Genomic DNA, 144,179 nt, shown 5'->3' with positions numbered 1-144,179 from the left:
TTCCCAGGGCTAGTGAGGTCACAGATCTTAGAAAAGAATCTATACCACCGCTTTGTTAGACCAGCAAAATTCCTAACCACATTTAAATGTTATCCTTATACCCACAGGTAAATGGAAATTATAACAGAAAACCACAACGGGACACAATGTAGAGACCAATACATCATGAGGAGCCCAGCCCTAATGAATACATCGACATTGCAGTTTCTGCATCGATGGCTCAGCAAACGTACGAGATAGGGGACAGAACCCCAGGGAAGTCTTCTGTGAAACAATCTTTCCTAGAAATGGCTCCATAAACAAGACCCAGACAACGGCAATAGCAAGAAACATACTGATGCAGAAGAAGAAAAATCTCATGGAAAAATCGCACTGGACAAGGAACTACAGGCAAGTGCTGAGAGAAGGATTGCTAAGCTCTCCCATGGATGAGCCCCCTAAATGGTTACCCCCGAAACCATTACACACAAATAGCAAAAACAGACTCAGCAAGTTGTATTTATATATTTGTGCATATACATGCATATACACATACAACAATAGTAATCATAGAGGAAAAGGCTATCAATTTGGAAATGGGGGCACATGGAAGGAGTTGGAGGGGAGGGGCTTGGACAGGGCTGTAGGGTGGAAAGGCAGCCAGTAAAGTAAGATATTTTAATTTAAAGTGCAACAGGTATTAAAATGATGGTAACTCGAGCCTTCTCCCAATTGTTCAATTCCTGGTTTTCTCTCTCTTCTGGCATGTTCTCTAGAGAGTAGAAAGACGATTAAAGGTTGACATTACCAGTTCCCCTTGAATGAGGGTAAGCAAAACCACCCTCACTTGCCTATGGGAAGACCATGTAGGGGAGAAATTAGCTATGGAAAAGCTTCCCTTAGGTGCCAATCGGCAGAGTGGTGTTTACTGTTGATGGCTTCGTAGCTGTTTTACTTGAAAGGCCACTGTTCTTCCTTGTCTCTTACTATTCCACAGACCTTCAAGCTTCACAGGTATTTTTCTTGAAGTTATACAAAAGTGTAATCAAATAAGTTAAGGATTCCCAAGAAGGCTTTCATGAAAGTAAATATTTAGAGACAAGACCAGAAAGGGCTTTCCAGAATTGGGAAAAAAAAAATAAGTTTGAATAGATAAATTGAAGAGGATATAGGCACATCTAAGCCTCAATTTTGATCTCTAAAATCGAATGGAAGAATTAGTTGACAATGAATAGCAAACACATAGAATTTGATATGCCTAATTCTCCCTATTCCACTGTTTTCTGTAAAACTGTGACTAAAACTCACAACTCCTGTTACGGTTCAAAAAACGTCAAATGCCAAGTAAAATTCTTGAGGCAAATTCCAAGTTTAAATGACTAATGAGGTATTTATAAATAAAGGAACTTAGTTGTAGTTGAACGAACACACACACACACACACACACACACACACACACACACACACACGTTCTTAATGGCTTAACATGTTGTGAAAGGGCCAAAAATCATCCTTGAAGTATGAATCAATATGTTGGTGATGGTGGTGATGATTGTAGCAGTGGTTTTGTGTGTGTGTGTGTGTGTGTGTGTGTGTGTGTGTGTGTGTGTGTGTGTGTTCATTGGTATGTATTTGTTTCCTCTTGTTTTATATTTCTCCTATTTCAGAGAAATGACAACTCTCTTTCCCAAAGACTGTTAAAGCACAAACAGGACTTTGGCCCCTTCTTTATTGTTTGGTAAACAAAGACCATACTTTGTTACTTGCTCAAATTGGATTGTTAAGGCCAAATTCCCTTTCAAATAAGAGAGAATGAATGGCTCTGTGCTTTAAGCAGGGTTAACCACTGCTTTCAAAAGTCCTGTCAAGGAGAAAGAGGAGTTCTTGGAGGTAAAATGAAAGAAATAATCCACAAAATGTTTGTGGCCAGCTTCACTGAGGAAGTTTTGGTGGACAGGCTCCAGCCTTTGGGCAGAAGAGGCCACAGCGACAATGGAGACCACTCTTCTTACTCCCATCATGTAGGAGGACCCCACCTCTCTCCAGAAAAGCTGCATAACAGCTTGGCAGGGTCACATGAGGACCATGTAGAAAAAGCAGAGAAATGGGAATAGGAAACAGAGACTCAAAGAAAGAAAGAAAGAAAGAGAGAGAGAGAAAGAGAGAGAGAGAGAGAGAGAGAGAGAGAGAGGGAGAGAGGGAGGGAGGGAGGGAGGGAGGGAGGGAGGGAGGGAGGGAGGGAGGAAGGAAGGAAGGAAGGAAGGAAGGAAGGAAGGAAGGAAGGAAGGAAGGAAGGAAGGAAGGAAAAAGATCTGAGGCTGAGCAGTACATTCAGCTCTGGGACTCTTTAATCCCAAGGAAAATGAACCATAGTGAATTATGAGGTTCTTATCATCAGTAGCTCAGGAAAGGCCCCTAAGTTTTATTGGCATTTATCTATGAAACAGAGGTAGATTATCAACATGCAGAAATACACAGTGGTATTTCTGATATCCTGTGATTGTTATCTTCAGTGAGGCTTTTTTCTTTGAGTTTGGGGAATTGTGATAGTCTGATGGACACTGAAAGAAGGTCATGGGAAGATGAAGGCAGAGATGAGGATGAGGCCTCCTTAAGCTACCAGAGAACAATGATGGCCACCAAGCCAACACATCTTGGGTGAGAAGCATGGAAAAGAGAATGTGCCAAACATATAGATACCTCAACTTCAGTTCTATCCTGTGTGTAGCTATTGGGTGATAAGCACATGATAAGGCATGTGTCTATGTAATTGTGATAAGGGTACCCTAAAACACTAGTATGCAGGCTGCTACAATGAACAGTCTTAAGCCCAGGGATGTTGCAAGTAAACTTCCTCTAGTAAGTAGTGAGTATTCCAACTAGAGACCAAGCAATAGATTTTGAAATAATTAAGGGGATACAGAAGAAATAGTTCCCCAAATTGCTATGACTGTGAGCATGTGCCCTGTGCCCATCATCTACAGAAGTCATGTGGCTCCAAGAGGCTACTCTCATATTTCTACAGTAAAAAGCTCACATGCTTTCTTTGGTCTTCTACTTTATATTGGTTTTCTTCATGACAAGACTCCAGAGACCAGAAATAACTGGTCCAGGACCAAATTAAATAAAACTTGAAATCTGTCACTTACCTGATCCCCAATTAGGAGAAGCTTTTTCCAGCTCAAGTCATTTTGCTCAATGGTCCCAGCAACTCTTTTTATGACAGGGATGAACTTGGGCCAGTATTTGCTTGGTGTCACATTTATGAGCTTTCTTAAGAATCCTTTGTGCACACTTTGGGAAGGCTTTCTTCTTGGATGAGCTCCAGAACTGGATTCTTGGGGCCCACTGCAGAGTGTTTAAGGCCAAAAGGTAAGTATGCATCTCCTGGTTACCTTCTCTCATCTCTTTACCTGCCTATCCTTCCTCTTCACAGCTGTCTCTCAACCTCTCTAGGTTATTAGTTTTCTAGTAAGAAATAAGTCTTTTTTCTACTTATCAATAAGCCAGACTCTCTTAGGTAGTATTGCCCAGTAATTCCAGGGCAGAGATCTGATTGCCACGACATTAAATACTGTAGAGAAGACTACCTATGACAACTGTATGTGTGTGTATGTGTGTGTGTGAGGTATGTTTATATGAGGTGTTTGTGTGTGTGTGTGTGTGTGTGTGTGTGTGTGTGTGTTTGAGAGATAGAAAGAGAGATCCTGAATGAGAATATTTTTCTCCAGTCACATATCTCTGGAGTGCAAATATTTCATCCTTGCAAGTAGCTTTCTAAAATGTTTGACTTCATCTCTACTCCAAAACCCACAAGGTCAAAAGTGGAATTTTTCTTTATATCTTCGCTAGCTAGTCACATAGCTCTGAATCCATCTGGTTTTCAAGTGATCTCGTCCACTCACATGACTCCTATTCTCATTGGTGGACATTCTCATTGGTGGACATTCTTTAGTTTATCTAGCTAAAACTTCTTTGGTTCAATCCTACTCTATGTCCTTTCTGGACACTCTTACATAACTGACACGGACCTCCAATGAAGTCCCATGGAAAGCCCATGGTCTTTTCTCAGTAATTAATTCTTTTTTTCTGGTGCCTGATCAAACCATCTTCAAACACCTGTACAATTCATCATCTCAGAATTCCATGTCCTCTTGTAGATTATGAAATCCAGATCATGAAATCCCCATTCAGTGAATTTCCATAAAGGTGGTAGAGGCCTGGGCTAGACTACCCGAGTCACACCAAATTATATGTTGTAAATGGAAGAGCTTAAGGAGACAAACATCCATCATCCCAATGATGCTAAAGATATACATTGCCTGTAGATCCTAGAAACAGTAGAAATGGTGCCCACATGGAAGGCTTTAGAAGACAGTTAGGATTGGCAGGAATAAAGGCATGCCACACAGGGAGAAGAAATCCTAGCCAAGATGACTGGCTCCCATGGCAGCCCTTGCATAGGAAAAGGATCCTTCAGAGACTGGCACTGTCCTGCATACCAAGATAGGGCTGTTATTTCTGCTTCCACGTGGGATTTTTATTGTACTCTGTTCCCTATTATTTAAACTCACAACCCCATAAAATTATGAGAAAGTTTTTGCTAAGAGGTACCTGGTCTATAAAACTGTCAGATAGGCCAAAGATGGCCAAGATAGGAACTGTGGGTGGGGCACTAACAAAAAAGATAGTGTTTTGTGATATCTCTTCAGGAAGGGTTGCAGAGTGCTGCTGACCAGGGAAAGGTTACATGAACATGCCTTTGACTCAGAGATGCTCTGTAGAGCTCTCCTTAAGTCATTCTTTTACACAATCCCATCATTTTGTGGTGTTCTGCTGCAGACTTGTACGTTCTCAGAGTTGTTCTATTTGGACAACTCAAGAGGAAGCAATGTCAAGACTCCTAAGCTTGACGGTGAATGACCCAATGCACAGTGAATGCTATGAGTAGAGACTAGCCTATGAGACCCGAACTCTTGATCTTGCTTGTTCTGTGTATGTGAGTGAGGAAGGAAAGGAAGGGGAACCTTCTAAATGATTCTGGTGATGGTCATTTAACAAGTTTTCACTAGGGATCACATGCCTGGGAACCACATTCAGAAAGATGTGACAACCTGTCTCTCCTTCAAGGTGATAAATATATACTGTCCCACCCAATCCTATGGAGAGCCTGGATTACAACTCCATTACTGATTTTTTTTAAACTTCATATACATATACATGTATATCTTGGTCATAGCCATCTCCCATTCACTCCTCCAGCTCTTCCTCCCTCCCAACTTCATGATTTTTTTAAAGAAATGAACCACCAAATCTAATTAGTGCTGCCCATATTCACATGTGCTTGGGGTCATCCATTGGAACATGAGCAACCCACTAATAATTCTCAAAGAAAAGTGACTCTGCTTCTGTGGCCATAAACTGTCTGCCATTAGCTCCTCAGCTGGGGGGCAGAGCATCATAGCTCAGCTTTGGGGTGGTCACAGCTGCTCAGCTGGGGGGGGGTGATAGATCACAAGCCTCTCCTTGTCTATAGTAGAATTTTTGATATCTCTTTATCTTATGACAATCTCATTTGGGTAATTACAGCTATTAGTATGTAACAACTATCTTGTGCCAGGAAGACAGTATTTTATATACTCCAGCTCTTATGTTCTATTCCCTTTTCTACAATGTTCAGTGAGCCGAGTGTGTGTGTGTGTGTGTGTGTGTGTGTGTGTGTGTGTGTGTGTGGCGGGGGGGGGTTGAAATAGAGGTTCCATCTATGGGTGAGTATTCATACTTACTTATTGTCATAACTTTAAACCATTAATGAATCCCTGCATTATTATATTCAATGAGAAACTTCTCTGACAAAGAGAAGCATAATCTATGGAAATAAAATTAGTTTTTAGGAGTTTGGAAACATGATCATTTAGTAAAACACCATCAATAGGTTCTCCCCTAGGGCCCATGGCTTCTCTAGCCATGAAGTTTGACTGTATTTACAGTACCAGACATTAATTTCCTCCTATGGAGCAGGCTTCTTTTATACTTAGTGAGGTCATTTAGTCCCCCAAAGACAAACACCACCCGTCCTTTCTCAAGTGAAGTTGCTAGTTTCAAATCTTACACTTTGAATGTTTAGCCTGGAGTTCATAGAAACTAGCAACAGGCCAGTGGATATGAGGATGAACGTAGGAAGTGGGGATCCTAGCTTGTAACTGGGATTAAAGTGGACATGGAGATTACTGGGGGCCAAAAGATCCATGTAGATAGTGAAGTGATGCAGAAAATGAGGAGATAGGGGATGGTTAGTCAGAATGAAGTATGCAAGAAGAACCTAAGTCGCTTATGCTCTTATAATCCAAACCGGAAAAAAAAAACATAATAAAAGAGGATGGAAGAGCACACGAGACATGGAAGTACAATGGGGCCAGGGAAAATTGGGTCATAGAGTTTTCATGGGGATGGAGGCAGGGAGTGGGGAAGATGAGGAGTAGGAGGCACGTTAACTAAAACTAAAGATATAAGACGACTTACTGGTTTATAAGCCAACTAAAGCATTGAAGGAGACTTTGAAGAACAGTATCTCACATGGACAAAAAGTATTGCTCCCAGAAGATATGGCTTGTTACACGACACTCACAGTGCTAGGCATGAGTTACCCCCTCCTAAGGTCGTGGTAAAGGAGCCCTTAAAGGCACCCATGCAGGGTAAGGCACTGTCACTGTTCTTGGTTGCACATCACAGCTGAACAAAAAGATCCCATTGCTGGGGACACCACACACCTTACTTACAGAACATAAAGGAATCAATCTTGATCTGATGACAAAACTCTCTCCATACTGGCTAGGTTCCACAATGTTCAAAAGTGTTGTGCAGGATGTTGAGGGAGAAAGGACTTCAGTGGTCTTACCCAGATCTGGACCCTTCATGCTACAATCCTGACTCTCCAGGCACGATTTTCTCACTGGTACAGCAGGGACAAGATTGCTTATGGTGGTAACCAAGCACTCTTTCAATAGAATCCCTCAATTGGGATATTTTTGTAATATTGCTTCATAAGACTGAAAATAGACTCCATGAGAGAATAACGTTGAATGTTCATGCAAGGTCAAAGGCAGGGTCCAGAGTAAGATTAGTGGCCTCTGCTTTCCACTTATATGTGTGAATTCTTAAACCACACGTGTTACATTGCCAGTTGGGAATGCCTCCACCTGTCTAAATACATATTACCGCACATTGGCATCAATCTCCATCAACATAATATTTGCCATTATGGGACCATTACAACATCATCCCACTCACAAATGTGCCACAGAGCTGAGTGTCACAGACACCTCAGCACACTGAACGCTTAAGTCAAATGGAAAGTTGAAAACACCTTCTGCAGGCGGCCACTGGCATTACTTCATATTTATATTAGCTTGGCTAATCTGGCCCAGTGAACTTTTTCCCTAAGAAAATGTAATGGGAATATTTAACTTGAAATTTTTATGTAGCAAGCAGCTGTCTAAAGTCTTAATTCCTGTTTGCAGTAGGGTAAGTGGCAAATGCAACCAGGAAGAAAAAAAGACCAGTTTCCTGTGGGCTGGGGAGGGTAGCAGGCTGTGGAAAACCCACGTAAAGTCTTTCCAGGAGAGTGTTCCTACAGAACTCAGTGGAAGTACCTAACAGCTGAGGAAGAAAAATACAGTCATGCATTTCTTAATACATTGCCTTTATGAGATAGAAAAGCTCTTGCAATCAGGAGACAGAGGTAAAGAAAGAATGTAGCATCAAAAAGTCACAAAGCAGGAGAAGCCATGACCAAAGACCCCTGTCTGGTTCTAAGGCAAACACATTCACAGTGTGCACCTCATGTTCTTATCTTAGGCACTTGGAAAAAATGAAGGCACGTTGCTGTGGGATAATTATACTTGGAGAGAGAATACAGAGTCTTAACATAACAATAAAAGCAACATGTGATTATCACACAAGCAGTCTTACTCTGAAGTGGCACACACTTGGAGATAGAAGAAGACATTGTCAGCCCCAAGAAGAGTCTCAAACCGACAAGAAGCACAAGTAAAAACCATCTTCGTGAGAATCATCCCAGGGATTCAGAGCGATGAGTTCCCAAGACTTCTTCCACAGTGGCTAGTAAAACCCATGGCCGCAGCCAGCAGTCAGAGACTCTGTCCTTTATTAGACAAGGGTCTCTACATTGGACACCAATTTTCTCACCTTGGCTTTTGTGGTGGAAGGATGCCTGAGATTAAAACCTAGAGTATGATATAGAACTTTTCCCATTAGTGGTTTTCAAATGTGTGAACTAGATTTAAAAAAAAAATGACCACCCCAAAAAAGAACTTTGCATAACAGCATTCTAATACTTCAACATGCTCTTTGAGTTAAGACTGACCCTTTTGACTACTGTGTTTTCTCTAACTCTACCTTGTTGAGGGCTTCTGGTGTGGTCACTTATTGTCAAAGATTATATTTTCATGGGAATATGGAGGGGGCAGGATACCATTGATAAGATGCTCAAGACATAAGACTTGATTGGCTTTTCATTGATTGGTAAGATTTTAACAGTTCAATAAAAAAGAAAAGGATGTTTTTTTTTTAACGAAGGGAATTCATTTATTCTATATTTTATTTTCCTTTTGGGTGTGATTACATTAGTTTGAGTAGATTGCTTAGAAATTGGGCTCTCAGATGAAAAAGCACTTTCTAACAACGTGGCCCCAAGATTAATAAATACATCCAGAGAGGACCAAGCTCTCATAGCATAATCCTGTTTGTGTAAAATTGGAGAATCAAATACTGATTATTGTTAAAACTTTATTCTACTTGAAGAGCTTTCTCTGTAGTTGTTCTGTGTTTGTTCGTTGTTTTGTTTTGCTTTGGTGTGTGTGTGTTCCTGTGTGCAGGTATGTACACACATGTTTGAAAGTGCTTATGGAGGCTAGAGGCCAACCTTAAGTGTTCCTCAGGAGCGATCCACTTGGTTTTGAAGCATACCAGCCAGTGAACCTTGGGGACCTGCTTACCTCTACCTCTTTATCACTAGGACTATAAATACGCCCCATAAGGCCCAGATTTTTGTAAATGTGAATTCTAGGGATTGGGATCAGATCCTCATGTTTGCATAGCCAGTACTTGATTGACTGAGCCATCTCCCCAGCCCTGAGTTGTTCTGTTTATAGAGGACTCATGCAGTGTTGCAAACACTCAACAAACAGGAATCCACTTATGTAAACCATGTCTGCCTCTCATTGTTCAGCAAGTGAATAATGCCAGAATGTCCTACAAATTAGCACATGAGAGGTGTTTAATGTTCCCCAGTGCAAAAAAAGGCCCACCTATCACTCTAGCCTAGAGAATTTCTTGGCTACCTGTAGCTGAATGCTTAGAAGATTTTCTAGTTTAAAAAATGGATATGAAGCCAATGCCATGGCTCAAGCCTATAACCCCTGAAATAGAGGATAGTCATGAGTTTGAGGCCAGCCTTTGATATGTAGTGAGTTCCAGGCCAGCCTGGGCTATAGAGTGAGACAAATTTTAAAAAACAAGCAGATAACAAACAACAGGTCTGCGTTCATCTCGTAGTGTTTTAGACAGTGACTCTTCATCTAAGTCTGCTCATCCATACTAAAGAGAAGAGAGAAGACAGATCCTCTAAACAGTATGGATTGGATTCAGTTCCATCCCGGAGGGGGAAGCAGGCATGGACAAACACATGATCCCAGGTTGATATGGTAAGCAGCACACAGAGATTTGTACAATGTCCTGGGAAAGAGGAGAAAGTCATTCTTACTCTTCAAGCCATGAGACTCAAAATGTTTGCAGTTTCGTTCCTGAATTCCATTTTCTCAAAAGAAGAAACAATTCCATAATGAGAAAGAAGAAATGGGAGAGTAAGAGAGAGGAAAATGGAGAGGGGGGAAAGGAGAGAGGAAGAATGGAGTGAAGGGAAGAGGAACAGGGAAGAGGAAGAAAGAGGACAAGGGAGTGAAAGCTGGGAAGCAGAGAGGGAGAGGGGCAGAGGGAAAGAAAGGAAAAGAGGCAGACAGGAAGAGAGAGAAAGAGAGAGAGAGAGAGAGAGAGAGAGAGAGAGAGAGAGAGAGAGAGAGAGAGAGAGAGAGAGAAGAGAGAGAGAGACTTACAGAATTTACATATAAAAAAATGCCCAGAAATCTGGAGCCATGGAATGTTGAATGTGGTTTTAGATGAGTTATTTTATGTCCCTGTGACACAATTTGGCCATCTGTAAAATACAATAAAATAGCCCACTCCAGCTCCTTACACAATTCTTTGAAATGTTGAGAACCTCAGGCAGAATTTCTGAGGAAAATATTGGCTGGGTAAAACTGAGGACAGCGTGAAGCTGCCCTGAGGTCCTTTCTAACCATAGATAGAACCCAGACAGGCCTCTGTGTGAACTAAGGCAACCTTTCAATGTAGAAATCCTTCAGTGAGGTGAATACGAATGTCACTGTTATCAAAAGAAAAGGACAACTCATCAAACATACATAGGCTAAATTGTATCCATATGGAAGAGAGGGAAATGTAATACTGCTCATACAAAGTCTACCTCTGTAGGTCAGAGGACCTGGGTATCAGTCCAGTTGGCAGCATGTTAGAAGCTACATTATCTGGTCAAGTTCCATCATTTCACTTTTCAATCAATCTTCTAAGTCCTCTAGACTGACACATAGTAGGTTATAAATAAAACGGGGAGAGATGGTTGAAAAGATTAAACTAGGCAATGCATGTGCTTATTTCTGTGATACTTGAGACACTGTGTGAATGGATGATTGATGCTTTTACTGGGGGAATGAATGATTGACACATCTATGGATAATGTTCAATAACTCACTATAAATCCTTGAAGATAATTATTTCAACAGGACCTTTGGGGCAGAGGTTGAACATTGACCTTGGGTTGAACATTGCTTCTCTTGGACCAATTTGACCAGCTAGGATGCTCAGCAACAGAATGGACACCATGGAATCCTTTTATGCACATGTACCTGTGTACATGAAGATGTGACATTTTTGACATTTGGCTATCCATGGGAGTGGTGATGCTAGTGCAACTTTACATGAAACACTATAAAAATAAAATCTTTCTTGTTGCTTGTTTAATTTTAATTTTTTTTCACCAACCAGTCCATCTGAGTCAAAAGGAAGGCAAGAATTTTCCACCTTGCTGCTTAACTGGCAGTCTGACATTTGGCCCTTTGCACCTCTCCAAAGTTTGGCCACAATGACTAGCCTTATTCACGCCAGGCAGCATTAGCGCTCTGTTAACACTAAGCGGTGGCACACAGCATAAAGTCTCTCTGTGGTTACCATGTGACTTCATGCAGCTGACATCTGAGCAAAGAAAGTGCCAGAGAAGGTCTGGGCAGTTCTTTATGAACAAATGGGTGAGGGGAACAAGAAGAGTCTGGCTTCCTGTGGGTTGGGGAGAGATTAGTGGGTTGCTATGGACGCCTCCGTGGTAGAATATGCAAGGACAACAGGGCTATAGACCAGTTTAAGCATCAATAGTAAATGTGGAAGAGGGCATGTGTTGTTGATAGATGAGGAAAGCACGTTTTCAAAATAATGAGACTGCCTTTCAACACCTCTACCTGTCCCCCGGTCTTACTTCCTACAGCTTTCTCTAAAATCTTTGAGAGTCTAGCAAACAATAGCCACGTCAAAATGTGTTGGAAAAAAAAAATAACTGAATTGCATGACTCTGGGAGAATTTGCCTGGGGCAAATAGTTGTTCTTCATTCCTTACACACTGTTCCTCTTAAGACAGTCTGTGGGTATCTGAGACTTCTGCACCTGTTATCCACAAACCAGGAAAAAAAGCCAAATGCTCTCTGAAAGTTTGGAATTTCATGTGCAACTGAGTGAATAATGCTGATAATTTGTATTTGCTACAAAGAAAGAAAACCCAACTACTTCAGAGAAACACTTTATTATGTCCAGATTTCTCCATGGAATTTTCCAGAACTCCACAGGAGTTACCACAGGGTGTTCACGTGCATCTTTTGCTCTACATTCTGTCTAGTGAAACCTCTTTTCATGCTGGACCCTACTGTCTCTGAGGAGAGTTCAGTGGCGTGTGGTTTATTTTATTCTTTCTTGGTTTAACAACAACAAAAATCCTGAAAACTATGCTTTTCCAAGACTGGTTGAGAGCAGACCCTGATGAAATTGGGAAAGGGTGACTCTTTCCTAGGGAACCTCTCTTGTGTTTCTGGCTTGATGTCCCATAAGGAGGGTGGGAATCTTGATAATGTTTCCCTCTATCTTCTCAAATAAGCTTTCTAAATTCCTCATTGACATGAAGACCACATCACGACTACGGACAGGTTAGGGTATGTAATTTCTTGTTGTAGAGGGCCATCTTGTCCATTGTTGGGTGCTTAACAGTGTCTCACTTCTACTACTCTGAGCTACTTACTAGCACTACTTTTCACAGCCTTCAGAGCTGAAAACGTCCCCAGACTGCACTAGATCGTCTGCTGGAGGACACTACCACTCCAGCTCAATAGCCGCTGAACTAAAAGGATTTTACTAACAGTCTGTTCTCAGGAACTTGGTAACAAGCTGTGCAGACTATCTTATAATGATAGAGTTTCAGACTTGTATCTGCTTAATGACCTTGGAGATCCTGAAGCCCCTTAAGGAAAGTAGCACCTTCTTAGGAAGCAATGCAGTCATCAACTGGTTTATCAGACTTGTGTAGATGGAATCTATCATAACCTCAAATCACAAGTACTTGGCCCAAATCAGTAGCAGTGTCAGGTGTAAAACCTCCTATTCATTGGAATTCTGGGCCAGCACACTCCCTTAGGGTGACGGAGTAGTTGTCCAAGAGGCAGAAGGGTTATTCTCCATTCCTCATATGATGAATTTTCAAGCCCAAAATATATAGCTATAAACTCCGGCACCTTCAAGCCAGTGTCTATATGCATAAGCTCACACAATTTGCAGTCCTAACCCGAAGGTGATGTCATGAGCCAAGGTACATATTCTACATCTCGCTTCCTGTGGTAGGATTTACACTTTCTTGGGGAATGTTGAGTTGGCGAAGACTGCTGACATGGAACAACAGAGACTCAGAGCAGGCACAAACTCTTCTTGAAGAGTAAAACTCCATTCCTGTGTGGTTTGCCATCAGCCAAAATGCGAATGCTTCAGCACGTTCTGTGCAGTGTAAAATCATTTAACACAGTATGAGCAAGCGATCCTTTAAATAGAATGTGAGAAAATGACTTTTACAGCAGAGGAGGAGGCTGAGGAGCTTGAGCTCACAGCAGAGCAGGAATTGGGCAAACTCAGATGGCCAAAGGAAATTCAATATGAAGTCCACTGATTGGCTGGGGTGACCCAATATTAGCAAATAAGAGGCATAGGTATAGAACTCTGACTGGGGAATTCTTAGAAACCTCAGAATAAAGATTCTATTTTTCTACCTGAAAAAAAAGGTGTTTCAGAGACAAAAAGAAAAAAAGGTACTCAAAAAAATTTAAGGAAAATCAAATTTGTATATGTATTTGTATATGTAGACAATTACTTGTATTATTTTGCTATGTCAAATTTATGATATATTCATTTACTGGGGATAAATTCTCAAATCTATTAAATTTACATTGCAAGTGTACCAACCCCCCATTGCTCTTGAAGAAATTGAAAATGTGGAATAATGTAACCTAAAATCTTTAGAAGTTATTAAGTTTCACCAAATATTTACCTTTTTAAACTCAGCCTCAGGAGTACATTCATTTATTAATATCTGCAAAGACTTCATTCTTTTCTTGAGTTTAAGGACAACTCATAGCATAAAAGAAAGAAAGAAAGAGAGAGAGAGAGAGAGAGAGAGAGAGAGAGAGAGAGAGAGAGAAGGAAGGAAGGACGAAAAAAAGAAAGAAGGAAGAAGGAAGAAAGGAAGGAAGGAGAAAGAGAGCAAGAAAAAGAAAGAAAGGAAGGAAGGGAGGGAGGGAGGGAGGGAGGGAGGAAGGAAGGAAGGAAGGAAGGAAGGAAGGAAGGAAGGAAGGAAGGAAGGAAGGAAGAGAAAAAGGGAAAAAAGCTTTAACCTAACACTTGCCAAAATCCAAGGCATTCCATTTCTGTTACAATGTGATCTTCCCATGCCCCAGAATTAAAAACAAAACAAAAACTCATAATAGAGTTTGTCTATCTGCCTATCTACCTACCCATCGATCCATCCATTTATCGTAGTGGTATTTGCTCCACCCATGATGCGGATTGATCGTAGTAATCTACCACCTATCTATCTTCAGAGTCAAGTACAGCATGATCTTCTACATGTCTGATTAAAGAGTGGATCTGTGAGTGACAAAATGAATGGGTCATGAGCATGGCACGGCAGGTGGTCCAGAGAATTCCAAGCACATGGATAGGATTCACCACCTGTCCAATCAGAGGATAAAGGGAAACTGGGTGTTCCATGTTTCAGGGTGTAATAAAAGAACCCAATCAGTTAAGAAATAAGCCATAAGAGGGAATATGTTTCTCCCCATGCCCCCAGTTCTTTCAAATTTCTCATTTTTAAAAGATGGCTTTTATAAATTTTCCCGGGGCCAAAAAAATGACTCAAGTAACATGTCACAGAAATTTCTATCTACCTAGGGAGAGTAGGTGAATACCTTCAAAATGAATTCACCAAAATACTAAGTGCCCTGGAGAAGCAAGTACTGGATGTAGGGTACTTTAGTTTAAGCAACCTGTGAAAACAAGTCTTTGAATTCATTGTTAAACTGTTTCATAAAGATTAAGGAACATGGCAGATGAATTACAGTGTTTCTGTTAGAAAGAAGTTGGGAAGGTAATTCTGTATCTACTATGCTTTTGGTGTGTGTTTTTCATGAAGACACAGTGCAATCTATACTCCACAGCTTTTCTTCCTCCTTGGCCCCTAGCAGGTGTAGAACTGAATAACTCATTCATTTCTAGAAAATGCCTCAGACTTAAGATTTATATAGTTTATGTTGGATTCTTTCCTACTTAAATTGATCTCCTAGTTGTTGCATTTCTTCTGCTATATTTTATTGCTCTTTTTTAAAAAAAAATAGATATCATCTTTCTATTGGATGATGTGTTTGAAGCAGAGCAGCAAAATAATAGAAAATTTTTGTAAGAAAACAGAAACAATAACCAAAATACTTTGTAACCACTGTGGTGTGGCCACTGACCATGAATAACCAATAATGACAAAATATCAGACTGGATCATACAAGCTAAATGGTATGCTTGCTTATAATAAGCTCGATAGTAAAAGTCAGTCTGAGAGTCAGAGCAATGGACTTGAATTCAGAAGACCCAGGAAGGCAAAATTACAGAGAACAGAAGTACAGAACCAAGGTCAAAAGATCCTAGTGGACAATCTTGGCTCTTTCTCCCATGAACTTTCTGATTTCAGTTTTCTCATGTGCAAGAAATAAAATGATGCTTGCTAGCCTCACAAAGCTGGTACAGAAGACTGATGAGTTTTCTGGAGCAAAAAATAATACATTACTGTACTGATGTAGAATGCCACACCCTGGTGATTATTTGGTCCCTTCAGTGAAATTTCTCAATGAGTCATACCATTTTCTTTCAGTTATGTTCATGACAGGGGAAATATGGCCATTATATAAATATACCTTAGACTTTTTTTGGATGATTTTGTAGATTGCTACTGAAATTGGTGAGTTCCTCCTTCTTGGAGCGGAATGGATGCATCACCCATCTGCCAGCAGCTACCACCCAGTGCACAGAAGGCTACTCTTTATATGAGCCTTGGGATTGGGCCACATGGGCCACAGGAGCAGCCAGGGAGGAGGAAAGGGTGGAGTGAGGCCAAAATCCAAGCCAGGATTGCAACTTCAATCCTTCACTAGCCAGTGAGGTCATTTTCCATACAGTCTCTGTTTCCACTAGAGTCAATGTTTCTTAAAAGTTGAGCATAACCGGACCCATCGGATGAGGCCTCCAGGTCAGTGAAATAGTATTTGTCATTCTGGCATTGCGGGCTTGAACTGGAATTTTTGTCAGTCTAAGAATAAACCTTGGCTCCAATATTGCCCTTTGCCCTCCATATTTATGAGCTTCGTGTGCACAGAAAGGACAACCCCAGGGTCCAAAGAAGCTATCCCATAATATCTGAGATACAGAAGGCATACATGTTGAGAATTTGCTTTGGGAGGATCTCGGCTCTACCATGGATACATTATATGGCTTTGCTTGCATTTTCTGTGGGAATAAGTCAAGAGTCTACCACACAATGGTGGCAAAGATTTAGCAAGACCGTTCACATAAAACACTGAGAGCAGAGACTGCCCACAGAAGCATTCTACATGTAAATTATAATTGCTCTCCATGCTTGGACTTGAAAATACTCACATATGACAGAACTTTAAACTCACTGACATTGTGAGGCTACTGTTGACTGTTCAGGCACATTTTTTTTTCTTCTTGTTTTATCATAACTACACTTAACACTTGCATTTTTTTCTCATCTGATTTCTTGTTCTATTCTTGCTGCCTGAATGACTCCAAAATTCTGCTTCTTACTCCACCTGGCAAGGTTCTAGCCAAAGGCCATACACTCATGTTTTCTTCTAAATATGTCACAGGTGAACTAACCTTCTATTTCTTTTCATGTTGCTTCCTTCATGAAAATTCAAGCCTCTTTTTGCCAGCCCATGATCTCCTTGAGGACATGATTGAATCTCTCCATTTCTGTATCTCACTTATCACAACCACGGATTTGGCGCTCAGCAAATGTGAAATAAAGTCATAAAATATGTACTGGCTCCTAGTTTGCCACACACAGGCTTATAGGACACCTGCTGATTTCGTGTTTTCACAGTTAGATGGAAAAATAGCTAATATTCTCCACACTCCTCTCTGCATTTAATTTCTCTTCTGAAAATTTAGCTCTGTTTTATTTGTGATTTGCAAATAACGGTGGAATATATTTATGAGGCACAAAGTAACATTTCGATGTACTCATATCCCTGACCTAATCACCGTGAATAGCATACATTTCACCTCAGACATATATTATTTCCATGTGGCCAGAACACTTAAAGACTCTTTCTTGCTGCTGAGAAATCTCTAACCCATTGTTAATAACTCACTGCCATAAAACACCAGGATGGATTCTTCATATCCAACTACAGCTCTATACCCATTGACCACCTCCCTTTTCTATCTACTGTACATCACTCTCGATTCTAGTGATTTTTACCAAATTACTTGTTATTTCCAGGAGGCCATCTACTTTAGATTCTACATATAAGGGAAACCACTTGGTACTAATTCTTTGCAATTGGCTCATTTTATTTAACATGGTGTTCACTGGTTCACCCAGGCTGTCATACATGATGGGATTTCCTATCTGCTCCTTTTTCTTTCTTTCTTTTTTTTTTTTTTTTACAGTAATATACCACTGGTTACATGTATCACCTTTTAAATATACTCATCCATTCTTATACACTTGGGTTATTCATGAGTAGTGCTACTTTATGCAGAGAAATATCGACCACCTCTTGGCATATGTATTATAATTTCTTTGAATATGTACCAAGTGATGAGATTGCTGGACTATGCCATAGTCCTACTTAAAATATCCCGAGGAACCATATTGCTTTCCAAATCAACTCCACTATATAACAGTATCAAGAGGGTACTTTTTTCCCTTGTTATCCTTGTCAAAACTTGCTATTTTTTATTACTTTGATAGCCAAACCATCCAGCATAAGGGAATGTTTCAGTGGTTTCAGTTGCATCTATCTGATGAGTATAGATGTTACGTTTTTAATATATGCCTATTAGTTGCACTGGCTAAATTTGTATCCCGTATTTAAAGAAATGGCTATTCTGGTCCTTTATTATCTTTAATAGGAATATTCACTTTCATGTCATCGAGTAATTTGAGCACTTTGTGTATTTTGTACAATCAACAGGTAATCAAGATGACCTTTGTACAAAAAAAAAAAAGAACAAAGGTGGAAAAAAATAATACTGGCCTTCAAAATATATTACAAAACTGAGATAATCGAAACATCCTGGTCCTTGTGCGCGCGCACACACACACACAGAGTCACCAACCAATATAATAGGACAGACTAGGAAAAAACACTCCACATACCTTTAGTCACTTAAATTTTAACAAAGGGACAAAAATAGCAGATTTGAGGAAAGAACATTTTATTCAATAAATGATCCTATAAAAGATTGCCTATACATTCAGAGAAGAGTGAAAATTGGCCTTACCTAATCTCTTAAAAAGCAACTCAAAACAGATTAAAAACTTAGAAATACAACCTGACACTGTGAATTAGAACACAAATGATGGAGGAAAATTCACTGATTTTGAAACAGATTTGGATACACCAAAACAAAAATAAAAATAGGAAAATGAGATTGCATTGAACTATAAAAAAATTTCCTGCATAATAAAGTGATAGATCAGCAGATTAAAAAAAAACAGTATATGAATTGGGGGGAAGTATCTACACAATGTGTCTCAGCTTATAGACTGTTTTCTTACAAGCCTCCTCTTCAGTCATCCACACAGAGGCCCAACACATATCTGGGTTCAGGATTACAGAACTTATTCAGGCATAGATCCCTCCCTGAGGTGGCTTTCAGCTAACTGATGGTTATATATTCCCCATGGGTTTAAAGGATGTTTACACAGAAGGTCTGCAATGCTTGTTGTGTCTCCAACAAGTTTATGTTAAATTAATAAACCCCAAGATGATAGTATGAGGATGGGCAGCTTCTGGAAAATGGTTAGGTCTTAAGGACCACCTCACAAGGCTGAGAGGACCCTTATATTAGAGAATTAGGGAGTTCATTTGGACCTTCTAGCATATGAGCACATGTCGCAAAGGCATCATCTATAAACATGAATGTTGGTCCTGTAAAGACACAAAACGTCTTGAATGTGTACTTCCTAGCCTCTAAATCACTGAAAAAATTTCTGGTTTTTAAATGTCCTAGGCTGTGGCATTTCATTGCAGCAGTCTAGTGAAGGGAAGCAAGGTGACTGGTTAATGTCCATAATCAGCACATCAAGTGATGAGCGTCTGCAGTGCATTTTGCCTGAGGGAGAAACATGGAGACCCCAGTAACTCTGAATTTCTGAGGAGGGATGAGGAAACACTCATACCACTAACAGGGATAGCCCACCGCTAGACGGGGTCAAGTTAAAAATTAATCCACTGGAAATGCACTATTCACAGACCTTGCTGGCTAAGAGTATAGGGCTCTGGTCTCAGTGGGAGAGGCTTCTGAAAATAAGCATGATTTGAAAGAAATAGGCGATGGTGGCACACGCCTTTAATCCCAGTACTTGGGAGGCAGAGCCAGGCAGATCTCTGTGAGTTCAAGGCCAGCCTGGTCTACAGAGCGAGATCCAGGAAAGGCGCAAAGCTACACAGAGAAACCCTGTCTCGAAAAACCAAAAAAAAAAAAAAAAGGTGCTTTTGGAATGACATAGAAGTGGGTGTGAATCTCATCTCTGTTGTGAATCTCATCTTTCTGCTCACTGACTATAACAGTCCTTAAACTGTTCCAATTTCCTCCTAATGCAGATACCTGCACAGGATTTTTTTGTGTGTGATGATTAAATGCAATACCATATCAAAAAGTTCAATGATACAGTATGTGTTGAATAAATAATGTTGCCTATATTTTCATTTCCTTACTAGGGTACAAAGCCATCCCTGTGTTTGGATGCATTTCTAATCCATGCAGCTCTGGAAAATCCAGATGTATTTAGAAACCTGGTCACATACAAATGAGGTGAACAGGAATGTGAAACATGCACTGTTCCCTAAGGAGGGACTTGGATCTGTTTGGATCTATACCACATAGGACAAGTCCCTCCTGCTATACCCTTTCTATAGTCAGGACCCATGGGCAACTTGAATGGGTTCTTTAAATGGTGAGCTCAGCCTCTCGTTACAGATGGAGCTTCTGAAAATGCTGTCATTTGCAGCCTCAGCCACAGGGCATGTTGGATCATGAGGGAGCCCCGTGCTCTAGACGGGCTCCTATCAGCTTTCAGCCAGAAGCCTCTTTACCAAAGCAGCCCACTGCCCTTCCAAGAGTCTGAGCTGACACAGGGGTAGGCGTGTGGAGTCAGAGGTGTGGGTGGGTTGCACTTCCTTCAAACATGCAACTTCAAAGCCTCTGCGGCTGTCATCTGGCAGGGGAACGAGTCAGGGACAAGTGGAACTGCGCTGGAATTTCCAGTTATAAAAGGTCCCATTCAGAGCTGCCCGCTCTATTATACAATAAGGGAACAAGGAGATGGTTCATGCCATTAAAAGGCTCTGAGCACGAAATAAAGGGACACAACTTTCTCTGCTTTGTCTTTTGAGTGATGCTAGGTTATAAAAATAAACAACAGTTCATCCTCCCCCACCTAGGCAGAAAGCTTGCTTCTGGAAGACATGGCGGGGGGGGGGGGGGCGGGGGTACTGCATTCTGCGCTGGATTTCCTCAATGGCTGAGGCATACCTTTAATTCAGACGTTGCAGGACCTGGACGTTGAAGGATATGAACTAAAGACTCTATTAGTCCTCATGAAACTATGGACTCTGTGGGGCTGGAGAGATGGGTCGGTGGTTAAGAATGTGGACTGTTCTTTCAGGGGACTAGCATTCAGTTCTTAATACCCATGTTGGGTGGCTCAAAGCAATCTTCAACCTTAGCTCAGGGACTGCCAGGGTGGTGGTATTCAACACCTCTGTCTTCTTTGTGTACCTGCGCTCACGTGTGCATACCCTACAAAGACACATCATTAAGAACAATAAAAATGCCTGTTTAAAATTTATGAAGTCTGACACTCATTTCCTATGCCCCGTGGCTGTGGTTACATCCAAACCGTTAGCTGCATCCCTAATTAGCCCTAAACTACCCCTTCATATTTGCCCCTTCCTTGCCACTATCAATTCACCCCAGTGTTCTGAGGAGCTTGAGCGACCACCAGTTGTTGAGATGATGTTTAGAAATTTTTCATAATTGTCCAAACTCAGAGTGTCGCCGACTGCCAGATTGTCAGCATGCAGGGTGAGATGGATGAGGAAGAATAACTCATATGCATTATTCTCATGGAATATTCTCCAGAGACATCTTTAGAGCATGAGAGGACAGGAACCCAGAGACGGTGTCTAAGGTTCAGCACCAGTAAGTGCTGACGCTCACCCTTCAGACTCCTTTCCATTCCTCCATTTGGTCTCTGACAGTTCTACTTAGACAACTTTGTTTCCAGGACAATCTCTTCCTCCTGGTAATCAGGTGAAGGAAGAAACCTTGGTGCGTACATGTGAATCACTCAGACTATTCCAAAAGATTCAGAGTTTGTACAAGTATTAAGATGATTGAGAATATATACTAAGTTCATACTTGTTGGTCAGTATCCAAAGATGATGATGTCCCAAGAACCCATTGCCCAATATTCTGTTTCTGATATTTAAAGTTCACAGTGTGCACTTTTGGAAGTATAAGGAAGGTAGTATAGTGTAAAGTATTTTATTGTGAGTTTATTATGTGTGTGTTCTGTCTTTATGTGTTAGTTACCTGCATGTTATGGTGCATGTGTGGAGGTCAGAGCATAACATGCAGGACTCATCTCTTTCCCTCCACCATGTGGGTTCCATACACCAAATCAAGTCATCAGACTTGGCACCAAACACCTCTACCCACTGAGCAATACTACCAGCTAACAATACACAATTTCAAAGTGTAGAAAACATTCAAGTTTCCATAACACAACTTCCCCAGATGAAAAGAGGAGGCCCCTGCTCATAAGCCAGCTCACACTGGGAACACAGGGGCGCCAAGAAACCTCACAATGAAAGCTTGTGTTTGCGGGGTATATGTGCAGAACCAATGCAAACCTTGGTCTAAAGGCATCTGCATCCACAGGAAAGATGCCAGCTCCCGCTCTCCTGTACATCCTCTGTGTGGATTAATCACCAGGCTCCCAGTAACCACAATGTGACCACTATGTGAGGGGCCTTCTCCCTGAAACAATGCAGTTCTGTCTGATTGTCTTTGGGAGGCATTTACAGCTCGAGGACATGGCTCTGTGTTATTGAAAATACTCAGTACTGACTTCTTAGAACATGGCTAAGCTCAGTTGGGCAATCACAGATGTCACAGGGGGAGGCTCACATTCTTGGTGTGGGGTACCCAGCAGGGATGTACTCAGAAAGGTGAGGAGGTCCAAAGCTGGCTAACAAGGCTCTGCACAGATCTGCTGACCTATTACTCAAACAACATGTCACTTTCACAGGTTCCCAGTGGTATTGCGCTCCTTAAAAGGTACACTAGGTACATAATTGCTGGAGTCTCCACTCTGTGTCAATAATTGATGAGACGGAATCGTGTCTGTTCATCTAGTGGGGTAGAGTCTTGGAATGTAGTAGCACTGCCCCAGGGGCCACAGTGCTGTGTACAGAACAAGGTTATTTCTAGAAGAATGTGGCTGTCTCCCTGAGCTCTTCTCTTGCCCCATCCCCACCACCATATCTAAGGATAGCAACCAAGATTTCTTAAAATAATAAAAGGCTGGCTGCGGGCTCTGATCAAACCTCAAAATTACAGTTCATTTCTACTTGACTGAACAAGTCTAGGGCCAGAGCATAGAAAAGTTCTCCAACCATTATGCGCTGGCATCCTTTAGAATGATTGTCTGTCCCAAAACTTTGCTTCTGGGAGATAATCTTCTCTAAAGTAGCGAAACTGAGGAGGATCCCAAGATTTGGAGTTGAGCAATCTCACCTCACCCTCTTCAGTGAATAGCAAAGGCAGGAGTGATGTGGCCTCATATCTCCTGTGGACATGATTTTGTTTCCCAGACTTCTTCCATCTAGGAAGTAACTGGCTGGTCTCCTTCCTTACAGTTGCCAGCAGGGTAGGTGTAGGGGCAAAGTTAAGGGAGGAACAGACTCGGTTAGCATCCCTGTCCTGGACTTCTGGGATGGTATTAGGAGAAGAGGGCATTTAATGACTCTATTAGTAGCCTATCAAGGGAGAAAAACAACCAAAATTTGGGGGAAATGAAACTAGATTCTGGTTATGGCTCTGCCATCAATAGTTACTCAGTGACTGGTACCTGCCCACCCCAAAGTTCCTCTGAGGATTTTCTGAGATGATGTCAGTGACATTTACTTCATAAGTGGTAAATGTTCACAACTTAGCATAACTACAGAGCCCTGACAAGGACTTAAAACATGTGGAGTTTAGAAAAATTCAAAGGACAGTTCTAATTATATGATGTATTAAAAAGTATTCTATAGGTAAAAGTCTTCAGGAGGGTGTAACTTAAATTCTGAGTCAAGTCTCTCAGTCGGGTTTCTGTTTTGACAGACTTCTGATGGACATTATTATACATTTCTGGAAAACATAAGATACAGCGGTTTTTAAGCCTGTCAGACCATTGCCCAAAAAGTGGCGGCAGTAATATGAAAGAATGTAGCACATTGTTGGGAGAGAAAATTGCTCATAGGGAAAACAGTCCCATGAGCCTCAGCATACTGCTTTGGGGACTCGGTGTGTGCTTCCTTCCCCTGCAACCCTTGACAGTTACTTTAATTATCAATATATATTTTCAGCTCCGTTGCCTTACATCAATAATGTGGAACTAAATAGTGATGAAGAAGAACTAGTCAGATCTTAGAAGTTTCCCTTCCATATCTGAAGTGTTTTTGCAGTGATGACGTGTGAGCTGTGTACAACTTTAACCATTGGAGATGAATCCAATCACAAATGCTAAAATAAAGGACTCCAGAGTGAAAAACTCTCCCACAGCAAAACAGAGTAAATGATCCCCATTATGTTTCCAGGGACTGAGACACCTTGGTATCCACCAAAAATCCATGGAAGAGTCAGAGTCTTCTTGGAGAAGCAGAAAAAAAATACAGAAGGCAAAAGCAAAAACAAACAAAAACAACAACAAAAAAAAACCCTTAGGAACACCTTCTCTAAAATAACCCAGAATCTAACAGCTGGTCAAGGCAGGGATTGGAGAACAATATTCCTTCATGCTTGTTTTCGTAAGCATAAGCAGGTGTTTGCAATTAGCCCTGGCTACAACTTTGGAGTGCTTCTCAAGTGCTAAATGATATCTAGTAATGACATTTCCTTAGCATCCTAGAGGAAGAGCTGTCCTTTTAGATGGTACGTTGGCTTGTCTGGGCACTGGATGGTATCAGCAAACCTTCTGGCCCCATCAGAGAAGACACTTTTTTGTCTATGGTGCTACAGTAGTTCCTTAGCTAAGCAGCAGGCTCAAGAAGGCCCCTTCTAGATTAAGGCATGCCTCCACTTAGATCAACCATCCTGGGGGCATTTCCAAGACCTCCTCCCTCCATAGCAACCTGTCTAGGCCCACAGGTACTTAGGCCATCTCTACAACTGTCCATGCATAAGGACAAAAGGAAAAGACAGTAATGATACTCCAAAGGAAAGACATGTGTTTTGACTCAGTGCTTACTAGGAAGCTTCAAACCATTGAGCATCTGAAAGAGAGTTGGCACTTCCTCTTTGATGTATCCATTCAAAAGTAATGACTCGAGACACCTTTGCAAGATGAATAGGAACCTGTTCATGCCCATGAGGAGTTTCCAGCATGTGGGAGAGGTGATTCAGGAGACTCGCACAATGAACTCATAGAAGATGCAGGCGGTGACAGGAGCCTCAGGGAGCCGTCTCAATTGAGTCAGAGAGGAGGCTTCACTGGGAGGCATTCATGGAAGATGAAACAATTGGGCAAGCAAAGAAAAAGAGAAAGGAGAGACGTTTTCAGACAAGTAAATGATGAAGATCATTTCCCCAGGGATTTTCCCTTCCTTTTTCTACTGAATCTACCATAGCACCAGTGGCTCAAATTAATGTGCGTCTTCCAAGATTCTAGAACTCACCAGAATGAAGTGAGTCTCATGAGACTATGGTCAAAACAGTCATACTGCATTTCCTTGGCTTTTTCCGATCTTGCAGATGACTGGGACCTTTGGTCAGCAACTATACCCATCTCATCCCTGCTCCAATGTCACATCCTCTTTGGTTCTCACTTACCTGACTGCCTATTCCACTTAAGAGGACCTCAGTGGGTCCCACTGGACTTCCTGGAGAATTTTCTCAGGAAGGCCTTTAACTGAATTGCACCTTCAAAGTCCCTCTTGATGTATTCCCAGAATCTCAGAATTATGACATGTGCATCTTTGTATAGTGGGTGAGGAAAAACCATCTGGCTGCTACATCATCTATGGTCCTAAATTTATCTACCTATACTACCAGTTGGATATGAGAAGGCCTCAAAGACTGTGTCAATTTCTGACCATGACTTAAAAAAAAATAAGTATTTGTCTATAAACCAGAGTCTGGTCACCCAGATCTGGAGCATGCAACATGACTATCCACTTGGAAATCACTTAACAATTCAAGTAACTTTGTCTTAATGCTCAATCCGGTATGTTCCTACAGACAGGTCTGCATAGTGCTGACCTGTACAGACCCCAGAAATGTGGCCCTCCACACCTGGAACAGAGAAGTCAGATCTCCTCTGGACCATTGTCAACTGTGTTCTGAATGCCTCCATGTCTTCCAACCAAAAGACCTGTCTCCATCACAGTATAATTCATTTTTAACTTTTTCCTAACCAAATACATTTAAGAGTCCATTAAAACTCTATCCAAATTATAATAAATATGAGGATAAATTGGAAACTTGCAGCGCAAAATGAAACTGAGTTAACAATTGTTTTCACTGGAAAGATGCCTAAAGTCTAAGGGTCGTGAGGGAAGATGAAGTGAATAGAGAGAAATAACATGGCATGATGGGAAAGGTTAAAATAAAAAGAACTTCTACCTTGAGAGTCTCAGACCAGAAATACAAGATTTTTGCTCTGACACCTAAACTGTAATATCACCAATACAGCTCCCTCTTTCTTTCATCTTTTCACATTTTTTGGTTTTTCTTTTCCTAAAATAAAAGTGGGGGTGGGGAGTAAATTGGAGTCCTTAAGGATAAGAATTCTTTAACTAGGGAAAGGAAGGCAGACAATTTCTCCTAAACTACAACCTCCCTCTCTTTCTCTGTTTCTGTAGGTCATAACTCAGCAGCAAAACTCCTGAGACACTCCCCTCTCCATCCACACAGGTAGAAGATGCTATCAGTCTGGAACATTCCACCTTTGCTAACAGTGTTTATCATCTGTCATCTGCACAGTGACTGTGAAAAATGTTTCCAGTGGGTGTTTCTGATTATTTCTGTGATGGTCCCATGATGTCTGCCAAAGTTAAAGTTTAAACTCCCTGCCTCTCCCATTGGCCTTTCCAGGACTGTGCGCTCTGCCAGCAACTGGGCTGATTCCCTAAAGCCAGAATTTTCTAGAAAGGGGGACAATCAAACTGTCCTCGGGCTTTTAATGGGGCTCTTCTATGGTAACGATGAATGTGACCCCTCTCTGGCAATGCCTGCCGTTTCCAGCTGGTGTTATGAAGATCTCTATCTAGGAACAAACTTCCTTAAAAATAAAGCAATAGGTTATAGCTTTAGAGACAATAGTAAGATTGTCTTGGGCACTTGAGACTACTCCTAAAGGTACTTCGAGAACAGTGTATTCTTCTCATCAATTCTACACAAGTTATGTATTGTTCATCAACAAGCCCCAAGCAAAGTTAGGAAAGAGTCAGGATTTTTTTTTGGGGGGGTGGTCCTTCAAAGCAGTCTAGTCAGCTTATAGCTCCTAGGGAATAAGATTATTTTCATTGTGATATTTTTACTGTGTTGTGACTGCCATGGGCAGGGATTCGGGTGGTTCTTCACCTTGGTCTAGCTTTAAACACATCTGAAGTGTGTGGGGGTTTCTATATGCCTGCAGCCTGTGTGTGTGAGTGTTGACCAGCATCAGTTTACCTGTATCTGTACTGATTTCTCTTCTAGTACAATATACTAGTTGTGAACAAGAATTTCGTGGTGGGTGGTGGGTTGGTAGAGTGTAGAGCAGGTGAATATTAGCATTTGAGTAGGCTAGGTTACAAATGCTTCACTGGTGTGAGTACACAGACATGTACATGTATACACACAGCTTATATCTATGGATGAAAATGGGATTTCTGAAACTGATGACTGGGAGCAGTCCCGTAGAATTACTAGTCGTCTCACTGACTGGGATCCAGTCAATTTTCAGGTGCTTGAAGACACATCCTCTAGTTGCAGAGTTTTGAGTGGACACCTAAATCTTGTGTAAGCCTTCGAAAAGGATAAATAAGACAATGCTAAGATGGAATTCCACAAAAAAGGACACCCCACATTGCAAAGGACCAGTGGTGTATACTTGAGAGACAGACTACTCTCAAGCAGTAAGGAGCTTGGCTCCAGAAACATTTCATATTGGGATTGCTCAGTGCCCCATCACTTTGTTTTTAAAAATATCTTTAATTATTCTAAGTGTCGTGGAAGTAACACAAAAGAATATTTTGAACATGCAGAGTGGACTCTGAAATATAAATGATACTCTTTTTCATGAACAGTTAATATCTACTTTATCATCTGAAGCAACCTATAAAGAGCATATTTACTAGTATGAGCTTGACTAGATTTTCCTCATTAATGAACTAACTTGTAAAGGCCGATTAAATGATGATGGTAGCTAGTATGTTGAAGAGGCGCAGTAAGAATTAGACATATACTTATCAACCCCTTAAATAAGATGATCATTGGAGGTTCAGTGGTCTATGTAGAAATTAAAAGATGAATTTGGTTCCCATTTGTGTATGGAAGATTCTGAAAGGAGACCTCATGAAGAAGTCTGAGAGGAGAAATGGCAGAGAAAGTATTTGTAGGAACCAGGTCCCCTTCCTTGGGAATTTAGTGCCCCAAGAAGCACTCTAAGGACTTAAAGGTTTCAATTAAGTTACATAACTTAATTCTTAAATGAGGGAGACTAAAGAGACTTTCTCAGGGATGGCTTCTGAGTGAGAAGTAGTCATCTTTGTGGTCAAATGTTTATACCCCATCCCATTCTCCCTCTGCATTCTCTACTTCTAGGTCACCGAGTTTGAAAAGCCTATCTATATGAGAATACAAACTCTATCTCCTATAGATTTTCACAGAGTAATGTCTACAGAGTAGTTGCTGACTTGAAGTTGGCCTTGGTATCTCCATTAATACCCACATCAGTCACCTTGTTTCATCAAGCTTGTCATGCTATGCTAAACCTTGAACGTTGTAGTCATAATTTACTTCATCTATATAATCAGCATACTTTGAAATGGGTAGCCAACCCAGGAATATTCTGGTATAAGAGAAGCCTGTACAGAAAAGTAGAACTAGTACCAACTGGTAAGATGTCTATGTTGTAAACAATATCATGGCTTTAAATTCACAGCCACAAAAAAAAATGAGAGCATGCTGTGTCTCTATACCACAGGAGCATCCTAGAGACCAACATGGGGACTCTAGGTTAAACCATCACTTCCTTATTCATGTGGAAAGGGGTAACAGGTTACCTCTCTAACATATGCTCCAGAGTCCAAGGCTGAGAGCTGCTCCATTCTGTGAGCATGAACATAAATATTTAAAGACCATCTGTCCATTTGGCAGAATTTTGATAATATACCCATAGGGACTGCGATATTCCTAGCCCTAGGCTTTTGACTAATTCTACAGTGCTAGCTTGTATTTCCTCCAGTAGAACATGCCTCAAATCCAATCTGAAACTGGTTGGTTACTCACAGTACATTGATACCCCTATTACACCAATAGGCACATCTTGCCAGGCAGTTCAGTATTTCAGTGCACAGAGTTTACAACTAGATGCAATTGTTGTTCACTTTTCTTCCCCAACAATGTGCATGGAACCTTTCAGCAATACAGATGCTAGTGAACATGGAGAGGGCTTCCAGTTCAAGTTCAGCATAGTTTCTCTGTGTCCTCGATCCTGATTATGTGATATCTTCAGTAAAAGGAACTTACTGTCTAAATCTGGTGGACATCCAAGACTAATGGCCACAGCCTGTATTGTTTTGGGAGTCCCCAGCATATTCATACCACTATTGTGCCAATAGGCACATCTTGCCAGGCAGTTCAGTCCTCGAGTACAGTATCTACATAACCAGCAACTTATAGAGAGGTACTACACACCTGTTGCTGGAATCTTGCTTGGAAACCTGTGATTTATGGGATCAGTACTACCCTTCATACAGTGTGCTTATTTAGAAGATCATTTTTAAATAGTATCTTTAGTTAGCTTATAAAGTAATAGTTTCTATATAGCCATTTCATAGATCCTTAGTTTTGTTGCTCCCCCCTCATTACAATCTCTCTCTACCTCATAATTCCCCATTCCTCTACCTTATTCCTCTCTAAGCCTTTCTTCCCCCTAATATTTCTCCTTCTACTATCATTTATGCATGTTTTGCTATCTCCCGCCCCCACTCCACACACCTACGTCTAGCCTTTTCCTTCTTCTTTCTTCTGGTCTTCTACTGAGACTCACTCCAACTTATGAAAACTACCTAAAATCATGAGCCTAAGACTAACTTATGAGACAGACCATATGGTCTCTGCCTTTCTGGCTCTGGATGACCTCAATGTGATATTCTCCAGTTCCGTCCATTTTATTGCAAATTTCATAATTTTGATTTCTGTTGGTATTTTTTCTAGAATTACAGTGTGTACATGTACCCCAGTTTCATTATCCACTCGGTGGACATCTAGGCTGATTCCATACCCTAGCTCCTGAAAATTGGTCAGCATGTGGTACCAACATGATTCTTGTGGCAAAGAAAAGACAAGGGAGTTGGTAGAAACTCCACTAAGGAACAACTAGGACCCAGTGCAGAAAACTTCATGAGAGTCTCTTCGTCTTGGAGACTTTCTTGTGAAAGCAGATGTGACAACCTGACTTTAGTACTAAGGAACACCGCTGGGTCCATAATTACAGAGAATAAAAATCTGCTCTCTACTCCAACTTGCCCCAAATCCATCACTGAAACAAGACCATACACATCTAATTAAAAGAAAAAAAAACTTTGACATAGTAAACATTCACTAGCTGAAAGGTATATACCACACGTATGATACTTGAGACACTGGAAAACGTTAGGATAAATCATTCTCTTACGTTGTAAAGGTTTAAATAGCCTTAAGTGAAAGGTCTTTGTCATCCTAGAGAAGCACCACTGGGACTTATTTATGGCACAGGAATGAGGAGAGATGCCTCATCTCATTCAGTGATTTACAGTGCTAACGTGAACATTTCCAAATGCTAGTTTTCTTTCTTAAGGAATTTTGCCAGCGTATTTTTTTTTAAATCTCCCTCTTGGTAGCAACTGTGACTCTGAATTCAGTGAATATATGTTAGACAATGTTTACTTGGACTTTCTAAAATAAACTGATCATCTTGGGTGTAACAGAAATGCTCTCTTTCTATTACTGTTCCCATGTCTCTCTGTAGAGACTTGCCAACACAAACACTCACTTACAGGGCTGCCCTTTACCACTGCAGAGGCTTTGGTGACTCTGCCATTGGATTTCAGTCGATAAATTTGCATTTAGCGCTTAATTTGTTCAGTATGCCTTACTAATTTGGCAATATTTATGTTGGCCCAGAAAGCAGAAGACAGCTAAGCTCTCTTGTTTTGTTTGGTGTGTGTGTGTGTGTGTGTGTGTGTGTGTGTGTGTGTGTGTGTGTGTGTGTTTCATTTTTTATAAAAGGATTTGAAGTATGAAAATGTTACAATGTCATGGACAAGACTGGTTTCCTGTTTATGAGTCACCATAATATGAAAGGTGCTGGGTGACATTTCTCAGCTGAAAGTCTGTGCAGCTCTGTGTGGGGAGCAAATCCTCGAGCAGGGTGGTCTTAGGTGACTTACTGACCTTGTATAATGTCCAGAAGAATTATTGTTAAAGTACAGTAGCCAGATACGCCCCCCGCACACACACACACTCACAACTTTAATGATTTTTCTCATCATTCTTAGTATTGATACAAGCGTCTTGACTGTGTGTTTGAAAAATCCTCCTTTATCTTGGTGGATGAAGAAGCAGGGATTATATTCCTGTCTGCCATGTCTTTTGTCTGTTTGTTTATTCTGTGTGTCCTTGCACAAGCCTCCTCCACAGAAACAAATCCTCCTACGCAGTACTACACACCCGGAAAATTCTTCCCTTTGCTCTGGTGCTGTAGCTCAAGCCTCTTCTCCTTCCTCGGAGGAATGCTACAGTTCACTGGTCCCTGCATGGGTCATAAAACATTGGTATTAAAACAATTTCTGAGAAGACAGTAGTTACCAGATCAGCCACTCCTGAGACTACTGTGTTCGGGGAATAGAGGCTCCACTCTCTTTGTTTAATCATTGTTTCCTGGGATATAAGATGCAAACAGAAACCCTCCTGGAGCAGACTCTGTTCTCACTCAAAGACAAATTTTATTCATAAAATCGTATGAAAGGCTCAGAAGAACTGAACTTAAGACTTTAGACTACACCCACCACATCAACTCCAGTCTCACTTCCCAGCTAACCAGCATTCAGCAGTTCGTATGAGATGTTGACTATACTCATTGCAATTGAAATCATGTACAACAGTACTACTAAAGCATTTGCCTTCCTCTACCAATAATATGCTGTCCGTGAAGTATTCCTAGTTATGTTCTTCTTGTTTGTATTTCTCTTCAGAGCCTCAAATTTATAAAAACCCAGATGGTCTGAAAACCTGGGTTGTCTTAGGATGGTAAAGACTCCAAATTTTGGAGTTAGAAATAACCTCAAAAAATTGATTTTGCACAAGAACTCAAAGAGAGGAAATAATATATACAAGATCACAAAATCAATCAAAGACTTAGTTTGGACTCAAACACTGGGGGTTCAACCTACATCATCAAAACATCTCTGTCACACCACCCTGAGTCACATGGCCTTATAAGAAATTATCATTACAAAAAAATAAGAAACAGGTGCCATAGAGTCAGACAATCTTTGTTCTCTTTTCCTCTTTGATTTTTTTTTTTTTTTTGGTTTTTCGAGACAGGGTTTCTCTGTGTAGCTTTGCGCCTTTCCTGGAACTCGCTTTGTAGACCAGGCTGGCCTAAAACTCACAGAGATCCGCCTGCCTCTGCCTCCTGAGTGCTGGGATTAAAGGCGTGCACCACCACCGCCCGGCTTCCTCTTTGATTTTTTACTATCTTTCCAGTACAACATAAGTTTTCTAAGGGCAGCCTGAACCAATAACCCTCATTTTCCCTTGAGGGTATGGGTGCAGCTGGGATGCATTTCTCATCTCTGAATAAACTTGCTCCAAAGGCAATGACATCTGATATTATTATGACATTATGCATCATTGTATCCTGTATGGGGAGGGGAGAAATAGCCAGCCTGATGTTCTGAAGCAAGAGCAACTTGAGTTGTGGGCATCAGAGCCTTCACACTCAGATCACACACTGTCTACAAAATTCTGAAGAGTCTTTCTAGATCATTGAACTCATTTCTCATTTTTTACATGCCAATGACTCTGCTTTCAGTACAACTACATGTAACCCAAGTTGTTCTTCCTGCTACGCTTCCTCCAACCATCTCTGCCATAAAACTTGTACATACCCTCCTGTCATCTTTCAATAACCCTTTTGTGATGATGTTCCCAACTCATCAGACAGAAAATTCTTCCCTCTGAGCTTCTCTTCTCTTTCATTTGCTCCTTATCTCAAACATGCCTTATTTCATTTATTCAAATATTATATACTTTAATACTGTAGGCTCCTCCTACAATGTTGCCATGTTCTGTAAATGTGGTAAGTTTTCTACAAAAGCTATATCTCTTTGATTAAAATTTTATGGCATTAGCCGGGTGGTGGTGGTACATGCCTTTAATCCCAGCACTTAAGAGGCAGGGCTAGGACAGATCTCCATGAGTTCAAGGCCAGCCTGGTCTACAGAGCAAGATCCAGGACAGGCACCAAAACCACAGAGAAACCCTACCTCAGAAAAAGAAAAGAAATTTTATGGCATGAAAAGATGCATTTTTTAAAAAAGATTTGATATAGTAAAGATGGAATCCATGTTATTCTGCTTAGAAATTGTATTTACAATAAGCAAAGTAATGTCTTTTACAATGGGATTATTGATATTAGATGGGGTTTTTAGCCTACATTGTAGTACATAACTGCCACATTAAGCATAAAATTGCATCTTAAGTATTAATCTTGATCACAACAAGCCCTGGGTGTATTACATTGTTGGCCTGGAGAAAACTGTGGCTGTTTCTTTGTAGGAACAGGTCAGAGCAATACTATAAAATAAAAAAGAAGTCATATGGGAATTTTAGGGGCACAGTGAAGATTACATTGAGTTGCATATATATGGTGAAGTCATACATGTGTCCTCCTTGAGTGGCTTCGGTAAAGAAAGTATCCAAGACTTGTGGTGGGGTGGGGTAGTTTATGCTTCCCTCTGACTGCTGTGTGAGTGAAGGACTCGAAGTCTGGAAACCAGTATGCAGATAACATGCTATCAATGGTGACACTGGGCTGGGGAGACAGTTGAGTAGCAGGACACTTGCCTGACATGTGGAAGCACCAAGGTTGAATTCACAGCACAGGAGAAAATGGTGTGGGAGGGAGGAGGATATATGATGCTGTAGACTGAGATAACTACTATTACATGGAAAATCCCGAAGAGCAATGAGGAAGACAAGACTCCTGAGGTTCAACTGAGCATAAGTAGATTCATGAGAAACACTTTGTTGCATGTTGTCAAGATGAAGATTGTCAGCAGGCTTAGAATACAGGTGGCTTCTGGGAACTGAGTCAAATCCATAGCTGATATGTGGCAGAGAATGAATTGTATCAACAAGACTGAGGTTAGAGGGAGGTTCCTACTCAGAATTTCCAGATAAAGAGCGAGTTCTGCTGGCACTAAGGTTTCAAACCCATGAGAACCTGAAAAGAACCAGCTTGGACCCTGAGTTTTCTGATGTACAGGTCCATGCACTTGTTAAATGGGTCCTATTTTAACCCAGGATGTTCATAATTTATTGTGCAGAAGTAGCAAATTTATATATTGCTAGTCATATGGAGATCTCAATGGATATCAACCAATTTATAAACACAACCACTATCTCTGATCAAAATTTAATAAAATTAAATTGATGAGATATGTTTTCCCAAAGTCCCACAAACTTGGAATTTGTAAGATATAAACCTGTTATTGTTTGATTTTTGCTGCTGTGATAAATCACTATGACCAAGAATGATTTATGGAATGCTTCTTTTGGTTTGGTTTGGTTTTTGTTTGTCTGTTATTTGATGTACAGTTCCAGAAGGAGACTCCATAATGGCAGGGTTGGCAATAGCAGCAAGTAGCAGAAGCAACAACATATACAACATGGAGACTGTGAACCAAAAGACAAGCAAGTCTATTGACCCTCAAAACCTGCCTCCCTCTCTCTCCTGCACTGTGACATACTTACTCCTATAAGCCTCAGTATCCTAAAGATCCCATAACTCCCTAAACAGTTGCACCACCCCAGAGACAACTACATGAGCCTATGGTATGGGGGGGGTCATTCAAACTACCACAAATACTAAATAGTTTTCAGTTCTTAGGCCAAACCATAATAGAAATCGAAAGAACTTAGGAATTAATGGCAATGCTGTGCCTTGCTCACAATTAATGAAATTGAAAATTCAGTAACATAAAGTAATATCTACCATTGATAAAATACATTTTCTTTATCATTAAAGTTTTGTTTTAAAAAGTAGTGCATATGAATTTGAGAATTAGTAGGAAGTCAAAACACAAATGATAATAGAGAAAAAGCATTTGAAACACATATGATTAAAAACTAATGAATAAACTCATAAAACTGTAAGTTCCAAGGCAAAGAGAAAATCAAGTAAAAGGTGTGAGTAGGGAGCTTCTAGGAAAAGAAATTCAAGTGACAAATTTATAGAAGATATTCAATATCTTTTTATATTACATTTTGTGTGTATGTGGAAGTGCATGAACATGGCATAACATGTATACAGGAGCCTCTGTCAGAATCTGACTTTGGAGTTACAAGTGGTTATCAGCTACTATGTAGATGCTAAGACACAAACCCATGTCCTCTGGAAGACCAGTAAGTGTTCTTAAACAATGACCATCTCTCTAGCCTCCTCAATGTTTTTTACTTTTTTATTTTTTATTTTTGTTGTTTTTTTCAAGAGAGGGTTTCTTTGTGTAGTTTTGGTGGCCGTACTGGATCTTACTCTGTAGCCCAGGCTGGCCTGGAACTCACAAAGATCCTCTTGGCTCTGCCTCCCAAGTACTGGGATTAAAGGCATGAGCTACCACCACCCAGCTTAATTTTTTTTTTATAACTAATGGAAGGTAAGTTAAAGTTGTGAGATGCAACTAATCAATTTAGTCAACACTAAATAGCTCTAGATACTTCCGAACATCCTTTGTCGGGGCTACAGAGATGGTTGACAAGTTAAGAGAGCTTGCTGTTCCTTCTGAGGGGTTCAATTCTCAGCATCCACATGTAGTGGGTAGCCATTCCAGCTTTGGTCTGGAAATTCCAACCCCATTGAGGCTTAGGTAACTGTCACGCCTATAAGGTGGGGCCAAGGGATGGCCTGAAGACCTGAGATCTGACTTGCTGCGCTCTCTTGCTGCTGGGAACCCAGAGTGGACCAACAGAGCTCTCCAGAGAATACCACCGGACTACGGTGTGCCCTTGCCAGAACCCTCAACCTACCTATCCCTTCATTTGTAAGTTACGCCATTAAATAAATCTCCTTTTAACTACGTGGAGTGGCCTTAATAATTTCACCAATACCCACACAGGGTGATTCACTGACTTCTGTAACCACAGTTCCCAGGGTTACAACCCCCTCTTCTGGCATCCATGGGCATCTGCACATCCATGGACATATACATCAATAAAAATAAAATCAATCTTGAAAACCATACCTAGCTGGCTAATATTTAAAGGGATAGATTTATTAAAAGTTTTAAGAAGCAGCTTCAATAAATTATGATTTAAAATTGCATAACTATCAAAGCATAATGACAACTTCTAGAAATAAATATTAACTTAGTAAACCATATTTTTTCTTTGCACTATGTTTTTCATATTTTGTTAGTTTTGTTGCCATTTTATTACTTTAGGCAGTTTAAATGTTCCTAGTTTTCTTAAATTTTATGTTTTTAAGTCTTCATTTTAACCTTATTTGTAAATAAAAATTAACTATATGTATTTATCCTTTCTGATATGAAACATTCCAATTTTCTTCATTTTTCAGTACTTATTTATAGGAAAAAAATATTAATTTTCTTTAATTTGAAAAAAATATCACTTTATTGTATAATCAGAGAATTATCCCTTTAAAATATTCATTTTTGCATTCACATGCATGTCTTTATGAACTAGCTTATAACTAATTACTTAAATATCTATTATATATTCTCATTTTCCTTATTTCTAATGAGGTTTCCTTTACATATTCAATATTTATAATATTTAATGAATAAAGATCAACAACTGTTACTGTTAACTCCTTCATTGTAAGTTTGTTTTTTGTTATTTTTACTCTTATTATTGTTGTTGTTGTTTGTTTTTCTTCAAGACAAGGCCTCACTGTGTAGTTCTGGCTGTCCTGGAAGTCACTAGACCAGACTGGCTTTGAACCCAGAGAGATCTGCCTGCCTCTGCCTCCCAAATGCTGGGATGAAAGGTATGTGCCATTCCATATGGCTTCTATTTTTTATTTTTAATACACATAAATAACTATGCTTTTTCCATACTTGCTTCCTTTTACACTTTCTGCTTTCCATTTTTGAAAGTATCATATCTATTTGGCACTTTGGTTAAAATGTTGCTTTAATGTTGCCATTTCTGTTCACAATTTTCAAGGACCAGTCAGGAGGCCTAATCTCTCTGAGAGTCTCACAGTGGAGGATTGACCATGGAAATCATTCTTTATGTAACTACTTCATGATCTAGAAAAATAAACATCTGGAGAGACCAGCTGTCCTAAGGTACTTGCTCAGGTAGAAAAGATAAAGCATGCTACATCCAGAGATAAGAATGGGGTTATAATGGCAACCTCTGGGCAAGAAAATAGAAAACCAAAGCTTTATTGGTAGATCTACCACCAGCATAACCATGCTGACCTTCAGACTGATCATGGAATTCTGCTTTGCATATATCATGTGCATCGCTGTTCTGTTCTAAGTCTCATCTGGAGGCATAGAGAGAAGGGGATTCTGGGAAACCCACAAGAGTAACCAGGTTAACACATCAGCTGCCTGCTTGGCATATTTTCGTTATGTTTGCCCATTTACTAGATCACTCCTTTTCCATCTTACTATTTTGATCTTTTCTGTGTCATTTTGTTCCAAGATCGGCCCTTATACATAAAACATATACAGTGGATATGTTTTATAAATGTCAGTTTTTGTTCTCCAAAGGGAGTTTCCTTCTTTATTAAAGACACTAAAATCATTTGTTTTTATTTTCAAAATTAATCTGTGCTATTGACCTGTCAACCTTTGTGTGTGCATGCCTTGTATTGGTTAGGGATATTTTATATTTCTTTTATTATTTCAATTTTGAGATCTTTGCTTTTATCCTTTCCCAAACTTTAATAGGTAGACATCTGGCTTCAATTCTCTTCAATGATTACTTTTTAACATTTTCAGAAAATAATCTTAAACATATATCTATCAGTCTAACAATGCCAAGATAAAACATGGAGTTGTAATTGAAAAAGCATTAACTGCAAAAGTAATCAAACCTCACTTTAAACCCTTGTCGCTGGTAGCCATGTAATTATTGGATCTATTTCTTCTACTTACATTGAGAGTTTTGTGGCATATTTATGATGCAAGGACAGAACCTCAAATGATTGCTACTAGTTTGAATACCAGGAACATACCAGGGCATGAATCCTCTGTGTATTATCTCATTGAATTTTGGCAGGACCCCACCCAGAGGAAGCATCACCACTCTTCATTGAAGGTTCAGTAAACTGTGCTTCATGAAAGACAAATGGCTTCTCAAGTTCATAGAACTACTAAGGATCCGGATGAGATTTGGTTTCCTCTGACCTCACATCCTTATCCTGGCTGCCGTCAAAGAAAAGTCCTGCAGGGCACTCTTGTATCAAGAGGCCCAAGCTTTGAGTCCTGCCAATTTTCAAACATGGTTTCAGGAAAGAATCCCTATATATGTGTGTGTTCAGTGCTCTGCAATTATTTCCACTATTGCTATTTTTGATTCTTGACTCAGAATATTATTTAATGCTGCTAGATCTGCTTTCTCACCCTTGACCCATGGGTCATCACAATGCCACAAGTAACAGCCCTTATAAAACAGAAAAAAACATGAGTCATGGTGAGGACTTGATTGTTCCTAACTGATAGATCCAAAGTGGGGAAGATGAAAGTAGAGAGTCTCAGTTCCTAATGATATTGCATACTGCCGAAGCTTAGAACTTGAAAGGCCCTCAATGGTGCATGCACTATGGCTTACTCCTAGCCTGGAGTGCTGTTGCAAGGCAGAGGAGCCTTTAGCAGGTAGAGTATAGTGGAAGGAACTTTGTTCACCAGTGTATGCCCTTCAAGGGCATATTGTAACCCCAGTCTCTTTCTCTTTCTACCTCTGTTTTCTTTAACTTCCTGGCTAGCATGCTGTAATCAGCCCCCCTCTGTCACATGGTCCTGTCTTAATGTATTGTGTTACCACTAGGCCAAATAACCATACATAAACACCTCTGAAATAAAGTTTAAAAAAAAAGGATTATCCGGTGGATGATCTAGAATTTAGGCATGGTGACAGAAAGCTATGAGAAAGCCACAGGTGACATTTTCCTGTACAGATTCATGGACTCATCATTATGGAACTGATTCTTAGCTCTTGACAAACTTTACATGTAATACTTAATGTTGGTGGGGTTTTGAGTTTATCTCCAGTGTCTCCAGAGGAATTTTAGAGGAAATTTGAAAATCCAATTTGGTCTTGATCCCAAGACGCTTGGCATAAAAATAAAAAATAAAAAATAAAAGTGCCCAGACAAGTTTAATGTGTTATGTCAAGAATCTTCAAACCAATGGGGTTAAAAATTTGTTGGTCACTTTTAAAGAGGAATGCTGCTAACATAATGCCCAAAGAAAGAAACTGACACCACATATACTTGGGTTTAGATACTGGCTTCACTAACAGGGAGACCTTGGATACACGGCTCATCTCTCTGAACCTCCTTTTATTCAGCTGTCCAGTGGAAACAATGCTTACACAGCCAGGCATAATGAAGAAAATGAAAAGCTACCAGCATATCGCAAATAACAGATGAATGAGAGTTATCACTGAGATACACCCTTGAGGTGAGTTTGCCCTGCCTGGCAACAACCATTACTGGCCAGCAGAGGCAAACTCACCTCAAGGGCCACTGCCTCAGCCAGCAGGACTTCTTTAGTGGGGACACATAAATTGTGAACCATTTAGTTGATTTGCACTTTTTTTTTTTTTTGCAGCTGAAGAAAAATGTTTACTGGGAAGATTAAATTGAATTAAAACAATCAGATTAAGAGGAACCTGGAGGCTAGTCCTCTGCTCTGTGAGGAACAAGGTTCTTGCTCAGAGAGCAAATGAACGCCAGCAGTTCAACTACTTCAGCAGTAACATGAGGAGGTGTGACTGGAACCCTGCACGGGGGACCAAAATGCTGAAGGAACATTTTTCTCTGAAGACGGGCTCCCCTCGCTCACACTCACACATACCATTGTAAATAAGGAATGTGAAGCTTGAGAGAGACAATGTGTGTGCTTACACATCCACGACAGAGGAAGTTGGAGCTTCCATAACAGGCGGTGACATCTTAAAAATAAATAAGACATTTTCCAAGGTGAAATTTTAAGTCGGCGATTTACAATTCAGAGCCTATTTTTCTTATGGGTGAAATTGTATATTTGGTGATCAGCCTCCCAGGTTGGCCACACAAGTGTTTCTAATTCAAAGAAGGTAACATGACATCCCCCACACAAACACTATGAGTTCGAGAAACTGCCATTCTGCAGCCAGATTGCTTGTGTCTCTGCTTGAGTTTTAGGCCGTCCATACACACTCACATTACATCTTCTGAACTATTAAGTGTTCTACTTACATGCCATACAGAAAATTATTAAAATGAAGTGAATTTCCACTGTGGATCTTCCAGCACCTTCTGAGAGAACATACTCTCATACTCTGGCTTCTATTCCTTACAGAAAAAAATCTGTTTAACTCTAAATTTACTGAAGGTGTTTTCAAACTCAATATTAAATATTGCTACTAATTCTGGGGAAAAAAAAGAAAGTTACTGTATAGAAAAAATTTGGGAGGAGTCATAAGGTAAGGTCCTTGGAGATTCACAACTTGGGGTGCTTTGGAAGATGGCAAGTTAAAGAAAGATGCCTTCTGGCCAGGCGGTGGTGGCACACACCTTTGATCCCAGCACTTGGGAGTCAGAGACAGGCGGGTTTCTGTGAGTTCAAGGCCAGCCTGGTCTACAGAGCAAGATCCAGGAAAGGCGCAAAGCTACACAGAGAAACCCTGTCTTGAAAAAACAAAAATAAACAAACAAAAAAAAAAGATGCCTTCTGAATGTGATATTATCAACTGTTCCCAACCCTCACTCCTTGACCTAACAAGTTTTTGAGTCTTATCAGCCCAATTAGAATCTTCAGACCAGTGTTAAAAACATGACTTTGGAAATGGTCAGTTTGCTCCATTCCCTGTAACAGCATGTGGCTCAGTCATATCCAGCCTAACGGGGTGGGCTGAAGAATAGCTATGAATATGGCCCAACACAAAATGGTAGAATTTCATCAAATATGATGAGGTTTTTTTGCATTTTTATAACTTTATTGTATAGTTCTTGAGCATGAACATTTAAGGTAACGATGTAGTGTCTCAATGTCAAGACATTGGATGTGCCTTGTAGACATTGCATACTGTTCACAAAAGAATTACAGCCCAATGCATAACTATTCTGCTTTATTCTGAATTATTATTATTAATTATTATATAGAATTGTATAATTATAATAATAACATTTACTGCTGGAGTTGGATCATAGACTTCCACTGACAATTCTGAAAATGTAATCATTTTATCTATCATGGAGTTCAATAAAAATCAAGTTTAATTTTCTATAAGGAGAAACCATAACTCCTCAAACTGTCACCAGGACTCCAGGGAGAGTAGTTTCACAGTAACAAGATTCTCCAGGGGACTTCTGTACAGCAGAGCTTGGGTTCTGTTTGTCCTTTGGCATGGAAGGATCTATCTATTCCACACTCCTGTTTTAGCCTCCTCAGTATTTTCTCCCTCTCTCAAGCCCCAGGGGAAGCTCCTTGTTTATACCCTTACAGTCTTTATAATTCTAAAAAAAAAAAAAAAAACCTAAAAATCCCTTTTCCATAGAATTTAATTAAACTTGAATTAGGTCCTCAAACTCTTATGTAGATGGCTCCAAATTAATGAGATTTCACTGTCTGCTAATGGGAGCTTGGTGCCTTTTGTCTGTCTCTTCCTGTACTGCAAATGTGCATTCTGTGTTAGTAAGGCCAGTAGCATATGGGTGGAATCCACTGTCCAGCATGGGTTCCCAGCGTGCACTATTGATCTGACCCCGTAAGCACTGATCCTGACTTCATCTGTTGAACTGGCAGGCGTGTCAGGGACCGTCAGCTTGCTTTGGCTTACTTAATGACCACCCTCCCTGATGAAGCTCACGCTGCTTTCTTGTGGCACTGAGAACCAGGGACACCAAAGGGTGTGGTTCCATGTACTTGAACTTGAGTGACATAAATATTTCAGTGGTGAATCAGTCCTGGAAAGAGAAGGAGGGTAGGTAGGGAGTGTTTATAGAAGACATTTCATCATTGCTAGTCAAACATGTCTCATTGTTGGTTCAGGAGGCACTGGTATTTTCCTCTTTGAAGGGGATGCTGACGGAGCCAGGAGCTTCCAGCCTGGAGCTCTGTTCTGAGAAAGGGCAATGGCCGTTTGCACGCAGGGAAACCCCAGGACTAGTTGCTTTGGAATGTTGACAATGTCGGAGAAAGGATTATATGCCTTTCCTTGGGTGGAGACAAAAAGCTGTTAGATATATGTAAGACTAAAGCTGCTTCTGAGACCTGGAGTTGTAGAAGAGAACTGGTCCTTCTGCCTCATAAACTTGCAAACATCTCCATAGTTGTAAAATGCAAAAATCTAATGTGAAGAACATGGTCCTTCCTGACAGTCAGTACACCAGTAGCAATGGACATAAAGTTTGGTTGACAGATGATAACATGGATTCCTTTGGACATGGGCTCATCACTTGGACCATAACTGAAGCATTTGTAGACACAGTAGAGCAATGTCTTTCATGAGCTCTCACCCCCTCAGAGGAAGATGGGATGGCACCAGTGCCCAAGACTTAGGAAGCAGAAGATGTCTTAGCAGTTGAAAATATGTCATCCTTCTGAGGGTGTGGCCTTATGAATGACAAGATGTTCCCCAGGAGACTGTGCTCAGGAAAAAACTAGCCAAACCATACCAGGAAACACAAACCAACTGAAATATTGTTTAAAAATTAAGTGAAGCTACTGAGTCAAACATACACAGGAAGAAAATGAAAAAAGATTGAGGCCTGAGGTTTGAACATCATGAAGCCACACATGTGAGGAGCCAGCCCAAAGGCATGAGAATCCTGCAGCTGTGTGCACCCTGAGGCAGGCTGTTCCCTTCAGGGAACCCTGGGGCAGGAGACTTCCACAACCCCATTAGGCCAGCTGATGATGCTGTATTGTGTTTTCTCCACTGTGAGCTAGCTCAGCTTGGATCTAAGTATACCTGGGAGTCTTCCATTGCAGGCTGCACAGACAGGCCTGAGAGACTGGATCCTACCTACTAAATGGTTCATATCATGGACTTTTTTGTATCAAGGCTTCCCAATTTGTCATGTGGGAACTTTAGAGAATATCCATATTATGAGAGTTTGTCTAATTAAAAATCACAACCACACAAATATTGCATCTTCAAAATCTTAGAATACTGGAACCCAACCAGTTTAGCTTAACAATTTTAATTCAATAGAATTTAAACTCTGTGAAATAAAATATACAGTGGACCCAGATGAGGGTTAAGAACTGATTGTAATGATAAGAGTTAGAATCCCATGCACAACAACTTCTGTTGGGGAACAGAGCCTCTGTGGAACAGAGTTCTGAACCTGGTTATAGCTGTTTAATTGAACCATAAGACTTTTTGAAACAATTACCCTTGCCACACCAACATATCCTTCACCAAGAATAATATAATGCCATGACTTTGGCATGTATGAGGTGGTCTATATGTACATGTTGTAGGAAATCTGCTCAAATTTGTTATAATTTTTTTGCCAGAAATATTATCATACCTGATTACAAATTACTATTGAGACCAAATATCACAAACCGTGTGTTAAGAATAAATATACTTTTATATTCTGTGGGTGAAAGTCACCAGGTTTTTGGTTCCTTTTTCCCTCTCCCATTTTAAAATTTTTTTTAAATCTATCTTTATTTTTTATTGGCTTTTAACAATTTCACATGGATACACTGCACACTGACCCCTCTCACCTCCCATCTCCCTACCACTTCTCTTTCTCTACTTTTCCACAAATTTCCCTCTCATACACATGGCTATCAGTTTGGTTTTGTGACCCACCAACATCAGCTAGAGCTATCTGTGTGGCAACAGGCTTGGAGATACCTGTTGGATCCCAATGGGCTCAGGAGATGGTATAAAACTAAGGACAATGATTGCCCTTCTCCTAAAATCTCTAAGTAGCCAATAGTTCAGAAGTAAATCATAGGGGCCTTGTGAGTCCCCATTCACACCAATAAGTGGATCATCCATATGAAAACAAACATTGGAGTTAAATGCCATTCTAGATCAAATGGCCTTAACAGACATCTACAGCATATTCTGTTCAAACACTGTAGAATTCCCCTTCTTCTCAGGAGTTTATGAAACGTTCTCAAAACATGGCATATATTACATAAAAGCAATCTTCACATTTTTAAGAAAATTGAATTGATCTGGCCACATGGGATAAAACTAGAAATCAGTAGTGAAAGGTAGTGTAGAAAATATACAAATGCATAGAGACTAAACAATGTACAGTTAAAGGATGAATGTATCAAAGAAATCAGGAGGAAAAAATTTTTTAATTTCTATAATCAAGTGAAATGAAAGCAGGAGACACCGGAGCCCATAGCACATACTAAAAGTGTTTATAATTGCAAGTGCCTAGCTTAAAAAAATAAAGATCAAAAATAAAACTGCCAGAACTTAATAGTATATCCTACAAAAACAAACTCACATTGAATGCAAGATCAAGTTATAAATCACTGGGAGAGAAATGAAAAGAAAAATACCAAGAATCAATGAAGCCAAGAGTTGGTTCTTTGACAAAATGAATACACTGACAAACTCTTAAACTTATTACAAAGGAGAGAACTATGAACCAATTTAACAATATTAAAGATGAGAACAGAGACATTACAGCAGATAGCAACACAACTTGGGATTGGGGGCAAATAAACATCCCAATAAATTGAAAAATCTAGAAGAAACACATAAAGTTCTAGATACACATGATCTATCAAAATTAAAACCAAAAACATGGAAACAAGTTAAACAGATCTATAAAAGTCAATGAGATCAAAACAGTAATAAAAAGTCAATAATAAAAAGTCCAGCCTCAGATAGACTCAGTGCTGAATTCTACAAGAATCAAAGAAAAAAATCAGAACTATGTTCCATAAATTATTCTGTACAATAGTAAGAAAAAGAAAGCTATCAAAGTCATTTTAGGACACCAGCATTACCCTAACACCAAAAACTATATAAAGACACAGTAGTTGTCAGAGAGAAAATGTCAAGTTACAGACATATCCATGAACTTTCTAAAAGGACTACAGTAACTCATGAAATGAAATCAAGAGTTGAAAAATGGACTTCTGTAAAATCCAAAAGATTTTGCTCAAAGGAACAATTGAATGAAGAAACATCCTACAGAATGGAAGAAAATATTTGCTAGATATACATTGACAAAGGTCTAATATCAAATATATATGTAGAAATCAAAAATACTAAATACTAAAAGAACCCACAGATAATCCAATCACTAAATAGGATGATGAAACGAACATGCAGTTCTCAAAAGATAAGGTAGAAATGTCCAATAAGTCTGCAAAAAATGTTGAATATAATTGTTGTCAGCAAAATACAAATTAAAACTACATTGAGATTCTTGCTTACCCAGTAATAAAGATGATTTCAGGCTATTAGTAAGAAAACAATTAACAAATGCTATAAGGTTTAGGAAAAAAAATTATTCATTGCTAATGAGAAGTTAAGGTAGTCTTGTCACTATGAAAAAGTCTAGCCATTCTATATACTAAAAAACGAACTACCATGACTCAACTACACTTGGGCATATACCGAAAGGACTATTCAAAATAGCCAACCTATGGAATCAGCCTAGGTGTAATTCAATTTATGAACTGATAAAAATGTGATATATACACACTATGGAATTTTATTTAGACATACATACAAAAGAATGATTATATCATTGTCAGGAAAAATGGATACAAGTGGATACCATCATATTAAATTAAATCAACTGAGAGTCAGAGACAAATGAGACATTTTTTCCATCATTTTGGAGAGTAAATTTTATAAAGATACATAATATCATTTGCACATGTATCCGACATTAAAGAAAGCAGAAACAAGACTAGCAGAAGAAGAATGAAATGAAAAATATGGGGGTGTATATTTTCAAAGTGTATGATACACTTAAATAAAAATACCTTTATAAAATCTATATATAAAATGAATATACACACATTTCGACATTTAAAGAAAAAAGAAAAAGAAAATTTCATGCAGAAAATAATTACAGCTACACAAGCAAATTAAGTGAGAGTTCACTGGTGGAAATCCTAAACTTCGAGAATTTTCAAATAATTGCTCAGAGAGCACTGATCTTCTGTTGTCTTGAAATAGATGGGCAATGTTCATCGGGATGGTGTCTAAATGGATAGTAGTGAAACCATTAGTTAGTATTTTCAAATATCAGTGTCGTACTTTTTATCATACAGATGTAAGACTAAAATTTTATGACCTTCCCCTTCACAGATCTAAAACGACAAAAGCCAACGAGCTTGGGCTTGGAGGTTTCCTCATAGTATAAGTGAAGGCACAGGACAAGTGTGCCCAGTACCCTTCATAGCACTGAAGGAGTTCACATAGCTTCATGGGAGATATAGTCCAGCAGTCTAGAAGGATAAAAGCTTATATGTGTGATTTATTTGTGTAGTTGTTAAGAAAAATTACTTTTGTACTGCTACATGGAAATTGTAACATCTAAAGTGGACAGGAGTTTTAATAATACATTCAGGTCTAGAGAATGCTCCTAATCAATAGAAAAGACTAGTTAAATACTGTAACTTACATTATCTCATTGAAGGGAGTTTAGTTTTAATATGTTTTATTATTAGAACTCAGGGTCATTAAGATAGCTGCCCCTTAGAATTTGACTAACTACCTAATGTCTAAGAATGAGTTCTGCATTCTTTATTAGATACAATGTAGAGAAGACAAACACCAGAAAGTATATAGCTGTACAGATGTGGCAGACTCTATAAAAGATGGAACCCTGACACAGTGCATAGATTAAGGCGCTAAGATTGAAACCTTACAGACCTTACAGATGGCCTTCATGCAAGTTCTTTATTCCTTCCACCTCAGTTCATAAGCATTTAAAAAGCATTGGCCCTTTGATGTCACATAATTTGACATTTAATGTGTTCAGCACATGTTCTAAACATGATAATTTTGTTAGACTGTAAAAATCTGAAGAACTTATATAGCACACCTAAAAATTGACAAGAGAAATTACTACTACTTGGTGATTTATATACAGATATCACTAAATTACATCCCATTATAGATGACTCCAAACACTGGGTAGGTAGAACCTTTTGTATGCTGTGTTCTAAAAAATGCTCCCACATTTACAGCCATCTTCCCTGACCTTCTTATTTTACCCTCATACTATGAGCAACAAAGACATTCTCATTCTTGGTTCACAGATGAGGAAATAGAAAGGAAGCACCCACTTGACTCTGATTTACAATGATCATTAAGAAAAGTTATAAATGCACATTCCTGGCTGTAAATTCACTTACTGCACCACTGCCATGGGCATCACATTATTTCCAGAAACCTTGGTGGTTCTGCAATGTTTCTCCACTCTTGGTACAAAAAAAAATCTATCATTCTAAACTCTAAGAAGTTCTCAATCTCAGCTACATAGTTGGCTGACCAAGAGACTCCAGAACCTTCTGTCATTATTGACACACTATCAAGAGAAACATATTTAAACATGCAAGTGAGCTTACAGAAAGAGAAATGCCTAGGATACAGAAATTAAGACAAAATTGGAAAAAAGAGCATGAAATTATCACATATAAAATTTGTGGGTGGTAGTTAAAGGAATATATACAGGGACATACACATTCACAAACATTTGTGAGTATATATGTGTGTATATAGTAGGAGAGACAAAGAGACAAACTATTTGTGTATGTATATATACATACATACATATGCACATATATTTCTTATTTTGGTACATTAATTGCCCTTCTTCAACTTCCTTAAGAAAAAAAAAACAGAGAAAAATAAGAAATCCAAAGCTGACACTTGGAGACACTAATATAATGATCAAATGGATGAGAAAATTAGTCATGGAAAAAATTCAGTAAGAATGTAGCCACAGGTAGAGATTTTCTTTTCTGTGTTTACTTAATGTCAAAAATGGGTTTGTCCTACTAAATTTGAAAACTAGGATGAGATAATGAATGTTTCTAGGAAAACAGAATAAATTTTCAATATCAAAGGAAAAAACAGACAAATGGTCTATTTAAGAAATAAAACTGGGGGCTGAAGATGTCAGGTGTTCACCACCAGGCATGTAAGAATTCTAGGATTCCACCCCCGAATGAACTAGATGTGGTGGTGCAAATCCTATAATTCTTGAAATGATGCAGAAGTCCATTAAGCCACACAGCAAGGTTGAATTCAGCCAGAGATATATGTGACCCTGTCTCAAAGAACAAAAAATGCAGGAAAAAGAAGATAAAGAATCAAATGGAGAGTTAAAGCCATGGTAATACTCTTACCTTTCTTATCCTCTCCTTCGCATGAACAGAAACACTAATATTAACAGGCTTAGTTTTACAGATAACTCTTACTAAGACGTCAAACAAAACAAAAACCCTGTCTTACACAAACTGTTGATACAGTCATCATGGGAAACAGCTGGAGGCTCGTCAAAAAGCAAGATTGAGGACTATGATCTGGCCACGCAATCTCACTGGGCACACATCTAAAGGGACTGAAATTAGTACACTGAGGAGCCATCTGCCACTGCATGTCTATTGTATCATTGTTCAAAATAGCCTGATATATCACTGCCTAGCCTCCAACCTTTGTCTTCATGCTTTTGTGTGCTGAGGAATTTTTGACTTGGAAGGAGCAGTCCCGATTACGAGATATGTATTTCTCCTATGTTTCAAAAGTAGCAATCTGGATTGCAGAGAGCAAATTCCAACTGGGTCAGAGAGAAACGTGTCAGAACTTTCACATCACTAATGGTTTCCAGTATGGGTCCTTGAATTCAGAGCAAACCCATTAGTATCACACTGACCTGTGTTTCTGTGCAGTGTGATTCTTTGTTAAGTAGATCACTTGTCTGCTCCTAAGTCAGTGCAGCATTATCAGAAACCAGTGTTTCATAGTTTAGGATATTTCAGGGTGTCTTCAGGTCTTTATCTGATTCCCTGCCAATTGAAAGTAAGAACGGGTATCTCCACTGTCAGTAATTCATGATGCAGACTTCTGTTAACTCATATTTTGTAGCTGATAACTTTCAAGATCATCTAAAGTCATACAAGTCCTAAATGACATAATAACAGGAGCCCAAGTCTCCTGAAATATACATAGTGCTCCACACTTTCCATGCTAGATTCTTGAGTAACTGTGACTAAACCCGTGTCTTCTGTGTGGGTATAATTGGGCTAGGATCACAAGGCCAAATGAACAGAGAGGCTGCACATGGTTGCATGTGAGACATGGCTGTCTCAGGATTTCCTGGGAATGCACGACCGTTCAAATATGGTCAAATAAAGAACTGTGAGTCTTAGTACATGCAAACCCGACACAAGCGTAGTACCACAGAAGCAACACAACCTAGGAGCTAAAATACAAGTTCACTGATCACCATGAGGAACATCTGCCTGGGTTGAAAAACATTCATTTTCCAGCTGAGTCTCTACTTTAGACATCAATTTCTGAGCCACTGATAATCATGTTTCTGCTAATGATAGAAACCAGAGTTTTGAGTACTGTGTCAGGAGCAATAGTAACCATTTTACCTACTGTATTTAAGCCTCAAGCTATACAGTATGAACTCTCATCCTAAATTAACAAAACGTTACTCAAGTTTAGGGAGTCTAACTTGTCTGGATCCATAATTGTAATATGAGGAAAATTAAAGGCTGTCCCCCCCCCCCCCGCCAAACCAATGTTCTTGGTGCCTAATCTATATTCCCTTTCATCTTTAAAATGCATTAATCCTTAATGTATAAAGTTTCTTTGCAATTTTTAAACAATCTGCATTAAAACAAACCTTGAATACTTGCTATTATCCATTTCCCGCCCTTTCTTAATATACAAGGGGATTAAACTTCTAAGCTCAGCTTGAAGTTGGATGGAGACTGGTTCTTTCCCAAAAGGTTGTGGATAGAACAGATGTGAACCACTCTGGTGCTTAACATTTAATTGCCCATGGCATATCTAGGACCACCCAGCACTCCACCTCCCTGTCTGGACATTATGGAAGTGTGTGATGATGTAGAGACGCTAACTTTCAGAGTATCTGAATATGAGCATTGTGGTCCATGACTATTATCTAGTTTGAGGTCATCATGGGCTACAATGGAAGTCCCAAGCCATCCTGAGACAAATAACCAGTCTCTCTCAAAAAATAAAAAATAATAAAAATACAAAGTTTCAAATAATTGGGGGTTTTGAGCCAACAGATGGAGGATTGCTACTGTGGAAAACTGTGCAAATTAACCTTTATGTGAGAGAAATTAACTTGCCTTGTGACAGCCACTGTAGTTGTGAGTTATAAGTTACCATAGTAAATCTGAGTGTCCCTTCCCTGTACAATATAGTCCTTGGATTGCTGATGATTATGGACAGATTTTACTGATAATCAATTCTGATATTATCCATCAATTCATTTCCTGAAAGTAGCCTTTTATTGGTATCCACTCCCCCTCCTTATGGTAGACAAAATACTATTTTATAATCATTATAGCAGAAGGTGATGAATATGTGAAACATTATTTAATATCTCGGGGAAGAACTGGGCATATTTTTTGGACTGCTCAGTTGATGCCTACACAGCAGATCAGGAACCTTTTCCCATGAGCTGATTCTGAAGGCTCTCAATTGACTTACAAGTAATTACAAAGGCATTATGTTCACTAGCATGAGTGGATTACAAACCATCTCGCCACTAAGTAAATTTAAGCTGCCTCCTTGATCTCTATCAGCAAGGCCTTCGTCTTTAACAAGTTCCACATTGCTGACAAACCTTGCTGCCATCTGCTCGAATGGAAACATGTGGCATAATCCCACACTGGAATACTTTGCCCTTGGTAAGGAAAGAGACCTTGGGGGATTCTTTCTTTTTCTTTCTTTTATAGAAAGCCATTCTTTGGCACACAGTTTGTGGCTTGACCTTGCCTTTGCCTTGGTGTGAAATGATAGACTTTTATGAGTGTGTCAGTTTGAATGAATGCATGAGTTTATACTTAGATATGTTAATTGCCAGCCTGTGTGATTTCCTAGTGATGGTGACATTTTAGGGACCATTATCCTGTGATACCTAGGGTCTTAATTGGATGATGCTATCCACATCTCCCAAGCAAACACCTAAATACATAGGCATCTATTAACTCTCAAACTTTTCCATTATAGCAAGCTACATCGTGCAGATGCAGTAAAATCCATCTCCCCTAAGACACTTTCTGACTATTCATGCTAGTTAGGTAACACTTTCTCCATTTGACCCATATGTTCATACCTCTGAATATAATGCAGATATATGCAGCTGTGATGTGGTTCCTTGTCCCATGATTACTCCGAGCTATGGAAAGGTTAATAATGGATCACAGCTACATTACTACATGCATTGTTTCCATGTTGTGTCATCAATATTTAGTTTCTACTTAAAGATTACTTTGGATGAATTGAATTATTCTCTTTCTTCTGGGCACACAACCTGACAGGAAAGCCCTGTTGCTGAATACACCATGTATATCAATACGGAGAAATGTACCTTGTTCTCAACTAGAAGCTTCATCCCTACTGACCAGCATTCATGATGCTGGGGGGCACTATATACAATACTGGAGGAGAAAAATAATCATCAGTCCTCACACAGTTATGAAACCTGAAATTTGCAACAGCATCCTGCCTACAATATATACTGATACAATAAAGGCAAAAGTGTTATAGGAGTGGCCAACCACCTTTTGATTGTATATAATGCCCACTCCATAGGATAGAACCCACATCTAATGCTGTTAATGAAGCCAAGAACCTGAGTCAAGGTAGGTCATGGGCTCTAGAGGGAAACTTACTACTATTATCCTGATAAATGAACATCGCAATAAAATGAGTCCTAACAAAATGTTGCCATACCATAGATCAGGGCATTGCTCAGTCTCATCAGAAAAGTTTCCTCTTGCAGAAGAGGATAATTAACACAACTGAACAGTGTGCAAAGAGTGAGAGACATTGGAGTAGTCAGTCTTAAATGGGATATCTTTTAAGCACCCCTTCCCTAGAGGCTTGGGGATTTAATCAGAAGATGGAGAAGACAGACAGTAAGAGGCAGAAGTGATGAATGACTCCCGTGAAATAGCATCGTCCAGACATAACAGGGCCGATGGACATATGAACTCACAGAGACTGTGACAGCTCACGCAACACCTGCTTAAGTTCAAGCCAGACAAAATTACAGCATGAGGTGGGGAAGCTGGCACAAAGTCCAACCTCTAACGAAGAAACTATTTGCAATTGAGACCTATTGGGGAAGAGAAAATCAGTTTTCTCCCATAGAGTGACACTTGGTGCTTCAGTCACACTGTAGGATCCACTCATGATCATGTGCATCACCACAGTCTTCTAGAGCCTAATATCATACACATTACTGCCCAGCACTCCATGCCTTGGTATGTAAATGTGTACTTGAGTGTGTGAGAGACTGAAATTTCTGCACAGAAGACATATAACAATGTTTAGTAACAGTATCATCCACCTATGAGATCAAAAGTTTGGAATATAAAGGCTCTTTGACAATATAATGAAGAAACTGTAATATATTTAGATAGTATATAAGAGAATATGAAGAGTTGAGAAAAAATCAAGTGAAAGGAGTCTCATATATGTGTGTGTATATATACATATATGTACATAGCAATACAAAACTGAATAGAAAAGTAAATCTCAAAATAGTAGAAAGAACATAGCTATTTTAATAAATTTATAATCTAAATGGAAGGATTTCCTGTATGAAGAATATGGTACCCTTTTTAAAAGGAGGGCAGTGAGGATGGAGAAGTATGTAAACGGTGTGGCATTCAGGAAAGCCTGACTTGGACAGTAGGGGTCTTTTGAGAATGTTGCCTACATGGAATGCCTTAGACCAAGACAGGTATATTCACAATGAGCCACCTATGGGCATCCTGCAGATGACTGACTGTGTGTCTACCATTTATGAAGTGCTACAGGAAGAGCAGCAAAGTCTGCTCAGTCCGTTTCTGCACAAACACGTGTCTTACTGAGCTGCCAAGCATTCAGGGCACAAACGCACACACCCATAGCCCTGGGGGACACTAAATGTTGCAGTTTCATTAATTTATGGTGTCACACTGCCCTCTAAATATTTTTGTTTAAAATCATAGACAAATGCTGCTCTGAGTCGTGATCAAAGAACTCTCCAGCAAATATCAGTGAACACAGAAACTCATCGCTGGTCAAAGAGGCAATAATGAGTGACTGGTGAATATTCAGCCCAAAAGAGAACATTAATTAGTACCATCCCTTCTAAGACTCAGGGGGAAATGTGGGAGAAGAGACAGGAAGTATGTCAAAACCAGACAATAAGGAGAAGGGTTGCAAAAATACTACCCTCTTTTTATTTCCATGCATGCATGTTTGGCCTACATGCATGCGCTCCACCTGCATGCAGTGTCTGCTGAGTCAGAAGAGGGTGTTGGGTAGATACCCTGGGACTGGGGTTACAGATGGTTGTGAGCCACCACGTGGGCACTACATCTGGCATCCAACTTTTGGGGCATGAATTCACAAAAGAGCCGCTTGCCTGTGGCCTTGCAGTCCCCAGCTCAGGCCTGAGGTACACGCGCTGGAATCTCCACCCCACCTGGGCTGGACTCCCAAACTCACTGCCTGAATTTTTGTTGCAGCCTCTCTGCAGCAAACTCCATAGGTTTTTGGGCTCCAAAAACTGTAGGAGGTAGTTCACACACTTCCCCCATGCAGACGGCTGGATCTTTTGCTTCTTTCCTCTCCTGGTGGGTTTTGGCTTTCTCTGGGCCCCCTCCTCTGGCTGCTGCCACACCTTCGTCTGAATTGCCATTGTTAGCAGATTTGGTGAGTCAATTGGGATTTCTTAAAAGGAGGAATCAGTTAAAAGAGGTTTCCCCACACACACACATTCAAAGATGGGAAACATTAATGTAATGGAAGGCATTTGGTCTCTGTTTGACTATACATTAAAAGAAAGGACTGCCAAGGTAGGAAGTTCCTTCAGAAAATCCTGCTTCACAGAAAAGTCTGTCAGATATGCTAAGCCTGTAGGCCAAAGATGGATGCCCCGATGTTGCAGAGGAACCTTGGGTGACTGTCCAAGCAGTAAGCTGTTTCTGTCATTTCTCACATTTTTTAGAAGTGTTTTGCTTGTTTGCACTTCCTGCTTACTCAGTTAATATTGCTTCCTTCTTGGTTCTCTGATGGAGCTGAAGATTAGATAGTTGTAGTTATAGTTTTTCTTGTTAACAAATTCAGAACAGAAACTCACTAAAGATGTGTAAAGTGTATAAATTTGAAAGACATCAAAATATAGTTTTAGGTTGATAATACAAGTAAGGATACAATATCAATTAGGTACAACATTTTGGACTCACCAAAATAGGATAGATAATGGAGTATTTTCTCTGAATTTGTCAAATGTTTATAGACTGGATATTGTTAATGTAATTTTTTGTTTGTTTTTTCAAGACAGGGTTTCTCTGTGTAGTTTTTGGTGCCTGTCCTGGATCTCACTCTATAGACCAGTCTGGCCTCAAACTCACAGAGATCTGCCTGGCTCTGCCTCCTGAGTACTAAGATTAAAGACATGTGCCGCCAACACCCAGCATTAATGTAATTCTTGACTGTATATTTTGTATATACTTATTACACTCATTGTATTTATTTTTCTTTTATTAGTTATAACCTTCTTTTATTATTTTAGACAAAAGGGGGAAATGTGGTGATATAGTGTGTACCCTAATAAAATTTGCCTAAAGATCGGAGAACAGAACAAGATTAAACATAGAGGTCAGGCAGTGGTGGCACACACCTTTAATCCTAGCACTTGGGAGGCAGAGATCTGTCTGGATCTCTGTGAGTTCAAAACCACCCTGGACTACATGAGATTGACTCAGTCTAGGACAGAAAAGTGAGCCAAGCAGTGGTGGCATACACCTTTAATTCCAGTACTGGGAAGCACACACACCTTTAATCCCAGGAAGTGATGGCTGGATGGAGAAAGGTATATAAGGTGTGAGAAGGCAGGAACTAAAGGCTTTTTCGGCTGAAGCCCTTTTGGCTAGAGCTCTTTCAGGATGAGGCATTGGTAAGGTAAGAGGTGGGGGCTGTGGCATGCTCTGCCTCTCTGATCTTTCAGCCTTCACCCTAATATCTGGTATCAGGTCTCTTACTATATGACTGACTTAAGATTCAAGCAAGAGCACAATGAACCAAAATTTAAATTATTTGTTAAAAGAACAAATTATAGCCATCCTAGTGAGTATGAAATGTTTTCACTTTTTGTTTTTTAGTTGAATTTCCCCCCAAAGACTAATGATATTGAGCAGATTCTTAGTTGTTAATTTGGCCTAATAAATAGTACAAAGAAATGTTCATTTAAATATTTTTCCAATTTTCAAATTAGTATACATATTTAATGTTGAGTATTAAGAGTATTTATACATTCTAACACAATCTCTTATAAAACTTGTGAGTTACCAATATTTTCTGACGTTCTGTAGATTATCCTTCCAATTTCTAATTGATAACTTTTGAAGTACAATAGTTATGAATTTCAGAAGTCAAATTTATCTAAAAACAACAATTCCAAGAATTTGATAAGTATTTTTTCAGAAATCAATACAATTGGCCAAACAATGTTTTCATTTCATTATTATAGAGTGAGATAAATTCGTATCACTTACTAATTTCAGAGGGGTTTTGTCAGTTTTCTTTACTTTCTTACAAATATGGCAGAGTTGAGTGCATTTAATTAAAATTACTTATGTATCTAAACTAGAACATTTTGTGAGAATACATGCTATCTTTTAGTAATGATTATTTGTAGAAAATTCTTTGGGTTCGAAGTGAACAGATGGCAATGGGGGTATCTACTGTTTATTTTTCACGTATTTCTATATTTGAATATTTTCAGTTATTGTGCATTTTTAAATTAGTGCAATCTAGAATAAGCAGGTAAAGAATTGTGGGTCTCTCCTTTCAACACTCACTCATATAAAACTCAGACTTGCATTCAAAAACTTACTTCCCCCCTGCATGGCACCTCAAGCATGTCAGTCCATGGTCTGCCCCTCGCTTACATAAGCACTACTTCAATAAGGATATAAAAGTATTAATTGGCAAATCTATAAGTGCATATAATCAACATTATGAACTTAAGATCATCACTACAGTCAAGGGTGTAACAGAGAACATTGCTTTCCCCAAGTCTTCAAGTCCTCTGATGTGTATTATATTTGCCTTCCAAGTACACCTGCCCTCATTATTCTTACACTGAACATTCAGCACCTGCCATGCAAATATCTTATGCACAGAACATTTGACTCATTCCATGCCAGGGAGGTCAGAGTTACTTTTTCACAAACCCCAATGAGCAAGAAATTAGACAAAAGCTAACAGTTAAGCTGCTGCTTTCATAGAAAGAAACTGAAGTAGGCTCCTCTTAAGTTCAAAGTTGAAGCAGAATGTCATCCTGTCAAGCAGTATTGCTTCTTGGAATCTATGAATACTTATTTAACTCTATATATTGATGAACTGACACTCAAAAACATTTCTTATTGATACAGTTTAATAACAAGACAAGCTTCGTAGAAGTTATTTCTAAGTTGAAGAATGCTTATACAGTGAACATCATAGACCAAGGTCCCAAGAGAGGACTTCATCTCTAAATTTTAGAACAACTACCCTCAGTACTAGGAGATGAGAATAAGGTGGGAGTAGCAAATTCAACTAATATTTCTTATATGTATGTTCTTCTCAGTTTCATTGTAGAATGTAGATAATATTTACCAATTATTAAATCCTGACTGTGTATCAAATAGTTTGCATTTTTAGAGTCTTGATGGCAAGCAAAAAGCATTCACTAAGTTCTATGTTTTATAGACAAGGAGATTTTGTTATTCAAGATCACATGATAAGTAATGTGAGGTTGGCGTATTAAAAACTTCTCCCTCTGGAAGATGCATTCTTTTATTGTTAGACTTTTATGGTTAGACTCTCTGAAATAAAGTTATGAGCAATCTGGGTAATCTGAAGAGTCACGATGCTTCGCAACTCAACTAGTGCAAGTAGATGCATGGTTACTCCAAAAGCCAGTGAGTATCATCTTTCAAGAACATTTGGAAACTATCAAAGGTCAAGCCAAGCCCTCCTTCATCAGCATCTGTTATCTTATCATTATGATATCATGAATAAAATCTCCAGCCAGTGCTGCTTTATTTATTGGGTTTATTCATTTTTACCTCATTCTCCCCTTTTCCCAAGCACAAACCAGCTCAGCTCACTTTATAGTGTACTCTGATATACTGTGGGGATGGAAAAGTGGGAATGAAAGAGAATAGACTCAGCTCTGGTCTCTCTGCCTATGAAATGTTCCCCAGCCTACAACTCATCAAAACCATATGAAGATCTCTGAAAATGGCTTTCTATTGAATCAAAATGGTGATTTGATCTATGTGTTCAACTTTAAGACAATATAATCTGAAATGTTTCATCTTACAACTTTAGGAAATAAGGAACTGATATCATAACAAAAGTAGAAAGTAGTCTTATTGCTCATATGTAAATTTAAGCTAGTGGTAAAGAAGGTGAACTTTCCTCTCTTCCTTCTCTTCTATACCTGACTACACAAAGCCTTGGAAGCCTCATTCCCAGGAGGACAGAGGCACGATCCATCAGGAAGTCACGAAGAGCAATGTTTAAGATGAAAACAAATAGGAAACAGACTGATGACCTGATGTAGACTATAATTTGAGACAAAAGAGACAGATGTGTAAGAAATTTTAAGGGCTCCAAAGGGCCATCACAAAGAAAAGAAAGATTAGGGACAGTTCCTCTGGGCCAGACTGAATGTAAACTACATAGGGGTCTTGTTAAAAGTGCCTGTGGTGATTTTTTTTTTAAATTCTGGGATGAAGTCTGAGCTTTCAGATGACCCCACACCACTAGTCCTCAAAGCAGCCAAAGTAGTAAGGTTCTGGGGCATTTGGGTATTCATCACCATCACTTATACACCGTGACAGTAAAAGACCATGATTAGTGAAAAGTGGTCATTCCAAATAAGTGAGTACAGGAACTGTAGGGTGGGATAATAAATGTATTATTCCCCATTCCAAACTAAATGTCATGGGAAAAACTCTGCCCTCATCCTTGATGAGACACTAGTCTACTTCCCAATCACCACATACCTTGGACAGGACTCCTCAGGACTGGTTTTTATCAATGCAGCCATACATTCTGTTCTTATGTGGCCAACGAGATCATTCTAAAGTTCCTATAACCATTAACTTAGGAACAATATCAGGTTGCCACATAGCCATTCCACATCCTTTCACTAGTGTTCCAATTCATTTTCTTTCCTCAGGAAAATCTCAGTATGTGGCAGGAATTCTTGAGCCAAATACCAAATATCTGAGACATTTCACCTGACAAGAGTCACAAACATTAGGCTTCGGTTCAGATCTAACACACGCTCTCCTTCACACTAATCTGTCAAATCATCCCCTCTCCCGAGTCATCATGGGGCTGTCCATGCTTCTCTATGACTTCTACCTTCTTTCAGTTATTAAATGCAATGAACTTAAGAAGGACTGAAAAATGTCTCCTCTGGCCCATGCTTTTATCATCTCTCTACTTACCATATCTAAAATGAAGTCAAATATGGTATGTCACATGCTCACCATCTAAGATATCAAAATCACATGCAGGACAGACACAGAAGTATTTATATTGGTAAAATTATTAAGGCCACTCCACATAGTTAAAAGGGAGATTTATTTAATGGCTAGATAGTTACAATTTTCCTTACTTATGATAAAAGATAAGTTAGATATAAAACCTTAAACTCACAAATATAAGATAGATAAAATATTTTCTTTAATATTGTAACTGTAATTCTTGCTCGATAATTGTTTTATTATATGTAAACATATAACATTTACTATGTTAAAGGTAAAACCTTCCTTTTTGAAAAAAAAAGAAAAGGGGAAGTGCTGTGGATATCACTCTATAAATAAAACCCTGATTGGCCAGTAGCCAGACAGGAAGTATAGGCGGGTCTAACAGAGAGGACAGAAGAAAACGAGATGAAGGCAGGGGGAGGAGACACCAGCTGCCGTTCAGGGAGCATCATGTAGAGGCAACAGATAAAGCCATGAAACATGTGGCAACGTATAGATTAACAAAAATGGGCTGAGTATAAGAGTAAGAGCTAGACAATGGTAGGCCTGAGCTAATGGCTGAGAAGTTTAAATAATATGAGTTGGTGTGTTTATTCTATAAGTGGGCTCCAGGACTGGCAGGGCTTGGTGGAAACTGGAGAGAAATTCTCCAGCAACATATTTGTTGATGGTTATCATGAAAAAACCCACCTGTGGCCTCTTTATGGTACTTTCCACCTGGTTGTCCCTTTGCCACCTAGGGTTTTTACACAGAGAGCCTTCTAAAGATGCCTCTCTGCTAATCAGTTTCTCAATGGCTGTCAATAACAGAGGCCTCTATCTAATCCATAGAGCAAATCACAACGATACTTTAAAACATACACCCACATACAAAGTGTCAAATATAGACTGGCACATTCTAGTAATTTGTAAAGTAAATCTATTGAGCTGATTGTTAATTCTATCAAATAACAAACTCTTCATCTATAGCTTCCACACTTCTACCCACAGTCCCAAATTGCCAAATGAGCATTTGTTAGGGAGCTACAAGAAGCACAGAGTGAGGAAGACACTGGCGTTCTCTTAGTATATAAGTCATGCAGTCTCTTCATTCAACACTCAATGATCAACCAAGTCCTCAGTGAGAAGCAATTGAATGGCAGGCACTGTTCCACATGGTGGGAATGCTCTCTGAATGTGATATGACCCTGTGTTTCCAAACCCCGTGGTGTGATATGGAAGACGGGAAAAGTTAGCACAAGGTCTAACAGTCAAGGACAGAACTGGGGTGCAGACACAGTAACAGCAGTTCAGGAATATGGGGACCTGTACCCTACTGATGTGTCCTGATTCCAGAAATGAGTGAGCTCCCACTGTGGAAGTTCTATGGATAGAATGTGTTCAAGTCTCCAGAGCTTCTGAGAGACCCTGAAGTGCTGTGGAATGGTCTGTATGGCAAATGTGTTGCTCTGATTGGTCAATAAATAAAATACTGATTGGCCAGTGGCTAGGCAGGAAGTATAGGCAGGACTAACAGGAGAAAAAGAAAGAACAGGAAGGCAGAAGGAGTCACTGCCAGCCGCCACCAGGACAAGCAGCATGTGAAGATGCTGGTAAGCCATGAGCCACGTGGCAAGGTATAGATTTATGGAAATGGATTAATTTAAGATATAAGAACAGTTAGCAAGAAGCCTGCCACAGCCACACAGTTTGTAAGCAATATAAGTCTCTGTGTTTACTTGGTTGGGTCTGAGCGGCTGTGGGACTGGCGGGTGACAAAGATTTGTCCTGACTGTGGGCAAGGCAGGAAAATTCTAGCTACAAGCTCCCACTGTGGAAGTTCTATGGATAGAAAGTGTTCAAGTCTCCAGAGCTTCTGAGAGACCCTGAAGTTCCCAGTGGCCATAGAAACTCCAGAAATACATTCTAACTGAAGAAACCAGGCTGGCCAGGTAGAAAGGTTGAGCCATGCATCCTTCCTTCACTAAAAAACTGCCTCTGTAAGTCCTTGGTAGGGACCCCAGGGATGAATCTAGGATATTACCATGAAATATCCCCTTGATGTTTGATGAATTACTGAATGATGCTGCATATTTCATAGACATGTCTCATTTGTTTCTTTTCCTAACTTTAACTTCTACCATCACATGACAGCTACTCCACACATTCCATTTTCTGTGTGTGAAAGAATTTATGAATGAGAAGGAAAGAATCCTGTTCTGCCAAAGAAATGAGATTCATATCAGACAAATTGATTACAATCATTCTTTGAATGAATAAAATCCAAAGTAAGGCTATCTAGCTTCACTGATAGTGAAGTAAAAGAGGCAGGACTGACTATTTAGGAGCTGAGCAGGACCCATGGAAGGAGGCAGATAATAGCATCTTTAAGTTTCTTTGTTTAGGGATAGGGGGGTTGAGTAGCACATACATCTTTATCTAAAGATCAGACATAAATAGGAAATAACTTGAAAATCACATGGAAATAGACACAAATGAGATGTGTGTGCACAGCATTGCTCCTGGAGCAAGTAACAGCAACTAGGTTATCTCTACTCCTGATACTGGAGAATGCAGTTTTGAAAACAATGCCAATCCCATGACACAGCCTTTGCATCCTTGGACTTAGACATTCAGAGGCTATGAGTAGAAAGATGGGCAACAACATTGCATCAGGGATAATTAATGGGATTGTAAGTCCCCACCACTCTCAGAGGAACTATAAACTATGAAAAGTCACAGTGGGAGGAGTCACAGTCTTCAGTGGTGTATGATTGGCACCTTGCCTCCACCCAACTGAATAATCTTCCATTCGTGCAAACAACCCTAATTAAATGCAGCAGGTCATAAATAAAATAAATAACAATTAAAAGGACATGAATGTATGAGAGACCCTGGGGAAGAAGAAAGGACTTGGTGGGAGGGTTAGGAGCCTAAGTAGATAATGAAGGACCTTGATCAAAGAATAGTATAGATATTTGAAATTGTAAAAGGATAAGTGAAAAAGAATGTCAGTCCTAGGAGCACTAAGAATATATTGGGTCCTAAATTTGATTTTCCCTGGCCCATGAGGTAGAGTGAAGTCCGTGATGGGGTCAGTCTTGCACTAACATGGCACATGGTGCCTTGCTCTTGCTGCCAAGTCTCAAGGAGGACTGAGGTAGAGACACACTGACTTAAGACAGACCCATCACTAAACTGTCGATTGTTGCACAGAGCTAGAGGAAGAGATGGAGTTACTACAGATTATGTCTACATCTAGGGAAGGAGTTTGCTCATTTTCATTTATTCAGGGCAATTCCAGATTGGGCAACTGTTGATAGAATTTCTCCAGGGGATACCAAGTGAGTGGCAATATGGCTCTAGGTTGCATGAGATTACCTTGGGAGTCTTGTCTCCCTCCTCTCCTTTGTTCCAACCACTCTCTTTTTAGAGTGGGGTGAAACTCTGTTTAACTCACAAATATACTCTAAGCTAGTAGTATGTGTTCCCAAATGCCATTGAACTAGTGAAGCTCACAGCTGGTGCTCTGTAGTAGATACACAGTGAAAGCCACAACTATAAATTCCACATGTAACGTTTAATTTTCTGGTAAATACATTAAACATTTAACACCAAACAAGTAAAATTTACTTAATAATGTGTTGTTGGGTGCTTTGGCTCTTTTACTCTGAGCTCCTTACTTTTGGAGTGGAGGCACACCAACCTCCCAAATAAATCACATCGAGGTTTATTATTAATTTTAAATGGCCAGGCTTAGCTTGGCTTGTTGCTAGCCAGCTTTTCTTAACTTTAAATTATCCATCTACCTTTTGCCTCTGGGCCTTTACCTTTCTTTTACTTCTGTATGTCTGAATTTTACTCCTACCATGTGGCTGGCTGTGTGGCAGAGTGGGTGGGTAGCTGGTCCCTAGCATCCATCTTCTTCCTTCCTCTTTTATTCCTTCTTCTTTTCCTCCCAATGTTCTCCTTCTATTTATTCTCTCTGCCTGCCGGCCCCTCTTATCCTTACTCCTGCTTCACTATTGACCATTTAGCTCTTTATTATACCATCAAGTGTTTTAGGCAGGCAAAGTATCACAATTTCACAGAGTTAAACAAATGCAACATAAAGGAATGCAACACATATTTGCATCATTAAACAAATGTTCCACAGCATAAACAAATGTAACACATCTTAAAATAATATTCCACAACAATGTGTATTAGATCCAGAATTGTTTAAGTGTATAAAATATAAGTATTAGGAATGAGGTATTTTGTGTTCTTTTCCACACTATTTTACATGCATAGGACATCTTAGTTCAGGCTAAATACACTTCTAGATTGTGATTCCTACCAAAGGTAGATACCTAGTGTATTGACAAGGCAACTCTGAGATAATCAAAGGGCAGAAATGCCCAGGAACTTGCCAGAACTCACACTACATGGCAAGAATCAGAGCCAACACTTGACCCAAGTCTCTGAAGTGTGATCAAGTTCTTTCCAGCACTTCATAACTGAATTCTTTCTTTATGGTTGCAGCTCAGCCAATGCTAGGCTCTCTAGATTCTTCCTTCAAAGCCCTTCATATTGATCTCCACTGTGGCTGGCCAACCCTTGTCAGCCTCCAAGTGCCTTACTCACGGGTTATCACCAATAACCTCCCGGGAAAGGAAGTGGCTTTAGCTTTCTCTTCAAGCTAGTCCCACAAAATCTGAATTCAGTGCAGCTCTAAGTAGACCAGTAATAATTCTGCCTTTTCAGGCAGACTGTATTTTAGAACAATTTTCAGTACCAGAAACAATGAAAACAAAGTGTGAGGTTCTCATTTACTCCCTCCAACGAATTCTTGTTCCTTCCCACTTCCCACCCTATTTCCCTGTAGCATCTTACATCAGTGTGGAACATATGCTGCCAACAAAGAACCCAAATGGATATACGTTGTTGGCTAAAGTCCTGCTCCATCTGTGGTAGGTAGATTTATGGGTTTGGTTAATTCACAACAATGCCATGTAGCCATAATGACAGTGTCATGCAAAATGGATTGCTTTGTCCTAAATATCCCTCATTTTCTGCAAGACTTTGCCAAACATCAATCTTTTTACTGCCCACAAGTCTCCCTTTTCCAGAAAGTTACATAGTTGCAAATATACAGTATGTGTAATTGTTAAAATATATTTCTTTCAATTATTGATAAATGTATTCAATATTTTTATGCATTTTCACAGTTTAATGGCATATTTCTTATTACTGTTGTCTGAGTGTCTCTCAATTTGTTTATCCACTTACTTATTGAAAGGTAACTAGATGGCTTGATGATTTAACATGTACAGGTTTTGTGTGGAATTAAGCTGTATATGTGTGTGGGTATTTATATTTGTAAATGTTCATGTGTGTGTATATCTGTGTAAATATATTTGTGTTCATGTGTAAGCCAGGTGTTGTTCCTTGGGTGCTATCTGCCTTGTTTTAGAGACCAGGTCTCTTATTGTACTGGAGCTTGCTCTATGGGATAGTCTAAATCATCAGCAAGCTTCAAAGTCTTGGAAGGAGTCATTTTTAATGATTAATATACCATTTAAAATTTTTCAAGAACTAGACTGAACATATCCTTAATCTTATACAAAAACATCTAATCCTTCAAACTTTGTTGTTCATTTTGAAGATATTGACCACAGGCTTTTAAAAGTATTTTTGCTATATATAATTTACATATTTGTTGTAATATTTACATATTGTGCAATATATTTCATTTGCATATTTAAAATTTAGAGCCAACTTGCCAATTTCCACAGAACCACGTCTTTGATAGTCTTATTGAGATTGTATTAGTCAGAACACCAACTAAAACAAAATTGAAATCTTAGAAATATAATATCTCCTGCCTCATGAACAAGATACAGCTCTCCAATTACATAGCTCTTTTAAAGATTTTGTGAGGTGTATTTTGTAGTTTTAAGCTTATATATCCTACCAGTATTTTTTTTTTTTATCAAATTTAGGTCTAGTATTTCCTATGGCCGAAGCTTTACATAGTATTGTTTTTCATTTAGATGCCTGATTGTTTGCTAGTCTATAGCAATGCAATTAATCTTTCTCCAGCAAATTTAGCAAACTCATTAATTAGTTAGCTTTGATTAATAGATGTTTGTATCTCCTTTTCTATTTGAATAATAATATTCTCTAAGAATACAGGCAGAGGCACCCTTTTTCCTTATCAGTTTGGGTAACTTTTTTTCTATGTCTTATTACATTGGCTAAAGTTCTCTGGTATAGAATTCAGTGGATGAAACTAAAAGAATCATTATTTAGTCTTGTTTTGACCCTAACATCACACTGAAAGCACATGGCCCAGTCAGGATGATAATATCAGCCATTGGTTTTGTTATTGTCATTGATCAAACTGAGAAAATGTCCCTCTGGTCCTGGTTTACAGACATTGCTTTTGGAATGAATATAAAAATTTTTAAAACACATGTTTTATTTTTATTGGCAGTATTATTATTTTATTAGTGCACCACTATAAGGAATCACATGATTCCTGGATATTGTAATGACCCTTTATATTTTGAATAAATTCATTCAACCACGATGTATTCAACTTAGGAATTAGTTGCTAAAATGTGTGCCTATATTGCCTGTCCCTAACATCTATAATATCCCAATTATCTATTTTGCTATCAGAACTAAACCACAATTTCCCAAAAATATTAGGCTGTGGTTCTTTTTTCTTATAATCCCTCTCGACTGGCTATCAAAACAGGGTCCATGCCACAGATCTGGCGTGACTCTCCAATGTATACAATTCATCAGGAGAGTATCCACATATCCAGTATCGTTCATTTCTTCAATATTTGGTAGGATTTAGTGATGAAACATTTGAGTGGTGGTGTTTTCTGTGAGGGAAGGTTTTTCACTATCAGTTAGAGTTATTTAATTGACATGGAGTTATTCCTGTTAACCAATTTACCTGGAATGAAATATGAAATTTTGCATCTAGGGGAATTTTTATTTCATTAAACTTTTTGAGCTTATTATCATAAAAGTCATTATAACCTGTTTTCCTCCTAATAGCTGAGGAATCAGATTTGAGTATACCTGTCCTTGTCCTGAACTTGACATTTGTAAAGCTTACTGCTTCCCTTAACCTCAGAGGACCAGGTTTGTCTCATTGTATTCTCCATTATTTATCTGATATTAATTTCCTCAACTTGTACTCTACTGTTATTATTTATGTCTAGGCACTTTGAGTTTAATTTGTTTCCCTTGTTTCTGAGGGTAGAAACGCAGGCCATTTATTTGAGGTTTTTTTTTTCTCCTATGCAGCAAGCATCTAATTATATAAATTTCCCACATATATGCTGCTGAAGCATTCTCTCGTGAATTTTTATGTGTTGCTTTTAATTTGGATTCATCTCAAAAGTACTTTCCATTATTTTTATTACATTTATCCATTTATTTGTTCGTGTGTGTGTGTGTGTGATCAAAAGCCACCGGGAATCAGTCCTTCCTTTCATCATGTGGTTCCTGGGGATTGGAGTCAGGTCATAAGACTTGGCAGCAAGCACCTTTACCTGCTGAGTCTGGAACATAGCACTTTTATTGTTGATTTGCAAGTTATTTAGAATTACTTAATTTCCAAATATTTAATGATTTTTCTGGTGTCTTTCAGTCATTGATATTTGATTCCATTGTGGAATCACTTATTGTTTATTATTCCCCAGTCTACCATCATAAGAAGGGGGTGGGGGGATCAGTGGGCAAAATCGTTGTTATGCAAGCGTGAGAAGTGGAGTTCAGATCCTCAACACCCACATGAAAGCTGGACATGGTAGCATGCACCTGTAACTGCAGTATTGGGGTCCTGGACACAGGTCAATCCCCAGGGCTCACTGAGTAACCTATGTTGTCAAAATGGCAAGCTGAGGTTTAACAGGAGACCCAGTCTCAAAAGACAAAGTTGAAAATGATTTTTAAAAAAAAAATCCTGAAATGAAACTCTGGCCTCTAAACATGCTTTGACAGGTAAGTATGTACACACACACACACACACACACACACACACACACACACACACACACACACAATTATTTTAAACTTCTGAGCATACAAATTTCTGTATACTTCTTATACTCAATTTGGATATTGGAGTCTCAGTTAAAAAATCTTTCCAAATTTTGAGAGGTAAAATTTGTAGCTTTTCTTGTCTTTTCTTTTTAATTTAAGAAAATTTTTTATTCATTTTACACACCAACCACAAATTACCCTCTCATCCCTCCTCTTGCTCTCCCCAGCCTCCCCCCATCCTAACCCACCCTTCATCCCCACCAAAAGGGTAAGGCTCCCCTGGGAGTCAGCAAAGCCTGGTACATTCAGTTGAGGGAAGACCAATCCCCTCCCCCCTGCATCAAGGCTGAACAAGGCATCCCACCACAGATAATGGGCTCCAGAAAGCCAGCTCATGCACCCAGGGATAGATCCTGATCACACTGCCTGGAACTCCTCAAACAGATCCAGCTACATAACTGTCTCCCATATGCAGAGGGTCTAGTCGGGTCCCATGCAAGTTCCACAGCTGTCTGTCTAAAGTTCATGAGTTCCCATGAGCTTGGATCAGTTGTCTCTGTAGATGTCCCCACCATGATTTGGCCCTCCTTGCTCATATAATCCCTCTATCTTTTCAAGATGCCTAGAAAACACTTCCTTTCCACGTACTCATTGGAGTCTTTATCACCAGGAGCTGCAGGTTACAGTTGTTAGGAAGGTTTGAGTTTCTCATTCCCGATAGACTCTGAGGTCTATCTAGGTCAGGGCTGACATTCTGTATGGGGCTGTCTCCCCAGAGCCTGGCACAGGGCAGTTTTCTAAATGAGTGAATGAATCCATGGCACAACTCCTTAGTTCGGAGTTCTCACCAGCTCATCCCCCGGTTCCCAGCATGACTCAACCTGCATAAGCACAAAGAGAAGATATGACTGGGAGAAGGGGGGGGTGTGAATAGGTTTCTTTGTGGGAGCAGGAACCACAGACATGAAGCAGGCCTCCTCAGGTATGGCAGGATGCCTGGTTTATGTCTAGGTTGACTTTAGGCCTGTAGGAGCTGGCTTAGTGGTTACAGAGGCCAGGCTGTGGCCTTACCTGTGCAGATGGTAACCAGGTTTGCTGTGAGTGAGTGAGGCAGACAGAAAGCAGAGCCATGCAGGTGCTTACCAGTGCAGCTGTGGGGAGCCTCTGCCTGGACACAGGAAATAGGGCTGCACCAGACTTGAGCCTGTAAGTGCACAACCGTGTGTGCACATGTGTGTGCTAGAGGAGATGGGGGGTGGAGATGGATGACCGAATGATAACTTGATCTGGACTCACCAGCAGAAAGAGAAATAGCAGATTCTTCCTTTCCATCCCTGACTAATCTTAAGCCATGTGCTCACTGTCTGATCTATAATTTTTCACCTTCCTTGAGGTCAATCTGGGCCCATATGTGACAAATACCTTTGTAGCAAAATGCACTTCACAGAATCCCATAGAGAGGGGTGGGGAAAGGGCCTTTCTTACACAGTATCACATACTTCTTTAGGAAAGTAACTGTGTGTGTGTATTATGTATATGTATGGCTTGTTTGTCTATGTTGCATGTATGGTGTATAGTGTGTGCATGGTGTATGTATTGTGTGTTACATGCACGTGTGAGTGCAGGTACACATATCTTTGCATCCACGTGGAGTTAGGGAGCATTATGTGTCTTTCTTAGAAATCACCATCAGCCTTTTTGCCTGGAGACCAGGTCTTTCACTGAACTAGAAACTTGCCATTTGGTGTGGTTGACTGCCCAGTAAATGCTCAGGATCCACTTGTCTCCACTCCCCAATATTGATGTTACAGACACACCTAACCATGTCTGGATTATTTTTATGAATGCTTGAAATTTGAATTCATGTCTTCATTCCAAGCACTCTTACCCACTAAGCTACCTCTTCAACCCCAGGAAGTAATTTTTTAAGAAGAGACATGTATCAAAGTACAAACATCACTGTAAGATTTAGACATCAGCTAGAACATGGGGCAGAAATTTGACAGCTTTCTGAGGTCCATCCAGTGTGTTCCAGCATAACTCAGTGTTAAAGGATTATAAACAGTAATTTCAATTACTCAATATTACATATGATTCTGAACACAGCAGCTACTGGCTCATAAATAAAAGGGAGATCACCTGCTTAACCATTGGACATTTATCTCTGAAGTATGTATGTATGTAGTCTAGGTGTCCACAGAAATGATTGACTTGGCTAAGAAGGGTTAGACTTCTGTGGGTCTCTCTATGGTCCTTCTCTGATTATTTCTGGACATACTACTCCAATCCTAAAACGCCACTCTGTACACAGTGGAAAAATACCTCCAGATCTTGTAGGCGCCCATCCCCAAGTTTTGAATCAGAATGCGGGTTGATCCAAAAACCTCTTTCAGAAAGGTCTGCATACTTGCTTTTGCTCCTTCACTAAACAGAGTCTCTTTTATCCAGGTCTGGAAAGTTTGAGTTCACCTCTAGGATCAGTTCAGAATAATTCAACACACACTTTTTCATGAGAACCTGGTAATGTTTACCCTGGTTCCTTGGAGATACAAAGAACAAAGGATACACTCTGTGTCTCCATCATCTATATCCTTCTTCAAGAAGCTAGTGAGACTCTTTAGCCATGTAGCTAAGGACCCATACGTGGATCAACCCTGCCATGTGTGGCTTATGCTAGGGACCCACACTCATTAATCCAGGGGTTGCCAGTTTCTCTTTCAGAGGTCACAGACTGCATCTGATGATTCTATGAGACCACAGCTCCTCTCCACCTCGCACTACAATATCTCAGGAGAACAGAGAGACACCATATCTGCTGTCGAACTAGTTCTCAAATGAGACTTAGGTTTGGAAGTGATCCTAAGCCGAGAATGAGGAGTTGCAGTGTACCTGGGGGGACAGCTGCTCATTTGCATGGAAATAGCTCGTTCTGAGTTCAGAAATGTGAGGGAAGCAAGCTGGTTTCATCTGACATTAGAAGCTGACTTCCTGGTCCTTCAAGATGCTAATCCCAAACTTGGTTCATTTTTTTGCCACTCATTCCTGAAGGAACCTGCGACTTCCTCGGGTTGGTGTCTGGTTTTTACTGCTTTATCAAGAAAACCGTTATCTATGTGTGAAATGATTTCCCATGCAGAAGGCATCACCTGGAAAGAAATTCATAAAAAGTCTTCACAAAGCAACTCCTTCCAGATGTGGGTTTCATTTACCTATTCATTCATTCATCAAATATCCTTTTTGTTTTTACCTTGCACCCAACAGTGCTAAACACTGGGGATACTTCTCTGTAGATTTCTATATTAAATTGCCAGATGAGCATTTCTAATAGTTTATGGAGGTATAATGGATTCTTAGACATCTGGAGAGGGGAAAGAGAACTGTGGGGGACAGATGCCATCATCAGAACAAACTAGACTCAAGTCACCACCTTTGCTAGCCGTGAAATGTTAGAAAAATTACTTAACATACCCCAAGCTGTATTTTCTGAATTCAAAATCACCACAGTGAGCTATTTCAGATGCTTAAATTAGATCATCTGTATAAAGCAAAGAACAGTCGCTAACACTTGATCATTCCTCAGTAAATGTGACCTGATTTTATCATTATTACTTTTCTGCACAGAGGCTGGCTGAGTCAACTGCAGACGCACTAGAAGATCTGTGTTAAAGACAGCATAGGGAGGCAGACAGCAGCTTCATACTGAGATTATAGGAATGGTTGAAGTTCTATGTTCTGGGAGCTGTCAGCCTGACTTGATGTGTTAGAAAACCCACTTCACCACAGTCGCTGGTATGGAAATTCTATCTGAGTTATCACTTTATGAGGTGTACGGCAGGAGCACGGCTGGGAACAGTCAAGACCCTCCTTATCTGGTTGTCAGCCTTGGCAATGCCCCTTTTCCCCAGCTCCCTCTCACTCTGCACTCCAGGCTTGTAACCGAAGGGATTCCATGTCCTCATGTCGCCCGAATAGTTGCGTCTGTTTTCTGGACAGGCGCCAGTTGTAAATGGGCTCTTGCTGTTCTTCTGCTAATACAGTATCCATTGACATGTACAGGCATCTGGGCCTTTGTTTAAATATTGAGGCATGTGTCCAAATAACATGCAAGCAAAGTCAAGAAAACAAGTGCTGCTCTTAGAAAGAACAGTGGTAAAGAACCTGGGAAGTTGCAGAGATTTGCTACATTGTCATGCATGTGTTTATTCAACACAATTTGTGTGGGAGATATGAGATCTTGGAGTGCAGGGCTATGGGGAGATGGTCTTTACAGGTTGCGGCGCGCTCCTCGGCCAGAGAGGAAGAACGACCACCACGCGAGGATTCTTCTCCGATCACACTTTATTGGAGCGCCTCTTGGTTAAGGGAGAGCTGGAGGTGAGGGGGCCCCCGAGGACTAAACTGCAGCTGCTTATATAGGGAATCAGGCAAACGTGCCATACTGTGATTGGGTCCCGCCAGAATGCGAACACGGGGAGCCACGAGATAGGCTGAGGACATAAGGCCAATTACCATACTCGTGCATCATAGCCAAATATGGAGTTGTTTACAGCTAGGCTACCAGGAAGCCAGCGCCATCTTTGAATAGCGGCTCCCTACAACAGGTATCCTTTGTTATCAATTTATTCAACATTGAAATTTCCTCTGAGCCCTTCTCTTCCTTCAGTAATCTAAGCAAGAACAGGAAAGAGGCAGAGAGGTTTCTCCAGAGGCCTCGTTGGTTGGCATAGGATGCTGGGAATCCCTTACACCAAGAATCCTATAAGTCCACATTTCATCATCATACAAACTGCCCACAAAGGATATCAGTATATATTCATTCATTCATTTAACTAGAACAAACTGCTTTCTTGCATCAAAATCCCTGTCACACGGCTTAGGAAATGCAGGAATAAATAGAACCAGCTTCATGATCTTTACAACCCCGACACCCAAATAAACTAAAATAATGCAGCAAAAACAGTATTCATAAACTAAAGTATCTTCCTTCTCTCATTTTTTTTTTTAACATCTGGACCCCAGTTTCCCTTCCCTCCTCTCCTCCCAGTCCCTTCCCCCACCACCTCTTTCCCCCATCTACTCTCCCGTTTCTCTCCAGAAAAGGGCAGTCCTCCCATGGGTATTAACCAAATATGGAATACCATGTTGCAGCAAGACTAGGCACTTTCCCTCATATCAAGGCTGTACAAGACAACCCACTGTGAGGAAAGGGTCCCAAAGCCAGTAAAAGGGTTGGAGAAAGCCCCTGTTCCTGCTGTTAGGAGTCCCACAGGAGGACCAAACTACACAACTGTCACACATATGCAGGGCCTAGGTCGGACCCGTGAGGGCTCCCTGGTTGTCAGTTCAGTCTCTGTGAGCCCCTGTGAACCCAGGTTAGATAAATAAGAGAAAGAAGGAAGGAAGGAAGGAAGGAAGGAAGGAAGGAAGGAAGGAAGGAAGGAAGGAAGGAAGGAAGGAAAAGTGTTCTGTGTTCAAGTTCATAATATGTAAGGAGGAAGCCAGCTGGGAGATCTCTATGGCTTCTCAGAGCCTCCTGACATTACCACACCTGGTGCCTTTCTGAGAACCTTCCCTTGCCACACTGGAAAATGCTGTTCCATGAAGCCCAGAGAGATCCTGACCCTGTTGGATTCTCATGCAGTGGGTCATCAATAGGACAGGCCAAGGAACATCCCTGAATTTCCTGTGGCCCTGTGGAGATGTCTGCAGACATCCACTCAGTCTTTCCTGATGGACTCTAGAACAGGGGGCTGGTTTGTGCAAGGTTTTGAAGACTCCTAGTTCTTCCCTAAGAGCTGTAGGATCCCCTTTAATGTTCAGGGTGAGCAGAATTTAGCTGTCAATTTGTGTATAGAACCATGGCTCTGTTATATTTTAAAGTAAAACTTCCTTAGGAAAAAGAAAAATAAATAAATAATTATCTCACTCTGTTTTTATATTAACTCTATAGGCCAAAAATAAAAGATGCTGTTGTTAATTTTTACCTATATAGAAGAAAGTCCCAGTACCAGCTCCTGGTGACATAAACGATAGTCTATTCTAGGCCTCTGAACCTAAACTTTCATCTTTTAACAAAGCCATCACTGCTCCCTGCTTCCTCTCACCTACATGCCATTTTCTCTCACTTAGTTTGGAGTGCTCAGTGACCATGTGTAAATCTATTGACTAATGGTCATTTGAGGGTAGCTGGAAAGAGCCTAGAAGCAAGATCCATCTCTGTGTGCCTGGAAGGATGAAAGTGAAAGGGAAGTGTGTAAAGACTCTTGTGTATTAGATGAGTCGGATGTATGGCAACATGAATTTTCCAGCTGTATCTCAGAGAGGCAGAAACCAATATCACCACCCATTCAGTCCTGGATTTCTTTCTAGGCAGGATTCCAAAAGGTAGGTGTGTGTGGGGGCGGGGGGAGATTTGGATGGAGCCTGAAGATCTTAGAGTGACACTTTCCTTCCTATACTAGTGACATGTGTGTTGCTGAGAAAGTAATCTGGCAGAAGTGACGTAAAGGAAGGGTTTGTTTTCATCTCATGCTTACAGAGAGTTCAGTCCATCCTACTGGAGAAGGCCTGACAGACTGTCTCAGTTCACAACATTCTCTTTGCCTTTCTCCTCTTTCCTTTTATCCTGTTCAGGCCCACAGCCCTCAGAATGGGGCCATCCTCATTCAGATTATATCTACTCCCTCAGTGAATGCCACAGAAATGCCCAGACAGGTGTCCAAATCCCTTAAGTGATTCTATATCCAGCCATGTTTATACATCCCAACATAGAATTAACAGATTGTCTCCTAACTGATAAAAAATTTCTTTGGGGCCCATCACTATAACATCTCATTATATAAGGTAAAACCTATTGGCCTTCCACAAAATGTGTTTGAAACTTCAGGCTCCCTGGTGACACAAGACTGAATGTGAACACTCAGCCTCATGATTATATGATTGACATTTGATCACATCTAGGCCTTGACCCTGAATTCTAGAGTGTTTTATACCTAGGAATTCCTCCATCTTCATTTCATACCTGACTGATGGTGATGGGCATCTCGGCTGTAACTGAGTCTGTTTCGAGAGGAAGAGATGAGTCTGTCTCTGATGAGTACAGGACCGAGACTGCATGCCAAAATTGCTCTAGCCGGAAATGCTTCATGAAGAAGTTAGGGAGGACCTTGAACAAAGCTAGATGAAAGTCTGTAGGTCAGAATTTCTTGCAGGTGTGTTGGAACGTTTGGTGAAACATAGCTAGCAATTTGGTTCCAACCTGTTTATCTGTGTCTAACGGGGCCAAAACGATCTGTCAGTCTAGCACAAAGGTATTAGCTGGTTCATTGGAGAAACTCATCCACTGCTGAGCTGACAGGAGAGACAAAAGCAAATAAAGGAGGAGCTGCTCTGCCCATTCCCCCTCCTGGTCTCCCTTCAGCCAACTCCAGGGCATCTGTTATTTTCTGCTACTTGATTGCCAGGAGGCAGAGAAATCTTGACACCTGGGGGCTAACCTAAGTGAGTGTCTTTGCTGCTCTTGGAGATGTGGTTTGGGTTATTTCTCACAGGGTGCAGATGAACAGCACACAGCACTCTGAAACTCCATGGACTTTAATGTTTCTATTATGGGTCTCTGGTTGGATATGGGCAATTATTTCAGTAATTATTAGATCATTTGCAATAATAGGTATTTGCTCATCATCTTCACCTTTATCTTCAAAGCATCACAGAAGCCCTGGCTTGACGCTCTAAACACTCCCAACTCAGCCCATTCACTTCCGTCAACCACAGGGTGTATTAATCTTGCAGCATTGTGACGGAATTACCCACGTCCTGAGCTATGCTCTATAATCACAACTGTCAGAGGCTGTGACCACCTTCTCCTGGCAGATACCTTCCTTCCGGCAATCAGTTGACTGAGTATCTTCCCATGTCACTGTTGAGGGTGAAAGATACTAAGAAAACAGTCCACACAGCTTAGCAAATTATCTTCCAGCAAACACTTTTTTACACATTAAAGCAATTTCCTGAGTGTGGATGCTTTCATTTTGAATTTTTTCTTCAGCTGGAGATGAGACATTTAGACCATACAACAAACCATGGCGATGCAGAAGTGCATTAGGGGAGTCTTGGTGCATTAAGACCATGGAGCTCGATATGAAGAAAATATGACATCATTCTCAGAGTAGAATGTTCCCTATGGCTGCCAAGACCAAAACAATTTTAGCTATTTTTTTTAAGTAATCACAAAGAAGAAAAATATCTACTTTTACTTTCTTTGGTTTTGCCAACAACCTTTAGTTGACAATTTTATCTTTACAGAATTTTTAAGTAATCACATATTTGAGTGGGTCTGATAGCCCCTAATTGCATAGCTGTATGATAGGATCAAGAATGATTCTCTGTTCAGGTGATATTACCGAGCAACCATGTTTTAAAAGAGTTTGTTTTTAACAGTGGGTTCTACTCTAGGGCTATGATGAACCCAGCCATGGGCTTTTGACCAGGATTATAGTACTAGGCATGAACTATCCTGCTTCAGATCCATCCAGAAATCAGTTAATTACTCCCAAAATAGGCATGCCACTCTGGCACCAGTTGATACATCTTGCTTGGCAGGTCAGTATTGCAGCATCTGGATTCCAGAGTTGGATAAGACAACTGATGACATTTCTCCCCTTCAGGCATCATGAAAGCCAGTCAGGAGAGAAGTCTCCCCTCAGTTTGAGACTGATTTCTCTATGTCAATGTGTATAGTATCTACAGCAACAGGGACTTACCATGTAGTTACTGTGGATAACCAACAGCAGTAGAATATCTTGTGTTGTTTTCAACAAGATATGGGTCTCCTGGGTTATGATCCAAACCCTGGCAGTAATTGACATCCAGTTTTCATGAGTCCCATAGTAAAAATGTTCTATAAACTAGTACATTAAAAGTAGCTGCAGTTTAATAGAAGCCAAGGAATGGATACAAAATTCAAAATACAATGAAAAGTCAAAGCAGGCTGCTGCTGAGTTTGCCTACTGCATGTGCTGAGAGATGATTACAATCATGGGTATAGATGGAAATTAATGTTAAAAGCAGAACAAACCAATCTCCTGCCTCAGTTATGGGATGCCATTCCCACAATGCTACCACAGGCAAAGACTGAACGTCAAACTGCTTGTAGAATATGCAGAGCTGGCCTGTGGGCTCAAGAGAGAGTTAAGTGGTGATAATAGCAGAGAATATGGTTGATACAGAGGCAATAAGCATGAGTAACATGGACCTTTGAATCAGCTAGAAATTAAAACCAACACCTAAGGCTCAGGGAACATCACAGAAGACAGAATCAAAAAAACTGCAAGAGCCAGAAGACCAGGACACCTGCTTTGAGATAGTGTCTTCTACACATGACTGGAATGCTACACCCATAGAATCTCAAAAGCATGGTAAACCTAGACAAGACTTGCATGATGATAATACCAGTTTAAGATGCCAACATGGTTAGGAGAAGTTTCACAAGGTTCCACCTCTATATTAAAAGCTGTAGTCAAACAATTGCTGCTGAGGGGAAATCAATTTTCTTCAGAAGCAAGTTGCTTGATGGGTTTTCTAATCCCAAATGGTCAGCTCTAACCACAGGTATATAACAGCAACACTAACTGAACTCAATAGGGGTGTGTGTGTGTGTGTGTGTGTGTGTGTGTGTGTGTGTGTGTGTGTGTATGTGTGTAACAATAAGTATGAAATAAGAGGTCATGAACTTGAGAGGAAATGGAGGAACATAGGAGGAGTTGGAGAGGGAGGGAGAGGGGGAAATGATTTAAATACAGTACTCATATGTGGAATTCTAAAAAAAATGTTTATATAAATAAATGAAATACACAAACAATCTTATGTCAAGAAAAGCAGCAAGAACATTAACTGTTTTGACAAAGTTCTCTTCAAATGAAATAAAATCTTAGAAAATTCTGAGTAATAAAATCTAGAATAAATGTCGTGTGGGAATTTCAGAGGTATTAAGACATCATCATTACCATGAAAATTCATAGGAAAATGTTAAATAAAAAATGGCATAAATTGGGAATAGGAAGGTAGCTCCATTGACAGAATGCTTTCCTGGCATGCACAAGGTCCTAGATTCGGTCCCCAGCACAATATAAACTGCGTGTGGTAGAAGACATCTGTGATTCTAACACTTGAAAGGCTGAGGCAGCAGGATTGGTTTGACTTTGCAGCTAGCCTGGGGTCACATAGGGAGAATCTGTTTCAAAAACACCGAAAAAGGGCAGAAATTGAATGGAAAATAAGTATTAGAAAATAGGATTACAGGGAGCATGGAAAGAAGGAGGGAGGGAGGGAGGGAGGGAGGGAGGGAGGGAGGGAGGGAGGGAGGGAAGGAGGGAGGGAGGGAGGCAGGCAGGCAAGCAGGCAGGTAGGCAGGCAGGCAGAAGGAAAAAGTGAGTGAATGAAACAGCAAATTGGGAAGAATCATATGGGAATCTAACTAGGATACCCTTTAATATAGTGTGAATTGTAGTTGGCCTTAATGATAAAATCCACGAGTCAGATATAGGGGTAAATGCTGAAAGATCAGAGAGACAAAGGAGCAGGCCACAGCCACTTCTTACCTCACCAACTCCTCATCCTGAAAGGGCTGGGTTCCTGTCTCCTCCCACCTTATATTCCTCTCTCTTCCCAGCCATATCACTCCCTGTCTCTACCTTCCTAGTGCTGGGATTAGAGGTGTGTGCCTCCCAAGCACTGGGATCAAAGGCATGAGATATCAAGTACTGGAAAATAAAGAGGTGTGCCACCACTGCCTAGCTTCTATGGTTAACTAGTGGCTATTGTAGTGAAATTTAAGAGAAATAACAGTTTATTCTATTAAAAACAGAAGAATGATACAACTGTAAGAACTAAAAAAAATTATAAAATTTCAAGAAGTATAGGTCTCCATGTTAAAAGTTTATGTCAGCCACTAAAAGAAACTCCAGTCATGTGCATGTAACATAAAACAAATGAAGAAGACAGGGAAAAAAACTCATCAAAGCAATTGGAGAGAAAAGGTAGTCTAACATTTGGGCTCCAAGCAGACCCTTAAACAAAAATAGAAAAAGAGAAATGGTCATATGATATGTTCAAAGTGGTCCAGGAAAATAGCCAAAAGTCTAGAATTTTATATGCAGCTCAAAATTATGTTGTGTCATGGGAAAAATAAAGTCATATCTGAATATACAAAAATAGTAAAGTTTGATATTCATAGGCCTTCACTACAGAGTAGTGAAGGTACTATTCAACAAAAATTAGAGGAGAGAAAAAACTCCAACTCCAATGTCAGATACAATAAACAACTATTACTAATTGTAAGGGCCAGGAGAGAAATTGATGGCATTGCAGTATCAGGCAAAGAAAGTAATTTCTTATTTCCAGGTCTCCATGTAAGGACATTGGAAGTTGGTGTTCCATCTGACTGAGTTAAAAGTGAAGCAGACAAGCAGGAGTCACTCTCTCGGATCTGAAAGAAAGGCAAGGGCACAAGACAGCATTTCTGCCTTCAAGACTGGAGAGGTAAGTAGGGACAATGGAGGTCCCAGCTTACCAGAAAAGAGATTTCCAGGAGAAATGGTGTTGGGGCAAGAAAACATGAACTGTAATTAACAAACACTTGGAGAATAAACACCGCAGACAACTCCAAGAGTTAACAGCTCCAGTGGAAGATGTTAGGGTTAAAATCTGGTGGCTCCTCTTTAGAGGTGCCTTGAGCTCAGTTATGTCAACTAGAAATGAAGAGAATACACTTGACCCCCTACTACTCCAGCTATTCTCTCACCTCCAAACTCTTGCCAAGTTTACACCCACCTACCCAAACTAGAAAGTGGAGTAGAAAATTATACACAGCTACACTTGACTCCAAAGTCATGCACCTGATGAACCTTAAAATAATCAGGACACAAAACAGAGATGCAAGACACACACCATGGGTGCAATCATGGCACAAGTATCATGGGAGTATCCAACCACTTTTCTGATTTTATTTAAGACCCTATCTCCAAGATGAAATTCATACCTCTCCTCATTATTGGGGTCAAGAAACTGTTGCTAGACAGGCCAGAGCCACTAGGGCAAGACCTGTCACTATTAGCCTAGTAAATAGATAGAGTATTCAAACAACTCCCAATGATGTATTATTATATCTATAGATCAGGGTATCTTTCAACACTCATCATCAAAGTTTCATGTTGCAGTAGGTTGTGATTAATGAGGAGACATACAACCAATCAAGGTACAGAGAATAAAAGCCCGTGGAAGGTTCCTAAATGAGGCTCAAAGATCACCGCAGAAGGGGCATAGGAAAGCTTGTAATAACCAAAGGTAACAGATGATTGCAAGAAATTGTATCCTCCAGACATAGCAGAACAGTGGCACATATGAACCCTCAGCTGTTGTAGCAACATGCACAAGACCTGGGCATGTTCAAGCCAGACAAAACTCAGCATGGAGACACGAGGTGGGCATAAAGTCCCACCCCTAGCTGAGGAGTTACTGGCAATTCATGGCTGCAGGAAGAGGGAACTTTATTTAATGAAGTAGTCAATGGTAGGTCAATCATATTCCATGGAAAGACCAGACATCTAAGAGTATATACATGTAGCACCAGTTAGACTCAATAGGTTCAAAACAAAAAGAGGACACAAAATTGGATGTGCAGAAGATGTGGATGCCTCTGGTAATGTATTTTATGAAATTCTCAAACCACTAACAAAAAATTATTTTAAAAATTACAGGTGAGCCTGCATGCAATTTTTGTTGAGAAAATGATAAAAAGCAACAACCAAACATTAAGATCTACATAATAGGTAAGATTTCACCCTCCTGGTTATTCACAAAGAGGAGGAAGGGTCACGTGTTTGAGTTGATGGACTGCTTTCTGCACTTGACAGCATGCCTGCTATTCCAGGCTGATAGCTGACTTTACAAGGCTGTAAAATAAACTACTTCACTTTCATTACCCAGAGTCTCCAGTCCTCTTTTTATGAAGTGATGTTTCCCATCATAGTCATAGGGAAGAATTTTCCCTTAAATTTTAGGTCCAGGAACAGGGAAGCAAGTCCCCACTATAAATATCAAGAGGAAATCCCCCTGAGCTTCTACAAAAAAGATGTTAGGGCAGACATTTTGAAATATGTCAAAGCACATCATTCTTCTTAAGAAGACCTTGTCCTGGGATAAATGAATTGGGCAAAAGCTGATATGTTCGGATTTGATCAGAGCCTAACCAGCTTTCAGAAGGGAAATGTCAACTCTAGCTCACTCTGGTTATCCTACTCCACATGTAGGGAGAGGGAACACTGCCTTCAGACTATACAGACACAGGCTCACAAGACTGAGACTTCATCATAGATGCTGCTAGATTTCCCTGCCCCCAACATCTCACTACCACATTACTCAAACATATTTACTAACATTCATTTTACCAAACACATCATGCCGAGCTACCAATAAATAGTTATAAAGCATAAGGAAAGGCAAAACTCGCTTTTTAAGAGACAAATGGAATATCACAAGACCTGAAAGGGACATTGAAATGATCTACCAAGAATTTTGAAGTAATTATCATTAACAGTTCAGGAGCTTTAAAAAATAAAACAGCACAGGAAAACAAATAACCAATGGAATAATTGTAAAAACCATAAATGCTAGAAATTAAAAGTACTGTAACAGTAATAAAGAAATGTCTTGGTGGAATTGCTAATACAGATAATAGCTAAGGAGGAGAAAAAGGCACAGAGCTTGACGGCATTTCAGCAGAAATCTCCAAAATTGAAAAGTAAAAATTACAAACATGTAAAAGAAAGAAGAAAAGTATTCAAGGACTATAGGACAATGACCAAAGGTGGGAGATGTGTAGCTATGTGTACAAAACCATCAAAAGAGCCCAGAAAAGAACACTTAAGTCAATAATAACTGAGGAAGCCATCCAAATTAGTGACAGACACCAAGAAAACATAAAGAGGAAGAAAAGGAAGAGCAAGAAGAGGGAGAGACAGAGGAGGAAGATATATGGGGCAAGGAGAAATAAAAGGGGGGGGAATGAGGAGGAAGCACCTAGACATAGTTTAAAACAGCAGAAAATTAAAGAAAACAAATTAGACAGAAGGCAGAAATACAGTACTGATGGGGAAAATGAAAAAGACTACCTGACCTCTCTTCCAAACCCATAAGAAAAGGAGAGAGTGGAATGGAATATTTAAAGTACTGAGACGTGGGTAATACTACCAACCTAGAGTTCCACACATCCTGGGAAATTAAAGAAAGCTAAAAAACTTTCCAGACAAAGATATTGAAGAAAATTTTTGCCAGGAAATGTCTTACCAAAAAAAAAAATGGTTAAATTCTTTAGATCCAAAAGCAGTCAGTCACACAGTCAGATACTCAAATTTTCATTTTTTTAAAAAGAAAAGAACACTAAATAAAGAATGGTGGATTCTTTTTAAAAAGCTTTTATTTATTCATTATTGATCTAATAGATACTTGGTTCAAAATAATGGGAACATCATATCCCAGTATATATGCTTAAGCATATGTAAATATGTGTCAGATTGTATACATGCTTACATATAAAAGTAGTATGAATTATCATAACTATAAGGGAGGATAAGGAAGAATAACATTGTTTTGTTGTTATTACATGATCACTTCCAGGAAAGAACTATATTACTGTACTACTTTATTGTCATAGTAAATACATACTGTAAACTATAGGAAAACACCAAAATATGTGTTTTGTTGTTGTTATTATTATTTCTAAGTGATATACTGAAACTTGAGAGATGGCTCGGTAGTTATGAGCACTGTTTGCTCGGCCAGAGGACCAGAGTTCAATTCCCAGGATGCACAAAGTGACTCACCACTGTGTGTAACTCCACTCTAAGGGAAACCTTTGCTTTCTTCTCACCTTTCTGGGCATCTGGCATGCAAGTGGTGTGCAAACAAACAGGCAGGCAAACACACCTATACTCAAAGTAAAAGTAAATGATCTTTTAGGAAGAAAAAAACAACTTTTATCTACTAAAAAGGTGATTTGTTATTAAAGGAGGATGAATATAATTATATAAAACTCTTAAATCCACAAAAGGCAGGAAAAGGGTAATAAATAAATAAATAAAATGATGAACTAATTAATTAAAAGCAACATATAAAAAGTAGTAATAAATATCTATTTATTAAATGGTATCAATGAACATCAATGATCTACATATACCTATAAAAGTACAGATCAAAGGACAAGATCCAATTATATGCAGCATATAAAAAAAACGCTCACTTAAAATACAAAGATCCATATGGAATTCAAGTAAATGAATGGAGAAAAGTACATTGCCAACATATAATAAAGTAGGAAAATTATATTAAATTCATATGGACATCAAAGTATAAAAAGTCATTAGGGATTAAACAAAGGACCTTACATTTTGATAACAGAGTTAGTTCTCCAGAGAGGCAAAACAGTCCTTAACATGCATATGCCTAAAAGCAGACTCATGAAAGTATGTCAAGCATAAACTCAGAGACCTGAAAGGAAAAGTAGAACCATCTACTACCATGCTGCTATCAGTCAGTAAGTGATGGACGGATCCAGCAGGCAGAGTATCAATAAAAAAGTAGGTGAACTCATCGACCTTATCAGTCAATGCAATATACTTTACATCTTCACCCAACAAAGGAGAACCAACATTTTTTCCCAAGCTGACATGGGACACTCACCAAGAAAGAGACCACATAAAACATACCATGACAAACCGAAAAGAAGAGAAATCCTACAGTGCCTGCTCTCCGGCCACAATGAAATTAAACCAGAAATAAATAGCAGAAAGACAGCTGGCAAAGTCATAAATATGTGCAGATTAAAAGACCATGCTTCCAGCACATGGGTCAAATAAAAAAATCTCAAAAGAAATTTAGAGTTATGTTTTTAAATATTTGTCTTCACTTTATTTGTGGGGAGGGCTCTGTGTGTGCATGCCACGTGTGTGGGCATGCGGTGTGTGTGTGTGTGTGTGTGTGTGTGTGTGTGTGTGTGTGCCACGTGTGTGGGTATGCGTTTGCATGCTAGGAAGAGGATGTCAGAGACCCTGGAGATGTAGTAACAGGCAGCTGTGAGGCACAAAACATGGGTGCTGGCAACCAAACTTGTGTCTTCTGCAAGAACTGCAAGTGCACAATGAACTATCTCTGCATTAAAATAAATAAATAAAGTAATTAAAAACTTTTAAAAAGTGTTTTAATGAAAGGAAAATGAAAATAAATTTTCTTAAAACTTGTAGGTTACTGTGAAAACGTATCAGAAAAATTAAAACATTAAATAAATATGTGGGGGAAAATAAACACATCAAAATCAACAATCTAAATTTCTACTTGGGGAAACTACAGAAGGAACAACAATTTAAACCCAAAGGAAACAAAAAAAAGAAATAACAAAATTGGAGGAATTCTACTTTTTAACATAAGATATGCAAACTCTTTTGTATAATCAGAAATGAAAGAGGAGCTACCACTACAGAGCCTACAGTCATTAGAATAAATAATAAAAGACGAGCATAAGCCATTCCGTGTTCATTTATTTTACATCCTAGAAGAGACTATTTTCTCAAAACACAGAGATATCAAAATTTACGCATACCAAAGTAGATAATCTGACTAAGTCAATATCTATTAAAGACATTGAATCAATAATTCCAAAACAAAGAGTACCTGATCTAACAGTATTCACTGAGGAATTATGTTAAAAATGATTAAGGGAGAAATTACACCAGTTCTCTTCAATCTCTTAAAGAGTCTGGAATTATAGGAACCACTTTATTCTATGAAGCCAACATTACCCCAATACCAAAATCAGACAAGATATTATAAGGAAGAAAAACTGTGGAATAATATCTGTCATAAAAACAGATGTGGATATCCTCAATACAAGACTAATTAAAAAATAATTACTTTAAAATTTATGTACCATGACCAAGAGGGACTTCTCTCTGCTATTCAAAATTCTCTCTGCTATGTTCAAAATTCAATGAATGCAAACCAGGTGTAGTATATGTGTTATAAGTCTGTAATCCCATCTTCTTGGGAAGTTGAAATAGAAGGACTGCAGATCCAAAGCCAGCCTGGGCGACTAAGCAAGAACTCAACTCATCTCAACAAAGCACTTCAATGGACAAAAATTAATAATCATATAACAGATGCAAATAAATCATTTGGGAAAACCCCATAGTCATTCAGCATTTAAAAACAAATTCTCAGTAAACTAGGAGAGTTTGCTTTCAAATGGTAAGTAATAACCAAGATTATCTATAAAACAAATGCCGAAGCCAAAAAACTATAATGAGCACCATATCTACAGTCAACAATGAGACACCATTGCTTAAAGATCAGCAAAAGGCAAAATGCCCCAACTCATCACACCTTTTCTAAAATGGTGCTGGAGGTTTTAGCCAGATTAGAGAAGACTGGGAAGGATGTTTCCCAACCCTCAGTAAAGTCCTTTCCGTTCGTTAATAATAAAATAACCTGGGAAGAAAATGCAAAATAATTTTTAAACATGAGATTTGTTACTATCAAGGCTGTTGGATGCAAAGCTAACATACAAATATAAATGGCTTGCCTATATGTCAGCAATACGTATGTGTGGTTTGAGGTGAAAAACACAATAGTACTTACTGCTGTGAGGTATCTTTCTGTATGCTGTGAATACGTGTTGCTCTGATAAGTAAATAAAAAATAAATAAATAAATAAAGCTGCATTGGCCTATGGCAAGGCAGTTTAGAGGCAGGTGGGAAATCTAAGCAGATACACAGAGAGAAGCAAGGAGAGGAGGGAGAGACGCCAGCTGCTGGTGAAGGGGAAGCAGGACGCCAGCAGACCGGTAAAGCCACAGCCATGTGGCAAAACCCAGATTAATAGAAATGGCTTAATTTAAGATGATAGCTCTATCTAGCAAGAAACTTAAGCCATTGGCCATACAGTTTGTAATTAATTATAAGCCTCTGAATGATTATTTTATAAGCGGATGCAGGACCACGGGGCCAGGCGGGACCAGAGAAACACTATAGCTAAAACTTACACTATTACCAAAAGATAAAATACTCATGCAGAAATCTGACAGAAAATAAAAGGCGTAGGATTTACAAAAGGAGAAAAACCACAAGCCGGTGGATGAAATAAAAGGAAAACTGGAAAGGGGCAGAGACGGCCTGTGTTCATGGATGAGGCACTTGGTTATCAACTGCAAAAGACAGGATGCATTTAAACTACATGCTGCTGCATGGAAGATACCAATATTAAATGATAACATGCTGCATGATCCTAAATACCTCCCAAATGAGAAAAAAGTGGAAAAACACTATAAAGAACAGTACCTGTCTGGGTCGTGGTGGCGCACACCTTTAATCCCAGCACTCGGGAGGCAGAGTCAGGCCTGTGAGTTGGAGGCCAGGCTGGGCTACAGAGCAAGATCCAGGACGGCCAGAGCTACACAGAGAAACTCTGTCTCAAAACAAACAAACAAAAACAAAACAGTAGCTGTCAGGAACCTGGGAGCTGGGAGCAAAGGAGGATTGGAACACAGAGGATTTTAATGGCAGTACAACTGCTCTGTTTGATTCTATAACAGTGAATTACAGGCCTTTATTTATTTATTTAGAAGAACAGAATGTACAAAAACCACCAGAATGTACCCTAATGTAACCCATGAATAGTTGCGTTGACCTATCAATCTATGTTTACAAATTTAACAAATATACTGTACTTTAGGAAAAGGAACATTAAATAATGTAGGTGACAGCTCATGTGTGGGAACAGAAAACATTTGAAAATCCATTGTTTCTTCATCCTAACTTTGCAATAAACTGAAAATTGCTCTTAAATTATTATTGTCCAGACTCACCTCTGCTCTAAGCTTTACTATTTTAATTAAAAGATTTTTACACAATATATTTTGATTGTCTTCCCTACCTCCAACTCCTCCCAGATTCTCCCTACCTCCTTACCCATCCAATTTTATTTCTTCTCTGTCTCTCTCTCTTTCTCTCTCTCTCAAAAAAAATGAAATGGAAATTAGAAAAAAAAAACAAAAATCTGTGAAGACAAAAAATACAAAACAAATAAAAAGTACATACACACACAGAGACACACACACAGACACACACACACAAGTATGCAGCCTGCCCTGAAATGTGGTTGATATTATGGACCTAAATGGATCTGTTCTATAATCTAAAGAAGCAAGAAAAGGGAGACAATTGGGAGTGAATGAAAATTATTAACACTCATTATATACACATATTAAACTGTCAAAGAACTTTTAAAAGAACAAATTAAATTTGTTACCTGCAATTAAGTTTAAAGCTTTTAAATAAAATAAGCAAACTAGTGAAAATGCTAGTGGAACTGAAAATCTAATTTAATGAAATTAAACAACCTCTAGCCAGATGGAAGAAAAAGAAAAAAAAACACAAATTGCCAATATCAATAATGAGAAATATCATTAGAGAGACCATAGGTCAAAATGATAAAATTTAATATACTAATATATCATGTAATATAATAATATAGACTACTTTACATATATACTCTATATGTTCCTTAGAATATACAGAATATACAAATGCCTTGATAACTACTATTGAAGTGACTAGAGAAAAAAACAAGTATATGGATAGCCCCATGTTTATTAATTAAATATTAGAATTTTAGTCATGTTCCCCTCCACTCACGCTATACACAGATACGTCAGACCCAAATTATTTTACTGATGAATTCCACCAAACATTTAAGGCAGAAATACCAACGATACACAAATTCCTCAAGAAAATTAAAAAGAACACTTCAAAACTCTTTTTTGAGACTCCAGGGTAGTTTACTTTATAGAAAAATGATTAGATAGATAGATAGACAGACAGACAGATAAAGGCAGAGTGGTGATAAATAATATAAAGATAGATCAACAGCAGGTGAGATGTGCATAGTTGATATAAATAGTTGATAGATTATAGATGACAGATGATAGGCACTATATGTGATACACAGATGATAGAGGCAGACAGAAAATAAGCACATAATACTGTCCTGTGGTGATATTTTATTTGTGCTCTCACAAATAAAACTTATCTGGAGATCAAAGGATAGAGCCAGCAACTAGACTAGACATAGAGGCCAGACAGTGGTGGCACACACCCTTAATCCTATCACTCTGATGCAGAGAGTAGTCCGGATCTCTGTGAGTTCAAAGACACCCTGGGAACAGACTCTTTCGGGTGAGGACTGAAAGGCTTTCAGTCTGAGGAAAGAGGACCAGCTGAGGGGATGGCAAGGTGAGGTTGGCTGTGGCTTCTTCTGTCTCTCTGATCTTTCAGAATCTACCCCAATATCTGGCTCCAGGTTTTTCATTAATAAGACCTTTGAAAATTCGTCTTACACTGCCTTGCTTTGACAACACTGGAAAATGTAACTGAAGCTACAAAAAGCTACATACATGAGATTGTGTCTCCTAGTAATGTCACAGGCTACACCCATAAAGTTTCACCAACACGGATGCCTAAACATAAGCTGAACAGGCACAACAACATAAACATACGGACATTGATGGGGAGAAGCCCAGGAGACCTCCACTCTATACAAAGAACTACAGGCAACTAGAGATGCGGAGAGGGGGAGAAATAGTCTTCTGTTGTTGGTTATCCAGTACCAAAGGGTCAACCCTGGAAACATACATATAAGTACCATTATACAAACAGAGCAGGTTGCACTTATATATTGGTGTTGGGGGGGAGTGTGACAACAACAAATGAAAAGAATGAGACCATGAATTTGAAAAAGAGCAAGGAGGAAGACATGGGAGGCTTTGAAGGAAAGGAAGAGGGAAATAACATAATTATCTTATAATCTCACAAAATAAAAGTAATAATTGTAAATGAATTAATATTTTAAAAGATCATTTACTATCCATTGTTTAAGAAAATAAAGTAAAATGTATGGGCTGTCACAATAGCTATATGAAACTAATTAAGATTTATATTTTTGTGACTTTGCTAAGGTACTATGAACTTCTTGACTGGCTTCCCCCTATCTGTTGCCTCTCATTCCAAGACTGTTCATGAACAGTCTAGAGAGACTCCTAAGTAGATTTTTGTATAGGTGAGATGATTTGTGTGTGTGTGTGTGTGTGTGTGTGTGTGTGTGTGTGTGTGTGTGTGTGTGTGTGTGTGTGTTTGGTATCATGCACACAAGAATAAGGGAGGAAGGAGGGAAAGACAGAGACAGAAGAAATTGTCATGGCCTCTCACTTCCATTTCCAGTAAAAAATCCTTGTAGTGCAACTGTCGATATTACCTGTCATGTGTCTCCAGAAATAAGACGAAAGTATCTGCAGTCAGTGAGCGCCTTAAAATTCTTTGTAACTCCTTAAAAAATTCTTCTATAACTTGAACTTCTAAAGAGAGTGAATTAATTTAGCTTCCCTTTTAAGGTCATCAAAAGTGAAACACACTCTCTCTCTCTCTCTTTCTCTCTCATGCATGCATACACACACACATCACTTGATCATTCAAAAGAAGTTAAGATCTTTCAAGAGGCACAAAATACCTCCATTCCTAACAGGCTCCCTCAGGCTTTGGGAAGGATCTCCCTAAAGGACTTGTGTGCCTTTTTGGCTCTTGGCTCACTCTAGGAGAGTCCAGGCATTGGGCAGTGGAGGAGGGAGATGTTGCAGGGACTGACTCAGCAAAATAGCATCTAAGGAAAAGTCTCAACTCTGCTCTCAGACTCCAGGCTCCACACTATTTTAAAACCTCTTGCCTTGTGGCCCAATTTGATGGGAAGTACATTTTTTGTTCCAGATATTTATTTAAAAGTTTCATTTTCACTTAATAAATCTACAGCCATGGCATACATGGAAGGTTTCCCCAATGGGTAATTTATGCTCATTGAAGAATTACTTTTGAAAGCGCATGGGCTGCCTGTCACTGGGGGAAATTGTGGCCACTCTGTTCTTAGACTTATTGGCTGTTATAGATTGAGGAGTTGATATATATTTGAAATGTTTATGCCTTCTCTTTCTTGTTAATTATCGATCTAAACCTTTGTGAATTCCAAGACATTTGTGAACAAGGCTTTCATTAATCCCCAAGGCTGCTGAGGGTCTGGGTAATGGGGGCCCCAATTTATAAATATGCAAGAAACTTGCAAACGAACATGGGTTGCACAGTGAGTCAGCAATGACCAGGCTTATAGAGTTTATGGAGTAGGTATGGGATATTTGGTGAGCTTTAAAAAACATCACTCTGCATCCCTAGAGGACACATTTAGGACTACCTACAGAATAAAGGACACACACACACATATCCCCCTCTGGCCTCCTTGAGGACTCCCTGCCCCCTGGACTCTATGTCTATACACCCCTACTTGGCTGTAATCTCCATTCCAGTGAATTGATCCATTTGTTCTGAAATAGACAGGACTTTCCAGACAATTAAATTCCTTGTTTAATCTTATACTACTCACCTTTCCTCTAGCCCCTTTCCCTACTATTTATCACCAATGCACCACCCTAAGTGCGTGGAATTTCTCAGAACATCAGAGAATGATGAATCTAGGTGAGAGGTATGTGTCTTTATTCTCTTCACTGGACATGGCCTCTCAGGTCTATCTACTGAGCTGCCTTGAGAAGGCAAATGTAGATGTACAAATCCCACAGGAGGAACAGGGGGTTTGATATGTGATGTCATTCTCTCACTACATCATTGGTGGGTAAAACTCCAGCTCTTTGTTTACTCCCAGTCATTTCCCGAGAAGGATTAAAGCTGCTTCTACTAGTCCAAACATCTGAACTATTTTCAAGTATCTGGAATCTGATTCCCAATTTCCAATACTGTTCTCAACCCCCATTTTCCTGACATCTATGATTTGAGTGAAAAGTAGACATTAGTTCCTAAGGGTCTTAAATGCCAAGGTGAACCATCAACAATCATGGTCATGTGGATAGTGTAGGACCTTCCAGAATGCTTGCTTCACTCTGCGAGAACATGGGCAATACTTACCCTCCTCCATGGGCTATCTTACAGGTGTATGCAACCTGCTGTGCAGCTGAGGCTAGCTTAGAATGCAGCTCAACACAAACACCATCAGCTTTCCCAGTACAGTAAAAGACTTCTCGTAACTCAACTGCTTGCTTCTCAAGGTTAAGTATGTCTGTCAGACATTGGCCATGCTTTAGAGCCACTTGCCTTAGGTAAGAACCTGACAGACTTCAGATCCAGACCAGTAAGCTTCTCCCCTCTAGAAACAGCTCATCTGCCCTGGGAAGACCTGAGGAGGTGCCTCACCAAGCCTCTTTCTGTGTAAGAAAGCCAGCTTTCAATCGCATGCTTCTGATTACAAACTCACGAATAAGGGGGGGTGGGGGGAGGGGAAGGGGTGCTAGCCTCCAGGAGGCCTGTGGTTTTATGTGTGTGAGAAAACACATTTTGTTTAAGTCGACCTTTCTCCTGCCCCCACTCTCCTGCTGTACTCATTGCTAACAGATGCTGTTGCCAAGGCAGGAGCCGGGCGAGAGTAGGAGCAAACAGGCTCCCACTCTTGTGGGAAGCCAGGGAACTGATGAGCTGCTGCAGAGCAGGGGCTGCCAAGGGTCTGGCTTTGAATTTCCAACCCATACCCCCTCCCCGCTCCCACCATCCAGACCTTCAGACACTTTCTGTTCTGCGTCCTTTACATCTGAGAACAGCCAGATGAAAGGGAGTGGGTCCAGTGTGCTAAAGAACTGATGCTCCTTCAAGGCTAGCAAATGGTCTGTAGCCTCCTTCCTCCCAGGCGTCCGCTAAAGACTGAAGAGGAATAGAGGGTACTGAGAGACCCAAGCAATATGCTCAGGTACGTTTCCAACAATAAATAGCATACAGCACCCCCACAGTCTAAACCACTCAGAACCAGCCTGAGAAGGGACCCTGACTAAGCATCTCATGGTCCCTGTGCTCTTTTGACCCCCATTCATATCCATCTAAGCAATGCAACATCCTAGCTGTGTGCAGTGCTTCATGGGAAATTCCTTTGTAGTAATGTGGTCATCTAACGTCCTTCTGAGTACTAATCCTGCCCTTGTTCCTGCCTCACTCCTGGCCATGCTGAGTAAGGTGACTTCCGTCACTGAAGCTTACCCTAACTATTGGGTGAGGAGATCATAGCTGCCACGGACTCTGTGATTCACGCTGCTGACACTTTATACCTAAGCCCCCTGTGTTTGCCCCTAATGTACCCACCCCAAAGCCTCTCTCTTGTGCTCCAGCCCAGAGCCAGAACACTGCAGCTGTTCAACCATTGTGTGCCGGATAAATTCCACCCTGTGAGCTTAGCATCAGCGACTGTGGTTAGATCCTGCTCTGCCACCCCAGCCAACTATGTCACTTGGGCTTTGCTCTAAGGATGCAGTAGAAGTTGACATCCTGGACTGAAAGTGGGAAGGGTGGCCTTTGTACTTTGCATTCCACCATCATCCCTATGGGGTCCACGGGAAGCCAGGTGTTCAAGGGATGTTTCACTATGCACCACATATACATAAACCAGCATCACAATTGTGCTGCTCTCTTTTGTCCCCCGTCTCTCCTGTGGTTACTGTTATGGGTAATAGGTACCAAAGGGGAAACCTTCTGAAGAAATTCATTTCAATGCTTTAGCCATTGGATCTTGTCTTTACATCAGTTTTGCCACAACACGGGACAGGAGACCACTCATCTGTAAAACAGGAGATTGGAACAGCCATTCCCATGTCCCCTGGTGCTGATGTCATCTCAAGAGCTGCCAAACTCATCCAGCAAGGAGAGGTTACCTTCCTTGAAGAAGTGCTTATGTGCACAGAAGGTTAAAAAGTGAACATGGGCCTCCAAAGGAAGCCAATATTGGCTTCCTTGTAAAGCTCAAAAGTTGAATTGGTGGTTTGGCATTTCATTAGATATGAGACAACAGGGATCCCTGAGGGAGAACAGAGAGAAACAGATTATTAGCAGCAATGCCAAGGACTAGGGGAAAAAATAGAATAGAGGAAGCAAAGGAACATTAAATATGCAGTACAGGAATGCCCAGGCTCTTGTCGGCAATGGGCACAGGTGAAGCAGAGGTTCCTAAGCCAGAGATCTGAGGATGTTCTTGCTGGAATCACAAAGACCATCTACCATTGGGTTAGAGGGGTTTCCTAACAAGTCCACCTTGGTATTCCAGAGCTTATTTTCTATACTTGACAGCAGAGTATATCTGAGCCTTGGGAGTCTTTATCAATTTCTGCTCTGGATTCTATCAATATCCTGCACTCACCTCTGTGGTGGTATTCTAATTGTACTGAAATGTGATTTTGATTGTATGCTAATAAATAAAGTTGCCCGGGGGTCAGAGCTATTAAAGCCATAGCAAGAGTGTGGTGGTGGTGGTGGTGGTGGCACACGCCTTTAATCCCAGCACTTGGTAAAGAGCTAGGTAGATCTCTGTGTGTTCAGGGATACAGCCAGCATTGGAGACATTTGCCTTTAAGACCTGGGGGGCTGTACATACAGGCAGTGATGAGGCAGTCAGGTGCTTGGGTTTACAACCAATGAGAAGGCAGAACAAAAAGCCTATGAAAAGACATACACACAGGAAGTAGCTCTCTTTCGGAGAGCTAGGACCACCGCAGGAGGAAGGGTGAGATTTTAGCTCTGAGCTCTGACCTCTTGGCTTTCTCTTTTACATTGGTTCTGTGTTTCTTTTTTTTTTTGTTTTGTTTTGTTTTGTTTTGTTTTTTTTTTGTTTTTCGAGACAGGGTTTCTCTGTGTAGCTTTGCGCCTTTCCTGGAACTCACTTGATAGCCCAGGCTGGCCTCGAACTCACAGAGATCCGCCTGCCTCTGCCTCCCGAGTGCTGGGATTAAAGGCGTGCGCCACCACCGCCCGGCGGTTCTGTGTTTCTTATTTAATAAGACAGTTGGTTACATCTACACACCTCTGTGTCACTGGCCTGGCAGGGAGGTACCTCTGGGAACAAAGCTTGGCTAGCCATGCAATGAGACAGGTGGTCTTGAAACCGCTTCAACTTTATTGGTCTTCTAGACAAAGTTGGTCTTTATGGGTTATCAACAAAGTAGCCTGTAGTGATAATCCCGAGAGGAGACCTGAAAACATGGATGAATATCTTAAAGATGCTCATTGTTGGGGTAAAATGAGGAAAGGGGTTTGCTTCTGAGGATGAAACTCAAACAGAGGGCCCAGCATGCTTTTCGGCCTTCCAAGTACAGTCTCGTGGCAGAACGTAAAACATTTTCATGTTCAGCTGTAGCCTCCAGGTTTCAAGCACACTTACGTGAACGGTAATTCTGGGTTTCAAGAACAAAAAAAAAAAAAGAAACTTCTGTCCTTAAATATAAAATATTGCTTAGTTCCTCCTGCTTAGAATTTCCTGAGCCATCCCTTCCACCAGCCCCAGGTCATTATCCATGCCCCTATCCTCAACACCTGTATCTGCCACATCATTTATTGTATGGGAATAAAACTATGTTAACCTCTCTGACTTTTCTAACAAGCTATAAGTTGATAAAAGCTGTAGATCTGGCTTGTGTGACTAATGTTGTTGGCCAAGACTTTCTTAATGACCCAAGGGCTTAGCGAATCATCTGACAGCAGGCATCCTGCTAATGCTTGTGGATTGAAACACTGACCAAATTCTTCAAGCACCCAGGAAAAGGAAGTGTAGAAGTCCATTGACTATTCAGAATCTAAGCAGGTTTCCATCCAAATACTTGGTCAATAATCATGAAAAAAAACTTAAAGGAGGATGATTATGTATGTGGATACCTAAATCAATGGATAGAAAGGTGGGTGGATGAATGGGTCAATAGACATGGAGTGAGGAAGGAAGAGTAGGATCAGGTAACATTCAATGAACGTGCTGGGCACTAAAAGTGTTAAGAAGTCTGCAGATATCATTTCATTCAATTCCTTGTGACTTACAACCTTTTGAAGTCACAGTATAACCGTGCTAGTTGGATTTGTTTCTGTAATAAAGCACCATGACCTTAAGCAACTTGGGAAAGATAGGGTTTATTTGGCTTATAGTTAGAGTCCCTCATCAAAGCAAGTCAAATTGGGGCTCCAGTAGGAACCTGGAGGCAGGCACTGAAGCAGATACCAGGAAGGGGTGCTGCTTACTGACTTGCTTCCATGGCTTGCTAAACCTTCCTTCTACAATCCAGGAACAACACCTGTACAGGAGTGGTACCTCCCACAGTGGGCATGACCCTCCCACATCAATCGTTAATCAAGAAAATGCCCCTACATACGTACCCAATCTATTAGAGTCAATTCCTTGACTGAGGATCCCCAATACCAGGTGACTCACTTTGTGTCAAGTTGACAAAAACTAGACAGGACAATAACCCAGCAGCCTCAATACAGGGATGTAAGGAAATCTCTATCAAAGAAACATTTTGTATCTATAACTCTATGAATGGTCAATACTCACTAAACATGTATTGAATGCGATGGAAAGGATTTTACCTGGGTATATTATTCTCAAAGGCAAATTCTACTTTAGGAGGCCTCGTTTCTTCAGACCTGGCAGATTACTACCCTAGATCTCTCTTTATGAGACTTCAATGAGCCCCAAGGGCAATTGGAAGAAGTTAAGAGCAAGGAAAGGTGGCTCTCACATAAACGAAAGTGTGTGGTGGCTGTGGGTTTGGGTTGAGGTGGTGGCCAGTAGGCCACAAACTCTCCTCTGCCTTGTAAAGGGAGATCTATTTATGCAAAAGTTTTGCCAGTTGGACCACATGGGCTCTTTTCAACCAGAATACTTTAGGAAGGCAGTTCTGGGGGTAGCCGGGGTGGCTGAGAGCCAGCCTAGAGCTGTGTGTGGCCCCTCTAGAACATGAAAATGGTACTTATTATATTTGACAGGGCAGTCTGTGGCACTTGGGTGCCAGGGTCTCCAGCGGCAATCCAGACAGGAACAGGGCAATTGTGAGTAACTGAAAATGATTAGCTTTAAAAGTGGATATATTAGTTGTCTCCTTTCTTGAAAATGCTCTCACAGAGGGAATGATAATTTTGGATTTCTACAGCTAACTTAGAAACCAGCACAAAAATGCTATTATATTTGGTGAATGGCACCAAAGTCTACTTAGTTTAATATCACTTTATTTAATATTTTGATTGAAACATGAACTACAGTAAGAGAACTGAGGAAATTATAATCATATTGCATATTAAATACATAGCATTTTAGTTGTATAATTATTTGTTAATATTTTATATTGAATTTAGTATATCTTTTAAGTACTTAATTGCAATGTAATCATAATTGTATTATTTATTATAGTATAGAAATGTTTGTATATTTATATATGTAAATATCAAGAAGTATATTTGTATAAATTGAACTTGATATAAATTGATTGATATTTGCTTATAGTTGCATATTACATCTTAAATGCACAGTTGTATAAACAAAATTAAATTATAGCCTCATTAGAATTAGAATATGACAGGATTCAGGACATCCCCATGCATAGCTTTTTCTAAGCACCTTGCAATGCCCCCATTTACCCAAGCAATCCAGCCATAGAGCCAGTTCATTGTCAGCAAGGAGCTCAGCTGCCAGCCCCACCTTTTCAACTGTTTTTTTCTCTTCTCTTGAATGTGGCAACATAGCATGAATGCTGGTTATTCTTCAATCATGGCTCAGATTGTCTCAGCAGTCAGTAAGTTCCCCTAGCATATTAAAAAATACTTGGGAAGACAATGAGAGAGAGAGAGAGAGAGAGAGAGAGAGAGAGAGAGAGAGAGAGAGAGAGAGAGAGAGCTTAAAAACAATTGTAGTGAAAAGAAGTAATTTCTTTATTTCTAGAACTTTTGTGCAGAAAGTTCTTCCTTGCTACTGGCCCCACACACTGGAATCAGCCTCCCCTCCGAGGTAAGGAATAGCTGGAAGCAAGTCTTTGTTGACATGAATTCCATGTTGCCTGGTGCTTTGTTTGTTTCACACATAATTCACATTTTTGTATCTTATATGTATTTTTCATAGTCCTTTCTAAAGCAATGTCCTGGCTTCATCTAGGGCTCCCCACCAGGGGTCAAGGTTTCTGCAGATAACTGGGCTAGGGCTGTTGATGGAACACTCAGCAGGATGGAGCTGACATTCTAGAAACTAAATTCCTGCAGCACAGACTTTAAAATTCATCTTAGATGAGACCTTAAAGACAACACAAAAAATGAACAATGGTTCTGGTAACCCAGAGCTAAGGATGCAACAAGAAATAAAAGAAGCTTCTTGTCTATTCTGTTCTGAAGGAGTTTTCACAAAAACAGTTGTGGGGAAAGGGGACTGAAGCTGTTAACTCTTTGATGACTCAGGTAGGCTTCACAGACAAGAATCAGAAGTAGAGCACCCATCATTGGAACCACCGGGCGTTGGTAAGCTGGGTAACTTGTCATACCTCCTTAAACCTTGAAGGAAATAGCCTGGAAGTAAAATCCCATTTCCTATCCCCACTTGTAGAATACATGAAACGAACTTCTGAACAGGGATTATACATAAGGGGAATCTTGTGGCAAGAACTGACTTCATGGGTGTCTAGAATGAAAGGGTAGAATGGTCCTCTAACACTACGTATTCTAACATTCTCCATAATGCAAGACCTTGCTCTGCAGCATTTCCCAACCACACTGGTGCTTCACGATAGGATGCTCTCCATCGCAAAAGGTGCTCCATGACCTTACTCAACATCCTTCTATAACCAAATTCCTCCCAACACTAGTACCAAACACCACTCTTTATCTTCCATGCATGAGTGTAGCTATGCCTCCAAGTCACAAGGAACAGATCTTCGCCCCTTCTGTTAACCACAGATGCATTGCACAACAGTTACAAGACTGAGTTTTACATTGCTTCCGTCCTAGATTCACTTACTTCTGGGCAAGTAACTTAAGTCTTGCAGCGCTCAATTCATTGGGAGAATAAGCTCAAGATTCATGTCTGTACCATATTCAGATTTGCCTTTATGATGGGTGGTGACATTGGAGAAACATGGCAAAGGAGCATTGATCATGAATCAAAGACCTTATTAATCGGTCTGGCTATCCAATGGGAAGCATGTGACATATGTGAGTCTTTTAACCTCCCTCTAACCATCCCTTCCTTTTCTATAACAGCCTTCATAACACTTGACCAGTGGCAGCTCGTTACTGCTTTAAACAACCATTAGAAATGTGTGCCTTCTCATTAGGGCAGTTCTCGTGCGATTCCAGCGCAAGAATAAGCAAACACTAAGTGCTTAATACAATCTTATGTGCTAAATCACATTTGTATTTTGTGGATGAGGGTCTATGGGCCAAGAGAAAAAGAGGCCAGGCTGATCAGGGATTTAAAATTTGACAGGGTACCTGGAGAATAAAGGCTACAGAAAGCAGAAGGTATGGGCTTTGAGCTCTAGGAGACTGATCTAGGGTATGAGAAAGGATATGAATGTGATCTGCTGTGGAAGACTTGGAAGAACTAGAAAGATGAACAGGGACTATCCATTGGCTCTAGAAGATACTTAGTGGCTGTCTCTGTGGTGCTGATGGAGTGAGTTTCCATCAAGGGTGGTATAAAAAGGCTTGACACACTGAGGCTGCGTTGATGATACAGGCTGAGTGAGGTGAGCCACCCACCCAGACTAAGGCTCCCGCTGAGACAATTGCTGCAGTGCATCTGGAACCAGGAAAGGGAGGAGCTCTGCAGAAGACAGAATACAGAACCTGGAAAATGACTGCCTTCGCCCATTTTTAATTTGCTACTCTCACTCATGTTTCACACCCAAGCTCAAACCTAACCTTGTCAAGAAGCCTTCCCTGGAGTCTAGGACTCTAATGAACCCACTCCTTTCTAAGGTATCTATAGGAAGTTTGGCCTGTGTGAATTCACTAACTACAAGCACAAAAGTGTGACCTGTATAACCGATCTCTTAGCAGCCTAAAGTAAGGCCATGTAATGTTTTACGGGAATGATATAGTGTGTTATTCTTTTAGCAGTCTAAAATTCTGGAGCATGCCAACTGTTTTACAAAAGGAGCCCCTCTTTATCCTTTATTTTGCAGATCTGGAGCTTGGTTCTCAGTCCTGCTTACATGTCTGAAATAATGATCACTGTCTTTCAGGAAGGAACTTTGTCTTCTCTCTTATTCTTCCTTAGATTCTTTCTTGATAGCTCTTCATCCCTTATATCATTCCATTCCAAGTTTTTGTGTCATAGTGCTTCAAGAAAGAGACTGTGCATGTCTGTGGAGAAAAGGTCGTCTGTAGCAATCTTACCATGCTTATAGTAGTATGGCACTCAGGTCAGTTCCTTAACAGAAATTCAAACTTTACCTTTAAAAAGAAACTAGGCATAGTGACAAACACCTATAATCCCAGCATTAGGGAAGTATAGGTAAGATGATCCAGATTCCAAGGCTACCCTCAGCTACATAATGAGTTTGAGGCAGGCCTTGGCAACATAATACTATCTCAAAAAAATAAGTTGAAAAGATTTATGGAATGTGTTTATGATTTATTATTTGAGCTGAGCCTGAGCTGCACATTTGTTATTCAAGCACTCTGGATGCCGAGGCAGGGAACTCAGAAGTTCAAGGCAAGCATGGTAAACATAGCAAGAAACTTGCTATATTTTCAGAAAAACAAGAAGAAAAGAGGGAGGAGGAGAATGAAGAGTAGGAGGAACAGAAGAAGTCCACACTAAAACTTTCAGAGGAATTAACACAGTGATAGCAGCTATGAGCAGTTGGCAAACTTCCCTAAGTTGTAACAATGAAGCACACACGTAAGAGGCTCAGTACATTAACTATTAAACACAACCCAAAGCGATGGGGACACCAATGGCCCAAAATGGAAGAGTGAATAGAGTAGACCTTCAAGAAGGCTAGGGATGGACAGGCTGAGATGTTTCCCTCAAATGCCAGCTTCTCCCTCACAACAAAATATAAAACATGTGCTGCTGTCCTTGAACCTGTGACCTGAGTTTCACATGATGGAAAGCATGTCTGGTGCTTTGCTGTGCTCAGTAGGGTGGAAGCCCGCTGATGTGAATGTCATAAAGAGAAGCTACCCTGCTGATCACCCTTCCAGTGACTGTGCACATGACCAGACGCCCTCACAGGAGCACTGTAGGAACAGCTGAAGTCCATTCTGCTATGGAAGAATTTTGCATGATGATTTTTGGGGATTGTGTTGGAAGATGCCATTCCCAGAATGGGTGACCCAGTGGCTTGTCACACTGAGGGCAGGAGTAGAGTAATGTCCCATAGGGACAGAAGGACTCATGACCAGAGGATAAGTTTCACTCTCCGCAGTTACCATTATTCCACAAAACAGGTGTGCTGTTTACTGGCAGCCATCCCTGTTCCCACATTCCAAACTCTAAACAGTAACGGTCAAATCTCCCTTGCTTACATTTCCATAAGCATCCCAGATACATCCCATATATAAATTCTTCTTTATATATACAAGTTCATCTTTCCATTCATTCATTCCTTTAACATTTATGAAATGGCTTCTTGTACACGCACAGATATCCATTATGGTAATGGGAACTAGATAACTATTGCTTTCTCATTTTTCTACTGAACAAAATGAACACAGAGAAGTTAAATTATTTAACAGAAGCCACACAGGTCACAAGGGGGAAAAGCTGGACTGAAATTGATACTTTCTGAAGCTAAGATCGGTGCTCTTTTCATTATGCCACACTTGGGTTTAACAAATTTGCAGTGACACTTATTAACTAGTGAATATGAATAATCCTGTGTATTGTGGGTCTCACGTAGGGACAGTGTCTATGGTTGTATATATGACCTTTTTTAGATCATTAATCTATACTTATTTTTAGTGTTTATGTATGGAAATATGTTGCTCCCATTTTATATTTTGTCAGTGGACATTTTGTATTTTGCCAGTTAGTTTCTATACCAACCACTTCTGACAGTGTCGCTCATTGGCATTTGTAAGCAAAACCTTTCCTATGCAGCTTCTTCCCGACAACAAATAAGCTCTGATATTCCCTTCTACAGGTTGCATTCCACAGAATGGGCTGGGAGATTTAGTAGTGGTGATCCACACATACTAACAGTTCAGGAGGATTTAAAAGGCTCTTCTCAAGTCCCACTGAGCATCAATTTGGAACTGGGTAAAAATGTAGCCTGTAGTTACAAGCAACACTCACCATCTTGGGAAACAGCCGAGTTCCCGGCAAATTACAGCTGAAAATTATGCAGGTGGCGTATTTGGATCTTTCATTCAATCAAGTTTGACGTGAACCTGGGAATAAGTTGCTATTCCCTGGCCCAGTCATCTGGCCTACAATCTAGTAGGTTTGGACATGTGCAGTTTCAGCCGAGAAGTCCAGTGTCCAATAAAAACAAGAGCTTACCATGAAAGACCTCGACACAAAGTCGTGTAAAATCACTCCCTGTTCCAGGGAGGACAGAGGAAAGAATTTCTGTGTAACGCTAAGGAAATGACACACTGGGTCTGACACAGAATTTGTGAAAACAGGAGTTTCTGCAAAGGCTGAAAACACTACTTGGAGTCCTTTCCCAGCAGCAAATGCTCAACATTTCTCAACAGGTGAGTCTTAGAAACCTGAGACGGTTGCTGGGGTGGGGGTCTGTCCGGCAAAGAATGAGGATGTGTGGGTTCCTCCTCAGTATTCACACCAGAAATGTACGCAACCTAGTTTATGTCTCCACGCTGTATCTGCCTGTTGTGAATTAAGTTTGAAATATCTTCTCCTGACATGTGGCATTTCACCTCATGCTCCTTCTCAGTGCTTGCCCATCTGTTTTGAGGCAGCTTGGCACCAGCAACTGATTCGTCTTGGAAATTTTCTGGTTGAACTGGTCATCAGTGCACATTAATCTCAGCAAAGTTGCAGGTGGAATCACACATCAAGTGTCCTGCTTGCTGCCTTGCAAGTGTCCTCGCCATGAGTACTATAATCATGAGGTTTACTTCCCTCCAGGGACCTCCCTGGTTCCCGCATGTCCCCAGCTCCCCATCCTACTGCTGGGGTAAGATCCCTTGGCCTGTTTGCATACTTCAGGCTGTTCAGGCTCCTGTTTAGCATTTGTTTTTCTTGGCATTTCAAAGCATTATGTTCATTTTTATTACACCCTTGACAGACCAAATCCTGGTGCCAGCAAGCCACAGTGAAACAAACACTTACAATTTATAGAAGTTCAGATTATATTTTCCGTGGAGTCTAGAAGTTTCATCACCTGGTAAAATACTTCAGGCTGGACAGTGGCTACCACTGTACTTACATGACCTCAGAACTGCCTCTGATGTTTCTCTCTCAGTCACTTTCAGTACTTTCTGTCCTCATCTCTCCATATACAAATACTCAAAAGTGATCCACACATAGTAAAACATATACAAAACACAAGTATACAATCTTATACAGCTACACACACACACACACACACACACACACACACACACACACACACATACAGAAACACAGCACAGTCTCCTAATAAACACCGGTATGGATTCATGTTAACTTCAGAATGCAAACATAAACCTAGTTAGTTTATGAACTTTTAGCACCAAAATTAGCTATTACTTTTAAAGTTAGGGAAAGACAGAGTCCCAATCATTTCAAATAGATAATTAATAAATTCCCTTAAAACCCCCAAACTTCTGGGTGATCCTTGGGATCAGCTACACACATTTTGTTGCCAAACATCTTATTTTACAACTTTCATCTGGCTGTTGAGGCTCCTCCTACAGCCCATTGTCCACTGTCCAGCACCCAGAAGTTAAGTACTCTGTGAGTACCAGAGGTGGATCACTCCTGTACTTAAAGCTGTGGGTCTCAGAAGTATATGAAACAGAATATTTGCTCTTTTTTTTCATTTTTTATTAAGAAATTTTCTATTCACTTTACCAACCACAGATCCTCCCTCTTCCCACCCCCAGCCTTCCCACCCCCAATCCACTCCCCATCCCCACATTTTCCAAATCAAGGTCTTCCATGGGGAGTCAGGAGAGCCTGGCATACTCAGCTGAGGCAAGTTCAAGCCCCTCCACCAAGGCTGTACAAGGTGTCACACCTTAGACACTGGGCTCCAAAAAGCCCACCAATGCACCAGGGACAGATCCCGATCCACCTGTCTAGGAAACCTTCAAACAGTTCGAGCTAGACAACTATCTTCTGTAACCAGAGGGCTCAATCTAGTCCTATGGGGGCTCCACAGCTATTAGTCCACAGTTCATGGGTTTCCACTAGTGTGGCCAGTCATCTCTGCATATTTTCCCATCATGATCTCGAAGTCCCCTGCCCACAGAATCCCTCCTCTCTCTCATTGGCTGGATTCCTGGAGCTCAGCCTGGTGCCCAGCCATGTATCTATGCATCTGCTTCCATCAGTCACTGGATGAAGGCTCTATGATGACAGTTAGGGTATGCACTAGACTGGTCACCAGAGTAGACCAGTCCAGGCACTCTCACAACCATTGCCAGTAGTCCAAGGTGGGGTTATCCTTGTGGATTCCTGAGAACTTCCCTGGCACCCTACCTCTTCCTATTCCCATGATGTCTTCATTTATCATGGTATCTCTTTCCTTGCTCTCCCACTCTGTCCCATAGCAGCATTATTCATAATAGCAAGAACCTAGAAACAACCTAGATGCCCGTCAACTGAAGAACAGATAAACAAAATGTGGCACCAATGGAATGCTACTCAGCTAACAGAATTCAGTTGCTTATGCAGTACTGTGATATGGGACTTGGTCATTTCTAGCTGTCAGTCACAGGACATTTTACATCATAGTCACATGATCCTTTCTTTAGGGCAGGTGGTGACATGGTAGTTTGCACACAGAACAAATCCACAGAAAGAGCCAGCAAGAATGAATTCACAGGTCTAGGAGATAACCATGGAGGCCACATCTCATCACTTTTGCCATGTTCTTTTTGTCAGGAAAAAAGTTCCTGTGTCCATGGTGTCCTCAGGGAGGGGAGTGGCACAAGAGCATTAATATCAACAGGTAGCAGAGATCTTCGGAAGCCAATCAAAAGCTGCCTACTCTACCCATCCATCGGAACCTCCCACTTTTTTCCCCCTAAGAATACTCAGGTCATTCTGGAGAGCCCCAGCTTAGATCTATACCCACATCAGCTTGAAAATACCTTGCTTGGTCCCACACTGAGCTCAACCTGAAAAAGCCAGACCTTGGCATTTAACATGATTATCCCTTTAATGGCTGGAGTTCTACCCGCAGGTCTCTTCTTTGTTTCTGTCTCCTGAAACATTTCTGTCACCATGGCTCATGTTTTAAAAGATTTCTATAAACTCACATATATAACATACGTGTGTGTGCGTGCACACACACACACGAGCATGTGTGTCCTGGGCGGTATATTTAACTTCAGAGGATGTGTAAGGTCCACTTACACCAGCAGTCACTAGCATCATTAGAGAAAATGCACCAACTTTTCTCTTAAGACTTCCTGCTCAGGGGCTTGGGCAATCGTGTGTGTGGCATTCGGGTCTTGCCTGGAACTGAACAATGGCCAAATTTATCAAATGTTGACTGCTAAAACCATAGTGGCAGAAACAGAAATATAAGTTAATTCAGAGGGAAACATTTTTCCCTTGAGGGAATCATTGGTTTTGGCTCCTGGTTTCTGTGTAGGAGAGCATTCTGATTCTTTACTGCCTTTTTTGTTTGTTTTTGTTGGATTTTTTTCAAGACAGGGTTTCTCTGTGTAACAATCCTGGCTGTCCTGGAACTCACTTTGTAGTCCAGGCTGGCCTCAAACTCATAGAGATCCACTTGCCTTGGCCTCCTGAGTATTGAGATTAAAGGCATGCGCCACCACCACCCAGCTAACTGCCTTCTTTCTAGTCCATTGAGGTCAGTTCCATTTCAAAGAATTATTTAAGGCTGGCTTTCTGTGCAGTAAGGGATTTTCATGCCACCTCATCTCAGAGGTATTTATCTTCCTGAGTAAAGTAAAAACTTTAAAACGAACAATTAAATGGTCCTAGACTAACAAATGCTAAACAGAGTCAGAGCTACCTGCCTGCTTTAAAGCAGTTTTTTTAACCCAATAGAGAAAAGGACAGCCTAAAAGACAGACCTATGCACTGTCACATTCTGAGTCATGAGACTTTAAAAATAGTTCATGAAATTAAGTCTAATAGGATATAGTTAATATTATTGCTAACATCCTCACTTCCTCCTGTATTGGTTTTTCTTATTTATCCATCTCTCTACTGTCATTTTTTTTTCAGATGGACAGTTGGTACAGAAAATAGCATCAACAATAGCCTTGACATAGAAGCTTAAAAACCAAGTTCCACCGGGCAGTGGTGGCTCATGCCTTTAATCCCAGCACTTGGGAGGCAGAGCCAAGTGGACCTCTGTGAGTTCGAGGCTAGCCTGGTCTACAGAGCAAGATCCAGGACAGGCACCAAAACTGCACAGAGAAACCCTGTCTCGAAAAACAAACAAACAAACAAAAGTTCCAAGTGAAGAGAACGGCATGGCATGTTCATGCATGTGCATACATGCAGAGATCAATTTTTAATTTATACATTAAAAAGAATGTACTGGGGCAAGAGGAGAATTCAATGGCACAGATTGAGGGAAAGAATGCTGCTAAAGTGGTTACTTCAGCCTCAGAAAAGTTGAGATTAATGCTTTGGCAAGAACTATGTCTTTGGGGATACTAAAACAAATGAACAAGAAGACAGTAAGAAGAGTCACAAAAGGAAGGAACTCACGTTGCTTTGGAAGCCTTCCTCAGGAGTGAGCTGGCATAGATATCAGAGGATTGGGAATAAGCAATAACTACAAAAGGCAGAAAGCCATTCTCATTCATCAATGGCCAACGGCAGTGTGTTAAGTCACAGTGTGAATGAGGTCCAAGATGACCATCTGTCAGAGGGACACTTGTCAGTCATTGATGCTCATTGCATACATGCCTGCACACTCTATCACCTTCTCATGTAAATCATCCAAAGTTAGAACTGGGAAACCAAATGAGTAATAAGAGCTAGGGAAGAAGTGATGAAAACTTTTTGAAATATCCTTTGGTCTTAGTGATGTTGTCTGTTTGGGTTTTTTGTTTTGTTTTAGATTATACATTTTCCTCTATTTTTGTTATTTCATTCCCCTCTTCCCTTTCCTACCTTCAAACTCTCTCAAATACCCCTCATTGCTCTCTTTCAAATTCATGGCCTCTTTAATTATTATCATTATTGCTGCTGTTGTTGTTGTTGTGTGCTCTTAACCACATAAAAGTAACATTATACCAACTGAACAGGTTATATTTATGTACATGTTTTCAAAGCTAACCATTTCACATCTGATATGGAAATGGTCTACTCTTCCCTGGGGAAAACTATGTCTCCTACTCTCAACATTCCTTATTTGCCTGTAGTTCTTTGTGTTGGGTTGGAAATGGAAACAACTTACATGTTCTTCAGTTGATGAATAGATAATGAAGATGTGGTAAATATACATTGTGTAACACTATTAAACTGTCAAGAAAAATGAAATATGCAGGTAAATGGGGGGAACTAGAAAAGATCATATTTAGTGAGATAACCCATACCCAGAAAGATAAATGTCACATGTTCTGCCTTTGGAGGCTCTTAGTTCAAAATTTTCAGATGTGAGTACACAACAAGTTTGTCTTTGAGACAAAGTCTCATTATGCAGAGCCCTGGCTGACCTGGAACTTTCTATGTAGACCAGGTTGGCCTTAAACACACAGATCTGCCTGCCTCTGCCTCCCAAATAGGATTAAAGGCATGTATTACCATGCCTGCCTTGTCTTGGTTTAAAAAGCTTCTTGGTTTTAATATCATTGAAATCATCACAAATCCAGTGTGAAACAAAGAAATAGTGTGAAAGAAAGAAAATAGAATAGGAATCTTTCATAAATTGCCAAGTGGTTCTTTATATACTGGGGGTTTTTTTTGTTTTTTTTTTGTTGTTGTTGTTTTTGTTTTGTTTTGTTTTGTTTGTTTTTTTTATCGAGACAGGGTTTCTCTGTGTAGCTTTGCACCTTTCCTGGAACTCACTTGGTAGCCCAGGCTGGCCTCGAACTCAAAGAGATCCGCCTGGCTCTGCCTCCCAAGTGCTGGGATTAAAGGCGTGCGCCACCACTGCCCGGCAAAATATACTGGGTTTTGATGAGGAGAGAATCTGGATCGTAGCTATAAAAATATAGAAAAGGAAAAAGATTTTTTTCCTGGAAATTAATTCCTGGAGTTCTTGGGATATCTTACAAGCCTTGCAAAACTACTTACTTGTGCTGGGGAAGTGGTGTATGAAGAGTCAGGAATTACACGATGACAGTAATAAGGTTAGTTGAGTATCGTTGATTAAGATTTCCAATTATAGACACTTGAGTTCAATCCCACAAAATATGGCTACGGTTTAAACATTTTTTATTATTATGCTTTTCCAAATTAAGGTCCACTCACTGCTAACACAAAAAGAGGTCTTCAACATATTATACTCAATGCAGTGGTGGGAGGGATGTAGAAAATCATCAACGTTAGAAAACACCAAGTTTCTAACCATCAGTTATTTATAGTTAAGTGTCTTGGATGATCCTGGCACGATGTTGAGCACTTAACACAGATTTTTTTCATTTAATGCATGCAGAAATAAAAAATACAACGGAGAAAAGTGCTGACTATGTTCTCGTTTCACAGATGGGAACACTCTCAAGTGGGGCCAAATACATGGTTTCATAGAGTATTCCCAGTTGATGAGTGCAGAATGAAGCTTAAGAAACAGGCTCCCTCTAGCTAAGGCCTCCTACCAGCACTCCAGGGAAAAACAAAACCAGAGTGCCAGGCATCAACATCATGCCCCTAAGATGAGAGATGCATACAGTCCTTGATACTGTAGAAAATTAAATAAAGGTTCCCATGGGGACAGAGACTTGGGATAATATTTCACTCTTTTCCTCACTACAGCAAATGTGCAGAGGAGACGTGTGTAGGGCTCAGACTCGCACTGACAGCATGTGAAAAACCACACAGGGTGAGCTGTTTCCCTCCCAGCCATGAGCACGGAGGCTCTTGGGGGCAATCAGTGCTCCTTGGGTTCTGTCACACAGAGCAGTGACACTTTGGGTGACATGTCCACCAGTCCACAGACATGCCAGGCAAATAAAAACCATATGTTAGATATAGAGAGTGCCAATCCATGATTGACACTTCTTCAGTTTGTCTTCTTCCTACAGTTTTGGGTGGTAAACCGATTTTGGTTTGTTTGGTTTTTTTCCCCCCCCATGTAGGAAAATGGAAAAAGAAGATGGCCGCCATTTGATCTGAGATGTTCTTATTCTTCGTAATAAAATGTTGTCAGTTTTCGGAGGCTGGAGAGATGGCTCTTGTAAAGCGTTTGTTGACCAAAAAAAAAAAATGAGGGCCTCAGTTTACATTTCTACCACCCAAGAAAGAAGCAGGGCGTGATGATACAAACCCAGGAATCCCTCAGTGCTGAGGGACAGAGACAGGCAGATCCTGGGGTCTCACTGACTAGACAGTCAAGACCTGGTCTCAAAAAATGATGTGGAGAGTAATTCAGGAAGACATTCAACATTGGTCCCTGTCCTCCACCTACATACACACATGTAAGCATGCACTCATTTAACAACGTCATTTTTTAAATGTGTGATTACTTCCAATGTTGTACAGGAATTGAATAAATTCAAAAGTCCTAACCACTTTTTTATGGAAGAAACAGTATTCTCAGTAATAAGTTAGGCATTATTATAAATTTAATGAATGACCAAGGTTATCCATTTGGTTGAGTGTCCATATAACATAGACTCTGCACTGTAACTATTCACCTCCCATTCTCTGGCCAAAGTTGTCTGCTCTCCTGTTTGGCTCTGCCTGATCTTGTGCTTTGGCAATACAAGGATGGAAATATTTCATTGTGTTCCAGGACCTTGATTCCCTAACTCTTACTTTGCTTCTTGAAACCTGCAACTAACAAGTGCACAAACCCAGGCTAGCCTGTAGAAGAAAAGAAACCATGTGCCTAGATGCTTCATAATAATCCAACCACAGGACTAAGTTGTAACACAAATCTTAAAAGGTCTTAATAGTAATAATAATAATAAATAATAATAATAACAGAGCCAGATATTGGGGTAAAGGTTGAAAGATCAGAGAAACAGAACAAGCCAGCCATGTTCTTACCTCTACGAAATCCTCAGCCTCAAGACAGTGAGTTCCTGTTTCCTCATGCCTTATACACCTTTCTCTGTCCTGCCATCTTATTTCCTGGGATTATAGGTGTGTGCTACCACACCTGGCTCTGTTCCCAGTGTAGTGTAGCGTTGAACTCACAGAAATACAGACATATCTCTGTCTCCCGAGTGATAGGATTGAGGGTGTGTGCCATCACTGTTAGGCTTCTGTGTCTTATCTAGTAGCTAGCTCTGTCCTCTGATCCCCAGTTAAGTTTTATTGGGGTACACAATATATCACCACATTAAGTCCATACAAAACCATTAAACTTGTAGAATTCCAGGCTCAGGAAATGACTGCTGGCTCCAGTTTCTAAGTTCTAAGGAGAGATGCCACATAGCATGCTCTGCTGATGTGGTGACATCCATGGGAGCTGGAGAGAAATACAAAATGACAGAAGAACCTGTCACCCTTTCAAACTCTGACAGTGGGCTCACAGCCATTCCTTGAGATGGCATTTTATCTAAAAGGGAGCTAAACAATCATGTCTCATGAGTTTATTTTTGAGGGTTATTTTTTGAGGGACTCTGTGTGAATGGATGTTGTGAAGATTATATAACCTCCCTCATCCACTTATTAGCAGAATAAACCTAAAAAGCTACAGTAGAGAATATCATTCCTCCAGAGTGATCCAGGATTATCCACAGGTACCTATCCCACAGCAATAAGCAGACAGATGTAAGACACTCTAAGTAGCACCATCAGCTACCTATATCAAAGAACAATTCTAAGAGGTGATTTTAATGATCCCAGTAAAAAGAATAGAGGACTTTGCTCCTCAAATGCCATCTTGCCACATTTTAAGCTAGAAATGTTCCAAACTAACGAGACTGGAGTTGGGAGACCCGACTTCAGGAAATATGGGTTTTACTCCTGATTTAGCTACATAGTGTCCTTTGCACAATGTTCTTTTTTCACTCTGTTCCTCAGAGTCCTTATTTGTGAAGTTACAGTGCTGGGCTCACATACACACACACACACACACACACACACACACACACACACACACAGAGAGAGAGAGAGAGAGAGAGAGAGAGAGAGAGAGAGAGAGAGAGAGAGAGAGAGAGAGAGAGAGCACATATCTGAGAAAGCACACATCTTATATGGTAGAAGTGTGGGCATATGTAGGTGGTGTCCACACAGAAGCCAGAGGTCTACTCCGGAGTTACTCCTCAGCACCTGTCTACAGTGTTTGTAGAGAAAGGGCTCTTCACTGGCCTGGAACTGGCTGACTGACTAGGATGACTGGCCAGCAAGCCTCAGGGAGTGCCTACTTCCTCCAGTACTGAGGTTACATGCATGGGCCACTGCACCCAGTCTGTTTGGGTCTTTTTTTTGTTTTTGTTTTTTTGTTTATGTGAGTTCTAGGGATGAAACAAGAGTCTTGATGCACATGCAGTAAATGTTTTACCAGCTGAGCTGTCTCCCCAAGCAGAAGCAGGGAACCTCAAGGTCCTCACCGCTCCAGCAGCATCCCAGGCCCTTAATCTGGTCATTCTAAATGTTTGGAAGCAAGGCCTCAAAGATAAATGCATTAAAACTTTCTGGAGACTGAGGGCCTGGTATCTACTTAGCAAAGTCTGGTGTGCTGCTTTGCCAGAATCCAAACAAAAGAAAATTCAGTTTATAGGTTATTGTTGTGGATCCTGGTAGGTCATTCTTCTAGAAGTAAGACTTGGCTATCTTTTATTTTCCCTGAGGTTGCTTTTGTGTACATTAAGCTTGTGCCTTTCTGTGATCGTTAAATGTATTCTGTGACTTGGATTGAAGTATATTCAGGGATCCATGTGAAAATAAAACCAGACGCGCTGTAACCACTATTGTGATATTTATCACTGATGGTGCTCACATGATCTGGAGCTCCATAAAACCCTGGAGGGGTTACCTTCACTTAATGGTGTCCTTCCCTTTTGCTCACCAGCTACTTCTTATTGCAAACAGCTGCTTGGAAACGAAAAAACATTTTCTATTTCCAAGGGACACCGTTGGCTCTCCAAGCACTTTACTCATTTTCTTTAACATATGTTTAGGTTTAATCAAATTTCTAATTCTAAAAATGAGCCCATCTTGCATTCTGAGGCACAAATTCATGAGACCTACTATGCGTCTAATAGAGAATCAAGGGAACAAGTCTCAAGAGTACATGCACCCATTCAGGGGGGAGTGTGTGGCTCTGATGTTTCTCAGTGCACTCCTGTGATATTTCTGCCACCCCTTGGACCAGCTGGTTTCTACCCACTCCGACTTCTAGGGGGTACCAGCTGACTTTGCTTCTAATGAAGGCTTCCTTGAGCTGGGTTAGAAAGCTCCTTCAAAATAACCCAGTGAAACTACATTAGCACCAAAGTAAGGGAGGAAAACAAGCGTCCTATAAACTTTATTAGCACTCTTTACTATGAAATAAACTAGGCTTACACTTCTTTTGGAGGGGAAAATGATGAACACAAAAAACATACCGTATTTTTACTTACTAACGTGCACTTGTAAAATGCATGGCATGCTGTTTTACAGGCAGTAGCATATAAAATACTTTTTCCAGATGTGGATTCATAATTCTCCAAAGACTATAATAGTTATCATAAGATTTATGGAGGATAATTTATTAATCACATTTTTTTTTCATTTGGAGATCTGTTTGGTAAAGATGAAAGCGAACTTTAAAATGTCATTTTAACCAAATGTAGATGGCATAATATCAAGTTACTCCTTTTGTTCAAATTATTTTTAATGACTTTATTTGCTTTATTGCTTACACGAGTCAGGACCAACTTGGTGGTAATGATCTCTTCAGGAAATCTCTTAAGATTTTTTTTAAAGTAAAATAGCATGGAGCTATTTTAAAAACTAAATGAACTGAACTGTGTAAGTTAATTACTGTTGGTTTATTTGAGGGACATATTAGCTACAAAAACTTGGTTTTGGGGGTTTTTTTTCCCTTTTCTTTTCTTTTTCTTTTTGTGGGATTTAGAAAAGGAAAACCCCTGTGGAAACTGTAGCTTACTGAGCGTACCTGCAGCTTCTTCACCAGAAGTGTAGAAGCCCACTTGTGTTTGAGGTGCTACAAATAACACGTTGTTAAACAGAGTACATGCTTCAAACACAGGGCCCTTTACTCTGCTCTAGATTATTAAAAAAACACAGCTGTGCCGAATCCATATTGAGGACCCCCAAGTCACGTGATAAGGAATACAGTCCAAATGGTTCACTTCTGTCCTTGCTTTATCTAAAGCCAGTTTTGACTGAAGCTTAACCCTGCTGGGCAGGGGTGTGTGGGGTGGGAAAAGCTAACACACTCCATTTCAGGGAAATTCTCTGGTCCTGAAATGAGTCCGGTCGCTTTCATAAACCCAGCTTTCTAATCCCACAGCTCACCACAGAGGAGTCTTCATTAAATGGGGTGGTCTGGACCATAACGGATGGACAGAGCGTCCATAAACTTGCTTTCCTCTTCCACTCAAACTCCGGCAGCCACCATCAGAGTTTACTGATCTGCAGGAACTGGATAATAATACTTTGCAACATTATCCTAGTCGATGCTTGGCTAGTGTTCAATGTGCTCATATATGAGAGTGCTCTGCCAGGAGCCTAGCAAATGGCATCAGCATTTTTAGACGATGGCAATAGGAGACCATCATGTAAGGGACAGACATGGCTACACATGGCCATTTCTACTCTGAAAAGACTGGAGCTACGAACACTCCATGCTGGCTTGACTACGATGGCTGTAAAACTGTGGGGAATCCAGAGAAAGCACGGGAGAATGTCAGGTTCTTCTTAAATTGCTGGCGCAGTTGCACGTTTTCCTAAGATGCAGTGTGCTGCTGCAGCATGCTTATAGATTATGTATCAACTCACTAGGTACACCTAGATTATCCATAGTCGAGTTTTTCATGACTTTGTCATGAGAGTAGTCAAATACATCTAACTGTTCTGAATTGTCCGATACAGTTGATCTTCTGGATAGAAGAACACCCACACTAACTCCTCCTCCCCTGCTGGGACTTGGTGATGCCTGTTAAGCAGTCCCTTTCCATCACCTCCTCTATATACTCTCGCCAGCAGTGATAACCATTTCTGTGCTCAATAATCCTATGAGCTGAGCTTGCTTACATCTAATGTCCAAATGGAACCATGTGGGTTTTTTTGGTTTTGTTTGTTTGTTTGTTTTGCACTTGGCTTATTTTGCTTCAACTTCTTATTTGATCACCAGTTATATCATGTTTTAACATACGTCAACGTTTCATCCTCACGTGGCTAAATGGTATTCCTCTTTGTGGTGTGTGTGTGTGTGTGTGTGTGTGTGTGTGTGTGTGTGTACACCATATTTCCTTGTATATACGTTGACTCTGACTATCGCAAACAATGTTGCCATAAATAGGAGATTATAATAACCTAATACACTGTTTTCCTTTCCTATGGATTCCTGCTCAGAACTGGGATTGCTCGGTTGGTTGGAAGTTCTGTTTTTAGTGTGTGAGCAAACCCCCATGCTGTTTTCCATAATGGCTGCCCCCATTTGTTTTTATTTTATTTTATTTTATTTTATTTTATTTTATTTTATTTTATTTTATTTGGTTTTTTGAGACAGGGTTTCTCTGTGTAGCTTTGCGCCTTTCCTGGATCTCGCTCTGTAGACCAGGCTGGCCTCAAACTCACAGAGATCCACCTGCCTCTGCCTCCCGAGTGCTGGGATTAAAGGCATGTACCACCACTGCCCGGCCTGCTGCCCCCATTTAAATCCCCACCAATAGTGTATATGCACATTCTTGTTTCTCCACATTCTTGCTAGAACGTGCCATGTCTGATCTGCTTTCATAGAGCCATTCTAAATACAGTAGGCATTTCCTATTTAAATTATCCAGGTAATTATTGCTGCTGCCGTATGGTTGAGGGAAGAAGGCCACCCAATCAAAAGTCATTTGACAAATGGGGAATTCAGCTCAGCTCCTGTATGGACAAAGGACACGTTTGAAACCTCTGCTCTCTCCAAGGACACTTCTTTGCTGATAGCCAACAAATCACATGGAGCTACTCAATATCAAATGTGACACCTTTTATATACTTTCTGTGCCAGTGGGAATGACAGGCAGGAGAAAGTCAGGAGCAGGAGGCAAAATGTCCTGAGCTTCCCAACTAGAAACCTTGGGCCCTAGGAGCTGACAAGGACCTGAATACCACCTGAACATGAGGAAATGCACTCTTTGCTGGGCCAGCCATGGCCAATCAGAAAGGCAATGAGGGCTCTGAATCCATGGGATAACAGTCCCTCCTCTGCCCGTATAGGGAGGTTCTCCTGAAGTTTGTTCCACTGGTCTGAACAGTTGCAGTCAAAGTGTGAAGGAGATGGTCCAGGATCAACCCAACCTCTCTTCTTAGCTTTATTATTCTCCTTTTTAATTATTATACCTCATCGGAGATATGAACATAAGTCAGATAGTGACAAATGTGCACAGAAGAAAACCTATGTAAATTTCTCTTGAAGAGTTAAACAGGACCTCGTAGAATGGGTCAAAAAAAAAAGGACATTACCTTTCTAAGAAGTCAGATATCAAGACCACATTCCATAGCCCAGAAGAAGTATATTGTCCAAATTCTGGAGCAATAAATGGCAAAGACTGTGTAGTGCTTCTCCGAGTAAGTGGCATGACACAGTCCCTTCCAAGAAGAAATCAGCACAGAAGAAAAGCGTGGACCACCCATGGCTTTCTACTTTTGCTAAGTTGGAGGCAGATCATGTGGGTGTGAATGGTTGCCAGTGGAGTCTCACTAGGCCATAGATAACAGAGTTCGTGGTAAAGTCACCAAGTACATACTCTCATTCCTTTCTCTACTGGTAGACGTCTCTGCCTGCTTCTTCATGAAAACAATAACTCAAGCATTCACACAACATTCATTAAGCAATACAGTATTCCTTTTTCCTAGAGCTTTGTACATAATGATGCAGTGATTGAACACACCCACTCTGGGAGGTAGGTCTTTTCTTTGCATTTGACATTTACAAGTCGAAGTGCCATGAAACTGATAGTCACCCTGGTGTTGGATGGTGTATCCTCTAATCAACAAGTGTTTTTCAGAATGCATCTAAGAAGCTATGGATCCCGTCTCTGTTGAAATCCAGGGAGAGTCTCTCAAGTTTGAGAGGATAAAAGGCAGGTAACTAATTGATCTGAAAATACTCCATTGTACAGTCTGTTCCCAGCTTACAATACAGAAGTCAGAGCAGACTTGGGGGCTCGGGGCATAAATTCACCATCTGCAGCAAAATGTAATCAGACCCCAGGAGTTTCCACTTTGAAGTCTTCCTGAATCTGTGTGGGTTACAGGTCTGAACATATCACCAGCTTTGACAGGTGGCTTTATTTTTCATTTCAAAGAGGGCGAGGGGAAGGCCAGGAGAGTGAGAGAACACATGCACAGCAGAGCTTTGAATATGGCCCCAGGAAGGCTGGCTGAGGCATTTTTCTCAGTTCAGATCACACACTCAGCAGAGCTGAGACAGAGGACTTTAGGGCTCTAGAACTTTGTCCTTATGGGCTGTGGCACTGGAAAACATCCCCCTTTCCAGTGGCAATTCTCACCATTTTCGGCAATGAGCCCGTCCATCAATTTGCCCCACATCTTAGTCTCCAGAGGCAGGCATCTATCAGGGATGACGGTGGGCAGGAAAGCCTCGGCTACAGCGGTGATGTCACCAATTTCAGAGAACAGCAGCATCACTAGAAACCGAAACCCAGCTTCTGGGTCTTTTAGCACAGGATCAGCTGCCTACCACAAGGAGTCTGGGTAGCCAACCCCTCATGGTTCTGAGATAGAGTATATACCACTCCTTCTGGGTAAGGGTGACTCCAACCATATCCCTCTGGTGAACAACGTATTCATGGTTGAGGAGCCAGCAGAGTTAAAGTATTTTCCCAGCACTGCCAAGTTGAGCAAGCACGAGCATGTCAGAACCTGCTCGGGGCCTCCTGCGTGAGGTCATGAAGATGTACCTTGCAAAGTACCTAGCGCCATGGCATAAGGAAACCCTCCCACTCAGCAACCATTTTAAATGAGAAACCCCTCCATGAGAAAGCACACTGAGCATAAGAGGAATATTCCCCAAGGGAAAAGGGTCCAGTGCAGGAGGTTGGACGAAACAGTCAGCTTTACAAAAGAGTGAATGCTGCATCTGCCCACAGTGCTGCTCAAATTGCTTTCAGGCCCTGTGAGCTCCTCCTGCTACCATACAAGAGTCCTCGAGAGAAGGACATAGAGAATTAGTCCCTTATATACTTATGACTTCGAAGGGAATAAAGACACATACTAAAGTGCTCAGCCAGTGCCCTTAGCTTTGTGAAAACTGAAGGGGATTTTGACTTCTTAGATCCAGGGCACAGCAGTTTCAAGTTGCCCCTGAAACCCGGTTGTGTGCTAAAATTATACTTAAAGTATCATAATTCGGTTTTGCACGTGTTCTTCTCCAGTTGGTAGGATGGTAATGCCATTCAGAGGACAAGTAAGATATAGTGACCAAACAGGGCAGAAGTGGAACCTCCACTATTCTTTATGCAACCTTGGGTACATTGTCACATCTTTCAGTTTTGTTTTGTTTTGTTTTTCAGTGACGACCTACACTTCATCACCATCCCCTAATCCTCCCCTGCTGCTTTTGAAATTAAATACTGAATTCGAAATTGAAAATAGTTTATAATATTTATATTTATATTTAAAGAAAACATGAATCACTCAATTGTTACAAAGATTAAAAAAGCAGATTCCATGAAGGTTTCTACTTCTACAGTTTCAGAAACTAAGGGAAGAGGAGGGCAAACGTAGCAGAATTCTTTTCACAAATCAAACCTGTGTAGAAAAGTATCTTTGGAATTTAAGACTGTGTGACATGCTTTCAGCTGTGGAAAGGGGCAAAGTTTCTCTAGAGAGATTCTAGTGCATAGCACAGTTGACTTTATTAACGATCCACATGACGATAGGAGCTCGTGTGCAGGTAATGCTCTCTGTCTTCCATGTGACCATCATATGTAATCCTCTTAACTACCTAGTTCTTATTATTCCTTCTTCACAAATGAGGTTTTGGACAGTAAGCATTTATAGGGGCCAGAGAGGTGGGAAAGAAACCCAGGTCTGACCGCAGGTAAAAAAATCTTAACTGTGCTTACTGTTGCACACTTATTTCACTACGGCTTCTTGTGAAGTGTGGAACCTGATCCTTCTGTTCCCACTACTGCTTTTAAATACAATGTGTTACATTGACTACCAAGACTAGTTTGGTAGCAAAGACTAATTACATAAACAGTTAGTTGTTAGTATTAACAAAGAACAATACCTTCTTATAGAACTACAGCTCATGAGACCTGGTATGAATATGAGATGCCTCCATAGGCTCATTTGTTTGCATGCTAGGTCTCCACTTAGTGACCTTATTTGGGAAGGACGCCAAATCTTTACTAGGTAGAGCCTTCATGGAGGAGGTAAGTATCTAGTGGTAGGTCCTGAGGTTTTAAAAGTCCAGCCCACTCCCTGTTAGTTCTTTGGTCTCTGACTGTGGGTACAGTGTGAGCAGCTGCCTCTTGCTCTTTCTTCTATGCCCTCCCCATTTGGGTAGACTGTAGGCCCCAGGAAACTGTGAGCCAAAACAAGCAGTCCCTCTGTTGATGCTGTCTGGTGTTGTATCACACCAACAAGACGATGAATGAAATACTCTTTTACAAACATCATAGGATTCATCTTTCAGCAGTACTATGAGCAGGCAGATGGAAAGCCACAGGGCAGCACGTGGTATCAAGAAGGCAGGGAAGCCTAGCAAGTTCAGGGAGACCCCAAGCAAGCACAGCCGGGTGTGAACACGTGCTTATATTTTGTGTCCCAGGCACTTTGCTGTCCTTACACATGGTTCACGCCGAGCAAGTGCTAGTATCTAAATATTTTTGCTAACACAGGGTATCAGTTTCTCCCATCTCTTCAGATACTGGTGTTCTGAAGCCACTGGAAAAGGTTCGTCTAGTACACAGGAGTAAGGAAGCCCAAATGTCATTATACCCCAAATTCCAAAACTCTTGACAAGAAGCAGTGTTTCCTTTTAGACTGGGAGCTTGCACCAGACAGAGACTATAAGATATTTATAGTATTTAGCTCTGGCTCTGGCCTTTGGGTCTGACTCATAAAGAATGCCTGCGATTTGCAATGATGAATCAACACATCAATCAATCAACCACCGGCAGTTCTGAGCCTGAAGCTAGTCAGGATGTTCTTCCCTAATACTCCTTCCTCGGAAATCGTCTTAGTACTTGGGAAAGATGGGAACAGGGGAAGATAGCCTTGTCAAGCCTCTCATGCAGGTAGCAAGAAATCAGGGTTGCCATGTGACTCAAGCTTCTAACCCTTTTTGGGTCTCCTGTCTCCCAGCCCCTTGATGACTCAGCTCTCTCTGAATTCTAAATATTCCCCAGTACTATTGAAGGTGGTTGGGGGAAATATCTTACAGTTACAGTAAATGGGTTGGTTTTTTTTTTTTTCCACTCCTCTGCCCATATTATTTTTGGAAGAAACTAGACCCATCTTACATGTAAGTCAATGGTGTCAAGCCTTTGGAGGAGGTCAATATCCAACTCTATATTAGTCTTCTTGGATTTCTTATTTTCACTTTAGAGAGAAGAGAAAGAAAGACTAATTGCAGTCTATAATTTGGACTGAAAATGGACTTTTGGAGTTTTCTACATTTTACCCAAGCATTCCCACCCTGGACAGGGTAGGAGAGAAACAGTAGACAGCCTGTGTCCTTGTGTTTTACTGTGAACAGGAAACATCAATGACATGGATTATAGAGAGGTATGAGTCAACATTTACCTGATTCACATATTTGGGTAAAAGGTGTTTTGATTAAATAACATCAACAGAGAAAGGAAGATGATAAAGTTATTTTTATAATTGTTATTTTGGGTTGTATTTATAATGTCTCTATATAATATACTATATATAAATGTTCATTGTGATCCAACTCAATTTACTTGTTTAAACATTCCACTGACCCTCTACTGATCAGGAAAAACCTTAGCCTAACTTGATATTCAAAGTCCTTCCTCTATTTCCCTTGGTTTCACCATCCATATTAAGGCCAGAGCAGTAAGGTGATCCCTGGGGTTTCACATAGAAGAGCATCCCTGAGGAACAGCCTACAGGAGAGATCTGGACTGCTGAAAATGCTGGCTAGCTGCTCAGGGTGCTGGGGTGTTGGTGTACTGTGGGTTGCCCAAGTAAATGGAATGTATACAGAATGGTCTTTGGACAGAATTCCAAAACATTGGCATCTCTATCTGATGTTGCAATCTCAGTAGCGGGGCACTCTCTCAGCATGCTGTTGGAGGTGATAAAATTTTAAAAGGAGAAGATATAAATAAAAAGATTCAGTGTGTGGACTCTTTGCTTTGAGGGGCTGCTAGGAAAGGGTAGTACTGGGGGAAATTTTTATAAAGAATAAGGGTCTGGGTAAGGGGGTACAAGGGGGGAATTTGCCCTCTCTGGCCCAATGGATCTTGAAAGGTATTTGTGACATCCTGACTCTATGTCTAGAAGAGTGGTTCTCAACCTGTGGGTCATGATCCTTTGGGGGGGGGGGGTTAAATCACCCTTGCCCAGGAGGTGCATATCAGATATTTATATTATGATTCATAATAGTAGTAAAATTAAATGTTAAGAATCAATGAAAATAATTTTATTGTTGGGGGTCACCACAACATGAGGAACTGTATTAAAGGGTTGCAGCATCAGGAAGGGTGAGAACCACTGCTTCAAATTATTTCTGGCCTCAACAGCTGAAAAAGCTCTCCATAGGTTCTGTGGGCAGCATCATTACCATCGTCTCTATGTGTAAATCCCTACCCGACAAGACAGTGGTCCACTGAAGCCAACAGAAAGTCAGAGATGGTAAGAGTAAGACTGTGGTCTCTAGCCACTCAGCTTCAGGAACTGATGTGACTCTAGTCTGTTTGTCAAGGACTGACTCTATATGCCCGCAAGGGAAACAAACACTGAACATCAATATCAGTGCATTTTTTACATTATTATAATTACCAAATAACTACCCTATGTGTACCTTGTGGGCACTCTTTCTGCTTATCTCTTAGTCTTACACTTACAGTACATACACATACATACATACACACACACACACACACACACACACACACACACACACACACACACCTCACACTTCACCGGTCTTGTCAAAGCTCCCATTAAAATCTTCTAGGAACATGCCCACTACCACCACAGTGACCTGTCAATCATCTAAATGCCCGAGGAAATTATTCTCTATCCTCCCAGAGATTGTCTGTCTCTCCTAAAAGCAGCAGCTCATAACCCAACACTTTACCATCTTTCACCATGCTTTGCATATAACTGGAACTTTCTAATTGAATGGACCACTTCCTTCCATGCGGTAAAACTAGAAAACAGTTGTTCCACAATCTCTTGCATCTCCATTCCTACCTTTGACTCAGTCTGTTCGAGGTTGCAATCAGTCACAAAGGAGCTGGGAAGAAATGATTTACGAAGCAGTTCTGGAGGTCCAAGAACATGTTGGTGAGGAACAACACCCCAGCTGTATCATAATATAGCTGAGAGGAGGAAAAGGAAGGAACCATGTGGAAAAGAAGGGGAAGCATCATATAGGGTGATAGGATGCCAGAAAAAAATGTAGGCGAGATGTTAGACTCACTCAAAGCCACCTGTTCTGTTTTAGGAAGTGTCACATGAACAAGTGTATGTTCTCAAGAGTAAAGCAGTAGCTGCTCTAAAGGACCTCATCGTTACCTCTTGTGGCCAATCCTTTAAAATTTCAACCACCTTTCAGTGGTGCACAGGGGAATGGGGCTTTCAGATTTGTAGTACATAAACCTTTAGAGGACATCCTCAACCACTTATTGACCCAGGCAATCCCCTCTTCATCCTACACTCTTTGGTAGTCTTGGGTAGCCTCTTGCAATTGGAAGTAAGTCTAGTTTCTCATGAGTCCTTTGACCATAAAGCAATGAAGGTGAATTTGTAGTCTGCAAGAACTATACCTTGTTGAACCCATAGGGTTATCTGGACTCATCATGGTTGGCTGTTCCATGATATCATTTTCAATCTTTAAATGAATACATGAGTCCTTGTAGTCTTTCTCTTGATACATCTTTCAGATACCAGGACTTTTTCAGAAGTCCCCGTGTCACTGCATGCCAGAGTTCTGTTTCCCACTCACCCTCCATTCCACTCAGACGCTTGGTGATTAGTACATCTTCTCACCAAGGTTACTGCTTCTGGCCGAGGTTTGGAAGTCAGAGCAATAGCAGCAAGAGTCTGTTAAGTAGCCAAGGAGGACTAGAGATCCCCAAATGGGAGCAGACATGCCTCCTCTATACCTACGTGGAGCGTGAGACCTCAGACTCAGACTCCATGAGCTATCTCAGCCAGCTGATAGACTTCCTCCCAAGTATCCCAGTCATATTCCCACAATTCCAGGGTGACAATACTCAGTCTCAAAATACATCTTGGCTATGCTGGATTCCCCCACATTCAGGGGTTGCTGTTATCTGTGTATTCTGTTCACTAAATGAATAGCCACTCAGCCCTACTCCTTCACATACACACACACACACACACACACACACACACACACACACACACACACACACACAATCTCTCACTCGCTCTACCTCACAAGCTCTTTGATTCAAACTTATGCTCTAGGAGCCATGACTGGTTTCTTGTCTGCTCCTGGCCTGGTTCTCTTTTCCCACCTACTGTAATAATATTTGTGAACTACAAGTTACCCCTCTAGGATTTAAACTAAGCAGCAGTGAGTGATTCTCTTGCCTTTTTGCAAAACCTGCCTTTTCACTCTTATCTTCTTTAAACTTGGACTCTCTCCAAAGGGCCCACCTCCCTTCTGCGTTGCAAAGCTGAGAAAGAGGTTTGTTGTGTCTTATCTACTTAGATGGGAGCCTTTGGGAGTTCGGCGTCTTGCTCTCCGAGGATAATACAAGTTTAAATCTGTCACAACGTCCCCAAGACCAGCCCCTTCTTTGTGTTGATCAGAGTTGCAGTGGCTAGTAAAAACTGCTTCTCCTTCATCAAATACATCCTCAGAGCCCTGTCACTCAAGTTCATGTCTTTATACTCAACATAGGAATTAACAAAAGTTTGATGATCCTGCATCCTAGTTACGGTCTCCACACTTCCAGTGAGAGTCTCAGCATTCTCTTCTGTGTTTGCCATGGACTTTTACATTTTATTATTGTTATTACTATTGTTATTATTATTATTATTCACCTAGGATTGTATGGTTCATGAGCTGCATGATAGGAAGGCTTAAGCCAAAGTTGTCTGAGTTGCTTTTGGAAAAGGATCAAAACTCACACTGACGCTCCTGCCCGCCTGACTCACAAGGCCATTGTTATTGTATTTAGGTTTGGATAAACCTTCCTATGGAAGGTGGCTGCTCATAGCAGCTCATGTGAAACGTGTGGGCTCAGATCTGGCTTCACGTGTGAGCACAGGCCTGTCATCGTGCATTCCAGGTCACTCTCCGAAGTGCATTTGTCTCCCCCTCGACGTTTCTCAGAGCCGGGAAGCAGACATTCCTTCAGCTCTGCATTAATCCAATTACTAAACACCTGCAGACATGCAATAACAGTTGAGGTGCCAAGAGCCTTAGAAATGGTTTTATAGCAGAATGTAATCGGCTGTCCTGCTATCAGGAGTCATGTTACACACCTGCCAACATCCGAGCCAAAACCATAACACTCGTGGTTTTCACTCCAGGCAGGAATGCTCGGCACACATTATAGAGACTACATGATAGGCATGCTAGCTTGACGGCCTGGGGCCCCATTAAACATGCTGAACTTCTAGCAATAGTATTCAAAGTCACTTTAGACTTCCAACGGTTTCAAGAGGACTATGATAAAAAGAAAAAAAGAAAAACAAACATGGTTTTTCTCCCATGAACAATGAAGACAGTGCCATCCCTAAAGTACAATTGGCTGATCGTGAACTCTAGCACTGCTCTGTCTGTTTCAGAATACATGAGAAGTGGCCACCTGCCAGGTAACTGCCTGGATGCCCCATGGCTAGGAGTGCATCTGAGCCTGTAAAATAATCCCCTCCTACCTACTCATACCATGAAACAAAGAAGTGGTTCAATTGTTTAGATGCTGGAAATCCAAAGACTCTTGTTTCCTTAACGGCTTTAAAACCAGTGAGACTTAGAGAGTCATATTGGAATCTGTCTCCAAACACAGCCATCCATGAAAGGAGTCGGAGTCGGTCAGAACAATCCCGAACAAGCCAAGCTGATTATCATCCCTAAATTTTCCCTGAACTGATTTTGACTGTTTTAGTAGCTGCCCATGGTAGAGTCTTTTCCCTTAACTAATTTTAAAATTTTTCAATTGTCACCCATAATAAGAAGTCCCTTAGTCCCATGCCTTTTATAAGATATAAGGTGACATTTTATCTTATATGTGTCAACCTGGAGAGACAGTGTCTATTCATTATCTATGTAGCCAAGCTCATGGAGAGACTCTGCATTGAACATGGCAGATCCTCACCACATGTCAGTTAGACAGGCTCCAAGGTAAGGAATTTGTCCCTTGTTGTACCCTACCCAGGTAGAGCAAGCATGTGAGGAGGATATTCTTGCCTACCCCTGCTCCCTTGTATATACTGGAGACATTAGAAACAAAAAAAAAAATGAGAGAGAACTGAGTGTCCTGGAAAACAAAGTGAATAGGAATGGACAATGTCCTTTAACACAGCTCCCATGGGTACATCACCCTCCCATTCAACTATATTTTTAACCAGGATTTCTCAGTTCCCCAAGACTACTTGCCACCCTCAACATCAGAGTATTTCAGTCCAAAGCCCTGACTTGATGCTCCAGTAGAAATAAAATCTGTCTTGTGGTTGATTTCTGTGTGTATGGAAGCCTTGTCTTCCCACGAAGGGAATCAACCCCTCTAGGGCCTGGGAGTAGGGTTATGTTTCTCACCTCTAGCAGATTTTCTCCCACTGATGGTGCAAACTTTGAACTTTCTCCCCTTGGATTTCCTTTCCACGATGTATACACAGCCTAGAGGCTACACTGGACATCTACCTAGCTTCTAATGCTAATTAGCTTATTAATACTAATTAGCTCTTCTGGTAATTATAGTGTGGCATCATGTAGGAGTTTGTGAAAACCATGCAAGTTTCTGAATCCCCATACTGAATCCATTCAATCAGTGCCTATATTTTGCAAGAACTGGAAAGTCCAATACATACTGCAGATCAGAAAACCCAGGTACATTACAGTCTCAACCTTTTGCCACCTCTTGGAATGAAATGCCAGGAGAGCCCAGAGAATGAACATTCCCTGACAGAGACATGTCAATTTCTCTCTACTCCATGAGCTGCAGGGCAGACTGCAGCTACCCCAGATGGAAAGAGATGCTGATGATATGAACGATGAGAACAGGAGGGAAGGGTAAGGGAAGGACTGTAACATCACCCTTTACTGGCGAAGAGAGCTGGCAACATCCAGAGATGGCCAGTTCCTGCTTCCCGGGCAGTCAGAGGAAGGCGAAAGGAACCTGGTGGGGAGAGGGATTCCAGGACATGGGTCTGCCACCCCTCCCACTGCAGCCCAGCATTCTCAGCCCACATGTAACCTTCCGCCCCTGCCCAGAGCAGTCAGTGTGACAGTAATAGTAGTAGTCACAAGAAAATGTAACCTCGATCATGCTAACAGCTTTTGAAAAGTAAAATGCCGGGGATATGATTTCAATTAAAACTCACATTGTCTGACTTGTCTCTGTGCACAGCAAGAGTTCACCTCCTCATGCCCTCTTACCTCCTCTCTTCAAACTGTAGCCAACAGGAGAGATCGATTCAGTGCAGGCACCTTGAAGAGCCGGCGGTCTGTGTGCACCACATCATTTCCCATTCCCCAGTCGGCCGAGCTCCCACAGCTCTGGGGAATGGCCTTTCTGTTAACCTTTCTTCACATCAATCACGACATAGTGAGAGAACTGTGGGTACAGTTTGAGTTTCTCCTCTTTCACTTCTTCCCTTCCCCTTTCCCTCTCCTCCGTCAGCCTCTTTCTCTCTCTCACCTTGCCCCTCCTATTTATTTTTTGGTTTATGAAAGAACAATTATAAACTTAAAATGGAAATGCTCTCAGACAAATGGGGCCTTGTTGCTTGCTTGGGCCTGTCTCCATGCCAACAGCCTCAGTGATCGGCTTCATTTTTGCTTGACGATGGCTTTTCGAAAATCAGCTCTATCAATAGCAGGTGTATGCCAGCCAGCCAGATAAAGATTGGGGAGGGCAGGATAAATCAGGCGTACTCCCCAAGGCAACAGAATTTCTTCTGTGGCTCTGGAAATCTTCGATGCCCATTTCAACAAGATACCCAGGAGGTAACAAGTTCAGCCATTTGTTGTTATGTAAACAAACATATACTTCCCTGAGACTCTCCTCCCCATCTTCTTACTCACTCAGATAATGCTTATGTGTTTTTTACTCAATAACTCAAATGTTACCTCTATGAAAGCTTTGCCAAATCTTCGCAGAATCCCCAAAACGTTCTTCCATTCTCTTTACAGGGCATATTCTCAGATGGTATCTGTCATTAATGTGGGGGGGAAGGGCTAACAAGGTCTTTGAAAGTCCAAGGAAGTATTATCATCATAATAGCATATGTTTGTTCCCGATAAACCTCACATCTCAGAAATCCATATATTAAAGCAGCAGCAGGAAATGAGAGAATATGCTATAAGGGAAGATTACTCAAAACATGAGGGGCTTACCAGAGCAGTACCAAAAATGGCCACAAACGTGAAGCAATACAGCAACAAAAAAAATCTCCACTGACTTTGTTCCCAGTGTCACACTCACTCCACCAGTCAGTTCTTTAATCTCTCTGACTTGACTTTAATTAACACCCTCTTCCGACACATCACTCCTGGAAGGTATCTTCAGTGTTGGAGACCAGTTTCAGCAACATGAATTGTATGGCCAAACGCATTAATGATGAAAGTATCATTAGCTTTTTCTTTACCGTGAGACAGATGTATCTTCATCACCTTCATTTGCACTTACGAGCTTGCCCAAAGAAGAAGCTCCTTGCAATCAATGGCAGTTAACAGAGAAACAGGTCACTGGTCAAGGTATAGAGAATAAGAGACTGCAGAATGCTCAGCTCTAAGTAGGACATCAACGTCACCTCCACTCCTCCCATGACTCAGGGATCACTGCTTGGAAGAAGGGGTGGAAAGACTGTGAAAAGCCAGTGACAGTCGATGACTCCAAGGAAACACTGATGTGGGCACCGCTGGCCAGTTACACATAGCACCTCACAGTAGCTGTAACGATTTGCACAAGATCTTGCACACTCAAGAAGCCAGATAAGATTCCAGAGAAATGGGTGAGCACACACAGTCCCACCCCTACTAGAGGAACTATTGACAACTGATAGCATCTGGAAGAGGAAAAGTAGTTCTCTTAAGATGTGCAGCCTGTTTCCTAGTAGGTCGATCATGCTCTGATCGAAAGTGAAACATCCAAGAGTATATATAGGCAGCACAAAGTGGACTTGCTAAGTTTTCAAAAAATAAAAAAATAAAAGAGTACACAAAGATGGGTGGGTAGGAAAGGGGGCATCTTGGAGAGTATGGGGAGAATTTTTTATTATGATCAAAATATATTGTACAAAAAATTCCTCTAAGGCCTAATAAATAAGAAACTCCAAAAATATCATAGCAGTTGAAACTGTAAAAAAAAAAGTTAATAACCATTGTCTCTAAATAATACTTATACTTTATTATGAAATAGAGCTGCTTGAAATAAATGTATTTTAAACTTTAAGAAAAGAAAGAAAGAAAAGGGAAGAAAGGGAATATGAGAGAGAGAGAGAGAGAGAGAGAGAGAGAGAGAGAGAGAGAGAGAGAGAGAGAGAGAGAGAGAGAAGATAGCTCAGTTGGTCAAGTGAATGCTTAGCAAGCCCAAGGACTGGGATTCGATCCCAGAACCCTGTTGTTTGTTATTGCCGTTGCCTGTCTGTTTGTCTGTTTGTGTTTGTTTTCTTATCTAGTACATAGTAGTGTGCTTGTAATCCCAGCACCATGGAGGCAGAGATAGGTGGATCCTGAGGCCAGTTGGCTTAACCTACTTAGTTACAGGCCATCAAGAGGTCCCACCCCCAAACAAAGGTAGGTATCACCTGAGGTCAACATCTAAGGTTTTCCTCTGGCCAGATACAATCACTATGGTCCTTACAAGAAGGAACAGGGACATCAGAATCACAAAGGACACACAGTGACAACCATAGATGTTACAGTGGTTGAGGACACTAGACAAGCATGGAGGCAGCCTCTGTAAAAAGGGAAAGACAAGGAACTTGATTTTTCTCTAGAGTACAGTGCTGCTGACCAGTTTTAGGCTTCTAACCTCCAGAATTCTAAAGTGGTGAGTCTGTGTTGTGAGCCACTGAGTTAGTGGTGGTTTGTTCAGCCTCATTGGGAAAATATTGCGAAGAGAAAAGCCCCCCCCCAATAAGGTCATCTCACTCAGTTCTGCTTTATCTATTTGATGTAACATTAAAGTCTCCCTGACTCTTCAGCTAAGGAAGCATTTTCAGAGTCTGCTGCAAGCATCCCACTTTAGGAGATGCTGGTGTTATTGGCACAGCAGATGTACACACACTCAGACTTGGAAAGAAAAGATGGTTAATAAGAGCTCACGTGCTTTGGTTAACTATTTAGCATAAACTGAATTACTCCTTTTAATTTCTCCATGAAGCTCCAAGCTAAATCATTCTTCAAGGTACTGCATTGAGTAACATTTATACCAAAGGAGTCTATCTAGCTATTGACCTCAAAGGCTTAGGATCTTATGTTTATAGTTGATTTGGTAAGGTCTGAACTGAGTTTTATTGAATCTTGGAAAACTAATTGCTAGATATCCAAAGCTGTGTATTTCTAACCTCCTCCCCCCCCACACACACACACAAAGAATACAATGAAGGGATAAGTTAGAGACTCTTCCTCAGACTGGGTAATCAGTAGGATCCTAACCTTTAAATTCATACCAGGGCAGCACCCAGTTTTATCTCCTTTCCCAGTCAAGCCAAATATTCAGATGCCTTTATGCCTTGGTCCAGAAGAAAGCAGCTTGTGAGAATGTATAAAACACAATGTACAACACAATAACATTCTCCAAAGAACTCTGTTAATCTTCCACCGACCCTCTCCCAAATGAGCAAAGGAAAAATTAAAACCGTCAGGAAATTGAACTCCTCATGGAGGGAGCACCCAAGAGTCTCCTGAAGAATCTCAAAGAGCAGGACGTTTACTGCCCGGGAAAATATTGCCCAGATCTTGAGCATTGCTTCAATATCTTCCTACCATTCTTGTAAGGGGCAATGCAGCCTTTGGGTATGGAAATGAAGCACTTCCATTCTTCTGGTTGCTGTTACTTTCTCAGCACATTGAAAGATTGAAACTGGTATTCATGAAGAAGCTTAATTAAGTCACTCGACAGATATGAAGACCATCTTGGTGGACAGAGGGAGGAGGTCATTAGAAACCCAAATGGAAACATGAGCTTCCACGATGAGTCTCAGCTGTGAGGCTGGTAGAGCTGTTTGGACTGCATGTCCCTCTTCCCTGTGTGCTAATCTCTAGTCATTGTGGCTTCTGTCTCCCTGGTGGTTTTCTGATCCATCTTGGAGGAAACTCCAATATGCTCATCAAAAGTTGGACATGTAAGCTCTTTTTTCATCATACTCAGGAGAATGTCCAAGTATGCATTACTCAGTGCTGAAGGTTCAAGTTACATCTGTCTGAAAAACAGGGAATGTGGTGCATTGTCTGAACTATGGTGTCAACATCCCTTCTATTCTTACAAGCTCGTGGCACTCTCTCATCCACCTCCCATTCCCAAGAAGCTGGCTGGCCTCAACCATCCAAATGTAGCAGCTGGCTAACTTCTTCTGTCTGTTCCTTGGAATCAACCCTCTAACTGAAGACATTCAAGTCAGATAATTGAACAAGTGAGTGACCACATGGAGAGGGGCCAGATGGAGTAGAACCAGGGTTCCCAGCCAGACCTGGGGCAAAAAAAGATAGCTTCACGAAGCTTCAACCAAACCACAGAATTGGGAAACAGTAAGTTGTACCTAAACTGAGTTTGGGAGTGATTTGTGATACAGAAATTCAAATAGAGACTGTGGAGGGTAAGTTCTCCAAAATGCCTTCTTTGTTCTAATGTCCTTTGCATGTCACTGTTCTTCTTACATAGTATTCATCCAAAAGAATAAAAACTGAGATCGTGCTGTTTCAGGGATTATGCTTGTACCCAGAGAGCCTCTCCAGGTATCGCGCCATGCTTGCCACTGAGAATTTAAAAGCAGAACCCCGTTCTGAGAGCTTTGGACCCTGGCATCTTACCAGTAAAACAGGATTGGTGGATGGCTACTACCAGCCTTGATACCTAGAGCTTTCTATTAGAGAAAGGAAGGAAGGAATGACTGTTATAGAAATATTTGGGTGGGTAACCAAAAGAGGATTACGTTATAATAACAATGAGGATTGTATTTCATAAAGTCTTCAGTTCATAAGTTCACGGCTAGAAATAAGGTCCCCCTTGAAACAGCAGAGCTCTAAGAATCAAGCATGACTTTTCCATCTCTGGTCTCCGCTCTGGTAATAAGGTCTGGTATGCAACTGCAGTCCACCCGAACAATAGAGAAAACACAATTTGGCCCGATAATGTAGGAAAACGGTTGCCCACCTGGTGTGACTTAGAAACACATGGTGCTCTCAGTAACACCAGTTGAAGAACAGAGGCAGAGGCTGCAATATATCTGGGCATCGAGAACAGAGCAAGGAGAAAAAGGAAACAGGTCAGATCCTGGAGGGGGAAAAAAAAATAACAAAAATGAGTCTCGACAAAAAGAGTTCATGAGAGCATTCCAGAAAACAGCTCCCAACACACGTTCACAGTTTAGAAATTCCAGCATTTAATGATGTCAGAGGGTCTTAGGCAGGGCAGGGTAGTCGGCCAAGGTAGCAGGCCTATGATTCTAATAATGGCAACCACATTGGTTCAGCTGTCCTTACAAGAGGAGCAGGCACTCTGGCTCCACGGAATCCACTCACAGCAGCCAGTCTCACTTCTGGGAGGCAAATGGACACACTATCATCACTCCTATCTGGGGACATGCAAATAAGCAACCTGAACCCAGGTTATTACTCCAGGATGGACCCTCAAGCAGAAGATGGACTGAGCACTCAGTCAAGAAACTCTCACCCAGAGAAGTTTCCTTTGCTATGTATACTTTGAGGCACAAGTCTTTCCCGGCTTTTGGGACTTTATTCCTTCTTCTGAAAAGTAAGAGTTGGGCAGAATGACCATTAGAGTTTCTAAATCCATGCTTCTGCATTTTTTTTTTTAAAAAAAGCACTTGATATACTTTTTTTCTTTCTGAAAACGAATGTGAAGTTGCCTGCAGTAAATTTCTACACTCCCCTGCTGGGATATACGATTTCAGATTGTTCCTCTTGTTTTGAAAAATTACAACAGCACAGAGCACAAAATGCCTATCCTCAAAGTCAAGGCTGTAATCGTCTGAGCGAGAGGCTAAGAGTTCACCCAGGGCCTCTTCTAATGACTTAGTGCTTTATTGGTTAGTTTTTATTAGAGGTTTCGGTCAGATGCTATGCTGTGGTCAGGACACTTTCTGTTTGGTCCTAGGGGACATTTCTTATTGAGATGTTCTTTGTGGCATAGAAGGAGAATAATTTGATGTTTATGAGTGTTCCAAGGACACTTGAAAAGAAAGTACCTCATCTCCAAGCACATAAAATGGATCCCTCATGTGAAATTTCAGCTTGTTTTATACCCTCATCCCCTTGGTCTTTACTTGTGGTTTTTTTTTGTACCTATCTCAACTTTTGTTATTCTCCACTTCGACTTTCAAAAATTGATAGTGCTGCAGTCAAGCCTAGCATGGCTGTGCTATTGATTTTTTCCCTCCATCATTCTAAATTTAAGTTTTTCCTGTATGGATATTGTTTGTAACATGTGAATCTGTGAGCCTATGTTTTCATTGTGTGTCAAGAAAATTATCTTCTGGGTGTCTGTAAGTGCTATTGAATCCCTTTACCTAGTTTGATTCTTAGTTTCTACTTTATGTGGTACTGTGTATATCTGTATGCTGTGAATGTGTTGCTCTGATTGATTGATAAATCAAATGCTGATTGGTCAGTAGCCAGGCTGGAAGTATAGGCAGGACGAGAGAGAGGAGAATTCTGGGAAGAGGAGGGCTGAGTGAGGAGTAATATAAGTCTCTGTGTGTTTATTTGGGGGATGCTAGTGGGAGAGATTTGTCCTGACTGCTGGCAGGCCGGGACACAGGAAAAATTCAACTACAATTTGGTACCAATGTCTGCTGCCTGATTTATTTGGTTTATGTTTCCGTATACATCGATGCCCTCTGTATGATTTTCCAAGACTTTTACATCACTTTTCCTCACTGCATCTCTTACTGCATATGCTAATATTCTATTTAATTTAAAACATTCTATTTTTGATTGATTTTTTTCCTTGTGAAATAGAATTTATTGTATTTATTCTTGTTTCTGAGACCCATTTTGTCCTGTCCACCCATTCAGAGAAGAAAGTATGCCTTTTTTGCCTTGTAGCCAATAATCACCTCGCTGACTTAAATACTCATGGATGTCTTTCAAAGTCTTCTGCATTTACTTTTTAGGCAAATTTCTTTGGTCGGATGTTGAAAATGGCTAAAGTCCAGTCCATGCTCAGTTGTTAGGTGGATTATGATGGACACAATCAAATAGATGGGGTTAAAATGATGCTTTGATGAAAACTAGGTTACATCAGTTCAAGGTATGTGGGAACTCCTCCTTAGTTCTTGATTCCTGTAGAAGTGGACTTAAGACACTAATTGTTTGGAATCAAATTAGGCCTCCACCACTGTTTCCTCTGGGACCTCTTCTCATCTCCATTTCTCTATCAGGAAAATATTTAAGATACCAGCATCCATCTCATAAACCTGTTGCAGGCAATAAACCCTATACATATTATAGCGCCTAACACATAATAAGAGAGAGAACATTACTGGACATTGGCTCATATTCAGGTAGGATGTAAGTTAGGTTTATGAGAACCTGGTCTGCATCCTACTGATGGAAACTAATAGAAGAAACTACAGATGACAGACACCAAGACAGAAAGTGGGGAAGTAGAACCCAATAAGTTACCAAATTCAGACAATGAGCATCCTGGGTATAGAGAGCCACAAAATGAAGAGTCAAAGCTAGTGACACCTGAAGATGAAGCTTAAATCCAAGAACGGAAACCAAATTCCCTAGCAGGGTCTCAAGGAGATGTCATCCTCTGCACCAACAACTACTCTGCTCTGTAAACTGCTCTTGAGAGATAACTTCATGGCGGTACCCAGTTTCCACCTGGAGTACTTACAAGGCTCTATAGGGATTATTATTCATTGATTGTAGTCTCAAGAATATTGCTCAAAGTAGCAAGAATCTGAATCCAGCAACAAAGGGATTGTAAACATACTGAAAAAATGGTAATACTATGAAAACTTTTCTTTATTGTTCTATATTAAATTTTCTACTCACTCCACATACTATCCACAGATCCCCCCTCCTCCCACCCCTATACCTCTTTCCCAAGTCACCCTACATCCTCACATCCCCCAAATCGAGGTCTCCCATGGGGAGTCAGCAGAGATGAGAACTTTATAATCAACTATACTTGAGTACTTGATCATCTCAAGACTTCTCTAGAATATTTTTTCCTTGCCTCCTCTCTCTCCCCTTCTTCCTCTCCTTTACCTTCCCCCATTCCTTCTTGTATAGATGTTCTCCCCCAAGTCGAGCCCCCCAGATGGCGGGGAACTAATAGAAAAGGTCCATACTTTGAAAACTAAGACTTGATTATGTTTTTAAAAGTAAAATTAGCAAATTACTTGATGGGCCTGCTTTGAATTACATATGTGTTTGTTGTTTGCCATCTTCTATGACAACCATGCATTCAGTATGAGAAGAACGGGTTCCTACAAAAGAAGGAATGGTGATTTGAGTTAATAAACATTGAATAATAGCAACTGCTTTCCATGCATACCCTCTTAGCTGCCAAATCAACAGCACTGAAATTCAAACAAATTAACAAATAGCACAGTATGGACTACCAGAGCAGACAGACACTAGCTAGAATACTAGCCAGGATTGGGGAGGCTCCCTATTACATGCAAATTTGCTGTTTTATCTATTGGCTTTAGAGGAAACTGAGGTATAAAATACCTGTGTAGCAAGGATCATATGCTAGCGCTTATGTTGCCCCCAAAGTGCCCTTACTCCAAGTTTGAGCCTTCCATTGTACCTGTGTGGTATATAGACCTCACCCTTCAGTGTTCACTCTTTGTTTGTAAAGATTTTACTTTGTTTACATGTTCCCACATAGTCTGTTCATTTTTTTAGGTGACTTTGAAAGGGAATGGTAAAAATCCTCATACTAATTGCTTACCTAGATATCTCTGAGATTTTCAAGATAATTTATTTCATCATAAATTAAGCCATATAGGTACCTGTAAACTCAGAAACAGGATCATCCCCTGCATCTGATGATGTTGCCTCTGCTCGTAGAGTGTCCAAAAGTACAATCAAGAATTCAATATTTGCAAAAAAACTGTCCTCTGTATTGTGGCCCAGAGAAGGGAGCATCATGTATCTGATTTTGCTATGTCTAAACTCTGGTCCAAATACAAATATGAGTTGTCCTAAGGTTTTGCTGTGTTTGCTTTGTTGTTACAATTTTAGAGTTTTGTTTGATGTTTAGTCAAACTAAAGACCAGAACTGAGTATTCCTCATAAGCCTCTAATTGTTTTACAGACAAACCTTGGTGTTCTTTCTTAATCTCCACTGGAGTCAGCCCAGCTGAAATAAAGCTCCATCCTTATCAATGCTCCTTAAACCCTCTCACCACACACATGCAGTCCTTCCCTACCCTCAAAATGATACATACTTTAATGAAAAAGACCACAACTAGTATCTCTAAGATATTTCGACTCATTTTGAAAAATAGCATTTTTTTTCTGGGATCATTATTTTCGTTTTTCTCTCTTTTTCACAGCTATCAGAGTTCTCTGAAAATTTTCCCACGGTTAAGCTTATTATTAAACTTATTTCCAAGCTTATTATTAAGCTTAATCACAAAAAAGATTTTTTCCACTGTGTTGAAGACTTTAGAACCAATCAATCTTGAAAATAATTTTAAGGATATATTTCATTAAAATGATGTACTTACAGGTTACTTAAGGAATGGGTAGAATCCTTACTTAAAACCAAAAGAATCCCAGAGGTCTTAGGAAACATAAGAATTAAGATAGAAAAGAATACAGGATACTATATCTTCTGAGAGGTATGATCCAGTTCATCCTCTGCCTGTGTTCCTTTGGCCGTGTGTGTGTGTGTGTGTGTGTGTGTGTGTGTGTGTGTGTGTGTGTGTGTGTGTGTGTGTATAGAGGGAGGTGCCTGACTGACTATGTAGTTCTGGCTGTCCTAAAACTCACTATGTAGACCAAGTTGGCCTTAAACTCAGAGATCTGCCTGCTTCTGCCTCCCAAATACTGGGATTAAAGGCGTGTGCCCAGCCCTTAATCACCCTTTCTTGAAAATGGCTGCCGTCTTTCCTAAAACTATTCATAGACTGAGGTCAAGGTCTTCCCTTCTTCACCTGTAGGTGGGAGATTCTTAGCAGACCACACAATGCCAGAGAGCATCTTTCCAGGCTCCTGAAGGATAGATGTACACATCATAAGCATGTCCAGCTTAGGTTACATGGAGTCATCATCCCACACCTGTGTCCACAGAACTCTAAGTGTGGTGTACAAAATTCATGAGGATATTTGGTACTTTTGGCCAAGGTGGTCTTTGTTCCTCTCCCAATATTATACATGAAACCAATATATATGAAATCTTCCATGCACTGTTAATTTTAAACATATCAAATGACGTTTATGCACTTATTGACACACAAAATGCTTCCTATATCCTATTTATAATATATTTATTATTTGTGTGTGTGTGTGTGTATGTGTGTGTGTGTGTGTGTGTGGACAGTTGCATGAGTTTATGTGTACCACATGTGTGAAGAGGTCAGTGGGAGATCTTAAGTGGCTTTAGGTCCCCTAGAACTGGAGTAATTGGCAGTTCATATACCACCATGTAGTTTCTGGGAACAGAACCTGGCTCCTTTGAAAGAGGAGCAAGAACTCTTGACCACTGAGCAATCTCTGAAGCCCCTCTCTGATGTTCTTTCCCCATCTGAAATATGCTTGCTTGGCTTTATCTTTTGAAGTATCAATATAGAATTGTTAAGCATATCACACCGAGTGATAAACATTCATTCGTTTTCACCCACTTTTTTCATCATCAGCAGCAGCAGCTCCACCACTACCTCTTAAATGAAATTCAAATGCCTCTTAAATGAAATCCTCTTAAATGAAATTCAAATGCCCTCTCTTAACAAAGATTCTTGATCCTCTAGTCAGAATTATACCACCCCCATATTATGTATACCTCTTTTTCTCTTCTCAGAATTTATTTAATGTTACTTTGCATTAGAGGAGGTTATAACAAACAAACATTGTTGTTTGTAGGCTCACCCATTAGCATTTGAGCTCTTTGAAAGCAGGACTCAAATCTAGTTTGGAAGAGTACCTGTCCACACTGGCAATGCTTTGTGCTTTCCTCTAATAAGTGATTGGTTGCATTGTTATACTTTTGTTATTCAATATTTGTTACCTCAGATTAGCGTTCCCTTCTTTATGGGAACTGCTCTTCCCATCAGAATGTGTGGCTATCATAGAAAATGGCAAACAACAAGTGAATATGCAATTAAAGGCAGACCAATCATAATTTGTTTGCTTAATTAATCTTTAAAACATGAACCACCCTTGGTTTGCAATGGATGGCCCTTCTATTTTTCCAAATTATTTCCCCTTCCATGTGGGGGCTTTAACTAGGAAGGAAACAATATATGCAGAAGGAGTAGGTGAGAGTGAAGGAATGGGATAGATGAAAAGAAAGAGAAGGGAGGGGAAGGAGGAAAAATATCCTATAGACGTCTTCAGACGAGTAGCCCAAGTTTAGGTGGTTTATCAATTAAATCGGGTTAGTCAGCAAATGGACTCTTATTTTGGTAATGGTTTTCTTGCTTGACCTGGGCTTCTGATTTCTGTGCCCTGCACTCATATTCTATAACTTACTCTGTACAAGTTAAATGTGCTTGCTTTTCAAATAATTATTTAAGAAAGTTGACTCACAGACTTGTTAACAGTCAACAGAATGATTTGACAAGTCCAGAATAAACTCATGCAGCTCTCCAGATGTGAACCTCTTTGCATCTCTTCAGAAATAAATGTCTGGGTTGCTCCTGGTATTTTCACAGACTATCCACTGACCCCTAAATTAAGTTGAAAGTATTGTAGGAAGTAATGAAAGATTTGTTTGGGTTTCAAATCCCCAAACCTGACCCCTCTACCTCTCAGCCCCAACCTACACAGGAAATTTCTACAGTAAATCAAAGCCAAAAGTGTATTTAGGACAGAGCTGGAGAAAAAGGAAAGCAAAGACTGGAAATAGCCGGTAGGGTCATTTTTATTGTGATTTAAAGATAATCTGTCAGCACAGAACCAACTCGGGAAACTCAAGTCATTGGTTTCTTGGGGGTAATGATATATTCTTTACAAGGAACCTCAGCTATCCCATTTTATCCTCAGTTACTTCAGCATATGTGCATGTCCCCTGTAGCTAGAGCTACAAACAAACCCCATGTACCACTTTCAGACCATGGGATTAATTACTCAGGGTCAAGAAATCAGTTTCATGCCTTCATTTCCCCTTTTTTTCCCAGTTCCCACATTCAGGTCTTACCTTGACACAGTGAACTCTGAAATCTGCCATTTGTAACCATCTTTGTCAAGACCAAGACTATATATCAGCTGCACTTCTCCAGGTATGTCCTCATCAAGGGTGCTGCCAAATGTCTGAAGCCTTGGCCAAAAGGCAAGTTCCAGTCCCTTTAATCACCTGACTGCCTCCAATATAATCACGTCAAATTGCTCATGTCTTCCATCTGAGAGCTCCTTCCTTATGCACAGTCAACAGCCATGGCTCCTAAATCTTTGATTATATTTCTCCTTCAATGTGTAATACACTCCCCTACTCCCTGTTCAAATAATCAAATGTATAGCTACACTCAAAACACAGCTTTAGTCATGGCAAATTCACCTACTCAAGAATGTTCCATGTCTCCTTATTACCTCCTTCATCCAATCCTCAAGACTAAGCAAATTATCATATCCTTGGTTTTCTACACATACACTAGGCACAGTCATTCTATGTTGCTCATGTTTTCTATGAAGTTGTAATGTCTGTATCACACCTGTACTTCTCACAGTGTTTCCTTAAGCTTTGTACATAGTAGATGCCATTGAATACTTGTAAATTAATTTTGTATAGCTATCTTGACCCTATATACTTGGATCTTTATGCACCAAAATCAATTCTGCTTTGATCATATACCATTTCATACAGCTTCCACTATTCTAAATTCCTGATAAATTGCCCAAAGTTTAATTTTAAATGTATCTTGTAATAACCTCATGGGAAGTAAATGTCACTGCAAAGTAGCTGGAATGGATCATGCTTAACCTATGTTAAAAAAACACTTAAAGCATTGGTAAGGCCTTTTAAACCCAGTTAAGTGGACTTTTTAAACACTTTACCAACCTAATTCCAAATGCATCTCAAGTTTATTTAGATGTAAGACTAGTTAAATCTTTATAATCAGACCAATCTCATTCTAGCAGTTCAAGTGTGGCTTGACTTCATGTATTTATATAGTCATCACTCAGCTCCTCTATGCCCTTTGACCTGTTTCTTCTCAGAAACTTAATGAGTTTATGTGACATCATTATTTACTACCCTTTTGTACTTCATGTCCACGCAAACCTAGCACTGAAAGACAAAGATGCCCTCCTAGAGCTAACAGCAGCAGGACTCTAAACCTTAAGATCCTTTTGTTACTAAAAGTGCCTGGTAGCCCCTCATCTATGAAAGGGATGATGAAGATGGATATTCTTGTACTGAAGATCCAGCTCTGCCAAGCCAGAAGCAACAATCTGTTTCCAAGCCAGACAGACCAGTGAAGGGCATCACAGAGAATTAATCCCCACTCTCCTTCTTATTGCCAGTGGGTATATGTTATGTGGAATCATCCTTGGATCAGGATTCCCCCTTACACCTCAGTCTACCATCCACATCTCCTCAATGACTGATGAGACACTTATTTAACTGATGGTCTTCTGTAATCACCATCAGTCATTGCTGCATGTAGCTCAGAGCAGAAGTCATCCAGAGAATTATAGGCAGACAATGATGCTTGTAGACATCATTGGACTTGTGGGACTGCTGCTGTGGTTGAGTATGAGCCATGAGGCATTAATTAAAAATCACCTGAATTTCTTCAAATGTTGCTATAGTGCTCATTACCCTCCTTTATGGTTTCCAGTTAGTAACCAGTAGAAACACCTTCTCTGTCCCTTTAAAGTCACAAATGTGACCATAGATTCACCCCAATATGCATAAATACAAAGGACTGGCCCCTCATTAATATGTGCAGGAAAGAGGAGATATTTTTCTGTACAAGTTACCACATGAGTGATAACCTGGTGTTGTATTGCCCCACTCAACTGGCCTTAATATTCACGCAAGCAAGGAATTTGAGATGAGAGATCAATTCCTTGGAAAATAGCCACTTACTATCAAGTTACTTTGGCCTAAATGCTGCCCCTCAGGATATATTATGTTAGGAAGGACTTTGGGAAGAAGGTGGTTTGGGACAAATGATGATCAGTATGTGTTCATGCATACTCATGTACTTAGGGAAGACTGGGTACATTGATTTCATTCTATAGACATGTCTCCTAATCTGTTCAAGGACATTGAACTACTCACACAAAGTTGTCATTGAATGAACGGCCATCCTTGGTAAACAGCAGCTCAGTATGTGAGGCAAAATGATGTTTTCTTTACACAATGTGCATATCACTGCTCATATGACTCTCTAGTCCCAAGTATTTTTCTCTTCTTCAGACATAAGCATACAACATAAAATGAAAGATAGGTGATGCCACATAGTAGTATTAAAAGGGGGAAAAATTTTAAGGATCATTATCCATGTCTCCAATGTGTCATATATAGGCATGGTTGTTAATTTGTACATGTAAAAGCAGAGGTGGATAGAAAAATCTCTGCATCTCCCTTTTTATATGAATGTACAACTTTTGTAATAAAAAAATTGTTGTATTTAAGTACCCAGAAAAATCTTTATTGGTAATAATTAAAATAAATAGCTCCATATTTTTACTCACTACCTGACATTACTCTAAGTTTTGTGCTTGTATCATTTGACTTTCAACCATATGAGTCTGCTTGCTGGTCTTATCTGCCTCAGGCTGATGCAGAGCTTAGACAAGGACCAGTGAAGTTCCTTGCACAAGGTCAACAGCTGAGCCGTGTCCTTCTCCTATCTCTCTGCTTGTTTTCGACTCTCTGTGTGGATGAGGCTAGCCTTGAACTCCCACCTTTAGCACTCAAGGGCTAGAATCACAGGCACGCCCCACCATGCCTACTTCAATTTTATTTCTTATTACTTGTCTTGGTGTTTTCTGCTGTTTCTAAATCTTTATGTTAAGAGTTTGCATGGAAGAATAAGTTATTACAAAGAGGGAAATAATTCCGAGCTTGTCTGTGGGAGAGGCTTGAAGCCTGGGAAAACTCTCCAGTGCTTTTGCAATGTAAGCTCTGCTTGGGGACTCTAGTCCCTGCCTCCTTCCCAGAAGCACAAGAATCAAGTGGTAAAATCATACACTATAGTATGACCATTACTCTGCTCTTCTAAATTACATTATAGATGTCAATGACTAAAGCCAAATTTAATTGCAAACTCATATATGAAGATACCCTGAAAAAAAAGCATCTTTTTGGTTAGCTATTGTCATTGTTGTTTTAGGCTAAAACTTTGCTAGGGACTGAACATGCTCAGATATGTTGCACAGCACCATCTTAACAGCCCAAACTGAGCCTGTCCAAGTGTTCCTGCTCACCATTTAGCCTTGCAGAAATGTGTCCCATGACCTCGAGCTAAGCATTCCCCAGCATGTGTCTACCATCTCTCCGTTTTGAACTTTAAACTAAGCATATGCAGGAACATACTCCTTAGCTGGACGTGCTCAGGAATGTTTCCATCCCAAAGTGTTTGCCTATATGAATATGTATAGGATTCCCTGATAAAATATGCCTTCCTTTGAAAAAGATATTATTTGGTAAATAATGTCCACCCTTACCTGCCCCAAGTAATAAATCTTTCTCCACTCTCCCATTTCTTATCTGTGCTTATTTCGGCTTCACACACTCCAATATGTGAGCCCACCACATTCAACTACCAATCCAATGTCCTGCTAAAATAAACACATAAATGTATAGCACCTTAGGGGTTTTCTCTGTGGTCTCAGAGAAGAATAATTCCAAACTCAATCAATCATGCTGAAATCTTATTGAAATATTGCCTGTGGCTTCCACCTTATTGTCTTCCTCTCCTACAGGTAAATACCTCTGACCTAAACAGAAGGCCGAGGCAGCCAACACTTGGCTCAACAAATGATTTGGTTAGTGGTAGGATTTCTGCACTAGTCTGGTATTCAGGAATAACTATTTTTGAGGTCCTTTGGAACCCCAACACTCATATATGTGATCCTGACAAATGGCAGGAAAAACTGGCTCACTGAAAAATCCAGACTGTGTTCCCACACATTTAAGTCAGTAGTTCTCAACCTTTCTAATGCTGTGACCCTTTAATACAGTGCCTCATGTTGTGGGGACACCTCCCTACCGCAACCATAGGCTTACTGCCATCGCTGCTTCACAAGTGTAATTTTGCTACTGTTATGAATCATAATATAAATATTTGTGGATTTTTATCGTCTTCGGTAACCCCTATGCAAGAGTCAGTCAACCCCCAAAGGGGTCATGACCCACAGGTTGAGAACCACTGATTTAAGGGATTCTTCAGCAATGCAGAAACAAACCAGTGGCTTCCTTCTCCAAGTTGCTTCTGTCTAATTTAGTAAGTCCCAGGAAAGTGAGTTGAGTAGAGGACAGGACCAGAAAGGACCTTGGAGTCTTAGGTCTTCCCAGTGGTGGCTATCTATACTGCCTTGGAGGATTCAAAGCATCCATACTAAGGAAAAGCAAAGGTACCTAACCTTGCCATGTTAGTTGTAAATGTCCAAAAAAGTAGTGGAAATACTTTGTCAAGTATTAATTCTGCAAAATATAGGTGCCTCTGTAGTTAGACTCAACAGCCATTTTCCTTCTGGGCCTTTCCAATGTCGCAGTTGTCAAGGAGCTCTTGAACAGCAAGCTCTAGTAGTTGTGGGCCATTCCTGTAGGGGTGTACCATTCCATGCATCCTGACTCCACCTGTCCACACCAGATCCCTTCCCCATCCTAAGCCTAAGCCAACGACTTAGAGCATATTCTTGCAGCAAAGCATTGATTCTAGTGACATTAACAGTCTCTGAGACACACAGGCTGGCCAAATGCCCCTGTTCTGGACTCCCATGAATGCTTTGTTATGCCATTAAGTACATATATTTGTGGTTCACTGTGGTCTGGGTCTCTATCCAGTTACCAAATGTATCTAGAATTCTTGAGCCATTTGGGCATAACGTTTTCCAAAAATATATTTGTAGGATAAATAAATGAAGGAATTCACTGTATCATGGGCTAGATGTGTCTGGAGCGTTAACATCAGAACAAAACCCATTTGTGTTCCTGAGAACTACTGTTAAAGTAGAAGCACAAAAAAGGCAGCTTTAAAAAAATGATAAGAGAGAAAAAATACATGCATGCAAATATGCAAATGTGGAGGCTATTGGGAAAGAACGGACATTAGTTTATAAACATATATTAAAGATAAGCACAGAGGTAGGGAAAGAAGGCAGGAGAGAGAAGAAAATCAATGAGAAAGGGGGAGAATTAAAAGCAAATATTTAGTGTTTGTAAACAACTGCATGTGTGTCTGTGTGAAACTGGAGAAAGAGCAGAAGTCTTATACAGAACAAACAAAATGGTTATTTATTTCAATGCCATTCATTTCTCCCATTGATGTTCTAATTGCTTCCCAACTTTCAGTCTTCTTGTTTATCACTTCATCTGTGGAGTGGAAAATGGTAATCTGCTTATTACTGATACAAAAAAAATGACAACCTAGCAAAATGAAGGGGAAAAAAATGATTGTAAAATTTTCAAGAAACGGGACCTCATCAGGATTCCCCAAAACCTCTGTCGACCAATTCCCAGACACTCGTGCACATGGCTTATAAAACTGAAACCACCCAGCATGGTTTTGTACTATGTTTAATTCCTTGTCACAAAACTAAATCTATGGAATCATCACAGAAAGTGACAACTACTGACTGACAGCCGACAAAGGGATAATTAGCCTCCCTCGGGCATGAGCCCTCTTACTGACTGTCTAATACAGAGTGCTCAGCATCTACATGTTATGTACCCACAAACAACAATGGACTTGGGAAATCGTATTTATAAATTTGTAAATACACATGAATATACAGGTAGGCAAAAATAATAACCAAAGAAAATCTATCAACTTGAGGGAGGACATGGGAGGGACTGGAGGAAGGAAAGGGGGGGGAGTGATGTCACTTTATTTCTAATTAGAATATATTAAAAATAAATGAATATTTGAAAAACCATCTGAACACATCCAGGTGAGGAAATAAGATAAATGTCTCTAGATGCGTATGGGTACAAATGAGAATCAAGCCAAGACTCTGAAGGAAACTCTCATAGCATAATGCTTAAGGCTGGAATTCCCTAAAATATCAAGGGTTCCCAGACAGTAGGCATTTACACTCTTTAGGCTTTTCCATTATCATTCCGACTCCAGCAGAGGACAAGTTCAAGTGAAATGGTTCACACAGCTATGCCTGCATCACATGACATCACATGAGCTGAACTAATATCAACAATTATATCAGAAAAAAAAGTGTTTACCTTGGTTTCCTGCCATGGAAAATTGGTCCAAAATGATGTTAAACATACGCCTTTCATTCCTCCTTCTATTGAAGGACAAATAATTTAACAGGTGGGATTCAGAATTCCAAGGAGGGTTTTTTATTTTTATTTTATTTTTACAGTGGAGTATTAAACATTCCGCTTTTGCTCAATGGAATCTGGAACCTTTTTTGACAACCCTCAATAAGCTCTATTTATTTTTCAAAAGCCCTCCTGAAGCTCACATTAGTGGTAAGTTGGAAAAGCCTGGTGAGCCAGACTGTTCTCTTACATGTTATCACTACAACGTGCTGCTTCAACAGAGACCAAATTCTCTCACTCCTCCAAGAATTGATCCAGACAGCAAAGAGAGAGGAAATCCATTCTACTTTAGCGTGGCAATTAGTCCAGACTTCATACAATATCATTTCAGTCTAGAATTTTCATCATCACTGCCAAAAACATCAATGGAAACATTACATGACTTTCACTCAGTTTTCACTCTCAGAAGAATAGGCATCTTGTTCCAGGCCTAGGCAGAAAGAAAGGAATTAAAAGGAAAGGCCATGTGTGGCATTCTCAACTATTTCTCACTGTGTTATTTTTTTTTTTTTTGCTTTTCTCCATACACCATGTCACTTTACTTATTTTTCTAATTATAACTTGTAACTCTTTTAAATTTCTTTAGTTTTGAGAATTTAGTAGACCTGTACAATAAAATATGATCCTATCTACCTCCATCTCTCCCCTCTGATTTAAACCATGGCCTTTACGACTGTACTCTCATCCCAACTTCATTTCATTTTTTTTTTAAATAACTCACTAAGTACATTTAGTGCTGAAAGTTTGTGCATGGATTCAGGGCTATCCACTGAAGTATGGGAAACTACCCATGGCCACATCCTCAATAAAGAATGACTGCTTTTCATCACTACAATAAACACTGTGACCAAAACCAACTTTAAAAGGAAAGGGTTTATGTGGCTTATGGGTCACAGTCCAGGGAAGCTAAGGCAGGAACCCCTGGAACCAAGAACTGAAGCAGAAACTATGGAGAAATGCTGCCTATTGGATTGCTCCCTTTCTCGGTGCCAATCAGCTTTTTGCACAACCCAGGATCACCTACCAAAGCATGGTACTGCCCATGGTGGACTGGGCCCTCCCATATCAATCATTAATTAAAAAAAAAATCCCCACAGTCATGCCTACAAACCAGTCTAGTGGTAGACTCAGTTAAGGTTCCTTCTCCCCAGGTGACAGTAGGTTTGTTTCAAGTTAATAGTTTAAAGCTGACCATGACACTCTCTAAGCAACTGTCCACTGCCAATAGCTTCTAACTATGATGTAAGGCCTAGAGATCATCTACTGTGTTATGCTGGGATTTGGGGCTGGCTTGACCTTGCAAAGGTCTTCTTCAGGCAACCATGGCTTCTGTTATTTCATGAGCACAATAACCATCCCATGTCCAAAAGACACTATCATCACAATAGCCTTCCCCACCCATGGGAATTCTTTCCTCCTTTTCTTCCATGATGTTCTCCGAGTTTTAGTGGGGGAAAGGGATTGACATGGCTGCCGTGTTTAGGGCTGAGTACTCATTCTCTTATTATTAGCACTTTGACTAGCTATCACTGTCTGATTTCTAAGCTTAATGATAATTGTTCATGGAAAGACAGAAAAACCTTGAGATGAAGGACAACTAGAAGTTGCCCATATGTTGAATACTCTGCTTCTCAGGCTAAGACTTTCCAGCCATGTTCTCATCAGGGTATGGTATGCTACTCCTCTCTTTTCTTCTACTTCAGTGTCATATATAAACAATAGGTGAGTTGGGAACTGTAATATTCATGTTAGTTATTAGTTAATGAGTTTCCCAATGATCTGCATGAGTTAGAGAGAACATTATTTTAAAGTAACTTTACCTAATAAGCAAGCCAAAAGTATAATTTGCATAAATAATTTTGTCACCAAAATTCGAAAATAGGTGATAGAGATTTA

Source organism: Peromyscus maniculatus, chromosome 22 (assembly GCF_049852395.1).
Source record: "Peromyscus maniculatus bairdii isolate BWxNUB_F1_BW_parent chromosome 22, HU_Pman_BW_mat_3.1, whole genome shotgun sequence".
NCBI lineage: Eukaryota > Metazoa > Chordata > Mammalia > Rodentia > Cricetidae > Peromyscus > Peromyscus maniculatus.
This window is presented reverse-complemented; position numbering follows the sequence as displayed.